The sequence below is a fragment of the Uloborus diversus genome, chromosome 4 (genome assembly GCF_026930045.1).
Source record: "Uloborus diversus isolate 005 chromosome 4, Udiv.v.3.1, whole genome shotgun sequence".
Classification (NCBI taxonomy): domain Eukaryota; kingdom Metazoa; phylum Arthropoda; class Arachnida; order Araneae; family Uloboridae; genus Uloborus; species Uloborus diversus.
The window spans coordinates 28008811-28152989 of record NC_072734.1 but is presented as its reverse complement, the minus strand read 5'-3'; the positions used below and the strand labels follow the sequence as shown (position 1 = coordinate 28152989).

The window sequence follows — 144179 nt, the reverse complement described above, 5'->3', positions numbered from 1 at the left end:
TTGATGTTTGCTTGTTTGTAGCGACAATATACGTGAAACCATGGCTTCAATGCATTTTGGAAGTCAAAGCACCTAACAAAGATTTCTGCTTTTTGATAAAGTGTACGAAAATGTGGACCCAATTATCTCAAAAGCTGCTCTACAAAAATTCATCCAGCTTTTATGGTATGGTCAATAATATTTCATTCCTTGATGTAAAAAAGACTGTCTCAATGCTTAAAGCAGTAAACGATGCAACTGAAAGAGCGGTAAAAATGATGCAGGACTTTCATGGTTTGCTAACAGCTGATGAGGAACAAAAACAATCTGTGTTACGTTGCGTTCAAGAGCAGCGGAAGCTCCATCCTGACTGCAAAAAGCAAACATTTAATTAAAAATATGTACAGTAATGTTTCTTGTAGTCTAATATTGTTGTAAATATCTGCTTTAAATAAATTGATGCCGCGTGTAGTAAGGAATTATACAGTTAGCAATCTTTCCACTGTGGTCACCGTACAGGATTTCAGGTCCAACTTTGACCTCAAGTCGGCACGGGTTCCCGTTATTTTATTGCAATGAAACTTTTTTCTCATGTTTCTGAGGTGAAATGGAAAAAATTTGGAGGGTATGCGTATTCGATTTCACAAATTTTTTTTTCGCCATTATATCTTGGGACACCCTAATATATATATATTATATATATATATATATATATATATATATTATATATATATATATATATATATATATATATTATATATATATATATATATATATATATTATATATATATATATATATATATTATATATATATATTATATTATATATATATATATTATATATATATATTATATTATATATATATATGTATAATCGCTTGGAATTTTTTCCTTTTCTTCTTTTTTTTTCTTTCTCTTCTCTCTTCTTTTTCTCTTTTTTTTTTTTGAGACTAACTTTTCGGGGGGGGGTTTTGTCCCCAAACCCCCCCCCCCCTTAGCTACGCCCCTGCACATATCTCTTCTGTTGTTGCATATGCAACAGTCCAGGGTTTGCTGAGGGTGTAAATTACTTAAATGAAATACTAGATAGAAAAAAAGGGCTGTTTTGATGGAAAAGGCGTGATTGCTATTTACCTTGCAGATTGCTCCCGATTTCGAGCCATATTTTCGTATAATTTCTACATTGTTTGCAATTTTTGGGAACATAACCGGTTTTGAGTCAAAGAAAACCTTAAAACTAATCCACAACTTAACTACATTCGCCAAGAATACAACGGAATACCCATTTAATTCAGCGTTCATATGTGGCAGTGAGGAGCAAAGGGATGTAAGTGGACAGCTTCAAGATTTGAGTAAAACGCATTTAAAGATAAAGCCCTAGGTATTAGCTTTCAGTCAAAAGCTTTTCTAAATCACGCTGTATAATAGTACCCAGCAAGTCTACTGCTTTTACATTTTCCCCAAGACATAGGTCACCTACGATTTGTATAAATTACAGTAGACCCTCGTTTTACGCGGTTTCGATTATACACGGTTCACGATTTGACACCTTTATTTTATTTTACGCGGATGAGTTTCGGTTTTACGCGGATGCGGCACACAAACAGATAAAAAATTTCCGCTCTTTCAAAATCCAAACTCTTAAAGATTGCAGATTACACGTAATAAACTGCATTTTGGCTTGCTAATAATCGAGCTTGGGTCACTGGAGACATTTTATGTGATTAGTTCCAGAACTCTTTCCAGAAGTAAAGTTATTAAACTGGCGCAGTTCAGAACTCACTGGAAGAAGAGCGTTTAGGAGTGACAAAAGAGGACAAAACCAACGAGGATACCGACATCGATGACACACAACCAAAAACGTTCACGTTGAAATTTTTGAGCCATTCCTAGACAATAGAAATGATCTTTCTGATTTATTAGTGAAGGAAGATTGTATCATGGAAATGACGCAAGTGATCATGGATGCGTAAATGCTCTGCAAAGAACTACAGAGAAAAATTCTTAATGGCTGCCAAAATACTATCATAGCCAGCTTATTTTTATAAACACAAAATTAATTTATGTTTTCTTTATAGGGTAACAACCCCAGTAATTGGCACTTTAAGAGCTTTTCCTTAAAAATACCTCTGTTTTCATTTCTTAAAAAAGAAATATTTACTTGTAAATATTTTTGTATCAAAAATGCACATCTGTGCCTCTATTCAGTTCACTAAAAGCAAAAATATTTGAATAGATATTTTAATAAAAATGTGTGTATAAAAGGTTACCAAAATCACCAGTAATTGGCACCTGATACCCCAGTGTATGACACCTTGTGATCCAGTGATTGGCACAGGTTAATAGAACTGGAAAATGACTTTATTTTTCACTTTTAGATTGCATAAAAATTTCATCATAAAAAGCACACATAATGTTAATTTCAAGAAGGTAATTTTGCATAAATTAATGTTAAATCACACATCTTGACGTTAAAAACGTATTTTAGAGAAGAAAAAATTTGTAATGTTACATGAAAAAAAATATCTAGATTATTGCTGTTTCATCAGTCGGCATGCAGTTTTGATTTTAAGAATTATAGCTGTTTTCACACGAAAAAGAATATTAAACTAATAGTTAAAAGGGACCACAAAAAATGGAACAGTTCTCTACAGTCGCAATATCCGACTGTGATGGACAAACATATTTGTTTTTGTTTTTTTTTTTTTTAAATTTAACAATAGATTCTGGAGAATTCAATTCAAATCGATAGTAGAACCCATATAATATTTTTGCTGCAAAAGTATCAGAAATCAAACTAGTGACACGTTGCACAACACATCATGGACTATAAGCCCATGTGTCAATTACTGGGGACTAGCGAAACTGAAGCACCACTAAATGGCATCCATTATTTCTTCAAAACCCCAAAAAGAGACAAAAATTTACTTCTATCCTCTCAAAGTAACATCTTTCAACTAAACAAAACTTTTGACAACAAAAATTTAAAATAAATTTTAAGTCAGATTTTAATCGATTTATGTGCATGCTTCCCTTAAAGCCAGAGAAGTTTTTGGAACAAAAATGGCCGATTCGACACAAGGCACAATTTTTTCTCTTTCCTATGCACTGCTACCATTTAGTAACATGAATTGCAGTTATAATCTTTAAAGTAAATGTACATTCTGTTGGTATATAGCCTTCTACTTTTAAAGGATTGGATACAAACCTAATTTTAGGACATTTTTGTTGGAAGTGCCAATCACTGGTAACCTGCCAATTACTGGAGGTGTTACCCTACATGTTGTGCATATGTATCGATATAAGCACACATTACTATTCATCACCAGAATGATTTTTTTTTTCTATCTATGGAACCTAACCTCTCTGTGAACACAATTATAAGGTCTCAATTTACGCGGTTTTGATTTACGCGGAATTTCAGTGGAACGTAACTGCCGCGTAAAACAAAGGTCTACTGTATCTCCAAATTTTTAATTTTGCTTTTACATCTCTTTGCTTCTCACTGCTTCATATGGGTTTTAAAATTACTTTTAAACTGTTATTATTTTATCATCTCCTCTCATGTTTGTAATATGTTTGTGTACGAGTATATTTCAGACACAGTAAGATCCTATAAAATTTGAAACGCTTTTACTATTTTAATGAATGTACGGGAAAATAACAAGAAATCCTGCAAGTTCTGATAGTCAGCTCCATTTTCCTGAAATTGCCAGTTTTTTGCAAAAATATTCACCTTTTGTGCACAAAGTGACATTGAATGATATGCCTGAATAAAGAAGAAAACAAGATTTTAAAAGTAATTCTCAAACATTGCTTAAGATAGCCTTAATTTAAATGGAGCATTTCTCGGCAGTTGAGGTGTTTAGAAAAATACATCCCCATTTCCTCATTACAGAGGCGAAAAAAGAAACGTTGTGTGCTATTTATTCTTACGATTATGAATGCCTTCCTGTAGGAATGTTATCAATCTTATACGATCCATCAAAATGTCACAAAACAAACACATTTTGCTTTAATTCTAATGCAGTAGTTATAATTTCATTGTGTTTGGACATTTCAAAAAGCGAGATTCTTCTTTTTTCACGTGGCTAGATGCACGTCTGAATACATTGTTGTATTCCTTGATATTGATATAAGATAAGGCAACAACCCCATTGAGGAAGTTCTCCCTATCCTACTCTAGGATTAGAATTTCATGCCGATTTCAGTTCCGTCGTGTCGTTGCACAAGAAACTGAATTACGCCATCGCATTAAATTCTGTCGTCATGGTACTCAGTGTACTAAAGCTGTTGATTTCCAAAGTAAATGTAAATACAGTGGAACCTCAATTTTACGTATTCCGCCGGACTAGTGATAAATGTCGCACCAAACGGGAAAACGTAAAATCGGGGGAGGGAAAATACTTGAAGCATTTCGTTTAAATTTGAAATCCCCCCCCCCTCAAAAAAAAAAAGAAATTTAGATGTACTTTCTTCGTTTATACAATTTCATTCATAGCACGTTTTGTATTAGGATTTTTTTTTTGAGCAATCACGATTGCTTATTGTTCTCACTTGACCGTCTTTGAGGTCCGGTTCCTTTTTCAGCTTGGACCAGGGGCCTCTGCAGCACCACCGCCTACCGTCCTCTGCAGACGCGGCTGCTCTGGTCCTGAGCACTGCCCGAAACCCGCTTCTCCTGGTCGGTGGCGTCCATGTCCTACACACACGCACGATCGCACACCCACAGACGCCTTCACACACACGCCTATGAGCGTACACACAGGTCTACACACACATAGCAAAACACACGTAACCGCCAAGGAGGAGGGGCAGGCTTGGGGGTACAGGAGCCGTTTCTAGAAACAATAACTCCAATGAGTAGGGTCCTGTCGCAACTCGTGATTGCGAAACACATAATATCAGGGCTGGCAAGTTTTTGCCGGGCGGTTAAAACCACTGGTAGAAACCGGTTGAAACCGGCATGGCAAAAACCACTTTCTACCACATTTTCGGCAGAAACTGGCAAAAACTCTCAAAATGACAAAAAAAAAAAAAAAAACTATTGACAGACAGTAGAAAATGCATGAAAAAAATAATTAATTATTAACCAAAGCACAGTTTAATTTACAATATTATCACAATTCAGAGTCAAATGTTACATTGTTTGGACCATGCAGTTGCAAATTGGGAATGAAGTTGGAAAAGGTGGTTCCAAAAATCTAAATAGTTTCCCAATTTAATGTGCACGAATGAGAAACTTTAGAATATTATTGCAACGGAAGAGCTAGCAGGCAATGCATCAAGGAACAAGCAATATTCATAAAACTTTCAAAATATATATTTTTTTAAACTGGTCCATCATGTAGTAACTAGGGCAGTGGTAAAAATTCGACTGGAAAAGTTTCGAGAATTGGGGCCAATTTGTTTTGTTGTTGCAAAGCTGTGATACTAGGTACAAAATCTAGATTAATATTGGGACGTAAAATTTGACTTTCTTCTTGAAGCACATAATAATTTCAATCACAAGTAACTAGATGAAGAATATTTGCGAGCAAATTACAAGCAGTAATGCCAGTTTAATTCTGTAGGTCACTCCTTTTTCCCCACCCACATGATTTTCGTCCTTTGTTAGATTAATCCAAATATCACGAGCATCAGCAATTGAAAAGTTCCCTTTCTGAACTAAATCAAAGGCACTAGCATAACATTTTATTTTTTACAATGATGAAATGAAGTTTAATTTTTTAGTTTAAACAAATATCATTTAGTGATTACTTTAGTTTTTTAAGACGATTTAAAGTTTTTGCCATTTTTTGCCGGTTTTAACCGGTTATAACCAATTTCTGCCACTGGCACGGCAAAAACTAGTTTCTGCCGGCAGAAAGCCAACCCTGCATAATATGAATTCAAAATTTCAGAATTCATTTTTTTTTTTGTAAATTTGCTTCCCGGTTTGCACAGACAAATAAAATTTGTTTTTAAGTTTTCATGTTTTGACAGTAAAAGCAAGAAGACGGAACAGAAAGAATGCCAGAACGGCTTCAAACAGCTAAAAAAACAAATTTATCTTGAAAATAAAGGCACAGAAAAAAAAGTTTATGTGAGTCCCTAGAGACATTCGATTTGATCTGTTTTAAGAAAAACGCATATTAAGCGGGCTTTCTGAAAAAGTGTGACATAAAATCCGGAATATTTTAACATTACTTGCATAGAGAAATTTTCACGTACTAACAGAAAATTACTTCGGAAGCGGGACAATGTTTGAAACAGAAAATGTAAAATCGGGTTCCACTACGTATTTTTAGTGATTCTATGCAAGGTCGCCCATATAGAGGGGAAGGGGGGGGGGCTCGAGCCCCCCCCCCCTTTAAAATTAGAACTTTCTTGCTTTTAGTACTTTTTTCTTTGCAAAAATATAAAAATATTTCTTTTCCAGCCATTAATGAATAAATAATTTAAAATGTCAAATTTTAATGACTCTAATCTGTCCTAAAATCTGCCTCCATGGGGAAAATATCTTGCTAAACCATGGTTAAAATTTCTGAGGCTCATCCCCCTTACATTTTTGCATATGGGCGCCCTTGATTCTATGTGCTCAACCCCTGTGTATTTGTATAATTCATTACATTACTTATTATCACCGTGTTAAGACTGTTCTTAGAAGCTTACTGCGTCTGTGATGTAATCTTGATTAGAAATAGAAAGCCCGAAAATTAACTGGTGGAAAATTTACTTGTTCAGCTACAAAATGTGGGATGAGCAGTCCATAGTCACCATGACCCAGAACTCTACTTTCTCCATGGTCACCATGAATCAGAACTCAACACTTTTCCAACACACAAGTTTATATAGATGGTACAAGATCTTAATACCTGTAAAATTTCTCTCGGCCCACATTTTAGTCCTGCGATTTTAAGATCTCTCCTTCATATTGAGAGATCTCCTTCTAACGGGAATCTCTATTCCGAAAATGTAATAAATGTCATCAAATCTGTTTATCTGCGCATGATTTCGTGCTAATCTTCCATCTGTCATTATGGACATGGCACCAACCGCATCCAACCCACTTTCTGTTTTGTCTGGAAATCATAAATTTTTTAAATTAACATTAGAAACAGGCTCGTTATCTAGGGAGGGGGCAAGGGGTCAGTTGCCCCCCTCTTGCTTTAGGAACTTTTTATTATTTACATGTAAGTGAACGTGCTTTTTGCTGTTTTTTCGTTTAATTTCCATGGAGTATAAATCTTTTTCCCGTTCCCTCTCCCGGAAAAATTCGAAATGACGGTCCTGATTAGAAACATTTTAGAAAGGTCTTGAGAATCATTTTCGCTTGCACATTTGTAGCGGTTCACTGCGATAAGTTCATTTACCTCGCAGATTTCCCCTTCCTAGCCTTGCTGAGCTAATATTCCTCAGGGCGAGAATCATAATTTTTCGGTTTTCCTTTGTTCCACCCTTGACCTACTCTAGCTGGTAGGTTTCTTTCTTATTATGGGTCAAACACTAGTTCCTTAGCGCGGCTCAGAGCGCGGCCTCACCCTTACTTTTTTCATACCCCACCTTTTTTTTCCCCTTCGAAAGCAGATGGCGCAGGGATGAATGGGACCTCCCCCCCCCCCCCCACCCTTATATCTGCTTTAATATCTTTATGGGCTTTTCTTTTTCTCAGCTTACGGGGGGGGGGGGGGGGGTTACTGGGATCTTTCTCACGCGACTTAGGTTTTTGTGCAGTTTTTTTCCGTAGTCGTCGGATATTGTGAATGGTTTTAATTTCTGGTTTGGAAATGGAACAAGATGAAAGGATTCTGGGGCGAAAGAAGGGTTACTGAAAACGTTTTCGCTCAGGTTTCTTTTTAAGAAAAAAAAAATCCAAGTAACTTGATTCAAGATCAGATATGGTAGGAGGAGGTTCGTCTTACAAAAACCTCAAATTTACGAACTAGGTTTGCTGGCTTTTTTAGCTCTTTGTTCTAATCTAATCATAAGTTTTTGATTAAAAAAAGACTTTTACTAATGTATCTAATAAATCTAGACGGTTGTGATGATTCAAAAAAAAAAAAAAAAAAAAGTTGCATTCTGTTTTAGAAGATCTTTCTGTTAAATTAAAGTAAGTGTTTTAAAAGTTTTCTTTTTAGTTATTGTAATTATGTGATGTGTTTTTTGCGAAAGATGGTGCCCCCTCTTTTTCCTCACTTGCATTCTCATTTTATACCTACACATTTTCTCCAGAAGTAATGATTGACGTCTGTGGGGAAGATTATTCTAGAAACTTAAAACAGAATTAAGAGAACTTTAACTTCGAAAAATATCTGGGGGTACACCCTAAAGGCCTTAGATCTTATTTTGTGGTCGAATTTTGCACTTATGATCTCCCTCCACGTTCTTGCCCCTCCAAAACCAAACTGGATCCACCGTTGCATATAATTCTGAATAAATGAATAAAATATGTGCTGATTAAAAATGTGCTGTTGTAGAAATTCTTTGCTCTTCCTGATGGAGGGTAAAACAAAATATCCAGAACACCTATACGGGTACCCCTCTTCCCCCCTCAAAATACCACAAAGCTCCCCCAAGAACGAGAGCCCTCCCATAAAAGAAAAAAATAACCTCAACCCCCCCCCCCCCCCAAATTCCAATACACCATCCTTAGTGGCACCCCTGTGTGAACAAGTTCAAGCTGAAAATTAGTATACAGATATCTCAAAAGAAAATATTCAACATTATGAAAATGAAATATAGATATAACAACGTTTAGCTGTACAAAATAGCAGGTTACTGCATACATGTGTTTCGGCGTTATAAGGAACACCTCTTGTCGGTTGTCTTTTCATCCATAAGCTCACTTCCCTAGCAATTGAAAAGACGTTCCTTGTAACGCCGAAACATGTGTATGTTAAATAATTTTGTGCAGTTAAATGTTGTTACATCTTATTGCACAAAGATATTCAATTCTTATTCAATATTCTTCTCCAATAAAGGTTTAATTGATTTATGTTTAGTGTTCTTTGTTAAAAAAGTAGTGTAAAGAGGTTTTGTGAAAAAAGGCTTAATTGTCCACAAATTCAAAAACAACTTTTAGTATCAACATAGCAAAGAATATAGCGCTTAACTGGCACGCATTAATTATTCGACATCAATATTTTCATATCCACTAAAAATTTGATCTGATTTCAGCAAAAATACTTCGCAATTTATTTCTAGGAAATAAATAACGAATTAAGCAACCAACATTTCAGAGAGAGAATCACGGTTTTATTCCCACATTCAACGTAACTTTAATTGGCTATATTCTAGGAATAAAATGGAATGAAATTATTGAGACTTGATTTTCTGAAATGGTTTTAGCTGCTTAATCGATTATTGGATTCTGAGTAAATTTGAAAACTTCAACGCAATTATAAACTTTGTCGAAGAAACTGATTGAATTCGTGAGGGAATTCTTATTTCAAACTATTTGCATTCACGATTTCGACCTTTATCATAATTGGTTTCTGTTTAGTCCAACCACGTCCAGGTACTTTCTCTCGTTCCTATTCTTTCCTTTTACAAAGACTGTCCTATTTTATTCTAAATAAAATGTTTAAATTCTGAGCATGTTTAAATGAGAGATTGTTTGTGTTAAGAATTTTCTGTTTATGTATATTTGAATGCTGACAATTTATGACCGCGCGCGAGAGAGAGATTGGACACATGAATGCTTGCTTTCATTTTTTGAAAGTTTTCAAGATAAGATGTCCCAAATTGATTTTCTTAATTTCGCTGTAAACATTTTTTTTTTTTTTCCTTTTTTCAAAATCAACAAGATAAAAATTTTGCTATTAAAACAAGGAAAATCCAATCTTTTCTGGTGACAACTACAGATGTTATTTTATTTTCAAAGATTCGTTTCTTATCGTCAAAAAGAAAATATATTCAGTTTCTAATTTTCGGGCATTGACTTTGAGTTTCGCGTGTATTTTTAAAACTTCTCTTTACAAACAACAATTATTTTTTCTATTTTCGGTTTTTGGAGTTGCGTTTTCAATTACTTAAATTTATTTTAATTTCCTTTTCATATAATGCATTATTTTCCATTATTCTCTACAAACGATTGAAAATTGATTTACTTTATTTGAATTGTTTGTTTTATTGAGTTATTTGTTTTGTTTACTATTGATTTTTGTTTTATTTGAGTTTTTCATCACGGGTTAAATATGTAGATGATCAGTCAATTTTGTAAAGAACTACTAAAATTTCGCTTTGGTCAGACACAAAATATTTATGATTTTTCTGATAAATGTTTTGACTGTGTTACATTTATTTTTATTACTATACATTTCTGCATTACATCGTTCTACGCTTTATTTTAAAGAAATTTTACTCACTTGTAAAAATGGTGTTGCCCATCATGTGCAAACTTCGGTTGCATGTCGAACTTAAATCTTTGTTAAAAATTCATGCAAATTAAAATATCCTAAAAAGTTTATGAATTTAAGAATAACTAGTGTTCGCCCAGTGGTCGAAATTCGACCATATTCATAAATAAACATTTGAGAAAACTTGTATGAATTTAACTATTTCCAACATTTTTACTTTTACTCTTACTCATGTTTACTGCCTATCGGGAAACGTACAATTTTTATATATACACACAATACCAAACAGTAATAATTTATTCCAATTTTACTTTTGTACTCAAAATAAATTAATGAAAGGGGATATTTCGGTAATGGGATCGTTTCTGAAATTTTAAAAGTATTTTTTTTTTTGGAAGAGCATGCTTAAAAACATGGCCATTTTTATAAATAATTCGGAAAAAAAAATTATATTTTTAGCAATTATTTTAATTGATGCGCAGATTGAAATTCATTTTTTACTCTTCTGCACATTGCATCAAAAGCGATGAAATACCATTCACTGATGCCATTAGCGCACATCGCAAATTATCATAACCTGGAAACGCGGTTGACAGCCTAGCGTAAACATTTAGCGCGCAATGGAGCAGCACGCCAAAGTACATCACTTGTAATGTCATAAAGACAGCGCCTTATTTCCAAAATCAGACTTTTAAAAAAATTAATAAAAAATAACTGTTGTGAAAATAAAAGTTTTTTCTGACTCCACGTTATTTTGTTTATTTTTTATTTATTTTTTGCTCATTCGATCAATGTTCAATCAATAGTGACTAAAATCAGTACTCTTGACTGAAGGAAACAACCTCATTGAGAAATTGGTGTGGTCGTCAAATTCTTGGCTTGAACAATTTTATTTTGGATACCATGTTGCTTTATGCTAACCCTATTCAAATAGACATTTCCCTACTCTTTGTTTACGTATGCAAAGAAAAACATTTTTCGCCCTGGCATTGAAAACAAAAAATTTGGCGTCAATGGATAAAAAACATCAATTATCCAATTTTCGATATCTTCCCGTATGAAATGAAGCATCAAAACTCAGTTTATACGTGTAAAACTTCTGTATGAACAATATTACTTATAAAACGTCTACTATTTTTAAGTTGCGTCTTCGTCATTAGAAACATAAATTTCCAAGTAACAAATGAACGAACTCTACTCGTGGCATGATTTGTTTATGGTTAAGGGCGGTGCATAACTGTTGTCACACTTTTCAACATTTTCGACACTATCCCCCCCCCCCTTTGTCACAAAGTTTCGCACTTCACCATACCCCATCCTCCCTTAGTCACATGTCAAGCTGTTTTTCACAACGTTCCAATTAAAAACAGGCTTGTTGTTACATTCTCCCCATTGTATGTTCTTGTCATTTCTTTCCTCTCTCTTGTCACAAACTGTTACTATTTCGTGAACCCCACCTTAAAGCGGGACATCATTCATGAACTGCCCCTATTTTGTGGTAACCGTAAGCAAATATATATTTCCCTACTCTTTGTTTACGTATGCAAAGAAAAAACATTTCTCGCGCTGCAGTTGGTGCCAAAACTTTGACGCTAATAAATGAAGAGCGTCTATTGTCCAATCATCGAAATTTTTCCGAAAGAAATGATACTGTAAAACTCAGATTATATGTAAAACTTCTGGATGAACAATATTTCATCTAAAAAGTTTAATATTATTGAGTAAGTTGCCTTGACCTCTGCCATTAGAAATATAAAATTTCAAACAGTAAAGTGAACGAATCCTACTTGCTGCATTAAAAATTGTCCATTCAAAAACATGGGACGTCGCAATAATAGTGCAATTTTATTTTAAAAAATCGTGTTTGTGATTTGTTTACGGTTTTGGGGGTAACTAACTAATGCACTTTTCAAAATTTTTGATATCTCTCCCCTTTGTCACAAAGTTTCACACTTCACCATACCCCCTCTTCCCATTACCACATGTCACATTGTTTTCATAAGCGTTCTTATCAAAAAAAAGGCTTGATGTCCGTCTTGTCACTTATTTCTTCCCCCTTGTCACGAACGGTTACATTTAAATAGGGCTCGACCGAAGGCATATTTTGGCCGATGGGCCGATGCCGATTGTTGGCCGATTGTTCAAAGATGGCCGATAACCGATGGCCGATTGTTTTCCTCCAAATGGCCGATTGCCGATGGCCGATGCCGTTGGCCGATGGCAAAAAGAAAAAAAAAATAATAATAACAGAAATAAATTGATAAAACTGTCAGGGATTTAAAGGATCATTGATTCATTTTTTCACTTTACTTCCTTTCAACAAATAAGGAATTGTAATCCCAAAAAAAAAGAAACATATTTCGACCTAAATTTCTATTTTACGATCACCCAATTTAAACTTCACAAGTATTTTCGACACATCTGTACATACCTATGATGACCGAAATATCCATTTTGAACGCCTCCTTAGTTAATTATCGCAAATTCTCTAGTGATGTCTTCATGCGCGTAAACTTGCGTCACTCAAAAACGTTATGAAATAGTAAGTTGAAAACTCATATGTATTTAATATGATCTAAAAGTTCGAGGACAAGTTGTATAAAACCTTACCCTGAATGGTTCACATTACCGAAGTACATCTATCTACAAAATAGTCACCTTGGACGACTATGCACTTCTGCCAACGTTTGTATATCTTTTAAAAGGATTCCTGGAAGACATCGCAACCTCCTGTAAGGCCTCTTGCGCTGCTGCTTTAACTTCGTCGTGAGGAAGAAGGCGACTTTCATATTGAGGATGCACAGTTAGATTGGTCAATACTCTGATATGACAAACAAATAACATAACGTTTCGTCGGACTTAGCTCCATGTTACTTTTACCTGTTCCCAGCAAAAAAACATTTGCATGGACGCCACTTTCTCCCATCAGGAGAAGGTAAAGCTGCATCACAGAAGGTAGCGAAAAATGGCTTCCATGAGTGTTTCCAAAAGTTATATGAACACTGGCAGAAGTACATAGTCCCTTCAAGGTGACCTTTTGAAGGTGGATGTGCTTCGGTAATGTGAACTATTTTGGGTAAGGTTTTATACAGCTTGCCCCCGAACTTTTGGATCGTACTACGTACAATCTGTATAGGGTGTAGTTATGCTTCTCCTTTTTTGACTGCTGTATGATGGAAGACAAAGAACAACAGCAAAAAAAAAAAAAAAAAAGGAAGAAAAACAAAGAGACTGTTTAATAACCAATTGATTTGTTTTTTTAAATTGAACATATAACTAAGCTTTCAGTAATATTGTAATAACGTAAGGATTTAGGTACGCTAAACATAGTTAAAAAACATTAAATAATGTTATTTAATCATTCAAAAAAAAAAAAAAAAAGAAGAAGAAAACTATGAAACCGTCAGCAAATTACGCAATTAAATTGGAAAGATTGCACGTAGATATTTTTTAGTCATCAAATTAAACAAAAAAGGTAACAGATAAATTACAATATTAAATCATAATAGGAATATTTTTATACTTATTTAACATTTATGAACAGAAAAGTTTGCATTTTTCAAAAAAGCTGTAACAGTGACATAAATTCTGCGGAAAAAAGAAATAGCCATGAAAAGAGCGAGGTTCTTAAAACGCAGCTACGATGAACAAATTCAATATTTACGCCAAGATAATAACTGAATATATATACTAATTGATCTGATGTTTGCACACGTAATATTGAACAATTTGAGTGTTTAATCTTTTATTAAGCACTACAAACAAGTTCAAATTAAAATTTTCAGTTTAACAATCATTTTTTGAAATTTAAAAAATTGCATAATAGAAAATCCTTGAAACTTTTCTATAACATATTATTAAAACTATGATGAAAACGAAAATAACTTATTCATTGATTTTATATAAATACATAAAAATAGTCACTTACAACAGAAAAAAAAATCGATCTCTATTAATGATGCAAAAAAGATGGCGCATTACGAATTATAGGTGAAACAAGTATAAGAAATACACAAAATGACATTTCTTGACCAAAATAAATAATCGCTAAACATTTAGGAAATGCTTGAAACGGAGAAGGTGGGTTGGGGGGGGGGGGGGGTCAACCTCTGATTTTGAAATAACTCACAACATTAAACTTCGGCCTCAGAACCGCTACCACCAACGCCTCGGAAGAGTTTCTGAATCTACTTCAGCATTTCCGAAGAAAAAATTCAAAAGTCCCTTTGATTTCCGAATTATGTCACCATTCAAAACGTCTTTAATCAATTTCTTACATTAATGCTCTAAATTCTTCCTAAACAATAGATAAAGCTTGAAAAAAAAAATCTCAAATTTTATAAATGGTGTTAGTTTTAAACAACCGAGAAGTACAACTACAGTTTAATTTCATAAACTGAGGGAGTGGGAGGAGGGGCACGCAAGTGTTCTCGGAAACACAAAAAATAGTCGTATAAAATAGAGTTCAAAATTAATCATAAACATTGAGCAGAAAACCCTTTTAAAACTTGCACCCGAGTTTGTTTTGACGTGCAGTGGCGGATTTAAAATATAGCAAATGTTGCAATTGCGCGAGAGGCCCCACAACCATAGGAAAACCGTAGGCAGAGCGGATTCAGGGAAGGGTCAAAGGGTCAGCTGACCCACCTGTGACAAGAATTTTATTATGATAATTTTTAAAGTTCAATTTTTTAGATTCGAAAAAATAGTTTCATGGAATCAATGTTGACCCTTTTTTTACTTGGTTCTGCAAGGTATTTCAGCGTATCAAAATTCAAAGGATTGACTGGGTTCGTTTACTGGGCTATTGCTATTTTGAGTTTTTTTGTTCATTTTCAAAATTTTGTGAATTTTCAAAAGTATAATCATATCTAATGAGCTTAACGTTTTTCATAGCACTCTTCATCTCAAACCATGCATAAGTGTGTGTGCGCGTGCTTTTCCCAACGTGACCAAGCTGTCTGCCTAAAGAGATGTAACTAACTTTTTATGAAAATTTGAAGGAATATGATCCATGGTGCAAGTTGTGCCATTGGAAGTTTGAGAAGGAGGGGGGATAGGAATTTGAAAGGGCTTTGTCTCATTTGGGGTGAGCGGTGCCTTGTAGCATGAAGGGTGCTCCATCACCGTTGGAGGGATGCGCACACCTGCTTAACTGTTACTTTTTTGTGATGGAGGTTTGTCCATTGAAACCCCCCCCCCCCCCCCCTCTTAACAAAAATTTCTGGATCCGCCCCTGACCGTAGGAGTTAGAAAAATGCTTATAATAAATGTTTTGCAACTTCTGTGATAGAGAAATAGTGCCCCAAAATGTATTTCGACTGGCCCCAGACTTGTAGCTCCGCCGAAGCGATACAGTAAATACTGCATTACTGTGATTCATATTAAAAATGCCGAAAAACTAAAAATTACCGTCGGTTCAACGGGAATTGAACAAAATGAAACAAAACCGGTTTCGCCATCTTATATTTGTTTCCATAGTCTTCAATTCGGCAATATATCACCAAATGATTGTCAGTCCGAGACGCTATATTAGTTTTTCATTGAAATAAGTAATTAATAGCCACAAAAAATGAGTAAATAGGCTTTTTAGAACACCCGATCGAAAGCGAAAAGGGAAGTGCACAGCTGGAATTTATGCACACCCCACGTGCGAAAATTTAACCTTCTACAGCTTACCGTTTTTCAATTATGACTTATAAGAGATACGTACATCCAGCCGCAAGAAACAACGCAATAATTAACTTGTTTGTTACCTGAATGCAGTATTAAAAACTCTTCCAGGGGTGATTAAAATAGAAATTCATACTGAAATTTAAGTAAACGATTTTATATGGAAACAATCACTCCCTTTACTTTGCATTAAAAAGTAAAACAACAAAGGTCTTTTTTCTTTCAAAAACATCGGCTAATTCCATCGGCTTTTCGATGTTTTTTAAGGCCGATGGGCCGATGTTTCCTGCAAGTTAGCATCGGCCGCCGATGCCGATGCCGATGGCTAAATTGTTGAACCATCGGCGCCGATGCATCGGCCAGGCCGATGCATCGGTCGAGTCCTACATTTAAATGAACCCAAAGAGGGACTTCGTTCGTACTCAGCTCCTTGCAAATAGACATTTCTGTACTCTTTTTTTTACGAAAGCAAAATAAATATATTTCTCGCCGTGGCATTGGTGCCAAAAATTTGACACCAACAGATAAAGTTCGCCAATTTCACAATTATGGAAGTCTTCCTGACTGAAACGATACCTCAAAACTCCTTTAATACGTAAAACTTCTGTACAAACAATATTCTTTGTAAAAGTAGGCATGACCGTTGCCGTTACAAATATAAAATTTTCAACAGTCAAATGCACGAATTCTACTCGCCGCAGCATATAATTGTCCATATGCAAAAGCACTGAAAGTCGTAATAATACGCCAATTTTATCAAAAAATTCACCTTGAGGTCGGTTGTAGTGATAGCAAATGCAAGTGTTAATGGGAGCTGTTTTTTTTTTTTTTTTTTTTTTTTTCAAAAGGTGATTTTATCAAAATTGAAAGTCCTCCCTCACTCCAGAAAATGATGTATTTAAATATTCGCAACTCCAATAAACTATAGGGGACGCTGCATTCACTATGTAATGACGGATGAAAAAGGTAAAACAAACAAATGCTGTAACTTATAACTTGCTTTAATGCTTAGTGAGTGGCAGTAATTTTTCATCGTGTTTGTGGGAAGTTTTCTTTTTTATTTTTCTGAAATTACATTACAACAGAAACTGTGTGAAGCCTGTACTTTATTACAAAGAAAACACGTGTAATGGAATGTTTTACCTTTTTCTTTAGCTTTTAGTTAATCACCGCAAGGTAGCGTATTCGAGCTCTGGAGTTGCGAATTAAAATTGCGAAAACATAATCAAAAATTAAAATATTTTAAATGCCCATAGTTACCCAAAAATCCTCAATAATAAAAACAAATGCAAGAATTTCATTTCTTTACGCTCAAGTGAGAAATTGCAACACCATAATATTATCCAGCAATTTCTTCACGCTATGTCACGAGAAAAATAAAATAAAAATGAATTTTCGCTATCTTAAATTGCTTCTAGCTCTTTTTCTAGTCACCGTAGCGGGTTTCTGTTTTTTAGCCGTAAAACGGGGGGGGGGGGGGGGGGGTAAACGTTTTTGGAAGTATTTTTCACGAGCTTTCCAACCATACCAAGCTCGAACACTAAAATGCATTTTGCGTGTAGAAAAAGCGGTTTAAAAAATTGATTAAAACGTAATGCTTTACGCTTCCAACCATGAATTTCAACAATGGAAAAGACATAAAATTAAAATTTTTGAGTTTCGCTAACTAAAAATCGCTTATAACTTTTTTTCTAGTGGATTTAGGTTATTGGACCTTGGGCGCCCTTACAATTTTTTCGTTAGGAGTGTTTCTTAAAGACCTTTCCAACCATATCAAATTCGAAAAAATTGGACCTTCCGTTCTCGTAGAAAGAGCCATTTGGGACAAAAATGCGTTTTTTTATTAATATCTCCGTTAATTAGCGTTTGATTTCAAAAAAATTTATTGATGACACTAAATCTCGACAATAGCTACCGAACAAAAAAAGAATGAAGGAAATCGATTCACAAACAGAGGAGAAATCGGTACCGAAAGAAAACGGCTTGCCTATTAATATATAAAGATTTTACTCAACAGACTGATACAATCGACATTAATAGTGTTGCTAAGGATTTTCCGTTGATGAAAAGTAGAAAATTAATAATATAGGTTAAGAAGAAAAAATATTTTTAAGTATAAATATATGTATCTATTAGGTAATTTATAATCATATTTTTGGTTCTTTTTCTTTCCAATAAAAGGTTTAAGAATTACTACCAGTACATACAGTTTTTGATCACATTTAAAATGTTTGATTTAAGGAAAATATTTCGCTCATAATGCAATAATTTAAAAAAATATTTCGATCAACAATATTTTCCGTTGACATAAGATTATATTAAAATGTAAAAAATGTTTTGAGTAATAAAATCCTGTTTTCTTTCTATAAAATACTATAAATGTCGTTTTTAGGGGGGGGGGGGCATTTAGTAGGAGAATGTCACAGGCGCACAGTGGGGCAAGTGTACGGAGAGCTTGGACATTTCAGTAAAACCAATTTCTACTTTAAAATATGATAATATTTTGTTATTTAAAATGTAAAGATAATCAAATACTAAGTCATTAGTGCAAAATTAAATATTTAATTAACATTTAAAAACAATTTTTAAAGAAATATGTAACAGTATTTTAGCCAATTTCCATTCCATCATCTTCAAGCAAATTCTTCACTTGTTGTGACATTTCGTGGTGCAAACTGCAAACCTTTGGACTCAAATTTGAGATAAGAGGATCAGAATTGATTAATAAATTATTAAAAACGTCTCTATTGTTATCTATTCTGGACGTTTTCCTTGAATGCAATTCCCTATACGATCGAAAATACTTATGGTTTGCCTCTTAATTTCGTCTTTGTCGTATTTGTAATCTCAGAACCAAGAGTGTCAATCCATTTTTCCAGAGCCAGGTCGTAATCGGTAAAAGGAATAGAATTTGTCTTTAAAAAAATAAAAAGGTCACGGTTGGTTTCGAAACTCATCTTTCACCAGCAAGTCTATGGGTCAAGCACCGATATCATTCAAGTTTGCTTACCAAAGTGAGCGTACACTAGAATTCGTATACACTAGAGTCATCGTTGAATTACATTGTTAAGTACAAAACTTTAGACTGCACAAAAAACGTATTTATAGATCTCCGAATAGCAATAATTGATAAGCGAAATCTTTAGAACATAAACAACAACTCTAACTAATGCCAAGACCTATTTAGAGAATATCATTAAATGAAGCATGAGCAGACGATAGATTAAAAATTAAAGTTAAATTCATTTTTTATCACAATGTTCTATTTTTTTCGTTTATGGCTGTTTAATAACAGACGATATTTTAAATTATTTTTTAATGACGTTTTACAACTTGGCATACACGAAAAGAAATCCGAAGCGTCACTGATTACTTTCGGATATTGGATAGCTTAACTCGGGGATTCTGACGATGATACTTCAGAATAAAAGATGAAATTTTTAGGCATGATAATTCCTTCAGAATTTATTTTGGATAAATCTGGTGAAGTATTAAATGGATATTTAAATTAAAAAGAATTGACCTTTGTTTGTTAGACAACTTGCTGGACTAAAATCAAAAGTAAATAACTTTTAATGCTCTAAAAAGTAAATAGCTTGCTGTAAGTTCTCCTAATATAGAATGTAATAGAAGAAATTAAATGTTTATTAAAGACAATCGTTTGCTTTTTGAAGAAAAACACTTTTCTTGATGTACATGTATAATATTTTAATCTTTTCAAAATATGCCTGCTCCTTGTTTTCATTTTTTACTCATTTTGTGATGTGTTTGTTATTGTGTACGTACAATTTATGAGAAATATTTTTGGGAGATTATTGTGTCTTTTTTGTCTGCTGTCACTTATAACTCAAAATAGTACCAATTTTTGTATTCCCCGAAATAAGCAAACGAAACCATGCTTCTTAGCATCTCATATGATTTTGTCCCACAGTCTACAAATGACACAATGAAACTGATTCCTCGAAGTATTTAATTGAAATAATTTGCAATAAAAAGTAAACAAACTGAAAACTGTAAACATGTTTACTTGACTAAAGTGAAAAAACCAACGTAAATAATACGTTTCGTGCAACGTTCATTTCGTATTCGTTTCGTCGTCCTCGTAGTAAAATACAGTGAAACCCCTCCTAACGGACACCCCTTTAATGCGGACACCCCTCTTATGCGGACAGTTTTTAATTCCCCGGCAGAGAGACATTAAACCTAATGTATAAGGAACCTCTCTCGTACGGACACCCTCAAATATGGACACGGACACCCTTTTCGAAGTCATTTACATTGATATATCCTTTTTTGCGGATAGTATTTAAAACTTGAGAATTAAATAGCTACTCCATTGAAAGGCTTCATTTAATGCAAAGTCGACCAGCTTATACGAAGATAAAAAAAATATTTCTTTGCAATTTTACTTTGCATCTACTGCGTAGCAAAAAATTTTCAGCTTGACACCGAAATGCATTTTTCATTCCAAAAAACATCATCAAATCGTCAAAAATAAAAGAAAAGAAAAGAGAAAATGATTATTCTGCAAGTTTCTGTCTGTATACCCCCACCCTCCCCCGTTGCCTTGTTCCTTTTCAGATGACTAACAAGCAGGCGTGTTGTGTCTAAGTGGAGCCGAGTTGACGCGCCATCTAACAAAAATATTTTATAGAGAGTAAAAGTAAAGCCAATGCAATATCATAAAGTAAACTTAAGGGTAAAAGCATTCAGTTGTTTCATCGTTCTCATTGAAATGGCTCTGAATACTCATCGTCAGCGTCGTACTCTTTCTCTTAAAGAAAAAATTGAAGTTATAGATTTCGCAGAAAAAAATAAAATTGGAATACGGAACATTGCTGAAAAGTTTGGTGTGGGACGCACACAAATTTGCTGTATATTAAAAGGAAAAGAGAAGTTTAAGAAAGAATGGTTCATAAATGGAAACCAAGAGAAGAAAAAAGATTTTCCTAAAAGTAATGCCCTTGCAGTGGATGAAATTGTGTTTAAATGGTTTGTGTCCGCAAGAAGCAAAAATATTCCGATTTCTGGCCCTATTTTACAAGAAAAGGCGAAAGAAGCAGCTACTGAAATGGGTATAGAAAATTTCAAAGCTTCCAATGGATGGTTAGATCGTTTTCGAACGAGACATGATATCGTTTTTAAAAAAATATGTGGTGAATCCATGGATGTGGATGCTGACGTTTGCGAGAAATGGTTTGAGAAAGTGCTTAGTTTGATTGAAAATTACGAGCCATGTGACATTTATAACATTGATGAGACCGGTTTGTTTTATAGAGCTCTGCCAGATAAAACCTTAACTTTACAGAAAGAAAACTGCTCTGGTGGCAAAATCTCCAAAGAACGCTTAACAGTTTTGTTGGGTGCCAGCATGGTTGGTACAAAATTAAAACCAGTTGTCATCGGAAAAGCAGCCAGACCTCGGTGTTTTAAAGGACTGGATATAAAAAAAATTACATGTAGACTGGTATTCAAATAGAAGAGCGTGGATGACAACCAGTGTCATATCTGATTGGCTTGTAACTTTTGATAAGAAGTTGGGGAGAGAAAAAAGGCATATTGTTATTTTTATGGACAACGCGCCCTCCCATCCCAAAGACTTTCACTTGAAAAATATAGAAATAGTCTTCTTGCCAGCAAACACAACATCGAAATGCCAACCTATGGATGCTGGGATAATTCAAGCATTTAAAATTCAATACAGACAACTAGTTATGAAGCATTTAATCAATAAAATGGAAGAAACTAAAACAAGTAGCGAATTGTCCAAAACAATTGATGTGTTAGATGCAATCAGCTGGGTTAAGCACGCATGGAAGGAAGTTAAAAAAGAAACAATAGTAAGTTGCTTTAATCGCGTTGGATTCAAAAAAGGATCTGCCACAGAGGAAATTGACAACGAAGTTGATTGTGACAATGATGGATCCGATTTGCAGTCGTTAATGCAACAAGCAGGGTTCACAAATGTGACCGCTGAAGACTATGCTCCCATCGACGACCAAGTTTTCACTGAAGAAAGCGAAACAGAAATTGCAAGCATAGTGCGCGAAATTAACGAAGATCATACAGTTGAGGATGACGATGAAGATGAACTGTCCGTAAAAGAAGACGTTAAAACAATTAAAAATGTTAACGAAGCTTTAAGCGTATTAGATGGACTCAGGGAATTTTCAATTAAACACAACGATCCTAAAGGACTAGACTTGGTACAAGAACTTAAAATACATTTCGAAAATGAAAGACTTTCATCGATCAAAACATATCAACAGACATCAATCGAACAATTTTTTAAAAGTACAAATTAGGTATGTAATTTTTATGCGAACCTGTTATTTAAATCTCTTTGAGTGTGCAAAACTGTAATATTTGAATTTAACCTGATAAAATAATTGTTTATTATGTATATGTTGGTAAAAACTAGTAAATTAAAAAAAATCTATGCATATGAAAGAGTAGAATTCACACATATTTCATTTAAGATTTCAAAAAAACATAAACAAATAACTAAAGTTAATTAAATTAAAAAAACCTCTGTAAAGCGGACACCCCTCTCTTACGGACAAAAAAGTTTGTCCCGTTAGTGTCCGTAATAGAGGGGTTTCACTGTATTTACTTATCTTTAATTTTCAATATCTTTTGAATAGGCAAGTTTAGGCAAAAACTAAAACCGGATTATGAAAGCTGAAACTCTCTACAATGCTTGGGATATAATAGTTTTGTTAGCGTTTGTTAGCGATTTTCGTAATTCAAAAATACATTTAAAATACTTTGAAAATTATCTCCAAAATTTTCGTATTTTCTAAGAAACGTTTTTGGGTATTTTTCTTATTTATTACGAGTGCATAAAGCCTAGCACATCACACTATTAAATTTGAACAGTTCTTAAACAAGTTATCTACTGTTTACTAAATTGTCTTCTAACGAAGTAGCTAGTTAATTCTTCGAATTCAAGGTATTATCTTCGGGTAATAATGTTAAAAACTAGTAAGATTAGTGGGAATATGTTCTTAGTTTATCAATACAACAGTAAAAATGCGAAACTAAATGGTTTAATTTTCCGCCCAATGTCCAAAATTAACATTAGGCTGCCCCACTGTGAGGCGCGGCAAATTTGGTGCCTGCCTCGGGTGACAGAAACCTACGCTACGCCGCTGGGTTGTTTCCTTCAGTCAAAAGTAGTACTTTTTCTCACTGTAATTGATAGAATAAGCAAAAAAAAAAAAAAAAAAAAAAAAAAAAACATGGACCCAGACAATACTTTCATTTTCTCAACAGTTATGTTTAGTTATTTTTTTAAAATGTTCGATTTTTGAAACAAGGCGTGGTCTTGATGACGTCACAAATGATGCACTTTGCCGCATCTTTCTACCGCGATTCCACGATATGATACTCAAGAAGCGAATTAAAATTGCGCTCTACGCTTGCTATCAATCATATCGAATATATATCGAATCGACCCATATTAAAATTCTTACGATCCGTTAACTAAAAAACGCTTAACTTTTTTTCTAGTGGATTTAGGTTATTGCACCCTGACAATTTCTTCATTAGGAGTATTTTTTAAAGACCTTTCCAACCATGTCAAATTCGAAAAAAAATGGACCATCCGTTAGCGTAGAAAGAGCCATTTAGGACGAAAATGCGTTTTTAATTAATATCTCCGTTAATTAGCGTTCGATTTCAAAAATTTTCATTGATGACACTAAAACTCGGCCATAGCTACTGAACAAAAAAAAAAAAAAAAAAAAGAAGGAAATTGGTTTACAAACAGAGGAGGAATCGGTACCGAAAGAAAACGACTTGCCTATTAATATATAAAGATAGGCATAATTTCTAACACGTTTACATAAGATAACTTTCCCATTCTTTTTTTTTTGGGTCACAGTTGTTTGCGATTTACAAAGTAAATACTCCCTTCGTCCGAAATTGGTCGCTACATTTAGGTCGAAAATATTGTCAAATTAACTGCAACAATTAAATATTTTTGTACTTAATTAGTTGTGCTGCTGAAGTCGGAAATTTTCTGAGGATGCATTGCACGAAGATTTAAAAAAAAAATTCTTGTTGGAAAAAATAGACAGAGACCTGATAACAGGGTGTCTCCTGCACTTATTGTATTTATTTATTTATTTCAAATGGATGTGATTTCACAATGAAACCTAATTTCACTTCTATTTCAGAATCCCTATCGAGAATATGGGCGAGAAGCGTGGAATGAGAGCTTTGGAACTGTGGTGTCGTCGTTGTCCACTAATGGATACAGAAACGTTCGAGTCAATGACATGTCAAGCTCCTGGAAAGACGGACTGGCTTTCTGTGCCATGATCCATCACTTCAGACCCGATCTTATGTGAGTTCTTTTATCATTCGATCTTTTTCTTTTCTTTTTTTTTTTTTTTTTTCATAATTGCAGAGCATACTTCGATGGGAAGGCAAACATCTAGTTTATAGGCAAAAGGGACAAAATAAATTGTATTGCAGGGATGCCAATTGGTCGAAATTCAAAGAAGAGACATTGAAATGTCTCATTGTTCATTTCATTGAAATGAACGACACATTCCCATCAAAAAAAAAAAAAAAAAAACCCGCCTCGCTATTGATCCCGTTTCTCTGCTAGAGTCATTCGCGTACAATCGTCTAAATTGCCCCGCTTGCCAATTTTCCACAAGAAAAGTGAACGGACAGTACAAATGAAACGTTCATAAAATTCTTCTTGAAAAAGGGGCAATATCTTTGCTGCACCTTCAAATATTCATTATACGTTCAAAAAACAGTTGAAATCAAGACGCCATAATAAATAGATAAACACCTTTGTGCAGAAAAGTAAAAGAAAATAAACAACGTTTTATCATACAAAATTAGCAGATTACTGCATAGCATACACGTTTATGGTGGTTTTCAAGGAGCCCCCTTTTTTAAAGCAAAATATTGCTTATTACCAAGCCCCAAGCTCACTATTTTTGCATTGAAAAAGAGGTTCCTTGAAACCCCCCGAAACACGTGTATGCAATAATCTGCTAATTAGTGCGATAAAACGTAGTTCAATTTTCTTTTACAAGCTGCCATAGTTAAATGCTCATTACTACGGCCCTGCAGTTTACTAACTTCTCAAAAACTGGTATAGGACTGATTTTGGTTTACTTTTGGACGCCAGCCATCCGTAGTATTGATATTGGTGCAATATTTTAGCGTTCGCACCGGCCAATAGTTCGTCAGTTTCTCAGCGTGCACACATGAGTATGTATATAGTCAAAAATAAAAGCATATATAGGACCCTGAATAATTCCAAATAAATCTGAACTTTCTTAGCAGGGACTGGGAGGGTTTTTGCGCAGTAAACTGTTGCACGGCAATACTATTTATGACATGATTTCCAGCTTTAAGATGCGGTGTAGCCTAGCCAGTTTAAATTAAACGTTAAAATTACTGTGATGTAGAAAAAAATCTACATTTTAAGCATACATGAAACATTCATGGTCATTTTTGGGAAGGAAAGACTTTTGAAAAGCTTGAGGACTTTGGTAGCATTGTCAATAGCGACTCCAATATGAAGCAAATAATGACAAAATGAAATATGAAACCCAAATTCGGTTGAATGTAGATTTTTACAGTTAAAACGTAGATGTTTCAACAATTTTACAAATTTTCTTTAGCCTTGGCAGATCAATAGTATAAATTTAAGTTGCGTTGTAGACAGGGTTGGTAAAAAAAAAAAAAAAAACGTTTTTTTTTTTCAAAAAAAAAAAAAAAAAAAAAAACCCAAAAAACCGGTTTTTTGGTTTTAAACCAGGTTTTTTTTTGTTTTAAACCGGGTTTTTTTTTTGGTTTAAATACTATTTGCGAGAAAAACAATTAGTTTTTGGAAGGTAATTAAGGTTCCATGTAATTAACAGTTATTCAATAGTCACATTATACCTAATTTCTTGATTAATTAAAGAGATAAGAACAAAATCTTGTAGCTAAATTAAATAATTAAAATAGCTTTCTGCGGGGAAATATTGATTGAAATGTTTGACTTGATTAACATATTAGTATGCATGTACATATAGACCCTTTATGATACGACAAGAAGTGGTTGTGATGCGGGTTAAGATAAAATATAATGAAGATTTAAGAAAAAAACTTTATAAAACCAACATAATATGATAATTATTGAATAAAGGTAAAAGTTATATTTTTAAGCATAATCTTTGCAAAAGAACAATTTTCATATTTTTTCTTTCTGATCTTACATAATGCTGATTTTTATACACACAATGTCGCAAATATTGAAGTAAAGCAAAATGTACAACAGTACATGATTGAACAGTCAAAAAATCGATTGCTGTTGTACTGACAAAGTTCTAAAAAAAAGTGCTGCTCTATATTCGACTCCGTTCTTATTTTGGAAAGACTTGGAAAAGATATCGACTATCGCTAAAACAAAGAACCAAATCAAAAATACAAAAATTGGTGTAACATGGCTTAAATTCAGCTTATTTACTGGCATACATGTTGCATCCAGCATTGAAGTTTAAAAAATATTAAATGCAAACTCTTTAGAACAAATAAATGTGTAGCAAATTCTATTTCAAGAAATTTTTTTGCCAAAAACGTTATATACGTGAAGTATAAACTTTTTTTTAAAATTTGATTCAAAAAATATTGTGTTCACCTGCAGAACAAATCTTAATTTTTAGGTGCAAACAATTAAGTTAGACTGTTAGTAAGTCAAAGTTAAAATTCCAGGAAAGTGCAAATAAATGGGCAAAAATGTCACACCCCTGCAACAAGAGTGAGCAATATTGTAGATTGCGTCTACAATAAACGATTCAATCCTTAGTAAATCTTAACTAATCATGCAAATTAAGCGTAATGATGGAAGTTGACTGAAATCTGCTTTATGGCACATATATGAAATAAAAAATATATTAATATTTTTTTTCAATTAAAGCTTGTAATACATTTTGAAGAAGCAACTTTGCAATTTTAGTATTTATCTCTGTAACTTAGCTAGGAACTTAGCATAAATGGAATTTTACATTTTTCAATATGTGTGGGGAAATCAATGTAAACCTGTAAAATGGATTTTTTTTTGGCTTTTTAAAAAAAAAACAAAACATTTTAAAAAAAAACCGCATGGTTTTTTTTAAAAGACCAATTGGTTTAAACCATGGTTTAAACCAAACAACCCTGGTTGTAGAATTGGAAAAAAAGTAAAGGGTACAAGTATTTTTTAAAATTATTTAATATATTTTAACATATAGAAACATTTTTTTACTGCTTAGCCTTTTAATTATTCTTATAATTACCATTATTTTTGCACATGTGTTGACTTTCTGTTCAAAACTAAATTCATTTTTCCTCCCTTTCAGAGATTTCGAATCTTTGTGCAAGGAAAATATGCTGTACAATAACGCTTTGGTAAAGTAAAATGAATCATTTCTTTCTACAGTGTTAACTACTATGTAGGCAAGGGATGGATAAATTTTTTAACTGGGTCTGCTGAAACTGTTCTTAGCTTAAAAACATAAGACAGTGCTGGGGCTATTTGCAAAATTATTATTTTTAGGGTTAAGTTTTAAAAACGCAATGTTTGGATGCATAGAAACGCCAGAGATGAAGCTAGGTGCTCAGTTTCGGAATATTTTTGAAATTGAATGCCTAAATATACATTGTTGGGCTATATTTGGCAATAGTAGGGAATGGAAGATAGTTCTCTCTCTCCCTGTAGTAAATTTTTGGAAATTGAGTGCTAAAAACGCCGTTTCAATCTATGTTTGGTGATATTACAGGAAGGGATGGAAGATTCAGGATTTACCCTCCTAAAAACACATTTTAAACCTGTCTTGGCAATGTTAGATAGTGGAGAAGAAGGAGCTTCCGTGCTGGAACTTATTTGAAATTGCTAAAATACCGTCATTTTCAGCTGTTTGGCGAAGTTGGGGGAGAAAGGTGGGTAAGGGGATTTTCCTTAGGAAAACGTCGAATAGATAAAAAAGGGGGTGGGGTCGGAGTCAGTTCACTCCGGAAATTTTTAGAAACGTAACCGTCTAAAACTTTAATTTTTGAGCTTCTTTCGTCTTGTCAACGGAATTATGACTCACTCAGATCCGCGTTTAAATTTGCCGCGAAGGGTAGGCTGGAGTTTTACGACACTAGAAAAAATATGTGTTTGACATCATATGAACCCCCCCCCCCCCTCCCCGGGTACACAGGTTGCCACTGGGGACTGGGCTTACTGCTGCCCCAGCCCCCAAATTGGTTCAATGGCATAGCCTGCGCCTTGACCCCCCCCCCCCCTCTTTGGGAAAACCCACCGGGTGAGCAGCGATGCTCATCCCTGCAAGGGTAGTGGCATGGCACTCAATTACACCCGAGCACCTCTCAGACACCAACCCCCAACCCCCCCCCCCCACTTCAAATAAAAAAACGCTCAAATTATCCCTCTTAAAATTTCGATGCCACAGTCTGCGCCATGATCCCTTCCCACCCTCCGTTCGCACCTCTGCTGAACGTGTTTATTTATTTTGTAATAAATAAGAGCAATTTAAAATATAATTTGAATTAAGTTCTATAGTTTTCGCAACTCATTCGGTAGTGGCGCCATCTCACGTCAGAACTATGTACTAAAAGAAGTTAATTTCTTTTTTTTTTTTTAAATTATTTAATTATTTTTTTTTTTATTTTTCTTTTTTATTTTATCTTTCGTGGAAGATGAAACAAAAACGAAACCCATGAAATTAACTTCATTTATTATTTTTAGGTAGACTGTTAGATTGTTGAACTTAACCCTTTGAAGGTGCGCCAGCTTTTTTGAACGTAACTAATAAAATGCATACAGTATAAAATTGCTGCACTGCATTGTTGTTTATGCTGCCTTGTGCGCTATATTGTTAACTTAATTTTTATATAGATTTCTGGAACTGTTGTTCTTGGCAATAAATCAAATGGACTCGTTTGTGAATTTCCAATTCTGACATATTTCTGTGTAGTATTTTGTTATTTTTAATGTATTTTCGCGGACTGAATCTACGAAATACGTTAAAATATTACTTTTAATGTATCTTTTATTCGTTTGATAAAACAAAAGTAAAAACCATATTTTGTGAAGAAAAAAAAGTGTGTACCCAACCCGAAAGTTTGTTACAACCCAAACTGGCATAGTATGAATTGAATACAAAGTGGCTAACACTGCTTAGAAATCCAACTACGCGTTTAACTCTCTGGATTGGTCTTTGAAAAGCTGTCCACCTTTTAAAGAATGTCCAACTTAGTTAAAAACTCAAATTCTGTTCATTTATTCTCTCTCCCCCCCCTCCCCCCCCCCCCCCCCCCAAGTTCTGAATTCGTTTTCGGTACGTACATACTACAATTCAAATTGTTCAGGATTTAAGTCATCAATTCTTGTAATTCTTCTTGTCATAGTTTTTTTTTTTTTTAAATTTTATCTAACATTTTTATTGAATTTGCAATAATTTGCATAGGTACCGCGCATTTATTATGTCATACTGCATAGCTTTATTTTCCCGCCCTGAAGGCTCCTGGATAACTCAGAAACATTTGTAAACAATATTCATAGCAAATTTTTGTCTAATAATGTTGTAATGATCAATGTAAACAGCTGACGCGAAGGTAAATATTTTCAAAATTCAATAATTTATAAATAGATACATCTGTCAAAAGCTTTTGTCAGATGTCTTTCTAAATCCAGGAGCTCTCATCATTTGCATTGAAAAAGGCGTTCCTTGCAACCGCAATACACTTGCCTGCAATTCTTTACAAATATGCACAATGTGCAAAATTCAACGTTCAGTTAACATCATATATATAATAGCCAATGTGGTCGTTTCCAAAATTTTAAAAGTATTTTTATCTTAAAGAGCATGCTTAAAAACAGGATCTGACCATTTTTTAAATAATTTATTTAAATTTAATATTTTTAAAAAATTACTCAAATCGTTGCGCTTTCATTGTTAACACTTCTGTCGTGTGACGACATCACAAATGATAAAATGCCATTTAATGTTGCCATTCAAAGAACAAAATATTTAATTCGCATCTTTACTCACGTGTATTGGCAACGATATGGTTGATAGCAAGCGTAGACGCAATTTTAATTCGCTGCTTGATTATCATAACGTGGAAACGTAGTAGAAAGATGCGCCAAATTGCATCATTTGTGACGTCATAAAGACCACGCCTTGTTTGAAAAATCGAACATTTAAAAAAATTAATTAAAAAAATCTGTTGGGAAAATGAAAGTATTTTCTGGGTCCATGTAATTTTTCTTGCTCATTCTATCCATTTCAATGACTAAAAGTAGTACTTTTGACTGAAGGAAACCACCACATTGAACTCGCGCCGTAGCATCATAATTTGACAATATTTTCTGGCAATGTTTGACATGCAGGGAAATGCTTTATTATGAGAAGGCTAAACTGGATCCGGTAACTTAACTGGGTAACACTGTCATTTTAGGAGAATAAATAAACGAAAAAGTGGTCAACAATTCACGCTATCTACTGGAGTTTCATTTTTAATCCACTGGAGAGCTAGGGTTGAAATTTCTATTGAAATATCACCAAACAGGCAATTGCTTCTTTCAAATATTGAAGCAATTTTCACCCGTCATACCTTGTCGGGCGATTTTCTAGTCTTTTAATAGTTATTTTTGTTATTTATTTAAAATTGTAACAATTTCAGAGAAAATTTATTTATTATTTATTTTTATACTTTTTACTCGCATCCAAAAGCGGTTGCCAACGGCTGCGTTAAATGATCACATCCAATTACGTGATTATGAAACTCGAACTCAATCTGTAAAAGTGGCTCGAATTTTAACCCGTCATTGCCTGTAAGTTAACAGTGCTTCTATTTTCCTCCTTTTCGCACGAAAGGGAAAGGAACGGTGTCGTCTTTGTCGGTAATTCGTGCTATTGTTGAATTTGAAGTTACGGTTTATCGATGAAGCCGAGCGATAAATGTAATCGGAGAACTGTTGTGTTGACTGAGCATCATTCAGAATTGCAAATGCTTCCTTATTCTCCGCTTTTAAAACTTCCGACCAGGTCAAGTACCTTTTGCTTGCGAACTACTTTGATTTGAAACTAAATGCTTCGTATGGATAAAAGAAGTACAAGAGATTTTTTTTTTTTTTAGTTTCATATTTACATCTTTCGTGTTCCTTCCTTTCTTCTTCTTCTTCTTTTTTTTTTTTTTTTTTTTTGTGTGTGTGTGTGTCTTTTAGCACCGATAGCTAATTAAATTCATATTTCAAGAAACGTGGATAGCTGAGTAAATATGACACACCTCAACATATTCACTTCAAAATTTCAACATTATCGACTGCCAACACTATCGAAACCATTGAGGTGGGGAGGGAGGCTACTTGTTCCACCACGAACTAAATAACTAAAGTAATTTGAAATTTTTCCAAAAACGAAAGAAAAACCAAAAGCAGTAGATTTTTTTGAAGATTCATCAAAATTAAGCTTTTAGTTTTTTTTTTTTTTTGCTTTTTTATAGCTTAGACGTAGTCATCTTCTTACATAATGTAAAATATGTTTACGAACTATTTCGATTAGAAATTAAATGTCTCGTATTCTTGAACCGGTAAAAATACGGCGGTTTTTTTTTTTTTTTTAATTTATTTTTTCGACAGGAGACATTTAAAAAAAAATTCTATTCGCAACTTTTTGGGTCTTTCATTACCAATTTCTGACAAACTGCAAACGTCAATAAACTAGGATTTCGTTATGAAAATGAAGCTCAAATGTGGCACATTTCAGAACTTGAAGAAACTGCAGTCTTTGGATGTCATCAGTAAGCTGTCGGTATATTGCATATTGTAATTATTGATTTAAATTGTACGTTTAATACCTTTTCTTGCTACAAAACTCACGCTAAGTTAGTTTATATAACTGGTGCGAAGTAGCATATTAAAGATATATGTAATCAATAGTTGCACCTCACTTTAAAGGTACACTGAGACCCATCATTCAGGGGGATCACCCGTTGCCCCCCGCACTTTTTTCATGGTCAAAGACCACATTAACGTTTTAAAGCTTTTAAGTTCAAGTCATTTCTAGGTATTTTTCATGAACCATAAAATCGCCACAGATATCTTAAAATTGCAATTTTAAGGCTTCAATTTCGAAAAATTCCCATGGAGAACTCCCGAATGCACTTTTTTCTTCCAATAACTTTAAAAGTTGGTCTAAATTTCTGTTATTAACTCTAATATAGGAATCTTTTCTAGGAAGGGAGGGAACCCACCTTTCCCTTACGTCAGTAAAGAAGATAGTGTATAACTGCGTTTTAAAAGTTCAATTTAAGAAAACAATCGGGGTAGTCTTCCGAATCTTCCTCTGAAGTCACAAAGGGAAATCTTAGATTGAGGTTTAAGGACTTCAACTGTTCAAAAAAACTATAGGGGAAAACTTCTGAAATCCCTTTCCTTCTTTTTAAGTCACCCAAAGATAGCCTGAAGTAAAGGAAAATATTGTAAAACAGTTTTTTTTTTTTAAAGACAACATTCCTTTGATCTAAGGATCTAAGGCAACAAGTTGCTAAATTAAATGCATTTGACAGAATAGTCTCAGTACGGACGCAAATTGAACACTGTCCTTGCTGGACTGTTGTTCTCTTCGCATAATTAGGTTTTCCAATTGCAGCCAAGCAGCACATACTTAGCCACTTAAACAATGGAATGATGATCTCGTTAAATTCCAAAATACTTCACAAAAATGCCGAAATGAGCATCTTTTATGCTTGTTTAATTCAAGTTGCTATTATGCTGAAGTAGATAAACTAGGATGTGGTATTTTGAAATGTGTTTTAACCTGCAGCGACTTTGTGGTACGATATTACATTTAAATCTTCCGTGTTATTCAATTTTAATTGGTTTCATTGTCCTCACTGAGAATTTAGAGCGATGGCATATTACCTTTATTTCAGTTAGGAATGTTATTTTCTTGTTAGAAACAACAATATAAATAATTTAAAACCTGACATTTCGGCATTCATCTTCAAGGTGTTGTTAATTTTAAAAAGTCACAGCAAATTACATTGCACTTAGGACACAAGTTAATTTCTTAGAACCATCCGACCTACATCTGTAATTTGGTGGCTAAAGCCCACTTTTGTGTGTGGAACCCGTTTCTTTGTCAAAAGTTTCGGTGAATTCGGATGGTATAATTCCCAACTCGTTTACTATTATGCCTGTTTTGCTGACGGGGAAGATGCCTCCTTTTGTAACTCCTTCGAGTCACTTGAGTTACTGGTCTTCGAATCTAGGCCACGGTAACCTGGCTGTGAACTTTTACCCTACTAATGTCATCAGCACTGGCAAATAAAGGGTTGTGACCATACGCCTGCAAAAAGAAAAGAAAGTTAAAAAACATACTGGCATATATATAACAACGTGAGAGTAAAAATGCATCTTTTTTTTTTCTGATACGAAAATTAATGAGGTTTCGTCGGGCGGTAGCTTTTGCATTTTTATTGCCTAATTTATTCACCGTTTCCTGCCCGGTCGCTCATTCAGCCATTACTGCTGCTTGAAAATGAAATCTTCCGGGTTAGAGGGCAAAGAGGTTGGCCATTAGCCCTTTCTGGAAGCGTAATAACTTTTCGGAACAAGTTTATTTCATGCTCGTTTTTGTGTGGAAAGAAGATGTGTTGTTTCGTAAGAGCAAGCCAAAATTAATTTTTCTTTACGTCTGATTCTCTTTTATTAAGAAACGCTTCATAAATAAAGGATGATGGCGGTTAGTGTAGAATAAAAGAAGATGCCGTGTTAATTGCGATGCTTTCTGTGTTCTGTTGTACTTCAAAGCAGGCCTGTCATTTGAAGGTTTTCCAGAGGATGCAAAGGCTACATGCTCAATGAATATCACATGCAGGAATGACCATCCCCCTTCAATAAAAGATGAAATTACTCTTTAAACGTCTCCACTAAAATTTTTAAGGCATTGTCAGCGCTATAACACTCTCCCCCCTCTAGTTGGGAACCACCCCTGCTGCAGGAAAAAACAAAAAACAACAGAAGTGCATAGTTATATTAGAAATTCAGAGGGGAAGGTTATTCACCTCCCCCCCCCCCCGATCCTTCAATGATGGGCCTGCTTCACATATTGATATGTTTCAAGTAAAGAAACCAGGTGTGCTCTCCACCAAAAGCAATAGCGCGCCCCTAAAATTTAACGAACTCCCGAATTTCCCATACCGCTCGAAAAAGGGAAAATGGACTGCGCCACGATCGCTGTACGCACCCCCGAAGAAACTCATATACAAAGATGTCAAGAACATAGTACTATGCATACATACATACAGGATACAGGGGCGCCTAAATGAGGTCACTTCGGGCGTCTAGGGAGGTCACTGCGGTCTCCCAAAAAATTTCCCTATTCGGCATTTTTTCTTTCTTTTTTTTTGGTGATTCGGCAAATTAGGAGACAATATTGCAACATTGAGATTATTTTTTTCAGCTTATTATTTTTTTAATGATACACGATATTCTTTCTTATTAGCTGTTATGTAGAATGTGTGATTTGTCTGCCTACTTTAATCATTCGGCAAATAAAGAATTGTCGCCCTCCCAAAAATTTTAGTTTGTGACTCCCCTGCAAATACATACACATACATGTGTGCAATCAACTGAAATAAAGTTTAAAGGAAAACGGTAGTTGGAAAAAAAAAAAGACGAGAGGAAAAGTGGGGGGGGGGGGGGAATTATAATAATGCAGTGCAATCTATTAAAATCATCAGCTCCAAAATTTGCAGTCACTGTCATTACTACTTCATTGACTTATCAATTCATTTTTTATTTTTATTTATTTATTTATTGCGATTAGAATGTGTAAAAGCAAGGCAAACTAATCAGAGCGTCAAATTGTGCCCAGATTATGTTTGTGTATGAAAGAGAAGTAGAAGTGGCTAATATAACTGAAAGAATAATAAGCAAGCAAGAGGTGAAAATAGTCTTTATATGACTTGAAACAAACAGGGTCAACGTTCAAAAGTTTGAAGAAAATTTCAGGAAAATGCGAAAAATATCTATTTGGGTGAATCACTTTATTCTTCCCTTTTTCTAGAGCACACTGGATTATAAATGTGCTAAAATGGTGTCAAAGTGATAGGTGAAAAAGTTTCTTTCATTCCCATAAATCTGATTGTGCGTGATTGATTCTGAAATTTCGTTGAGTTGGCGAAGTTTTGGGACTAGCTTAATATTAATACTACCGTATTTCACACTCTAGAAATCAATGTGATGTTTGGGCCCCACTTTCTTATTACGAGTTTATTTATAAGATACTGTTGGTGTAAAAAAAAAAGCTTGAGTAATTTTGCTTAAAAGCTTTATGCGGTAAGAATGTCAAACGATACCTTTTCCAAATATTTTACAAGTAAGACCGGGCAAGAACCAAAAAGAAGAAAAGTGGGCACATGCAGCCTGGGCGAGAATTGGTAACCACCGTAATCAAAAGGAAAACTAATTTCACACCATTAATAAAAAAAAAATTCGTTGTAATTCTTTCAAGCTTATCGTATAATGAAAATGTGTGTTGTATTATCTTTACTAATATTATAAAGAGAGAGGGCGGATTTTTGTGTGTTTATATGTTCGAAGTAATCTCCGGAACCCCTGCACCTATTTGAAAAATTCTTTCACTATATGAAAGTTGCTTTCTTACTGAGTAACATAGGCTATAGTTCGAAAAAATCCGATAAATAGTTCTTTTTTAAATTCCAATTTAGGCCCAAATTTCACGTAAATTGCCTATTATTGGCTATTAAAGGGGTGAAAAATTACTTGCACATACATTAATATTTTATATCGTTGAAAAGGGTAGAATTTTTCGCGTTCTAAGCAATTTGTTTCAATGCTCTAACTTCATTACGACGGGAGTAATTTGCGTTTTTAGCTCGAACTTTTTTAGGCTTAGCTGAAATTTCTGCAATACTTTCTTCATTAAATTTATCAATAAAAAGTGAAGGAATTGTCCCACAGTTTTCTTTTTGACACCGTTGGAAAATGCGACATTTTTTACTCCAGAAATATCTCGACCTATGGTCGAAAAAATAACCTTCTATCTCCAAAGGAAAAAAAGTTACAAGCCGTTAAAAATAAACTTCGGATAAATCTAATCTCCATTAAAATTGCTAATGTTTTGTTTTGCATTACCATGGTTACGTCTTTTAGTTTCGCTTCATTTTAATTTCATAAAGGTCACAAACTTGGCGCCACAGAATTATTAAGCAGTGGGGAAATGTTTTCGCCAATTCTGCACATTTTACGATCTACGTTATGATAATTCCCCTGGACAGTGTAGAAATTGTGGGAGGAGTTTGAAAACTAGGAGACTTAGCAATTTTCCCTATTATCGCCAAATTTGTGGACGCCAAAGACCAAGAACTAATGTATTTCGGCCATGGCCTTGCTGATAATGACAGAAGCAAACGATTATAGCCCATAATCGTCGATAGCGCCAAACCCCCAGTTATCGAAATATTTTCGAAATTACTAATGAAAAGAAACCAGTCCATCGAAAAAGCAGGAGGGGATGGAAGTTGTATTTGTACGCGCTTTTACATTCAATTGTAAAGAAGAACATTACTATGATTTAGCTTTCAAAACTTAATGATATCCAAATAAAATATCAATGTGAAAAGTAGCCAAGTTCGATAGAAATGAGGTTCTGGATAGACGGTGTCACCGACAAGATTCAGATCTCAACGGATAACAAGTTCCATAGCAGTTCCTCATGGAAATTGGATTGCCCCGTGTTCAATTCATTTTGAAAACTATTTTTTACTTTCTTTGATCCCGGATTTAAACTTAGCAAGTTACTGTATAATTGGAGTGGGCACATGTTTTGGAAATTGTTTTTTGACGACTAAAACTTGCCGCAATTGCAAACTTGCTCGCCGATTTTCAGCGTAAAGAAAGGAAATACACCACTCAGAGCATCCGAGGTTATCGGACCCACGTTTACCGGCATTGGAAGCGAAGTTTCTACCACAAAGCCACGAAGGCCCCCAACGCATACTGAATGAGACATAATGAGTGATATAGTTTACAAAATCATCCCAAAAAATTAATGGAAAAAAAATTCTTTCGAGAGAATTTTGACGGACAGGGGTAATCTTTATATCAGGATTTTTCTGAAAATTACTTTATAGACTATGTTTGGAGCTCAGACAAAATTATATGAGCACATTTTAACTAACGAAACAGGATCTTTCTTTTTATTTCGGAGTGGAAAGAGAAATTTACACTTGCTCTGAGTTTTTTTTTAATTTAGTTTTATAGCACGAGCAGAGCCGTGCGGGTACTCCTAGTTTTAATATAAATGTATTTATTGTATTTTGTGAATTAACATGCATTTAATTTTCTAGGCATTTCAAGTAGCTGAAGAGAGGTTGGGCATTCCCGCATTGCTGGATGCTGAAGACATGGTGAAATACGACGAACCCGACGCACTCAGCATTGCTACATACGTGTCCCAATTTTACCAATTTTTTGAAAATGGTGCTCCTCATAAGCGTAAGTAATTGTTTCATTCCTGTCTAAGTTTTTTTTTTTTTTTTTTTTTAAATTTTTATTGCGGCTAGTTTCTCCTCATCTCCCCCGACAAGAAAGTTTCAGTCTATCTAGTTAAAAAAAGAAAAGAAAAAAATTAGTTCTTTCTTTTCGTCTTTCATTGCACCAACTTTATTAAGGCATCAAAAAAAGCAAGTTGTTTGACAATTGTTTAAATCATTCCGAGCCCTAGAGCAATACGCAATTACACATACCGCCAGAATATTTGTTTATGTTTCTAAAAAATAAATCAATTGGTTAATCTTTACTAATAACAAAGCCGAAAGTATTATGTCTGGATCTATGTCTGTTAATACCGTTGGCCCGATTTTCATGAAATTTGTCACAAAATTAGTTTGTAGCATAGGGGTGAGCACCTCGAAGCGATTTTTCGAAAATTCGATTTTGTCACTTTTCTGTTCAAATTTTAAGCCCATACCGGGAGAATTACCATACCATGGACGAGTAAATTACCAGAACATGGACGAGAAAATTAACATAGCATATTGGCGAGAAATTCATAATCCATTATTTGTAAATATAAGGCCAAACAAATGACCTTTTAATTTTCTACCACAGACAAAATCGTGCAGTTACCGCTAGTTAATAATAAATGAAAATGTGTATTACAGGGTGGCGACAGAAACTGTGAAAAAAAGTTCCCTGACTTTTCCCTGATTTCCCTGACTAAGTTCACCAAATTTCCCTGATTTACGTTACCAATGATAATAGTTTCCTTGCTTTGCCCTACTTGAAAACCATTGCATATTGAATAAAATGCAGTGTTTAAAACGTTTTAAGCTGTTAATTAAAATATATCTTGAAAAGATGCTCCATTTTTTACTAAAAATAGTACATTAAATTATCTACAGGGAAATGTTATAGGAAATCTAAAACAATTATACTTTACTTTCAGTAACTAGTTAACATAAGAATTCTACAAAAACATTACAAGCACTCTTAAAGAAATATCTAATCATGATAAAACTAAAAAGTTTATACAGAAATAATTTTGAACAAAATTTTCAAGCGGTATAATTATTGCTGCAAGAATAATTAAAAAAAAAAAAAAAAACACACAAAGTAGTTCAATTTCAAATGATTTTCTTATTTGTTGGGATGGGGGGGGGGGGAATCTTAGATTACTTTTGTATCAAACATTGAAATGCAAAAAAAAAAAAAAAATCAATTAATTTCAAAATATATTTATATACACATAGATAACTTGGTTTTAAAATAAAAGAATTTTATAGTCTGAAAAAAAAAAAAAAAAAAACCTTCATATAATCTGAGGCAACAGCGAATAATACGATGGCAAAAACCTAAGTTGATTCTCATTCAACATTCAATTTTAGCAATTAAATTAAAAACGCGATGAAGTAATAATTTTTAAGCTTTTATCTGTATTGATTTAAAAAAAAAAAAAAAATCTTGAAATCGTGATTACAGTACGCTAATTATTTCAAGACAATGAGTAAAGGCAAGGGAGCTAAGGAATTAATGACGGCTTCCTCTTTGCCTGTAGGGTTGTTTATGTTACGTAGCATGGAACTCGTGAAAGGTAAATTCGAGCTACATAAAATAAACTCTACAGACACAGAAGCAATCATGGGAAGTTCATCCTATGTTTAATAAGTTAAGATTCAATACTTTGACGTTGAGAAAAAAAGATGCACAAATGTGCAGCAGTGTATAATCGCACCTCATTAATTTTACTTTTTTCTCAACAGATAATTGGCAGAAGACTCGTAGGAAATTAGGGTACTTAATTTTGCAAAGCAAAAAAAAAAATTTTTCTTCATTTAATCACTTTTCCCTGAATTTTTGTTATTTTTTTGAAATTCCCTGATAGTTCCCTGATTTTTCCCTGATTAATAAAGTTCCCTGACTTTTCCCTGATCTCCCTGATTTCCCTGATCTGTCGCCACCCTGTATTAGGAAAAAGTTGCGTTGCAGACGATGACAGCAGTATATTTAGTACCTAATATTGCGGAGAAACTGGGGTAAAATCGTCTATGTACAGAAACATTTGTGTCGTAACAGAAATGAATTTTACGTTGCTTGTTAAAATGAATTGAAAACCCAAATACAATGATTACAATGAAAAAAATAACAACAGAGAAGGAAAGTATAAGTGTTTTGATGATTGGCCTTTTTGTTTTTAATTCAAAATATTACATTATCTTTGCAAAGCTTGGAATACTATGATAGTTAAGTACTTGTATAGATTTCCGCTTTAAAAGATACTAAATATATCACTTATTTATTTATTTATTTATTTTTTGAGTCAATAAGTAGAGGAAAACTTACTCATTAGCTCAAAACACGCGCGATGCTTTTTTTTTTTAGTAACTCTTAAAACTTATTTTAGCCTTTTTGTTTCATAGGAGCTTTTTTATCCCTCGAGCCAAGACTTAATACGGGTTTCCTAAACTATTCATTGTTCATTCGGTGATTTCACTGACAGACGAAAAGCTTTTATCCACAACCACAACTACTAGACTAAATTCTAGGTGTCTGAAAACTAAATTTTAGTTACCTAATCGAAGTCGTAGTATTTAACCCATGAAATGATCACATGCATACATAATTAAGCTTAACACTTTTATTGCAATAAAATTATCATTTACTGCTTGCATGCATAGTCCTGCTTGAAACGTTTATTAGAATAAAATGATCATTTATTATTGCTTGCATACGTAGCTAAGCTCAAAACTTTTGCTGAAGTAAAAGGGTTATACCAATTACTTGCATACCTAACTAAGCTTAAAACTTTTATTGTCTAGAAGAAATTTATGAACCTTTAAACAACTTATGCAAATAAATCAACAGACCGATGTTTTATAAAGCAGTTAATTCCTGCCCTTATGCCAGTGCTTAGGCAAAACGTTGGTTTGCTCATTTATTGTTTCCATAATAGGTAAACATTTCAGTACATGAGTAAATGTTTTCTTTTTGTTTTGTTATGTAATTCATAAAATATTGTGTGTTCTAACCTCCAGTGGGAATTCCTGCTCCTAAACCTGTGACCAGTCACGTGTCCCCTTTGCCTTGCAGTCGAGCTCCCACGACAAGCATTCATACGGGACCTTTAAACAAAGTAAGTTTTCTTTACCCTTCAAGTTACTTACATTTTCTTATTTTTATTAGAAAACCTTTAAAGACACTCAGAGATCCAACACGTCTTCAAATGTAAACGATTTGCATGCATTCGCATTTGTTTTTCAAAAATATGTAATATTGTTGCATACACTGTTCGATATTTTAACGCGAAACCTTACTCGAATTTGCGCATGCGTCAGGTCTCTTCTGATTTTATCGAAACAGGTGTGATAGCAAGAAGGAAGTAACGAGCAAGTAAAAACTGAATGCATCGGAAAGTGCACTTCCTTAAACCATCACCCCTTTTTCAGTTGGAACCGTTCGCAGCTGCTAGTCGCGGAGTTCGAGAACAGACAGTACATAGTTAGACTTGAATCCTTCACTAAAATAAAATGATCATTTTTTAATCGGTTACGTAACAAATTTTCCGCCCCTAATGAGGGACAACCTCCCCCTCGTCACCCCAATAGGATTTTTTCTTATACAAAACTAGTTTTCGTCGGATCGGATCTTTCCCTTGCATAAATCCTCCCCCCCCCCCCTCCTCCAAGATTTTTGCCGGAAAATCCGTGAAGCAGACTGTTTGCCCCTATTAATAACGGTGACTAAATTTCTGGGGAATTTTGGAGAAGCTGAAAAAGGATTGAATTATAATTTGAGTCTTCAAATTGCTCTTTTTTCGTTGTGAGTAAATTGTATCGAATTTTTTCCCTTTATTTAACCGTTGTTGTTGAACATGCGTCACTTGACCTTAACACAACTTTTAATCTGGAGGTAGACCGTTTAACGCGGGGCATGGCAGCTAGTATACTTATTTTTTCAAAAAAAGTGCATGTGACAAGGGTTTTCTTGTCCCAGAAGCAATCCCGGGGGGGGGGGGGGGGGGGCGAATCTGAAGGGAGCCCAAGATTTTTAAAATGAGGAGTGAAATATATGTAGGGACGTTGGGGGACAAACAATATGGAGGTCATCGTATTATGGTCCCCATAAAAGTCATCTGTGACGAACCACAAAATTTCTGTGCACGACCATGTCTTGTTGCATGTCAAGGGCAAAGCAAGGGGCAGGCCCGTGATTTCTGAACTTTCCGGGGGGGGGGACGGCAAAGTGCATGAATCCAATGTATTTAATTGGGGGGAAAAGCATCAAAATACAAGCAAAGATGCATATGTTTTTAAAACCGGAAGGGGGTGGCAATAGACCCTCCCCCTGATTCCCCGAATGACGGACCTGGGAGGGTGTAAAAAGAACCGACTCTTTATGACAAAGGGCAGAAGGGGAGGAGGAGGATTTTTTGGAAAAAAGTGACATCATTTATGGACAGTCCCTTATTGCTTGAAAAAAAAAATGTTCCTTTATTGTCTGCATACAGTTAAGCTTCAAACTTTCACTACAATGAAAGGATCATTTACTGCTTACATTACGTAATAAAGCTTAAAAAGTTTACTGAATTTAAAAGATAATGTATTGCTTGCATGCATAGCTCAGGTTAAAACTTTTTGCTGAAAGCAGAAAACATAGCAAACAAAAATTTTTTTGAGCAATCACGATTGCTTATTGTTCTCACTTGACTGTTTTTTGATGGGCTGTCATTTTATTTTCCCACCGCCACCCTCCGCAGCATCACCGTCGACCGGCTCCTCACGATGCTGCTCCTATAGCGAAAACCGCCTCCAGGTTGCATCCATATGCTACACACACACGCATACATACACAACTACACACACACGTGCGCACACAAATACATACACCTACACACACAAACACATACACACAAACACATACATACAGACACCTACACATACCCACACACTCATCACACTCATGCCTACACACAACCACCCACACACTCATCATACTCATACCTGCACACAGATAAACACACATGCCTACACACACATACACATACCCCCCCTACACACATACCCCCCCCCACACACACACATAAACACACTTACCTACATACACACACTCGTGATTGCGAAAAACATAATTTGAATTCAAGAGGTCGAAATTCAAATTATTTATTTATTTTTTTTAATCAATATTAAGTTTAAAACTTGAACCGAGATGAAGTGATTGTTTTATCCACTTACTCATTCTTATAATCCGCGTGATTTTCTCCAATTTTAATTTCATTATTTTTCTTTTTCTCCTTTCAGCGCTAAACTTGTTTGTTGCACATCCACCAGTCTTCAAGAACATTGCTCATCATTTATGCTCTACGTGGTCATTTATAAAGTTACTCCCTTCTCTTCCTGTTTTCCGTTTTCATCAGTTCATATGTTTACGAAGAACTTTAATTTCGAACTATGTTTGACAAATGTGTGTGTAATATAAAATGTATTTTTATTACCTAAAGTGTATTTTCGTACGCTAATGCATAAAAGCGTTATTTTTGATTTTTGTTGTTTTGATGTTTTTTATTATTATTTTGTAGATGTTAGATGTGTAAAAAGTTTTAAGTTTATATGATTTTGTAGTTGCGCATGTAACAAATAAAATTGCCTCCAATCGTTTATTTTATCCACAAAAATAGGTTACAAAAGAAAATATTTCGAGTTTTAGATAGCTTTTCTTTTCACTTAAATTTTTAACCATTGTTTATTTTTCAATATAAATAAGCTCAGAAGATTAGTGAGTGAAATTAAATGCAATATTTTAAGTTGCTGATAAACTCATTGCTTGTTTAGTAAAATATTTAATTTGTGCACTTAAAGAATCCACGCATAAATTAAAGGTGGTTATTATTTTTTTTATTTATTATACATAACAAAATCTTTATAACGGTGTAAAAATGCATTTTTCTGATTTAATTTACATACAAAATGCTTAACACTATGCGCACTTATATTGTACATAATTTCCTATACTGAAGTGTTCCTTACATAAATGTGTTGACGTTTTGTAAGAATAAAATTTTGAAATTTTACTTCAGTTGTGTTTATTTAGTTTAGAAGTTGGTGATAAAAAAACATTTATATCATGCATTATCCAGCTATACTTAGATTTTCAAGTAAAAAATGGAGACAAATATCTTTAAAATGTCAAAAAATAATTATATCCTAAGTGGTATAGCGTTCATCGTTAAGAAAAAAAAAGTCCAGAACATCACAAATCTATTTACGAAATATACATACTAAAATCCTTCACCGGAAATTAAAACCTGTCTGTCACTTCATCTCCTCGAGAACGACTGGGAGTTGAAAGTTGAATGAGGTACCAAAACCTCGAAATTTTACAAGGAAATTTCATTTTGTCACATTTGTAAAACCGTAATTCATAGATACATTAATTAAAACTTCAATTAACATTCTGTTGATAACTTGCGCGTTTTGAGTTGTTGCGACATCCAGCAGATTGCAGCAACAGATTCTGAACTTAGACTTTGTAACACTGCCATCTTTCGAAATAATAACTTTAAACTTAGGGCTGGGCGATATCAGAATTTTAATACCGCGATATATCGCTCTCAAAATATCGATATTTTCCATATATTGATATATTTAGGTAGTTAAATTCAACATTTTATGGGGGGGGGGGACTGCAAAGCCTATTAGATAAGTATCTGCAACAGAGAAAAGTCAGAGGCCATATTGGTGAATAAATATTTTGGCAATTTATGTATAGTATTATAGTTTGGCAATTTATATATTATCTATATTATAATATAGCTATAGCAAGGATACTCATGTGTTTGTGTCGTGGGGGGGGGGGGATTACGAGGCAGATAATACCACAGAAACGTTTGGAGAAATTACTTTAAAAGAATTTGTCTTTTTATTAGTGGGTCGCAATTCTTGAGGAAAAAGGAGACTTGGTAAAATTGAGGGGTCCCATCGCAGTCGGGGGGAATGGACACCCCTAGTTACATCATCTGCGTATTAAGATATGCCACAGAGAAATGTCATTAGACATCTTGAAATGAAAATATTACATCGGTTCATTCGAATAATAATAGCTAAACATATCCTTTCTTGGAAAGAAATTAAAACCAGCTATAAATTTAAAAAAAAAATAGTAACACAATACAAAAGAAACATACATACACAAAAGGGTTTATCGAAAAATAACACGCAAGAGATCGAATTATTTAAAGATAAAGAACTTCTAGACAATTTAAAGAGGTGTACCGCGCATTGTTAACAGTACCATTGACCTGCGTGAATTCGGAAAGATTTTCCACTGCAGGAAAGTTGAGCACTAAAATGAGTATCAGGCTTAGAAACAATTCCATAGATGCATTATGTTTTTTTTTCCCTTTGACTTTTTATTATGACATTTGTTTCTTCACTTCATATTTGATCACAATACGTTTTCATAAATAATACAATTTTTGTACAAAATTATGAAATGTGGCTGTTTTCAAGCATTTTTTTTTTTTTTTTTTTGAGAAATCAAATACCGGTATTCCGGTATCACGTTTTAAAAATACCGAATACTGGTATTGAATTTTCGGTCCGGTTTTGCATTCCCTAGGAACAACGCAAACTATGCATTTGAACTTATCAACGTTCAGTGTACATAGTGTTAACACACGTTTTTGACGAAAAGATAGCAAAATTTTACTATGGCTTCAGATGCTAAATAACATTCAAAGAGTTAGCGTTATAATTTTTTAATAACTTTAAATGTTTATTACGTGTTGAAGAGTTGGATGATAAAAAAAGAAAAAGGAAAAAAAAGGACAAATAAAGTAGTAGCACCATTTAAACAAAGCAGCGAATATATTTTTTTCCATTAAAAAAAGATCTTTAACCGCTTTCAAAAAAAAAAGAAGAAAGAATGAAAAATAAGCTAATTTAAAATAAATTACATTATGTAAAAAAAAAAAATCGTCCAGCTTTTTCCAACAAATTTCAAGTAAATCGGCTTTTAAGTTCAGGCTCTATATTGACTTTTAGTTTCACCGTAGGTATTAATGTTAAGGGATTTGAACTGTTCAAAGTTGAACGGAAAATTGTTCAAATCAAAAACATATTTTCTATATATGTTCTTCTTCAAAAACTTTTTCCTGCTAAGTTGTTTGGAGTAAGTTCGCCTGTAAGAGCAGAATTTGTATTTGCCTTGATTTTTCCGTAGATGCTAATGTTAAGGTTATTTTTGAACGGTTCAAAACTGAAAGAAAAATTGGTCAAATCAAAAAATAAAATGTATGAATGAGGTGTACTCGCCGAGATATTTGAAAAAAAAATTGTTACATTCGGACTACTTACTTAAATGTTATTGGGGGGGGGGGGGGGGTGACAGACAAACATTTTCCCCCCACCTCATTCCCCTACTTTCAATTTTAAATTTTTTAATATTTATTTAATCATTTTATTTATTTTTGACTTTTTTTTTATTTTCGCGATATTTTAAAGACGCATTTCGCCTTCTTTCATGCTTTTTTCTTCTTTCTTTGATTTTTACAGGGAAAGTGGGCCAAAATTACGTTTGATTGAACATGTAGCATTACATATATTAATGCTTTTCAAAAATATACAAGTACACATAATTTAAAAATTACTTTCTATTTGCGATTAATTATATCTACAATAACCGGGTATAATTCATCAATTCGCAACTCTAACAAAGAGGGGGCACTGCAGCCATCCCCTAATGGCGGATGAAAAAGGTAAAACAAACGCATGCTATAGCGTATAAAATGCTAATAAGCCTAGTAATTTTTGTTTGAATGTATGTTTTTCTTGCTTTATTCTTTTAGAATTAATTTTTTAAGTCTTGCTGATATTCTAGTCCACGTAGAAAGAAATGAGAAGTCAAGAAGCATTACTAAACGTCAGAAATTAATGCAAATTACTTTGTTCGTAGTTCTTAGCAGCCATTTCCACGATGTTGAATTTGATATTTATCAATTCTTGATGGAATTACAATTTCATGTGGCTAAGACTGACAAGAATAAAATTTAATGTTAGATAACTTAATTCGCAACTCCAGCGCTCGAACACGCTACCTTGCGGTGATTTATAAAACTGACGGGAAAACTAAAACATTGCCACGTTGCGTTCCATGTATGTCTGCTGACGTAAACACAGGCAGTTTGTTCTGAGTATTTATTAACGCAATCGATGTGTCTTAGTTTGCTTTCAGCTACAGAAATTAATTCGTCTCTTAGTAGTATTCTCGAGCTTCTCAAAATAATGTTGGTTTTCATTATTTCCTTCTAAAATATGAGTTGATTGAGAAATGGTGAAAGCGAAAATTCTGGATTAACAAACTTGGATAACGTTATGCAAGGTAAAAAAATTTATTGTTTTGTATAAATTTGTAAGAATATGGGTTTTTTTTTAATCTTAAATTAAACTAACCATATTTTACAGCAGCATTTAGTTGGAATGGACAATATGCAAAATATTTTCTTGAATATATTATCGTAGAACAAAATGAAAAATGTTGAACCGAGAAAGAATTTACTTTATTCCTTTTATTCTCAGCTGAAAGGTTTCGCCAAATTTGTTTAGGGTTATATAGTTTTAGTATTGTGCGAGCAAAGTAGCCTTGGCGAGATTTCGCGTTTTTAGTTAAACCATTTTTAATTTTTATCATGAGTGGAATAAAATGGTAGTAAGATTACAGAATTCGATAAGTAAAAAGAAATAATGGTCAATCAACTGAAAAGAAAACTACCACCATATATCCGTGAGAATTTTGTTGATGATTTGCATAACATGACATAATTAAATCGTAACTCAGAAATTAGAAAAATCGAAACAGAAAAATTTTAAATTAACCGATTCGGGAATTCGAGAGAAATAACTCGGCTACAAATGCAAAACAGCAAACGCTAGCCAAGCAAGGCGAAAAAGTATCGTCTTCTTTCGATAATAATTTGTAATGTCATATTGAATTTTCTAGCATTAATTGTTATTCTTGTCAGGCCACAATTATTATTTAGTTTTATCAAGAATTGATAAATATCGAATTCAACATCGTGGAAATAGCTGCTTAGAGCTACGAACTACGTAGTTTGCATTAATCTTTGACGTTTAGTAATGCTTCTTGAATTCTCATTTCTTTTTACGTGGCCCAGAATATCCACAAGACTTTGAAAATTAATTTAAAAAGAATAAAGCGAAAAAATCACACATACGAACAAAAATCACAACACTTTTAGCATTTTCTTCGTTACCACGTGCGTTTGTTTTAGTTTTTTCGTCCGCCATTAGACAGTGACTGCAGTGCCCCCTATAGTTCGTTGGAGTTGCGAATTATATGACATTACGATTGATTATCAAAAGGGGAAGATGATTTGTCACGTTTGGCTAGCGATAATTATTTTACATTTGCAGTTGAGTTATTTCTCAAATTGCCGAATCGGTTAATTGTAATTTTTCCTTTTTCGTATGTTTCTAATTTCTGAATTATGATTTAATTCTGTCATTCTATGCAAATCATCAATAAAATTCTCACGGATAAATGGTGGTATTTCTCTTTTTAATTGATCTTCCATTGTTTTTTTAAAATTATCGAATTCTGTAATCTTTCAACCATTTTAATACACTCAGGATAAAAAAAAATTAAAATGATACAACTGACATGCGAAATCTCGCCAAGGGTTCTAAACAAATTTTTGGTGAAACTTTTCAGCTGATAATGTAAGCAATAAAGTAAAGTTGGCGCACTATTTTGGCGATGAAAATTCTCAGCTTTTGTTTTTGCAAATTCTAAACGTTCTTTCTCGGTTAAACATCTTTCATTTCGTTCTACAATGATATATTGAAGAAAATATTTTGCATACTGTCCATTCCAACCAAATGCTGCAGCAAAATAAGGTTAGTTAAATTAATTATTTTTAAACTAGGTGGAGATGAAAACTCTAATTCTTATGCTAATGTTATCAAATCCTTCTTTCGAGCTTAAGATGCATAAGAAAAAACTCCATATTCTTACAAATTCACATGAAACAATAAAAAATTTTACCTGGTATAACGTTATCCTCAAAAAAAAAAAAAAAGCTTCGAACAGACGAGCATATTCGTTGTGAATTTCTTGCAAATGCGAAGTTTGTCAATCCAGAGTTTTCTTATGTTTATGCTTTCGCCATTTACGACAATCAACTCAATTTTAGAGGGAAATAATGAAAACTAACATTATTTTAAGAAGTTTGAGAATACCATTAAGGGACGAAACAATTTCTGTTGCTGAAAGTAATTTAAGTAAGACACATCGAATGCGTTAATAAAAACTCATAACAAACTGCCTATGTTTACCAACAGACACACGTGGAACGCAATGTTTTACTTTTTTCTTTTATTTTATAAATCATCGCAAGGTAGTGTATTCGCAACTCTAATAAACTATAGGGGGTGCTGCAGCTACTGTCTAATGATGGATGAAAAAGGTAAAACAAACAAATGCCGTAATTTATAGCTTGCTTTGGACGCTTAGTGAATGACAGTAATTTTTCATCGTGTTTGTGGGAAGCTTTCTTTTCTATTCTTCTGAAATTACATTACACCATAAACTGTCTGAAGCCTGTAATTTACTCCGAAAAAAACACGTGAAATGGAATGTTTTACCTTTTTCTTTAGTATTGTTAATCACCGCAAGGTAGCGTATTCGAGCTCTGGAGTTGCGAATAAGAATAGGCATTTGTTTGTTTTACCTTTCTCATCCGCCATTATACATTGACTGCAGCGCCCCCTATAGTTTAGTGGAGTTGCGAATTGCACAACAAGTTTTCTGGGAATTTTAATGTTTGTGGTTTTTTTTAATTCGTCTGTCTTTTCGTGCATCTTTTTTAGTTTGAAAAGTTTTAACTTTTTTTTTGTCAAAAGGGAAAAAAAATGGTATTTTAGAATTATGATTATTTTTAATTCAAAACAATTCTACGCAAATTTAATTTGCTTAACTTTTCAACATAAATTTACTTTGTTTAAAAAAATGTATCGTCTGCTTCATTTATTATTTAAATTTTAATAGCGATATTTTGTTTCTATCCTGAAAAATTGAAAGAATCTGTTTTTCCTTCGACTGTGCAATAAAATTTGGATATTTCATTAAATAAATTGAATGCTAAAGTTGAAAATATGGAATGGATATCAGAAAATTTTGGCTTTGATGATTGTGAAGTTAACTATCAAAGAGTCTCTTTAAACCAATTATCGGCAGATCTATCACAAGTAATTATATTCGGAGTTGTTATAGCAAAACAAGATGCTCGTCGGATTACAAGCAAAAAACGTAAGACACAACTTTCTTCATTTTATAGATTAATTTTTTATTTATTTTCCGCCTTTGATTAAAAAGCATACATTTGTGTGAAGATTCAACCTTCAGAATAGAAAGTAAATCATTTTCTCAGTAAAAAAAATGCTTTAGCTTAAAAATTTAAAGGTTTTTAATCTTCAGAACTACAGAAGTTTTGTTCAGAAAGCTTTAAAATTTATTTCACTTGTTTATTATTATTTAAGGTCTTGTTTAGATTCTTAAAGGAATTAACTCCTGTGAAAAACATATACAAACGACCTTACATTGAAATTTAAAAGTAAAAGTTGCAGAAATTAGGGCGGTAACTTACTGAATAGAAATAGGTATTTCCCAACTTAGCATGCAGGGCTTAAATTATTTGCAGTAATTTTAATTAAAATATGTTACTATTTTATGATAATTCAACATAAATTATCTGCACTTCGATTGCAGAATAGATCGGAACTCCACCCCTCCCCCAAAGACCCCCTTCAGTTACGTCCTTGGCCTGTATGCAAGTAAAAACTTTTTTGTGAATTTTCTAACTCTGTACAAGGAATCAAACGAAATCCAGTATACGGATGGACCGTGAAAAAAACGGGTGTTGATTATTTTTTCAAATCAAACTATAGGGTGCAATGATTCAAAGGAAAAAGTATACAGGTGGACTTCAATGGCAGTAGTACCGATTGGCTTTTAGTGCAAATCGCTGAAATGGTAGGGCTGAAGGTGCGCATTCAATATTTTTCGCACAACGTGGGGTCGCTATATTTCAAGAAGTAATGATAGGATTTTTAAAAAATTGAAAAAACAGGGGAACATTCATGGAAACCAGCTCTCATAATTTTTGGCGCCAGTCGTAAATTTTGCAATTGATGGGTTTTCCCATTAAGCGTGACAGCTATATCTCAAGAAATAATGCACACTTAAAAGCGATTGGGGCCAAAAACTAATCACTTCCAGATCCTGTCAGTAATCATTTGGATACTAATTTTGCTGGAAAAATTAGCCTATGTGGCGAGGAGCAATCAAACGTGTTTTTCTCTAATCCTGACTGATGTATCAAAAAAAAAAAAAAAGAATTTTGACATTTTGAATTCAAATTATGTTTCTCGCAATCACGAGTGTGTATGTGGGCGAATGTGCTTGTTTATGTTTGCAGGCATGAGTGTGTGTGTGTGTATGTATGCGTGTGTGTTTGTGTCTGTGTGCAGGACTGAGTGTGTGTGTATGTGTGTAGGTGTGTGTATGTATGTATGCGTGTGTGTAAGATATGAACGGAACCTGGAGACTGGTTTCGCTAGAGGAGCAGCATAGAGAGGGGCCGGTCGACGGTGGTGCTGCAGAGGGAGGCGGGGAGAAAATAAAATCAAAGGACCTCAAAACAGTCAAATGAGGACAAGAAGCAATGTGATTGCTCAAAAAAAAAAGGATTAAAAAAAAAAAAGGCAAACAGATGAACTCAACTCCAGATAGTGAAGGAAGCTGTTCAGGTTTTGGCGGTAATCGCTCCAAGGAAAGGAAGGGGCGCCCTTTAATATTCTTAAAGGTAGAGGATTTAGTTTTTTAAATTTTTATCCCAAGTTATTCACTCTAGATGTTGTAATATACCATAGTGATATAACACGGTAACTAAGCTCTCGGACGCTGTGTTGAACATCTATGGCAGCGGTTCCTAACCTTTTCCGCCTTGCGAACTCTTTCCTAACTCCGAAAGAAGTTAAGAAGTTGGCGAACCCCTTGAGTACTAGGTAATAAGTAACAAGCAAAAAAAAAAAAAAAAACGCGCGCGCGCATATATACACACACACAAGTAGAAAAAAAAATTTTTTTTTTTGTTTTTTTTTTTTTCTAATTTGATCCATGACATCAGCGGTTCTTAATTTCTTTGATTAATGGAATCCTTTTTAATGCTCACTTTTTTCGTGGAACCCATGGTTTTTCGTCAATAGTTTACGGTGGCGTAGTCAGGATTCTGTTTAAGGAGGGACCGCTGAGAGACTATCACATTAACTATTCGTCATTAAATTACTAATTAGATAGAATTCATTATAGATGATCCTAATTATTAATAACTGTTAATAATTATTTGTTATTGTAAAATACCAATACACCCCTATTTGTGATTCTGAGTATTTTTAAAAGGAATAAAATAACCTCAGAATTTATGCATGAGTTATATGGTTAAATTATTTTTTTTAAGGAAAAGAATAACTAATGTGTTTTACCTACAACAGTGTCACATAAATTTACACAGAAAAAGTTTTTAATCTCTAAAAATTATAATGCCTCTTTATTATTCAACAATTGGTTAGTTATTTATAAATCAGAGACTTTGTTTTCAATGTGTGTTGACATCAGAATCACATAGAGCAAAAACATTTAGACGCTCTTGACTAGTACTTCCGTGCTACGCACAAAAGTCGTATCTGCAGCCGAGCTCAAAATAAAAAAACTGCTTTTCAACGTTTTACGTACATTTGATTCAAGTTCAATTTTTTTCAGGATTAAAAAAAAAATATTTCTTATCCACAAATAACCCCAAAGCATTCATTATATATAGGTAAAATAAGTTGAGAACCACCTCGCGACAATTACTCAATTTTGATAAAAAGTACATATATGACTTTTGTGCTTATCACGACAGAGTACTGCTTCTTAAACTGGTCCTCACTCGTTAAATATTGAAATTGTCCTTTCAACTGCTGCCATAGATACTGAGAGAGTGGCTATTATGAAGAGCTGAAAATTTGAAATTGTTGTAGAAATCGTAATTTTAGGCTTTATTTGGTAACGTTGTAGGAAAGGGAGTTGGGGATGTCTTCCCGAAACTTTTTCAACATTGAAGTCACTTATAAATTGTCTATGGTGATATTCGGGAGTCAATAGTTAATTTCGGAATTTTTTTTAAAATTAAAGTTTTAAAACGCAATTTTAGACTACTTTTGGAGCCATGAGGTGAGACGTGATAAGTAATAATTCTTAGATTAGTATACGAAAGTAAAAGAGAATTTATTTTGAAAATTGAAAAGGCATTATTTTTATCGGTTTTTTAATGTTACAAATTTGAAATGTGTGAAAAGATAACATTCAAGTTTCATGGAACCCCCGAGAGAGCTCCACAGAACCCCACGGTTCCGCGAAACACTATTTAAGAAACGCTGCACATTACATTATTGCTGAAAAACAAAAAAGACGGTCGAAACTTTGAATGCATAATAAAGATGTTTTCAGTAAAACGCTTGGTCTCTGGGAAGAGTGATTGCCTGCCCCCCCCCCCCCATCGCTCAAATGACGGGTCTGTCATCAGGATAATATCTGTTATTAAGAAAATATGAACATGATTTTGTTTGTTTGTTACTTTTAATGCACTATTTTTATTTAAGAATGTGGATCTGATCGTTATGTCTTGAATTTTACTCTTCGAGATTCTACCAGTGATACCATAAACGCTGTTTGTTGGGGTGAAGAAAGTGTCATTGGTCAACTAAGCTCTTCATTTACAATCGGTGACGTTGGTAAGATAAAATTTTAATAGTTTCAAAATTTTCAATCCAAAGCATATTTATACGATACATAATAATTAAGATGAAGCTGATTAGATTTATAACAGTTAGTAACATATAAGTTGATTAGACACTTATCTCTGAATTTCAGAAAGAAGTTAAAATGTACATAAAAATCAGGGAAAAACCATCTTATTCAAACAGTTAGGCATCTTCAGAAACAAATTCCGCCCTCCCCCTCCCCCAAGAATATAAATTAACGGTTTTGGATTGACCTGGCAATACTCCGGATGTGTAACTCACATCGAAAGTTTGAGGAGCATTGTAAAGAGCCGTGTGCGTAAAATGGACTGCAAAACAAATAAAACAATTTCGCAGTAAGTTACCACCTCTAAGCAAGGGCTAAGGCAGAACTACAGTAGACCCTTGTTTTACGAGGGGGTTACGTTCCACGGAAATGCCGCGTAAATCAAAACCGCGTAAATTGAGACCTAATAGTAGTGTTAAAATAGGGGTTTGGTTCCGAAGGTAATAAAATACCTCATTCTAGTGATGATTAATTGTATAATAAGTTTAATGCGTACTTATATCGACTTTTATGCACAACATGCATTTAAAAAAAAATAAAACAATAATAATAATAATTTCGTGTTTTGTTTTTAAAGAGGAGCTGGCTATGATAGTCTTTTGGCAGCCATTAAGAATTTTTATCTGTAATTCTTTGCAGAGCATTAACGCATCCATGATCACTTGCGTCATTTCCCCATGATACAATCTTCCTTCACTAACAAATCAGAAAGATCATTTATATTGTCTAGGAATGGTTCAAAATTTTCAATGTGAACATTTTTGGCTGTGCGTCACCGACGTCAGTATTCTCGTTGATTTTGTCCTCCTTTGTCACTCCTAAAAGCTCTTCTTCCAGTGAGTTCTGAACTGTGTGAGTTTAATAACTTTACTTCTGGAAAGAACTTTGGAACCGATCGCATAAAATGTCTCCAGTGGCCCAAGCTCGATTATGAACAAACCAAACTGCATTTTATTACGTGTAATCTGAAATCTTTAGAAGTTTGGATTTTGAAAGAGGGGAAATTTTTATTTGTTTGCTTTGCCGCATCCGCGTAAAACCGAAACTCATCCGCGTAAAATAAAATAAAGGCGTCAAATCCTAAACCACGTATAATCGAAACCGCGTAAAACGAGGGTCTACTGTACAATATACAAGATTTCAACGACATGACATCTGCCACAACCAGCTCGGTTATTCAATTATGGTTTCCAATAAAAACGAAACTGCTGTCTCTGGATGTGATGACAGGGGTTGTCTGGTGTATATTGCATAAATAAAACAATGATTAAGAATGTTATAAAACTTTGTTTCGGGGACGACGAGGTAATAATTTATGTTCTAATTTAATGAAACCAAAACCAAACCACAAACGGATTGTATGGATGAATTCGGCAATGTGAGGTAAAAAAATGAGTTCTAACGAGATTAACCTCCACCTACTCGCTGTGCCCCAGGTTCTAGTTATGGGTTAGGGCAGCGTTTCATAATTTTTTTCTTAAGTAGAATCCCGTTTAATGTCCACTTTTCTAGTGGAACCCCTGGTCGCGAAAAAAATACTGTAATGGCGTTTTAACATGCCTCTTTCGGATGAAGTCTCATTCTCCTATTTTATTTATTTGACTCTCACACATCCAATACTTTTATCATTAAAATATTTGCGTACTTCCTGACATATTTTACACTTAAATAATTGAGTCTGTCATCGCCCTGAAGCCATGCTGAAAAAGCTTTACTTATGAAGACAATGTCTTCAGATGAAATAATTGAACACGTCAGTTTCCTCAGAAGCTTTTGATCGGAAAGATTGATTAAACTTTATGAAAACATTACATAGGGCATATGCGAGCGCCCGAAAATATTTTGATGTTTACTTTCTTTACCATTAATTTGAGTTCAAGGAAGAGCTCGCTCTGCTCTTGTGTTGAATCAGTAAATGCGTATTTTGAGCATAGACGCTTCTGTATTTTTTCAATATGTGCATTTTACTCCGTTTTTATAGCATAGTTACAAGAAAATTCTTCCGCAAACAAACTATTAATGCACTTAATATATATTAATCAAATAGCTAGGCTCGTAGTCCTTATCAAGAAGATTTAAACCTTTCTCATTTTACTGTAAGAAAAAAGTTAACTTACTTACTTTGAGACGGTTCCCTGAAAGGTATTTAAAAGATCATTCTTTATTGAGAGATAAATGTACCCTTGTGTCAGAAAAATTTCAGCCATTTTTTTTTTTTTTTTTTTTGAAGTTGATTGAAGCTCAACGCAGAACAATCACTGAGTTTATTTTTTGGTGATTTTTTTTTGCATTCATTTTTTATTGATCGTTTTAGTTCGTAGCAATATTTGTAATTCCATATTTTGTAATTATATTTTTTGCACTTGTTATAAACTATGGAGCAGTATCAAACTTAAAAAAAAAAAAAAAAAAATCTCCCAAATTTTATTGTCTATGTGCGAGCGTCGTTTTTTTTTTTTTTTTTTCTTTTCTTTTCTTTTTGCTTGTTACTTATTTACGAGTACCCAAGGGGTTCGCCAACTTCTTTCAAAGTTTGGAAGGAGTCTGCATAGAGGAAAAGACTGGGAACTGCCTGGTATAGATAGATAGATATTGAGTGAACACACACAAAAAATGCTTTTTTCGAATTAATACTTTTTTTATTGAAATAAATTGTTAATTTCCATCAGAGGTAGATATGCATAGATCTACAGATAGATAAGTATAGAGGTCGTGTAGGTCGATAGAGAGGTCAGTCGTTTAAGGAGCTTCAACGGGGGGTCAATGCCCCCCCCCCCCCAACGATTTAAAAAAAAAATGCTTTTACATGAAAATAGAAATGCTTTTTGCTATTTTCCGACAAAATTTGCATTGAGAGTACAACTTTTGCCCCCTCCCCCTCCTCTAGGAAAATTCCAAACGATGGTACTGGAGATAGATATTGAAAATATTTTATTCAAATTAATACTGATATAGATAGATATAGATTGATTCATACCGTCGCCAATTTTTTTAAAACAGCCGCCGAAGTTGGCAATCTTGGCGTAAAATGGTGAATCACAAAAAAGCCAAACAGCCGCTGTAGGCAGCTGCTTGCATAGAAAGGCAAATAGCGCAAAAAGGTGAACCAGCTGGTCGGCACAGGCGGCTAGTTTTTTAATAAATTAAAAATATTACTGCAATTGTTTTCTTTTTTTTCTTTCATAAATTGTTAGAACACAATTTGGATGTATAATGGTGTCGATGGTTCAGGAGGGGGTTATGGGATGACCCCTCCAAACTATCACCCCATGGGATACCGGAGGATCGGATACAGGGGGAGAGTCACCCCCATGACCCTCCCCCTGTTCCACCCCTGGATGAATCAATTGTCTCATTTAAATTTTTATATTCTACAACTGAGAAGTTCAAAATTGTATATGGATATTGATGATACATGTGGTTTTTAATCCACAATTCATTTTCTCTGCTATTCATTAGAAAAAGACTGATTAAAAGTTTCGCTCAAATCTTATTTTTATCGATTGTTAAAAGGCACCAATTTAAACAACAAAGAATTCAGACAACTTTCGTGGAATCCCTAACTGATCTCCATATAACCCTCGAGTTTTACGGAACACAATTTGAGAAGCCCTGGGTTAGAGAGACTTCCTAAACAGGGAATATTTTAAAATAAGGGAATTCAGGGCATTCCCTTTAATTCAGAGATGCCTTTCCCATGACAAGGGCGCACCCCTCCTAAATATCACGGAGACCCCCCCCGAAAGCAATAGCTTCCCCCAAAAATGGGAAAAATACCTCTACCTCCCCCTAAAAATTTCATTGGCACAGTCTGCGCCCCCCCCCCCCCCCCAGGTGAGCATCCCTGTTTAATTAGACGAGTTTTTAGTCACTAATCACAAACCATTTCACAATAGTATATTTTCACAACTCTTCTTATAAATTTTGTTTCAGTAATAATTATTTACTTTCTTTTTGTAGTTATTAATGTTTTTTATCTCCTTCAGTGAGAATTAAAAATCCGCAGATCATGACGAAACAGCCAGGTGAAGCAGACGAAAAATTTAGACCATTAGTTACCAGGTATTTTATATTTATAAAGCAAAGTTACGAAAAAAAATTTTCAGTACTTTTAAATTGAAGTTTTTTGCTTTTTAAAAGCATTTGAATCAAATTTCAGTCTTTTGATAGTAGCAAACTTGTGATGAACGCAAGTGAATGATCATAATTTATCTCAATAGTTTTTAATAGAGGATTGATGAATCGAAAATCATTTAAAAAACACCTACATAAAAGTTGATGGGACAATTATTATTGGGAAATTTTCATATTTCATACCATTCTTAATTACTTTGCAGCCAAAACACATCTATTTATCATAAGATTCAGTGATCTCATGTTTAAGCGAGTACTAGAATTGAAATTAAAATGACAATTTCCGAGGTTGGAATAACTAAAGCCCTGTATGCTTATAGCATACTGTATGCACAGTACACAGGGGTTTAGGAAAACCGACGTTGCAGCCCATGCTTTGAATTGCCCATCGCATCAAGTCAATGCAAATGTAGCCTTCAGTTTTTCCCAAAAGGAAACTTTTATTAAACACACTAAGTACAACGACCATTTTTAATTAAGTGTTTTCGTTGTAATGTGGATGAAATTTTGCAAATTTGTGCTTTAGTATAACGTTAAGCAAACATGGACATTCTTTTTTGCTCACTGAAAGTACTTCAATTCAATTCATTCCCCCCCCCCCTTTAAGGAATTCTTCGATCATCTCCTAAAGGGTTTCAATACTATATGAGCTTGGATTTTGTTTTGTGGGAAACAATTATTATAACAGTAAAGTTGGACAAAAATTTTGGGCTTTTTTTTGGTCTTTAAAGCTGCAATGCAAAAATTGATGTTACTCAACAATTTAAAATGGATAAGATTGGAACAAAAGCAAGATTCAGATGTGCTGGGCAGCTACCATTTTAAGTTTTGACTGGTTCTCTTGAGATTTAAAAAAAAAAAAATACTGTCTAGACACTAGGCCTGACATTTCAAAAATTTCCAGGGAATGAGTGAGGGTGGGTGTCAAAGGGTATATATATATTTGATGCATTGAAATCGAAAAACAGCAAAAAACACTCCCACATGTATGGAAATACAGTGAAATCCGGTTACAACGAAGTTCAAAGGACCGGAAATTTCAGTAGTTGTAACGAGAATTTCATTGTAATGGAATTAAGCACTGAAACAAAAAATAATTGGGACCAAAAATTAATTTTGTTGTATTGGTATTCGTTGTAACAGGATTTTACTGTACATTTATTTCTTAAAGCCAGGGGAGCAAAAGGTCAATTGCTCTGTCCTGACTCCTTTAAATGATGGGCCTTCTAGATACCCCCCCCCCCCCAAAAAAAAGAACTTGTAAGCAAATAATCTTGAAATTGGAAGTCTACTTTTTAGCATAGTCCAACAATACCAGTTTCCCCTAGAAGTTCGTTGTTTTTTTTTAATACGGCTATCTGATAGGTATGTCAGTTTAAATAGCCGGCTGAATGCTCTAAATTTAGCATATTTACTGCCACATCAATGAATTATTATTATTATTTTTTTTTTGCATGAAACAATCTTTTAGTTATTTGTTTATTTAGTATTTAAATTATTGACTTTATTATTTTCATCTGAATTTAATTCTGTGCAACAATAACTGTCTTGAAACATGAAATTTTCCTTTATGAAGTCTTGTGCTTAGAAATTTTAAGCATAAGAATAAAAATCTTTTTGCAAAAAATTGCTTCAAAACGTTCTTTTCTCTAATAAGTAATTAAAATACAATGAGAGAAGAAAGAGAATCTTTAAACATTGATTGAAAATACTTAATTTCAAAACATTTATCTTAAAAATAATGAATTATCTTTTTTGCAGCCAATATCAACTTAATATAAGTCCTACATACAGCGAAATCATACTTTGTGAAGGAGAAGATCAAAAAGCTTATGAGAATTTTTTACATTGCGCAGTCCGTAATTCTTCAGACTTATTGAGTTTAGCGGATGTTGTATATAACAGCCAAAATGCTGATGGGTTATCAGTTAATTTGCTTGTAGCTATAAAAAATGTGAGTATAATGTTTCATAAAATTGTAAAAAGTGAACAAAAACAAAGAAAAGGAGCTTTTTTTTTTTTCTAATTCGTCTGAATTACAATACAACAGATGCTATGAAAATATGTTAAATACATATTCTTTACAGAATATGGAGTCTCATAAGAAGCCTCTTTCAAATAAAGTTAAAAAACAGCCTGCATTCAACCAGTATATTATAGTTCAACAAACATGATAAAAATAAACTTTAGATACTACTTTATATCATGCAGCTGTATTAATAACACTATTTACCAAAACTAAAAATTATACTAGTTGATTTTTTTTTTTTTTTTTTGAGCAATCACATGGCTTATTGTTCTCATTTGACTGTTCTTGACGTTACGCTGATTTTATTTTCAACCGCCTCCCTCTGCAGCACCACCGTCGACCGGCCCTCACGATGCTGCTCCTGTAGCCAAAACTGTCTCCAGGTTGTGTCCATATCCTACACACACAGGCATGCATACACAACACCTACATATACGCATACATACACACCTACACACATGCTCATGCCTGCACACATATAAACACACATACACACACGCTCATGCATGCATACAGACGCAACACACATGCTCATGCATGCATACAGACCCAAACACACATGCTCATGCATGCATACAGATGCAAACACACACACACACACATATCCACTTACTCATGCCTGCACACAGACAGCAACACACACGCATACATACACACCTACATACACACTCATCATGATTGCGAAAAACATAATTTGAATTCAAGATGTCAAAATTCAAATTAATTTTTTTGTAGTATTTTTAATTTTTATGTAATTTAACATACATGGGACAATCCAAGGAAAATGGTCGTTTTGTCCCACACGAATATTTCAATAAAAATAGTAATTTGAAAGGGTACTGAACACAAAATTTTGCTGCTTAAGAAATCACAGATGTGTATGTGATTTCTTAAGCAAAAAATGTGTTCATTACCTTTAAAAATTAGTACTGTTAAATGAAGTATACAAGCTGCCACATACAGGACAAATTAGGGACTTTTTCAATGAATGGTCCTATACTTATAGATTTTTTTTAACAATTAAAATGATTATTCCTCAACAAATGAGACATGTTACCTTTACGTGGAGTCTTAGTTTTCAAAACCTGCAATTTCTTTTGTCATTATCCTATTAATAGAACAAAAATATTAATTATATCATACAGAAAATTACAAGAGGTTGACATTAGATGCCCTGCATGAAATAACAAAACTGTTTAATAAAACTATAACTTTGTACAGTGTGTAAAGATTAAAAAATGTGTTTACATCTGTTTGATTATAATATTAAGATTTATAACATAATGTTGGTGAAATTATAGAGTCTCATTATTGGTGTTGGAGGAATGGCCCATTTATACATATTGTACAGCCTTGTACAGCCACATAAAATATTCAAGACGGCCCCAAGCTCCTTATCTCCTAACAGTGCACAAAAACCAAATAAGCTTAAGCTTAGTTTTGTTTGCAATGTTTAAATAATATCAAAGAAAGAGAAAAATATAAAAAATCCTATTTCTTTCTTGAAATTATAGTTGGACACTTGCACTTGAATGTCTTGTTTATGGAAATCTAATCTTAGCAAACTTTAGATTGTTGAATATCTCTTCCAGATAGGAAAATTGCAAACCATAAAAACAAAAGATGGACGAGAAGTAAAGAAGTTTTCTCTCTCTGTTTTTGATCAATCTCACTCTAATTTTCCAGTGCTTATGTAAGACTTTTTATGAAAATTATTTAACCCATACAGTTTGTTATTTATTTTATAAAAAGTGAAATACCTGTGTTTAGAAAAGGAAAACACATTTTTAAGTATAAAATCTGAAGCAGAAATTTCCTCTTCAAAGATTATACCATAATACATAAAGCAATTATATCAAAAAATATATTGCCTGATTAAAAATAGCAATAGCTAACTAAATTAACCATAGCAATTAGGCAAATATTGATTAACACCGTATACTCAACAATCAACTACGCATTTACATCAAAATACGCAAAAATACAGCACAAGGCTAAAACACACTTTCCAAACTAACTCATCCCGCCACTCGCCCTGGGCTGTGGCTATTTATAAATCCTAGAGAAGTTTCCACAAAATGCTTCTCCTTTTTTCTTTTTATTCCATTCACAAATGTTATCCGGGGACCATATACTTCAGTCGATGTTAGGGGGTTGTATGTACATTACAAGAAACTATTCACAGGTTGAGTTACTACAATAATTTTTAGATGAAGAATAATGGAATAAACACCAAATTTAGTCAGATTACAACAAATTAATCACAAAAATAATTACTTTTTACAGAATTTGTAACAGTATTAACTGGGAGTCTCACTTTGGGACACCCTCCCCCCCCCATTCCAGACAGAAAAACATTAATAAGGCTTTTTACTCATACTATTTTGAGATGGAATATTTTTATAACGTTACAAATACAGTAGATCCTCATTTTACGCGACTTTATTATACCCAGTTTCGATTTCACACGGTTTAAGATTTGACACCTTTATTTTATTTTATGTGGATGAGTCTTGAATTTACGCGGATGCAGCATTGAAATCAGACAAAATGTTCCCCACTTTCAAAACCAAACTCCTGAGATTGCAGATTACATGAAAAAAACTATTTTGGCTCTCTAATAATCGAGCTTGGGCCACTGGAGACATTTTGTGTGATTGGATTCCATCAGGGCTTTTTAATGAAATAAAGTTATTAAACTTACACAATTCAGAACTCACTCGAAGAGCTTTTAGGTGCGACAAAGGAGGACAAAACCAACCAGGATATCGACATCGATGATACACAACCAAAAAGGTTTACATATTTTGAGCCATTCCTTGACAATACCAAGTGAACTTTCTGATTTGTTAGTGAAAGAAGATCTTGCCATAAGAACATAAGAAGTGATCAGAGTGACCATGAGTGCATTAATGCTCTGCAAAGAACTACAGAGAAAAATTCTTAATGACTGCCAAAAGATTATCATAACCAGCTCCTTTTTGGAAACACTAAATTAATTTATGTGTTCTTTTTGCATGTGGTGCATATGTATCCTTATAAGTAGATATTAAACTTATTATATATATTTATCAATCACTACAATGAAGTTTTTTTTTTTTTCATTTATAGAACCTAACCCCTATTTTAACACTTCCATTAAGGCTTAATTTATGTAGTTTTGGTTTATGCGGCATTTCCTAGCAATGTAACCTCCAGGTAAAACGAGGGTCTACTGTAATTTGGGAAAAGTGTACTGTAGTTAAAATACAAAATATGATGTACTGAAATCATAGTAGCACTGGTTTTAGTTTAAAAAATTAACAGTTTTATTTTTCTTTAACTATGACAGTCAGAGTTAAAAGCGTTTACTGAAAATAAAAATCAAAAACGATAATGATTATTTAAAAAAAACCAAACAATCATGCATTGTAGCCAATATAAGCATTAAATTTTTTTAATAAGAACACAAGACATCTATATTTCACCTGATTTGCATATTTATTTATTTTAAAGATGGGATGAAGAGACAGCAAAGTTTATTTTAAAATATTGCAGCAAAAGAACTGGTAAGAAAATTTCAACAATACCTTTTTAACATATTTCTTTAATTTAAGAACTTATCCTATTCTAAATTTGTAAAACAAAAACTGGAATTTTTTTTTGAATCAAACATATATTGCCTCCATCAAACAATTCAGAGTGAACTATAGAGTGATTGAAATAAGTAGTCACTATACCTTTTTTTTGAAGCGCATATTTAATTTTAAAGCCAAGATCTCCAAACTCAGGTAAAGTTTGGCATCTAAAATTTTGTATCACATTGAACTTTTTCTTTCCTAATTCATTGCAATCTGAGATTGATGGAAAGGGATAGAAACAAAAGGTTCTTTAATTTTGATATCTTTAAATTCTTATTATCTTGTGAAATCCTGCCTGTTCATTATTTCTATTGAATGAATTTTTTCACAATCACATTTGTCTTGGGTATAATGAGTGGCATAAATCATCCTAAAATAGTTTCAAAAAATTGAAGGCTTTATAAAAAAAAAAATGTAGTAATCAGTTTCGGTTAGTGGACAAATTTTATGTGCTCTTAATATGTAATATATATAAGGGAGGGTGGGCCGCAATGAGACATTGTGTAAATGCAAAAATAAATACAATTCTGACAGCTACCACCAACATAACCAAAATGCTTCCCAGAATTCCTAGTTCTATGCTTTTGTTTTGTAGAAAAAAATTAGTTACTGTTTGGACACACTAAAAGTTATTTGGATAATTTCTTGCATATATCATGATCTTGAAAAACTTCAACAATTAAGCTAAGTGTTGTAGTTTATGTAATTGCTGACACTAATCTTCTATTATTCAGCTATATTATTTTTAACTAATGGTTTATTTTGATGATATGAAGCAAAAATCTTTATTTTGGTGTTTGGGCCACAACAAGACAAATTTTTTGGGCCACAATGAGATGTCTCATTGTGGCCCAAGCAGCAGTAAGCAAATGTAAAATACTTATCTACTTCTTGTTTTAGTTTACAAAAGATAAATTTAACAATAAAAAATAGGCTCAATTTAAAAATATTATGAATTATTATGTTACAAGCGAACTTTTTATTTTACTACGCAGTTTTGTACAAAACAAAACCAGAAACCCTTTAGGTGTTAATAATGTTGACAAACATGGTTCTTATTTCAAAGCACTTTATAATTATAATTAATATTTGTATAAAATAATTATATAAGTTTATTATCAAATAATATTTGGCATTTATTATAGTATTTTTTTTTTCCTGTTTTTTTAAATCCTAATGATTTTTTTTTTGCTTACTCTAATAAAAATTGTTTTGTATGTAAGAAAAAAAAACAGTTTTAAACATTTAATATATACTTTAAGCAATAATAATATGTTTCTTTGGAACCCTGGGCCTGAGTCAGAGGATAGGCTTTTATTACTCTGGTTCTAACTCAAAAATGTGTTATGGGAAAAGTACGAGAGATTTAAGAAAATTAGCATATGAGATGGCAATATTTTAGGTAAAAATTGATTATTCAGCTGTCCCATTATGGCCCTACTTAATGTCTCATGGTGGCCAATAACTGGGCCACAATGAGACACCTTTCTTCGAATTTATAAAGCCTCATAACTTTTTTTTTCCCTAGCATTAAATGGGCTAAATTTGGTGCAATATAGTATAATTTGATACCTCTAATATAATCAAATATGTTTCTGTGCTTTAGAACTCACAAATATAGGAAAAATGCAAAATATGTGTTTTCTGTCTCATTGAGGCCCACCCTCCCCTATATATATATATATATATATATATATATTCTGCATTCTTTTTATTTAATGAAGAATCTAAAGAACAACACACACACACAAATCCAGAACATGTCAGCAGGTTCAATATTAAGGTAACCAGTGATGCCCACCCCAAGAGCAATGGCGATTCTCCAATATCACAAAGACCCCCAAGAGCGAGAGCCCCCTCACAAAAAGAGAAAAATACCCCTACCACCCTCAAAAAATTTCAGAGTCTTTAAAAGTAACTAGTGAGAATAGGTAAATCTTACAGGTCATATAATCAGTGGCGGATACAAGGGGGGGTCATGACATTCCCCTCCCCCAAATCATGGGGAAATTTTTGAATGTTTGCTTGGAAAATATTTAAAAAATATCGAAACCATGAAAAAAAGTAAATATTTTTTTGCATTCAAAGAAGGAGGGGAAGAGTCACGGGAGTCGTGACTTCCCCCCCCCCCATCTGTAACAACACTTTTTAATATGTTGTAAGGGTCATTGCATTTGAGTAGTGAAAATATTTTGAAAGAGAAAGAAAAGAAAACCAGACCGAAACCACAAGAGAGAGTAAATAATTTTTAATTCCCTTTTTTTGGGGTATTACATGTCAGTTTTCTATTTATATCCCGTTAGTAAATTATCTTCACTTGAGACAGTCTCTTCTTTGTGGCAGCTGTCTTCAGGCACCAGTATAATGAACAGAATTGTCTGCCGCTGATAGTTATTGTAATGTGTCAATATTTTTAACATCTGTAGAGTTTCTGTAGAGTATTCTTTTCTGAAGTGATTTTTAGATAGTTTCATTTTTGTTTGAGTTGAGTTTGTTTTTAAATGAGCTGTAAATAGTTTGTTTAAATCAGTGTTTTCGACTTAGTGTCGGGCAAGAAATTTAAAATTATAGCATCATGTTTGCTCATAAGCTCGTTACATGGGCGTTTATTCCGCAATTAGCCCATCGCATTAGACGGAAACTGTGCTGAGAAAAGCCGCGTTTGTTATAAAAAGGACTACCTGTAACCAAAATAATGAAGTGTTCGGGTGATGAAACATTGTTGTCTTTTTTTGAAAAGTTAAAGAAAAATGATGAACCCAAAACCGATGGAAACATATCCACAGTTCTTGTATCAGACTCTGAGACTGTGACGTCTTCATTTGCCTCAGATTTTTCGACACTTGAAAAGCATCGGTAAATATTCATCAATGTCCGAATTATATTCATGAAATATTTAATTTTAAAAGAAATTTTCGCTGCATTTTTTACTATTATTTAGTGAAGTTTATTGTATTTTTCTGCATACAAGAAGGATGTCTGTCCTGTGTCGAGTATTATGCTAATGTTTAATCAATATTTAAATGTATGATGTTAATAAAACATTTAATTTTTATTAGATTTTCGAAGTATTTATTTATTTATTGTATTGTGTTGGCTGGTGTGAATACTGGGCCTTAACAGGTTATAAGACAATTTAACTAGGTCATTTTAATGTATTTTATTTTTAATTATTAAGTTTAGGTAATAATAATTTAAGTATTTAATTTAGAATAGTTAAAATTAAGTTTTCAACCAACTAATGGCCGATTTTGTGATTTTGTTGACACCTAAAGAAACCCAAGTTCAAGAAAATTGTCCTACGTAAGACTACATTCTTGAGCATGACCCCCCCCCCCTAAATTGAAATCCTGTATCTGCCCCTGAATATAATATGAAGGAAAAAAAAAGGCTAACATAAAAATATGAAATTCTTTAACTGTCTTAATTAACTTTTTTTGCAGTACTACTTATGTCTGATATCAGAGTGCAATACAACAAATTTATGAAAGAAATGGCAGCAACTGCAACAAGTACAACAATTTTTACTCCAGAACCAGGTAACTACTCAAAAATTATAAAAGATAATTCTTTGTAAAACAAAGCTTCAATTTTCTCATTGCTTTAAATTTGCTAAATAATAATAATAATAAAACTACAAACATAGCTTCATTTCTCCTAGCATGAGCATAGTTGATATGTTGATAAATAAAATAATAATGTAAAGTTAAAACATACACCCATCAACTACATTTATATTTTTACTTAGCTTGCAGATTTAATCAGTTAAACAGTTTAGCTGTGAATATACAATTTCATAGGAGAATGTGAGGCAATTTCTTTGAATTTCTATATTTGCACAATTTTTAATGCAACAAAGTTGATATGAAATTTAAACTTTTAATCTTTAAGATTTTAAATTTCATGCATAATCTAGTATGCTTCTGATTCATCACTTAAATTTAATATTATTTAATGCTATTACTAATGTATTTGTATAATTTCATCACTTGAACAGAAATAGCAGATGGACGAGTGCTATATCAATATGCGATGAACATATCAATGCCAAACGATGATGAAGATGAATCAGAGAAAATTTGTGGTAAGTCATAATATAAAAAGGCATGGTTTATACGTTGCCTGTAAATTCACCACTGGAATAGATGCTGTTCACTTAACACTATCTTTTCACTGATTTTTTTTTTTTTGCTAAATCATACATTAGTCCCCAAGATATTTACAATGTCAATTTTGTACAAGTGAACAATTTTGTACAATTTTTAATGTGAATTTGGGTTGAACAATACTTTTTTCCAGCAATTCCCTACTCTTCAGTATACAGCCTCCTTTGGATTACTATGTAGCACAGGAGTTGTGGTAGGTTCTTCCCAGAATTAGAAATAGGAATTTAAATCTAGGTGTCATAATGGCACCTTGCATAAGTTTCTAGGCATCAAAACAAATAACCCAAGACCCATATGTAGGGTCACCCATATGTATCATGCCCCATAAACAGGGGCAGATACAGAAATAATTATTGGAGGGCCCCGGGAAATTGAATATTACCCTCCCCCCTGTACAATGTTTCATAACAAAGTTTTCATGACTTTATTTTACAATGTTTTCTTTCCCCTTTAAAGGATCCCTTAAGGTTTCTCAAGTTTTTGAGCTTTTGCTGCAAAGTAGATGTCCTTATAACCAGGGGTGGATACAGACTACCATTTTGGGCTTCTCCTTACCAAGGAATCCACGGTTATGAGTGCAAAAAATTTCTTGGGTGTCAATAAAAGCACCAACTCAGCCAGGACTTAATAGGATACTTAATAGGGCAAAACGTTACTAATTCATTTCATAAGCAATGGAAAGAAGTAGTATTTCAAATGTTTACTTTAAAATGAGGGTCACGGGGGTCATGACCCACATGACACTGACCTAGCTATAACTACTAGAAATTATGCAAAATTAAAAACATATTATTTCCACACATTTTTCTACAGTATATTCCTCTGCTTTTCATAAACTACATTACATTTATGAATATGCATGATCTTTTGCAGTATGAATAACAAACTAAATGTTTTAAATTTCAGATGCAACAACAGTTTATACAGTGGAACAAATCATTCAGTTGATGAATAATACAGAACTGATGAATGATATTCAAGGATTCACTGTTGCCTTGATTTCAGAATTTGATGTTGATGGTACAACTAAACTTTCAAGTTTTAGATGGTATAAAACAATATTTATATCCAATTATAATTTATTTACACCTATTATATCTATTTATATTTATATCTCATATAAATCACATATAATCAGTTTCAAAAATATTTTGTTTTACATACATATACATTTTTATTTTGTCTTCATAACAAGCTGATGTGTGCATCACATGATTTATTTTTACACCAATTGAATGTTATTTCCCCATTATTGGAGATTTTAATGGACTCAATAATTAATTCTCAAAATATCCCCAACAGTGGCCAAATTGAAACCAGATTTAAAAAAAAAAAAATCGCCAAATTTGTCGCCAAGTTGGCGACAAAACGGCAATATATCGCCAAGTGTCCATAACACCACTTGAGCTTGAATTGAAATTAACAATGATTTCCCCCCAAAAAGGTGCAAAAGACTCCTTTAGAAACACCCCAATGCAACAAAAACGGAAGGTGCACAACAAGACCACACTAGGAGTATACCTACCAAATTTCAACTTTCTAGGACTTACCGTTTTTGAGTTATGCGACATACATATGCACATACGTACATATACACATACGTACATATGCACATACATACGTACATACAGACGTCAGGAGAAAACTTGTTGTAATTAACTCAGGAATCGTCAAAATGAATATTTCTGGCATCTATACATTCTTAGGTATGTATTCACGTGTGGTCCGATCGAAAAAAGAACTAAACATTCATTTGAAGGTGAGCAAAATGGAAATTAAGGTCGATTTTTGAGTGAAAATTTTTTCGCGAATACAATACTTCCTTTTTTGTAAAAGGAAGTAAAAAAGGAATCATATTGTTTAAGAATATACATTGAATAAGAGATTCAAAGATTTTTACAGCTCTGAATGAAATATTTGAACCGTTCAGTGGTTGGAAGTAGCGCGCTACAAGTAGTGACGCTACTGTAGTAGCTACATTTTCTAGTAGTCTATAGTGTAGCGCACTACTTTTCAAAAAAAGTAAAGTAGCGAGTAGTTCGATACAAAAAAAAGTAGTTTGTAGCGATTTCTGAAAACTACTTTTAAATAAAGTTCCAAAAAAAAAAACAGATTTTCAAGCGAATTTGACCGTGCAAGTCTCACGTGAGTAAAACTTGCATCAATCAGATTCGTAAGACACCTAATGCCATTAGTTTGTTTGGCATCAAAACTTTCACATTTCCCCAATATTTCTCTTGAATGGAGCATGGTTTAGAAAGAAAAGAATAAGCGATAACTGCTAATTTAGTACCGCTTTTGTGTTTTCTGGCAGCAGAAAATGTCCCGTGGATGAACATTTTAGATGTCAACGAGGATACACAATATGGAAGCTACTGTAAATGTTATGGAAGAGAATAGATATTGAACTGCCATCTCTTCTCTCTCTCTCTGGGTGGCAAACAATAAATATTACAGTAATACAGAAATCTATAATAAATAAAACAAAGAATATGTGTGTGTTGTATATATATATATATATATATATATATATATATATGTATATATATATATGTGTGTGTGTGTGTTTATATGTTCAATATACAAATCCACAGTTTTCGTCAAATCTGGACCAAATTTGGCAGGGAGCTACTTGGGCACCCGAGAAGGAACGTACGGGGGGGGGGGGGGGGGTTTGAACGCCAAAAAAGAACTGAACCGTTCGAATTTTAATTTTAAAGCCCGAAAATGCCATTAAATGGCTCTTTCTGCCTGAAATAATTATCTGATCAGTTTAATTTTGGCGCCGTTCGAAAGCGCGCGAAAAACACCCATCGAGTTCATTCGTTTCCTTCGAATTAAAAAAAAAAAGGCTGTAAAATCACCGGGGAAAAATTAAAAAGCACTGCTTTTGAATTAAATATTCACTGTCAGGAAAGGATTAAAAATTTGAAGGTTGAATTCTTTCAACTTTTATATCCTTTCTTGCAGCGAATATTTGTAAAAAAATGTTTGGACTGGTAAATTGGTTCAGTAAAGAAAAGAAAGAATAAATAATTCTTAGTAATATGCCATATTCAAATGACCGAATTTATTAATTTAAGAATTGGGTTCAGTAAAGGAAAGAAATAATAAATAATTCTTAGTAATATGTCATGTTCAAAAATGACCCAATTTATCAATTTAAACCATTTTTTGAATTTTTTCATTCAATTCTCAAACGTTGTGTATGTGTATGCTTATTATTATTTTTATTTTTTTTAAAGTAGCGAAGTAGCTACTACATTTCTAAAGCAGTTTGTAGTTGCTACATTTTGAAAAAAGTAGTTGTAGTTGTAGTTAACTACATTTGGAATAAAGTAGTTGTAGTTGTAGTTCGCTACAAATAAAATGTAGTTTTTCCAACCACTGGAACCGTCCATAGCTATTATCTTAAAAGAATCTAGCAAACTAAACTGAGCATAGGCAGAGACATTTTAAATGCACCAAAAAGTGTATTTCATGCATTTTAAATTGGAAATACATCTCAAAAATTTGATGAAAAAATATTTGCAAGCATTGTATTTAAAGAAAACTTTAACTTCATGGAAATTGTGGGGGGGGGGGGTAGATATTACAATTGGGTGTTTTATTTTTTTAAATGAAAAATATCAAACACTCTTACTCTTGGTGTTACAGTTCAAAATAGAACAAATCTCTTCTTTCCCTAACAGTCATCCATTTTATACTTTGGAAGTTAGTTTTCATGGTACATTACTTTGCCTTTCTTGCACACTTTACTCTTACAAAATGAATTTTGCAACTCTAAATAATATCAAGGAGAATTTTCATGTCTTGAAAGAAAACTCGATAATATCTTTGAGTATAGGATTATTAAACATTTTGATATTTTATCAATACATATATAGTAAAACTTAGCAGTAAGAATATCGATGCAATGATATTTTGCAGCCCCAATAAATTTGCAAACGTTTAAACATAAATAACCTTCAATTAAGCAATATTCTGTATATTGCTTAATTGACAGGTTGTTGGAAATAAGGTAACATTCCTCTTCATGTGCCTCCTGTCCTCCATGTAAATATTTTCTAAAAATTAAGTTTGGTTTGGTTCCTACGTTAATATGCTAAAACTTTATTTCACTTCTAAATCGAAGAAGAAAGACATTTCAATTTGCATGCAACTGAGCAATCGCATCAGCGATTTAAGTTATAAAACTTCAATGAAGTGACTGTTCCTGCCTTCGATTTTTTTTGGTACTACTCGCGAGTAGGTAGACATAAGTGCATTTTGTAAAGAAATGCCTGGATGACATGTCTTAACGTTTCTTTGAATTGAAATAGTATTTTATCATTTTAGTTTAAATAAAGTTTTATCTATGCTATATTGACAAGTTTTTGCGATTACTCAAGTAAGAGAGTTCAGTTCATATTTCACACATGTCTGCTGACTCCGCCATGATATTTTCCAGTAGTTTTCAATCTCAGTAAAACAATGCTTCTCTCAAGAAGGAGAGTTGTCCTATCCTTCTGCAACAAAAACTCTCTTTGAAATATTGATGGAGAGAGGGGGGGGGGAGCAAATGCCTTGGTTTTAATATTATTGCCATTCCTAATATCGTAGTTTATACACAAAACTTTTTATCAACCCTGTCTCCATAATGTAATTCTGGCTTTGCTAGTGGTGGACATATGTTGTAAAGATCACAAAATTTGTTGTCTCAAATTTTTATATTTTTCAAATTTTTTTTAGAAGACAGCCATTATAAATCAGGGGCTTCTCCAGAAATTTTTGTAATGTTTCATTTCGCAAGTTTCAATGACCCCAAGGGTGACGGCGCACCCTCTCATACGCTTAGGAGTACATCCCTCCCCGAAATGAGACCAAAACTTTTCAAATTATCGCCCCTATATTTTTCAAAGAACATTTATTTAGGTATACAAGCTGGTCACATTACCTTAAGCTTTGAATACACTCGAACCTTGATATCTTGAACCTCCTTATCTCGAAACCCTTGATGTCTCAAAAAAACATTTTCCTCCTGCATTTTCTATAAAACCCCCTATGTATTTTTCATAGTTATCTCGAAATTTATTTTTCGAAACCCTGATATGTCGAAATTTTTGCACAGAAGCAAATTTCAGTTGTCCTTTTTCTTTGGCAATTTTTGTAGTAAAACCAGTTCCAGGGACCAGTTTTCATCTCTCTTCTTGGAAACTTTGTGATTAGGGGATTGAAGCAAGATGGGAAGTGTTGGTATGAAAGGGGTGCTGTGTTTTCCCCAGAGTTTAGAATCTTTGTGCATGTTTCTTGAACATGCTGTCCACTTTGAGGAAAGGGGGTTGATTTTTCGCCAGTCAGTTTTCAAGTGAAAACAGAAAATGCGTTCCTCATTTTCATCATTCTGCTTTTTTAACTCCTACAAAAAGGCTGATGAAAACTTTTTGAAACCGGGGAGCAACTAGTTGAAGATAAGAATTTTTAAATTTTTAGGTGAAAAACCAAGTTGAAATTGTTGTTCATTTCAAAATCTCTTCCTGTGCAGTTTCGACATTATGAAATTTCAAATCTAATAAAATATTGAAGACTACTTTATTGATCGTAATTCAAAGTGGTCTCATAGTACATATATAAATGCATGTAGCGTACGTTCGTGTAGTTGTGAGAGTTTCTAGTGTAATTTTTTTTTAAACCTTAATAACTAAAAAACTCAATATTTGGAATTTTTTTCCCTGTCTTGAGAGATTTGAGGTATCGAGGTTGTACTGTATATGAGATTACAGCTATAAAATAACTGGAAAAAGCAGACACAACATACACACACATATGATTTAAGGTGGAAGAGTGCTCCGAAAAAAGATTAAGCTCATTAGAGATGATTGTTCTTTTGAAAATCAACAAAAAACTCAAAATATCAATAGCCCACTCAACGAATCCAGTCAATCCTTTGAATTATGACACTCTGAGAAGAAATACCTTACAGAACCAAGCAAAAAAAAAAGGTTATTTCCTGTACTATTTTTTTGGAAATAAAAAATTAAATTTTAATAATAATCATAATAAAATTCTTGTCACAGAGGGGTCAGCTGACCCTTTGACTCTGCCCTGAATCCGCCCTTGGTATAAATGGAGTGGCTCATGATAATTTTCAACAGCAATCTTATCATGAATGAATGCATGCCTCGGAGTTTAACCACAAAGAATCAGGAAGAAAAAAATTAATAATAGCTTTATTCTATTGGCTTACTGAGGGCTCAAACACTTTTGGGAGCTTTCAGCCCATCTTTTGCTGTGAGTAGAATCAAATAAAACAGATTTCTAAATCCATTTTGAGCTGAAGCTGCACAAAAACACTTTTGTCAGCAAGATTGCCATTTTCAGACTTATTTTTGAGGCATAGATACATTTTTGCTTCCTTTTACAAAAAAGGAAGTATTGTATTCACAAAAATAATTTCAATCAAAATTCGGCCTTAATTTCTATTTTGCTCGCCCCCGAATGAATATTGAGTTTTTTTTTCCAACCCGACCAGACGTGGACAAATGCCTAAGAATGTATAGACACCCAAAGTATCCATTTTTACGATTCCCGAGTTAATTACAATAAGTTCTATCGTGACGTCCATATGTACGTGTGTATGTACCGTATGTATCTCACATAACTCAAAAACGGTATTTCCTAGGAAGTTAAAATTTGTTACGCAGACTCCCAGTAGTGGGGTCCAGTTGTGCACCTCCTCTTTTGGTTGCATTCGGATATTCCAAAGGGTGTCTTTTACACCTTTTTGGGGTAAAATCATTGTTAATTTCAATGCAAACTCAAGTGCTGTCATAATTTGGCAAACACTTGGCAATACATCGCCAAGCTCTTGGTCGCTAAGTTTTGCTGCCAACTTGGCGACAAATTTAGCACTTTTTTTTTCAAATCTGGGTTCAATTTAGCCATATTTAGAGAGTTAACCATTGAATCACATTAAAACTGCCAATTTTGGGAAAAATTATATGCATAAATTTTTTTTTTTGTATCGGTTTGCAACAAACTTGGGGTGAAAATATTTGAAGTGTTTTTTTGCGTTCTCCGAGGCACTATTATCATTAAATTGGACTAAAAGGAAGTCATGTGATGCATGCATCAGCTCGTTTATAACATTAGCACACTATTTGGTAAAGAATTAATTAAAAAAAGAATCTTGCCTTTATAACAGATGTAGAAAGATATTTTAATGTTTATTTATTTATTTTTAAAAAAATCTATGTAAATAAAATGGAGAATATATATGCATGTATGTTTCCTATATCAATCCCAGTTTCCGTCGGATCTCGACCAAATTTGGCAGGGAGGTACTTGGGCACACGAAAAGGAAAGTAAGGGGGGGGGGGGGGGTTGAATGCCAAAAAATTATTGCACCATTCAGATTTTGATTTTTGGACCCAAAAAATGGCATTAAATGGCACTTTCTACCCAAAATAGTTATCTGATTGTCTTAATTTCAGCCTCGTTCAAAAACCCGCAAAAAATACCTCTGAAGTACATTTACTTCCTTTGAATTTCAAAACTACCAAGGCTGGAAAACCACCAGGCATGGGTGCAAGTTTGGTGATGTGTTCAAGACGGAAAATATTTTCAGCTCCCCCCCCCCCCCGCCCGCATGCGGGCTTAAGGAAAATTTTGTATGTATAAATGTTGCAGATTTTAACAATGCCAGTTTTGGAATCTGTTTGATTTAAATTTTAAGCCTTAAAATTGTAATATTTAAGTGTTTTGACATCATAATTCCAAAAAATCTAAAATCTGGCAATAAGGGGGGGGGGGGGTCTGTGGGCTCTCCCCCAGAAATTTTTTCAAATTGAAGTCCAAAAACGCTGTGGTAGGCCATTTTGGTAAAGTTCAGGGAAAGGAGGGGTTCAGGGACTCTTACATCAATTATTTCAAACTGATAGTCCCAAAATCACAATATTGGGCAACCTTCAAAAAATATTAAAGAAAGAGGGGGGAGGAGACGCTATGGGCTTTTCCGAAATCGAAGATTTAAAAACGAAATTGTAATTTAAATTTCATAACGTTTATACGCTTTTTGAATGCACTATTGAAGGGATGGATTTCAGGAACCCTTCTTCGGCAATATTTCGAAATTGAAGTTTCAAAAACGCAATTTTAGACGATGTTGGATAATGTAAGGGGTAAAAGCGTTTGCAGCACCCCACCATTAGTTTTTTGCCGATCCTAAACATTTTTGTTGTAGCAATAAAATCGCTTAGGACATAAGATTTTCACTTTTGCAACATAAATCAGTTCTGATTCGAAAGTCTACCCAAGGTAGCGCCAACAAACTAGAAAAGAAGGAAAGGTGGGGGAAGGGTAAGGCCGACTAATGATAATGAACTGTCACCATTCCCCCACAGTCTTCATTTGAAAAAGAATTCTTTTATAAGATAGCAGGTGGTGAAATTAGTAATAAAAAATCGCTTCAGTGAAGTAGATATATTTTTTAAATAAGGTACCCTTTCCAACATTCATTAATTAAAAAAAGAAATAGGGGAACTGAATCCTAACTCCAGGCAGGGTTCCCGAATCGCATCCCTCTTAAGGCACTCAAATATAGCCTAAAGTGGCGCTTTAAATATTTCAGCAATCAAAGAATTTTCGGAAGAGAACTCCCGAATCCCTTCCTCTGAGTTCACCACAAATGTCCTAAATTTCAATTTTTAAGGCTTCACTTTCTAAATTGTTTTGTAGGAATAGCACCCCTCTTACCTATAAACATAACTTATGACCGCCTAAAAATTTTAATACTTTAATTTTGGAAACTTTTTGAAAAAATCTTCCTACACCCTTCCCCCTTAAGTCATCCAAAGATAGCCCAAAACAAAGCTCTTAAAATTTCAGAAACTAAAATGTTTCGGGCTGGGGGGTGCGGAATACCCCCCCCCCCCCTCTCATTGTGTTTACTAAACGCAGTGTAAGTTTTTGTTTAAGATTTATTTTTCTATTGAGAGAGCAACTCCCTTCCAAACATCGCCAAAGACAACCCAAAGTTTTAAGACTTCAATTTCGAAAATGTTTCGAGAAAGACCCCTGAATTCCCTAACTCTTAACTCACTCAAAAATAGCCAAAATAGCATTTCAATACTTCCAGGGAGAGAGACCCCCCCCCCCCCCCCCGAACTCTTTCCTCTAAGTTCATTAAATTTTACTAAAATTTGCGGTTTCCCCTATTCATTACCGAAGATTTAAGAATTTAAATTTTGAAACGTATTGAGAGAAATCCTTCAAATTCCCTCTTCTTAAGTCTTCCAAAGATTACCTAAAGCTGAGTTCTGAATACTTCAGCTTTGAATATTTTTTGGGAAAGGAGAACCCCGAACCCAAGACGGTTCAAAGTTGCGCTTTTAAGACTCCAGTTTCGGAATTTCGCCTAAAGAGAGCCCCCTTCCTCCCTCTTGACATTGCCAAAGACAGCCTAAAAGATTTAAGACTTCAATTACAAACAGTTTTCGGGAGAGGATCGCAAATGCCCTTTAACTTAAGTTATTTAAGTATAGCCTCAAATAGTTTTTAATACATCAGCTACAAATCATTTTCATGTTAGAACACCAAAACCATCTCTCATAAATTCACCAAAGATTGCCTAAATTAGTGTTTTTAAGACTCCAGTCTTCGATTCTTTTTTAAAACCCACTTTTATATCATTAGAGACAGCCTAAAACTTTTTGACTTTTAAATTTTTAAGAGTTTGCACTGGAGAAATATCGAACCACTCCTAGCTTCAAAAATATTTTCAATTCAGTTTTTTGATATTTTTTACTGTAACCCGTGAGTAACCCCACACCCCCTAGATTGTCCAAGATATCAACGCTTTAAGACCTTAGTATCGTGGGTTAATTTGCGGACAGATTACCCTCTTTGCAGGAGCAGCAATTTTTCGCAAACACGTGCTGCCATTTTTTTTCTCCCTTTCCTTTCTCTCCCTCCCCCCACCCATATTTCCATTCTAGCGAGTGTTCGAATCGATGACATTAGAATTTAATGATTCCTCAAGTCATTGTCAAAAATGCAGGAACGGTTTTCCCATCGGTGTTTCCAACCAGCTAGAAATCCCCCCCCCCTCGATTATTTCCAAAATTCCTATTTTCATTAAAATCTTCAAAATCTTGATAAGTTTCTGTTTTACATGGTATGTGGACGCCCTTTACTGTGGCGAAAATATTTCATCTTGTCAGCAATCACTCTCAATCAGTGATGCAGATTCAACTCTTAAGACATTTTAAGAGCGTACATAATTTTCATTTATGCGTGTCAAGTTTGCAAAAAAAAAAAAAAAAACACAAATGAAAAAACAAAAGGATGATTGAAAATAGCATGAGAAAAGGCTAAATTTTCAATTAGAGCCGATTGCTTCGAAAAATTAGGGAGAATAGCGAGCAACTCCTCGGTCTGCAATGCAGCGAGTTGGAAATAAAGCTATACCTAAAAAAAGTCAAACGGCGCGAGCCGAAAAGTCACTCCTCCAAAAGCACGTTGCAAACAAAACAAGCACATGGCGGAAAACCGCGAGAATGTCGATGTAAATTCGTGGTTATGGAACGGTCCAGTAATATTAAAGCATATTTTTCAAACACTCAATTTTTCTTTTTTCATTCAAAATTAAAAGAAAGTCATTGAATTTCTTTCCGTCCCGACCTCCGTCTCGGAAATTTTGTCAAGACGGAAATCCCTCCTGAGACGGAAGGTCTTGCACCCATGCCACCAGGAGAAAAGTTATAAGCATTTTTAAGTAATGGAACATCAATATTAAATCAGAAATTTATCGTCTGTCCCGAGTTCTGTTTTAATTAGTGTGAATAAAATCATTGAGAAGAAAGATCTGTTGCCATTTTTTGCTTGACTGTGAACAAATAAATTTCTTGCTTTTGTTTTGAGGCTTTTCCTGCAATCGAGAGATTAAAATTTTTTCCTCTTTGGTTGTTTTTCAACAATCTGTTTTGAAATTTTACAGATTTTTTTTTTTTTTTTTGTTCAAACTTGATTGTTGAATATTTGACATAACTCCTATTTTCGAGGCAGACCGTGCAAAGCCCGACAATGCAGCTCATTGGTAAATAAAATAAGAAGATGCATCTTTGTTCTAACAAACAAATGGAACATTTTCTTTCAATACTATGCTCATTAAGTAAATTTTGCACTTTATGAAATGCAAACGTTTTGTTCAGCTAGATATTTAATCCAAAATGTTCATACAATAAAACGGGTGGGGGGGGGGGATACTCCCAATCAGTTTTGGAAATACCCACATAAAACCTTTGGTCAGGGCCTGAAATCTCACCTTACTTTTCGCCCTAGTGTGAGCGCTATTTGTGTATTCATTTTGATCATAGTTTTACACAAAGAACTCTTCATGGCACATAAGTCATAGCTACAATATTCTACGTGCTTTAAGCACATAGAAATAATTCTTGATCTTTCTGTTTAAAAAATATTTTAGCCCCGGGTGCTTACAGTTGCTTCAGAAGCCAGAAGACAGATGTGTGAATGGAGGATGTGACGTTGGAAGTGGAATGAAAAATGTGTTACCTGAACAAATGTATGATTTACAGATTTCACTTGCAGATTCCACTGGTAGCATCTCTAGATGTTTGCTTTCCGGACAAGTAGCTCAAAATCTTTTGGGTGCTACAGTAAGCCTGTTTTTATATATGAAAATATTAGATTACGATGTAAAACATTTTAATACATTTTTCAAATTATAAATGGAGTATAAATTTTCATAAAAAGAACAATCAGATAGCAATGAATGTATCAATATTACCACTTAAACCTCCTAGCTCAAAGAGAAAATTTTTACTAAGATATCTTTTTTTGGTACAATAACATGAAAATAAAGTTTTAAGTTCAAAATACAGGAAACAAATTTAAATCCTTTTTTGAGCAATCACGATTGCTTATTGTTCTCTTTTGACAGTCCTTGACGTTGTGGTTCCTTTTTTAGCTTGGACTAGCAGCACCACCGCCCACCGGCGCGGCGGCGGCACGGCTGCTCTGGTCCTGAGCACTGTCGTCCAGAATCCACTTCTGCTGGGTGGTGGCATCCATATCCTACACACGCATGCTCATACACCCTCGCCTACACGCGCGCGCCTTTACACACATACACAGGCCTACGTGCACACACTTAAGCCTGCACACACACAACTGTACACACATAACCACCCAGGAGGAGGGACATGCTTGGGGGGGGAGCCATTTCTAGAAACAATAACTCTAATTAGGGTTTTGTCGCAACTCGTGATTGCGAAAAACATAATTTGAATTCAAAGTTTCAGAATTCAAATTAGAGTTGATTGGAGGAAGAGGGTCACAGGTTTTTTTTTTTTTTTTTTTTGTATTTTTTTTAAAAATTTTCATTGTTTATACAAACATTACTGATAATGTTTCATGTTAAATTAAATTCCTTTTGTTAGTTACATCTTTTCACCATTTAACTGGTTTTCATTAAAGTGCTTAGAGATCAGAGTGAGGGGAAATGCTGACCAATTAAAAAGGAAATTTCTAAACCACTAAACCAAGTAAAATGATAAAAATAAATAATGCAATTGTTGTAAACAATATTATCAAAATATTACTGAGATTTATGAGCTTTAAAGTATAAAATTTTTACAATCAACATTTTATTTTTTTACAATGAACGTTTTACAAAAATTTTACAATAAACTTATGTAATTTTTTTTACGATAAACTTAAAATATAAATGTTTATTTTAGGTTGCAGAGTTTTTATCAAAATCTGATGATGAGAAGACATGCCTGAAATGGAAATATTTATTTGAATGGTTTAAAGTACAATTCAAAGTTTGTACATATAAATAAGTATATATAATCAAAAATCAGTTTTTCATTTGTTTATTTGTTTGTTATATTTTTGGAAGGTTCTTGGGCTAGGTTACAAGATTTGGCGCCTTCCACTTGCAAAGTAAGAAGAGCACAGTTTGATTCCCCTGAGGGTCACAGACATTCATTCTTCATTTTATGTTCTTTTATCGTAATTTATCATATTACTTCATTTTATCAATGTTTGTCAGTATATTGCCTGTTGTTCTATCAAGGTTCACCGATATATATCAGAGGATATATATATCATGATACATATCCGATATTTACTTTGAAAATATCATGATATTTTAATATTTTCGATATTTAACTTTATCAACTATGGTATTTTCAATATAAAAAGCATATTAATCATAGTAATTTTGTTCATTTATTATTAAAAATAACCAAAAAAGTTATGTACGAGTCATTCCATGTCAAGTGACCTAGGGGTCCCTACTCGACCATCTCCGATTTGGATGAAATTTTATAGAGGCTTAGAGATGCCTTTGAAACTAATCTATGCAAATTTTCAACCTCCTAGATCCAAATCCTGAGGATCTAGGATCTCCGATCCGAGAGTGGGGACGATTTGAAAAATTAAGTCAGTTGACGTGGAATGACTCGTGCTGTATTTTTATGACGTGAAAGACATCATTAATATAACAAAGTAATATAATATTCCTTTTTTACTTGTATTTTATTTTCATAAAATTATTAGTAATGTAGCAATTTTAATTCTTATTAAAAATGCCTAATTAAATATTAAACATTGTTCAGGAAAAAAGGAAATGTGTTATGACTGTGCACCAACTAATGCATATTATTTATTTCTGAATCATATAGCTATAAAAGTAGCTGACAGAAGAAAAATGTGTAAAACAGCTAATGCTAAATTAACTCCATCAAAATTGGTAGAAATATAAAATAAAATATTAGATATAAATGATGAAAGAAACACTAATTTTAAGTGTACATATTGTAATTATAATGTAAGAAAATAAAGAGTGATTTGAGGATGCATTTACAGGGCTCCCAACACATTTTAGCTTCAGAAAAGGGTAAAAGAGGACCATTTTCAATCAAAAAGGGGCCTAAAGAGGACCATAATCAATACTTTTAAAACATCGTTAATAACAGTTGAAGATCGGTTAAGAACAAGGACATATATATATGGAGTCCAGGGGCCCCGGGATTCTCTTAAAATTAGAAAAAATTATAGGTAATAAGTAATTATTAAAGGGGATTTTCGAAACAAGGTGCACCAAGCACTGTTAACCCCTGCTAATTCCATTACCCGAGCAATGCCGGGTACGGGAATGCTAGTTAACTATAATAATGATACAATTCCTTTATCACCTGTGAAACTGATCTTTTTATCCATTGAATAATATTACTTACACAAATATTTGGATGAGGGGGTGGGGGTGGGGGGGGGGGTCACTTAGTTCAGCAATTAAGGCAGCCTCTTTAGAACTAAATAGGCATGATACATTTTGACTTGAAACATGGATGCTGGTAGTCTCACTGAAGAATAGATGAAGCTGCACTTCATCTTTATTTAGTTTAAAATTATTTTTCTGTCATGTAATGCTTCTTAATAGCGTTATCATACACCAAACAAAAAAATGTTATTCTCTTGTTGTTTCCCCCAGTCTCTAATTTTGTTCCCATTTTCATCAGTTTCATCTAACTATTTGCTGAGAAATTTGCACTTCCCCATGACTCACACTGAAACCTAAAAAATATTGTTTTAACTTTCAACAAAGCTACAACTGAGTTTATAATAAAATTACTTTATATTTGAATTTTAAATTTAATCTCTTATCACAGGGTTTATACCCTTTAGGGAGAAAAAAATTTAAGCGCTTTTCAAGAGTAAAAAAATGTTTTTCAAGGTACTACCCTAAATTTGCACTATAAATATTGTATGCAGATTTCATTTAATGCTAACATATAAATAACAGGAAGTAATATAAAAAGTAGAGGAAAACAAACTGCTTTTTCTACAAGAAACACTTTCATAAAAGATCTGTTGTTATTGAAAGTTTTCCTAACAATGGCTGAAATACTTAATGACAAAGAGAAGCAGATCACATGAGGCTTTAGTTTTGCAACTTTCATATACAAAGTATATTTTCAAGAATCATAAAGCTTAGATTTAAAAAAAAAATTCCATGATTGCAAGGCCATGAGTGCTTTGAACTTTTATGGAGGGGGGACTAATTCTCCTCTTTAGCAGGCATCATGACAATGAAATGATGTACATAAATTCAACTTTATAAAATTTTACAAAGTTTAATTAATTTTTTGTAATTCAAATTTGTTTCAAATATTATGCACTCAATTGTTTACATTTAATATTCCCTCCCCCCTATAAAAAAAACAGTAATAACAAAAAATAAGCTAATAGTAATTAAAATTAAGTTTGCAAAACTAGAAATTTGAATTAAAAACAAAAAATTATTAATTTTTTAGTTATTTAAATAAAAATTAAAACAAGTTAATCTAATGTAGCATGTCAAAACAACTTCAAATTACCAAAAATATAAAAATATTTATTAGATGCAAAACGATTGAAAGCTCAGATAAACAAATTTTCACAAACCAAATTCAAATTTTAGCATATTTCCCATAAAATAAATTTATTTATTTTCTACTAAATTAAACATAAAACATGCTAATCTAAGATAGCATTTGGGAAAATAACATTCGATACAGTAAATAATTTTAATATTTTCATGATGCAAAAAGATTGAAATTTCAAACGCTAAAACTCATTTTCCGCGAAGTCCGAGTAAGTTCAATGTTGCCATTGTTTCCAAAATAAGTACTTTGTTAATTACTGAAATTAAACGAAAAATAAGCTAATCTAAAGTAGTATATGTCAAAATAACTTCCTACTGTCATAAGCATCAAAATATTTACAAGATGCAAAAGGATTGAAATTTCAAACGTGAGAAGCAGTTTTCCGCGAAGTCCAAGTAAGATCAATGTTGTCATGGTTTTCACACTAATTCCTTTGTTAATTACTGAAATTAAACGAAAATTAAGCTAATCTAAAGTTGTATATTTTAAAATAACTTCCTACTGTCAAAAAACATCAAATTATTTACAAGATGCAAAAGGATTGAAATTTCAAACGCGAGAAGCAGTTTTCCGTGAAGTCCGAGTAAGTTCAATGTTGTCATGGTTTTTAAACTAATTCCTTCGTTAATTATTGAAATCAAACGAAAAATAAGCTAATCTACGGTAGCACATGTCAAAATAACTTCCGATTGTAAAAAACGTCAAAATATTTACAAGATGCAAAAGGATTGAAACCTCTAACTCGAAAGCAATTTTTCGCGATACTGCATATTGAACATATGTTCAGAAAATTGCACTGATGAAATAGTTTTAAAAGAATTACAAGCAATCTAAAGTATGCTTTAGATTTCTTGTAATGATTTTTGAAAGAATTCAAGAATAAAGAAACTATTCATACTTTTTCAAGGCTTTCAAGCACATGGAAAATGAACTCTTTTTTTTCAGGAACTTTTCAAGGTTTTTCAAAGGCGAAAAATTTACGAACATATGCGCCGGTAAAAAAAATGGCACATGCGCCACGAGATTACTTCCGATTTCATTTGCAAAAGGATTACAGTCAACGCGCAACCCAAGGGACCGGCTAAAACGTTCCGAGTTATGGGAAGTTTCCACACACAACAGTCTCAAGAGCTTTGGGATCCAATGAAAACTTTGAGATAAAGGAATATTCGAGTTATTGAGATCCGAGATCGGAAAGTTTATTCGTTATTGTAAACGTGAGAATGAAATTCCGAGAAATATCGGTAGCACCCTGCTCTGCGATTCGACGTCATAACTCCTCCCCCAAACCTTTTTTTAATTGATTTTCATGCTGCAGCGGTTGAAGGAGGAGTAATGACGTCAATCTGAAGTGAAATAATACGGGAAAGTCAGGTTAAGGCGCCGCGGGCGCGTGTTTGGGTGTACAGTATCTTTTAACGTAATGGAAAACTTTTAAAATCTGATTTTTGACAGTAGACCCTTGTTTTACGCAGGTTTATTTTACGCGGTATAAGATTTGACACCTTTATTTTATTTTACGCAGATGAGTTTCGGTTTTATGCGGATGCGGCATTGCAAACAGGTAACATTTTCCTCTCTTTCAAAATCCAAACTGCTAAAGATTGCAGATTACAAGTAATAAACTGCATTTTACAGTGCTAATAACCAAACTTGGGCGCCTGGTGGAGACATTTTAAGCGATTGGTCCCAGAGCTCTTTCCAGAAGTAAAGTTATTAAACTCATACAGTTCAGAACTCACTGGAAGAAAAGCTTTTAGGAGTGACAAAGGAGGCTAAAACCAACGAGGATACTGACTTTGGTGACACACAGCCGAAAACGTTTACATTGAAAATTTTGAGTCATTCCTAGACAATAGAAATGATTTTTCTGATTTGTTAGTGAAGGAAGATTCTATCATGGAAATGACACTAGTGATTATGGATGCATTTATGCTCTGCAAAGAATTAAAGAGAAAAATTCTTAATGACTGCCAAAAGACTATCATAGACAACTCTTCTTTATAAACAGAACACAAAATTAGTTTATGTTTTCTTTATGCATGTTGTGCATAAAAATCGATATAAGTACACATTAAACTTATTATACAATTAGTTATCACTAGAAAGAAGTATTTTGTTACCTACGGAACCTAACCCCTATTTTAGCACTACTATTAGGTCTCAATTTAGGTGGTTTCGATTTATGCGGCATTTCTGTGGAACATAACCCCAGCGTAAAAAGAGGGTCTACTGAATAAAATGCAAAAATTTGTACTTATATTTTAAAGACGCAGCATACACTCCTACACTTGTTTGGCAGGGTTTATTTTTATTAACAGGCTCTTTAACAATTTTATGACACAATCTTAAAGTTTATATTTTCTGTGCATTTTTTGTAAATTTCTTTTTGCCAAATCAAAGCTTGCTTCACTGAATTTGTTTTTATCGCAATTGGTGTTGTGGCGAGTAGTTAACGAATGCTGCTAACATTTGATAATTGAAATAAACCAAAAGTCACACTTCCTTAAATTAACATTCAGTAGTGTCTTTAATTCATTGTCTTATAATCAACGTAATGAATCATAATGGTAAGGTTCAAAACAAAATAAAGAAATAATTAAATAAATAAAAGCACTTTTCTTAGGAATAACGTGTTTAGTGTGCAAGTGTCCAAAATGTCCCTTTACTGTTAATTGCATGAAAAATTTACATTACATAAAATATGCGAGTACAAAATGATGCACAAAAATAAACATAATTTTTGTGCTTTGAAAGTCACAGGGAAGGAAAAGGAAATATTAGTAAATGTTTAGTCAATAAAGCAAAACAAAGTTGTCAAATCCAAATGAAAAAAAACCTTCTAAATACTTTTTCAGATACCAGAATAATATTATTAAAATACACTAAAATGTTGTGTAACAAAATGAAATGACTGCACTTAGTACTATTGTCAGCAAAAACATAACAACAATATTTCCTTTTTAAAGTTTTATTAAATTAAAATTAATTAGCACATCTTCAAAATTAATTTGAGGTCGTTCATTGTTGCGTAATAAGAACATTGCTGTTGGATTAGATTCATTTTTCTTACCAAGGCATTTCCTCATAAATATCCAATGATAGGTTGAGGCTCAAAAAAATCTTGAACCTCAAATGCTTGAAGAAATTCAAACAGCACCTTGGAATCTGCTATAGGTTGTGATATTTTCTTGCTCAGGAAAATTGACCTGTAGGAACAGAGAGAAAAAAATCAGGAAAGTTGTGGTGATTTTAACTTTTACTTTTAAGATTGGAAAGTACTCACTTCAATTTTCCTTTCAACACGCATTATGCTGTTTTTATTAAAATCCCGGGGTTTTCAGGCAAGTCTACTTTGCTGCATTGGTAATACAATCTGGATTCCAAGGAGCTGGAAGACAGTTTTGAGCAATTAGAAGTAGAGACGTACCGAGTACTCGGTAACTACTCGGTACTCGGCCAATATGCCGAGTACTCGGTACTCGGCCAAATTTTGATCAGATACTCGGCCAATACCGAGTAGTTGCAAAAAATTGAATATATTAAAATTTACAAAAAAGCTCAAGCATATATAATTTTTTGCAACCATTTACAATTCAAATTTAAATTTTGAGAATAATGAAGTTTGAAATACTTCAATGGAATAAATCTTGGTTCGAATGTCTCGAAAGTTAATAAAACTTTTTTGTTAAAAATTGTGCAAATATGGAATTTTTGCTACAAACTAAAATTAGTTATATGATATATAAAAATACCTTAGCTTTAAAAATAAAAGGAAATAAAACAACATTAGAAGCATAGTGCAGGATCATTGCAGACATGTGTTTTGGCGTTACGAGGAATTTCTTTTTCATTGCACAAAATGTGACCTTGTTGATTTAAAGGCATCCGGCAAAAGTCGAATTTTTTGTCGTATGCCTTTACATTCTTTAGTTCACATGTTATGCACTGAAAAGACGATCCTTGTAACACAGAAAAACGTGTCTGCAGTGTTCCTGCACATTTGTTTTTTTGCTTTTAAAAATTATTAATGTTTAGCGAACTAGACCTATAATAAGATAAATAAATACCTTTGTGCTGAATAGTAAAGTCAGAAATTTGTGCTTCTACTTACGTTGTTTGTTCTGACTTTACTAGACCTATAATGAATAAATTTGTATAATTTGTTTTAATTCCAACTTGATAAGTCATACCTTTTATTTATTCATTTTTAATTTAAAAAATATTATTTTTGCAAAATTTTGTAGTTAAATTTCAGCAGGAATTTAGTTTAAAAACTATTATATGGACAAGGAGGTCTATACTACTATTTTAATAAGTTCAAAATTCATCGGTGTGTGTCGGTGGTCCTTCTTTCAACATAATTGGTACTGGGAAACTCGGCCGAGTAGTGAAAGGCCGAGTTACTCGGTAACTCGGTACTCGGCCGAGTAGTAAAAAGCCGAGTACTCGGTACTCGGCCAAAGTGCTACTCGGTACGTCTCTAATTAGAAGCAATAGTGGAATCTTGTGCAAGAGAAGTTTGTGGGGCTCTTTATTGCAAATGTGATTTCCCATCTAGAAGCTTTTACACACTAGCAGACAAGGGAGAGAAGGTTTCAGTCAGATTCGTGAAAGAGCTGTATATTTTTGCTTACAATGCATATGTGAATATATTTTAGTGTAATTTCATAACAGTTAATTGGAAATAAAAATGGGCTTGGAAAAATAATTAGCATTATCGAAACACCATTGTATACAGTATCGCCGATAGCCATCCAGTTTCAGAATGTTCTGCGAGGTCTCTAGAGAAAAGGTTGGGGTCAAGTTGCACATGCTTGCTGCTATTGAAATGTTTGATTTTGTGTGAGTCGTGATAAAAATAAGTATCTACAAGCACACAATTTAAAACTATGAGCAGGTAAGAAAAATAATATACAGCGAGTAGATAAAATTTTGAAAAAGATAATGCCTTTTGCTTTCAATCATGTATTCATGACAGCAAAATAGCCAAAACGTATCCATTTAGTTATGGTGTGAGTGTACTTAAATTTTACATTGATTAGCCAGCAGCATGTGGTCCAAGAGGCCAGCCTATCACCAAGATGATTTGACAAGTATTTAGCACTTTTCCTGTGCCATGACTCATGAAAATTCCAAGATTTCAGGCCAAAAGATGGGGGATCGAGAAGAAAAGTAGCATAAATAACAAAATAAACCTGCACACAATAGGTAGAGAAAAGAGTACTCAACAAATTTAATCACTGAAAATATAAATCTATAGACCATTTATATTATAAAATTTCAGTCACTTGTATGTTTCAAATTGTTGTTAGAATCTATTTGGTGATAAATTGGATTTCTTAGCAAATTTAACACTTAACAGTAATTTTCTGTCTATTGAATTTTACTTTAAGTTGTTCGAGAAATTCTCGACAAGAATTAGCAGTGAATAATTAGTTTCTTTGTTTGTTAAAGTGAATAAATAAGTTATGTGCAGGAAGTAATTGGTTTGTAAGAATACTGAAAATATTTATAATTTATTAAATGCAATTTTGAGTGTTTTATTTCAAACTTTTAAGAGAAATGATTCATATAAAGACTAGAAAAACATCCAATTCTAATAGGAAATTTTTTTAGAAAAGTGTTTGCCGATGAAAATTAAATAATTTTATGAGCAATGAAAATTACATTTGCTACAATGTATGGGCAGTTTTTTTTTTTTTTTTGCCATTATAATAAGACTTTTGTATACCCCATTGATCAGTTTTGCTTAACTTCAATGGTACATTAACACAAACTGATAGTTATTTAATAACATCTATAACTTTTAAAATCAAACCAAATTATTAAAACAAAGTGTGGTTATTATAAAGTTTTTATTTCAATAAATGACTGTGCAGTAATAACATCACAAATTTGTCAAAACAACTGCAAAATGAAATATTCTTTTTTTTTTAGATTTCTTCAGCATTAAATTGGAATGGAAAAGCAATTTTAAGAATATGTCAAATTGAAAAAACTGAAGCCTAAATTGTAAAGCTTGATTCCTCAAAAATACCATTAAAAATGTAACTGAAGATATAAGTCACAGCAAAATAAAACTTTCAAAATATATTAAAAGAAATGTTTTATTATTTCTTTTCCAACATATCATAAACAATGATCTACCAAAATTTCTTAAGAAAAAATTAAAAGCGTTTTCTTTTCAAGATTTCGGGCTTCCAATTGATTGGATGTGTTTCTTCTGATGCGTTTTCATCTTCTTTAAAAATTTTAACAGTCTTATCTGCTTCGGCCGACAATAAACGACTACCACTCTGATCAAAAGTGCAAGCAAATATACCAGCTTCACTGTCAATAGAGCCAGGCTGCACAGGAGCTTGCAGTCTCTGAAAATTGTAACCAGTTTTCCAATCCCAAAAATACAAAGTACCGTTATCTCCTCCAGAAACTAACACATTATCAGCATTCATGCCGAGGCAGTTAACAATGGCACTATGTCCAGGCAAATTTTGAATGAAATTTCCATCGGGGCATTTCCACTGCTTGATATTATCAGGTGCACCAGATGCAAACATGTGTAACTTTGGATGAATCAATAAGGCTCGAATACTCTTCTTGTGGTGAGTCAGAGTGACACGGGTTTTACCTGCCACCAAATCCCACAATCTGATTGTGCAGTCATGACTACCTGTCATAACTTGAGGTTCAATAGCTTGACACTGGACACTTGCAACAGTGTTTGTATGTCCGGCAAGTGAATGAATATTTGCTTTAGTTCTCATATCCCACACTCTGGCGCAAGAATCACGGCCACCCGTCACAAGAATATCTATGGTTGGATGAAGGGCAATGGCATACACACCACTCAAATGGCCGTGATATTGTCGAATCACTTTATTATATTCCAAATCCCAACATTTCACTTGTTTATCTTCTCCGCAGGAAAACAAATACGGCTGCCTCGAGCTGATAGCGAGTCCTCTGACGGCACTTATATGTCCGGTTAGTGAAAGCTTCAACTTGCCACTAGCTAAATCCCATATTTTTATAATACGATCGTTTGATCCCGTAGCAAACCATTCATTACCGGGTTCGACAGCAACGCATCTCACCCAACCTAAATGTCCGCTGACAACTCGGTATAATTTCCAGGGTGGATGCCATTGGGGCTTTGGAATTGATGGCGTTCTTCTGGCGGTCAAAGCTTGTTGCTGAGTTCCAGCAAGAACCACAGCTTGAGAGGGTGCAGCAGGTGCAGGAATATTATAGATATCTTCCGTCCCCGGTGGGGGTGCATCAGTTTCATATAGTTCTCTTCCTTCGAATTCGCTGAGGGCAGATCTGTGCTCAAATCTATCACCTGCGCTTTCGTCAGTCTTGGAATCACTGAAATGAGATCCGTTGTGATCATCATGGTCTTGTTTATTTTTAACAAGATGCATCACCGGTCCGTATTCGTCTCTCGCTTTCATCATCATTTTAATCTTGTCACTGTCTTCATTCGGTGGAGGTAGGTTCGCTTGATCAACTAGAAACATATCATGCGTCCTTTTCAAAGAACGAAACACAAGAGTGTGCACGGAATGCTTTTGTACTTCCATTATTAATTGTAACAAAATAACAAAATTTTCGCTTTTCAATAAACAACAGAAACACAATTTTCTAAAGTTGCCAATCGCGTAGGGAAAAATCACTATTTTTCTAAATAATATGAAGATATCAACGTATACGAGTCTATTTGTTTACTAAAATGATCGAGATATTTTTTATATTCATTAAAAAGAGTTTTCCATCCCTAAGAACGTGAAACTATTGATTTAAATTCGGTGAAAAAGAAAGTATATATCTTCATTAGTTCGGAATGGCAACAAAACTTTGAAATCAACAAAATAAGGACACAAGCAATGTCTGTATGCGTGTAGCGTATGGTTTTTGTGCAGTAAAGTCATATGCAATAAGTCTTGTTATTTTTACGTTTTTTCGGTATTAAAGGCAGTTAAATACTTGAATTTTTAAGGACTTTGTTATTTAAAAAAAGGAATATCGAACTTTCGTCAATGTATTACGTGACAGTTTGATAGGCTTAAAGAGTTTAAATTACACTTTAAATCTTGATTGTTATCTTTATTTCTTTTCACTGTTTAAAAAGGTTTTGACAGAAAAGTAAGTTTTTTCGTGCACATTTTATGAATATTTTCAGTTTTTGACTGAAAACATTTAGCGTTTTGCATATGTGTGTACATATTTATCTTTATAAAAGTTGCTTGTAATCGTTTAAATTGACATGATACTAATGCGGAGCTCTCATTCAATTCATATGCAATAAGTTACTGGTAGAAAATAAAAACTTTTCCGTTTCATTTTATTTTGGATTGTGAATTATTCCAATCAATTGTCTTAGTCATTAATTTCCTTGTCATTGAGTTCATTAATAATTAGGTAATGGCGTAAGGTACTACGTTTTGCTGACGATTGAAGTTGAAATGTATTTTTGACATTTTAATGCCCTATATTGTCACAGAACTCCACTTCTGTCTTGATTTTTAACTTTTTGCCACTAAAACTAAAAAATATTTTATAAAGTAACCCTACACAGCTTTGTGTTTATACTCTTCCTAAATTTACGTCCGAATACCTTCACCAAAGAGCAGAATTATGTTCATGTTCTGCAAAAAACCTTATGAAAGTTCCGAATATTCTGTAGGCATTTTTCTGAAGAGCTTGAGCGTAGCATAATTTTTAATGCTGTGACAACTCACCTATCTGGCATTCAGGAAATAAGAAAGCTCAACTAACTAGATTTGAAAAAAAAAAAAAAAAAAAAAATCGTTTCTAATCCCTCAAAAGAAATTAAAAGCCAAAATTTCCAGCCATTAAAATGTTTCCGGAAATCTTCAAAATTTAAACTCATTATGGAGTAGATATCGTGTTCTTCATAAAGTTCATGCAGTATAACAAATATAACATATTTAAAGTGTTTGCAGGGTATTTTGTGCAGCAAATGAACATTTACTAAAAGGGAACTGCCCAGAGCTGCTTTTGGTGCTGGATATTTGATTTTTCTGAGCTTTATTTGACCGCCCTTATCCATCTTCTTTCAAGATTTTTTGTTGAGTTTCAAGGGTTAAAAAAAAAGAGGAATGGGTAAATTTAGGCCCCAGAAGCTGCTAACTGGGGCACCTGGCCTCACCTTCTACTGAGAAGTTGTTAAATATTTTGCATTTATTATATTACATGTTTAATGAAAGATAATTTCTCCTGATGCTTCCTCTGTATTTGAAATTAAAGACATAAATAATACATTAATCAAAAACAAACACTTTAATCACATTAGTTTTTTAAAGCATAGCATTGCAGTTAGAGATGCCCGAATATTCTGTTGGTGTTTTTAGCAGTTGTTTTAGAAGTGTACCACTTCTGACTTAGCTCAGGACCCTGTCCAAGAGAAAATTTTCACAGGTTAAACCACTCCCATGGGGGCAAAAAAAAAACACCAAATGAAAAAATGTATAATTGATTTTATTAATTTTAATGTAAAAGTTTTTGTGCAGCACTTCTTTAAAAAAACAAAAGATAACTTTTTCTCTTAAGTTTTTTTGCATTTTATGCCTGTTGGAGCTTAACTAACTGGAATAATATTTTGGAAAAACTGGTTTAAAAATAGCTCAATGTTTTGTCATTACAAAGCCTTAATTGGGTTAATATTGCTTTCGGAGGTTATGATGGATTTGGCATATGTTGCAGCTACAAAGATGCATAATTTGCATCTGCACTTTCTTGTTTAGTTTCAGTTGTGGCGCTAGGAAATGCCCGACGGGGGGACAAGCTTGCCCGACAGAGTGGCATAGATATATTTTTAAAATTTACAACTTCCCCCTCCCCCTATCTTTCAGTTTTATGATACATTTAAAATAATTCTTATCTCTAACAAAACAAATAAAGAGTTAGAAATTGTAGCCTTTATTCCTATAAAAGTAAAAATATTTATTAAAACTAGATCAAAAGATAAAAATGCGCCTACTTAAGTTTTAAACAATGGTAGAGAGATACAAAATGAAAATATGAAATTATAAATGAAATTAAAAATGTGAAAATGGGCTTTTGCACATAGGCGGATTTAGGACTGAATTCCTGGGGGGGGGGGGGGGGGGGGGGGCAGGATTTTTTTTTTAGCAACATTTTTAATTGCCCCCCCCCCCCTCCTATGTTTTTGTCTGTTTTCTGTGATGCGTAAGGCCATTCTTTACTTCTTTATGTGTCATTTTCATTACTGTGTGTAATCATGCTGTCCTTTTTAAATTGACCTTAAAAGAGAGGGAACTGGTATTAAGAGAGTAACACAGTGCTCCCTTTTAAGTGGGATATAGAATATCTCCAGTTTTAGGGGGCCCGGGGGTTACTCCCCCGGAGGGAATTATCTAAAATGGATATAAAATTCTGCATTTTGAAGTCTTATAAGGGTTAATTGGAAATAATAGGCAAATTTTTTTTTTAAGTTTTACGCTTTAAAAGTGCTTTGTGATGCAAGTTAATACTTTAAAAGAAATGGTGCTCAGATTTAGAGAATAGGTATCAAGAGAGTACATACTACAAATTTGAACAATTCTTAATTTATACACTTGATAAAGAATTAAAATTGAAGCACACTTTGCTTAGGAGTTTCAAAGACTTGTCTAATTATTTTCAAGGTTTGGTTGGTTAGATTGGTTTTTTGGTTCAAGAGCCCTTGTAGGTTATACTACGCCAATTCTTTTCTGGGATTTTAGAACCTATCAATAATTTGCACTTGAGTAGTAGATTATGCACTTGTACAGTATTGTTCAAACTTTGTAAGAAACAGCTGTTTTAAGTTTAAAAGAAAAAATAAACTTTAATTTCCTATTCAAAAAAGAAAAAGTCATGATTTTTTTTTTTTTGTTATTAAGATTTTGGAAGATAAGTTGTTACTTTATAAACTCCTCCCAAAACTGGGGGCATTGTCCCCTCCCCCCCCCTATAAATCCACCCATTCTCTTCTGAACTATTCAAAAACAAAAAAATAATGATTTTTTTTAAAAAATTTTTTGGAAGATGTGTTGTTACTATATAAAGTCCTTCCAAAACTGGGGGGGGGCATTGCCCCCCTCTGACCCCCTATAAATCCGCCCTTGCTTTTGCAATAAATGCAGGGACTTTCTGAGGTCATGAAACTGAAGAGGACTGTGGGTGGAGGTGGGTATGAAATTGATAACCGCTCTTTTTTTTTCCAAATGCATGCATTAGACAAATCCAGCTTCTGGTTAAGAAGACGTACTGCTTTTCAAACCTAGTAGAAGGATCGGATGGGGGCTTTACCTTTAAATTTTTCGAAATTGTTGTTGTTGTGGTGGTGTTAGGGTTAGGGGGGCAACATTCAAGGGCACTTCTCTGGAAATTTTTCAAAGTTGAAGTCCTAAATATTTGACTGTTGGTCATCTTCTTTAACCTTATTAAGAATAGGGAAGGGTTTCAGGGACACCTAATTCGAGTAATTTTTCGAAATTGAAGTTCCAAGAACGTAATTTTACTCAATTTTCAATGGTGTAAGTGGGTTTGGAGAGTCTCTCCCGGATTTTTTTTCAAAATTTAGGACCTAAACCTAGAGTTTAGATAATCTTAAATGATATTTAAGGGAAGGATGCTCTTGGAAGTACTTTGAAATTTAAGTATAAACGAGCTGATGTGTGCATGCATCACATGATTTTCTTTTACACCAATTTAATGTTATTTCCCCATTATTGGCAATTTTAATGTGATTCAATAGTTAACTCTCTAAATATACACCAACAGTGGCCAAATTGAAACCAGATTTAAAAGAAAAAAAAATCGCAAAATTTTTCGCCAAGTTGGCAACTAAAAAAAGACTGCCGATATATCGCCAAGTGTCCGCCAAATTATAACACCACTTGAGTTTGCATCAAAATTAACAATGATTTCCCCCAAAAAAGGTGCAAAAGATCCCTTTAGAAACACCCAAATGCAACCAAAAGGGGAGGTGCACAACTAGATCCCACTAGGAATCTAGGTACCAAATTTCAGCTTTCTAGGACATACTGTTCTTGAGTTATGCGACATACATACTTCACGAGAAAACTCATTGTAATTAACTCGAGGGATTGTCAAAATGGATATTTTGGAGGTCCATACGTTCTTAGCACTTATCCATGTGTGGTCAGGTTGGAAAAAAAACTCAACATTCATTCTGGGGTGAGCAAAATGGAAATTCAGGCCGATTTTTGGGTGAAAATTTTTTTGCGAATACAATACCTCCTTTTTTGTAAAAGAAAGTAAAAAGGCGACAGTGATTGAAAACGTTTTGGAAGTCAAGTCCAAGAAACTGAATTTTAGACGGTCTCGGGTAACGCTCAGAAGTGTTGAAGCTGAATTCTCATAACTCCCCTGGCAATTTTTTGAAAGTTCCAAAAATGCAATTTTAAACGATCATTGATGTTGTTAGAGAGGAGAATAGGGAGTTGTCCAATTCATGTGGGGGGGGGGGGGGTCAAGCCCCCTCCCTTAGAAATGAAAACTTCTTTGCTTTTAGTACTTTTTCTTTGCAAAAATGTAAAAACATTTATTTTCCAGCCCTTAATGAATAAGTTATTAAAAATGTCAAATCATAACATCTCTGATCTGTAATGAAATCTGTTTCCATTGGGAAAATATCCTGCAAAGCCATGGGGAAAATATCTGAGCCCCCCCCTGAAATTTTGCATATGGGTGCCCATGACATCATTGTAAAGTATTTTTGGCCTTCCCCCTATGATTATTTATTATATAATTTAACAATGTAACACAACTGCCTTTTCCTTTTAAAATATCATTCATTTATTTCAGCTTTTAGTTAGAAGAAGCAAGGACGATGTGGCATAAAGTTGTGCAGTATAAAACATAAATTAGCCCCGGTCTCATTTTGGTAGAACTCATGAGCAGAACAGCCTCTGTAAATAGGAATCATCCTAAGTCATACGACTACCTTCTAAAGTTTTTGCTTGTTGGAGATAGTGATGTGGGAAAGCAAGAGATACTTAGTGGACTTGAAGATGGCTCTCAGGAGTCGCCATTTTGTGGCTCTTCTGGTTAGTGCCTTTCTGAAATAGATTTTTTTTTAAATTATTTATTTAAGCTATGTATGACAATTTGTATGAATTTGTGTAACCACCTTTTTTCTTTTCAATGTTTCTGTAATATGTATCAATATGATCTTGAAATTCTTTCTTTGTATGCACTTTTCAAAAAAGGAATAGAAAATTATGTTGTAGATAATTTACATGCTAACTGACTCACTTAAAAACTATTTCACAATGATGATTTCAGACTTAGGAGACTTTAAAATGTAAAATGTCTATGTCCCTTTTCACTAAGGTTTAAAAAAAAAAAAAAGTTTATCTGTAATTATTTGAAGATTGATAAATCTTATAATAATAACAGTAGAAGACCATTATAACACCGAACTATATAACGCAATTCTCTATAAACAGCACAACTTTTCAGAAGTAAACAGTAGGTTTTGAAGCTTAAATAAACACACCAAATGGTTTTTAAACATTAGGTTTAGCATTACTTTTGTCAAGTCCTAGTTCTTTTAATACTCTCTGTAAATATATCACCAAATTTTTTCAGTTCTACAGCAATGCACAAGGAAATCGTCTTCATGATTTGAGTTGGGAAAGAAATTTAATCTATTTATGAAGAAACTCTGACTTAACATTTTTATAAAAACTTCTAAAAAAGGATCAAACACTGATTGAGTTACACTCCTGACATCACCAACAACGAAACTTGCACCATAGCATGATAATTTGATAATATTTGACATGCAGAGAAATGCTTTATTTTGACCATTCTGAACTGGATACGGTAACTTAACTGTTTTACTGGTGAGAGTTATTTTAGGAAAATGAAAAAACCAAAAAGTGGTCAATAATGAACGCTATCTACTGGAGTTCAGGATTAATCCATTGAAGTTAGGGTTAAATTTCAACTATCAATATATCACCGAACAGGCAATTTCTTCGTTCAACTGTAGAAGCAATTTTCATCAGTCATACTTTGACGGGCGATTTTCAAGTACAATCAAACCTTGATATCTCGAAACCCTTGATGTCTCAAAAAAAAATAATTCCCAAGCATTAAAACCCCTACGTATTTCCTATAGTTATCTCGAAATTTATTTTTTTAAACCCTTGATATGTCGAAATTTTTGCACAGAAGCAAGTTTTAATTTTCGTAATGCTTTGGCAATTTTTGTAGTAAAACCAGTTCCAGGGACAATTGCTTAACGTTTTTCATCCCTTTTTTAGGAAATTTTGTGAATAGGGGATCAGGGCAAGATAATAGGGGAGTGTTGGTATGAGGTGGATGTGCTGTGTTTTTCCCAGAGTTTAAAATCTTTGTTCATTTTTCTCGAACATGCTGTCCACTTTGAGGAAAGGGGGTTGATTTTTCGTCTGTCAGTTTTCAAGCTAAAACGGAAAATGAGTTCCTCATTTTCATCATTCTGCTTTTTTAACTCCTGCAAAATGGCTGCTGAGAACTTTTTGAATGTGAGGTTACTGGTTGAAGATAAAATTAGAATTTTTAAATTTTTAGGTGAAAAAAACCAAGTTGAAATTGTTGTTCATTTCAAAATCTCATCCTGTGCACTTTCAACCATTATAAAATTTCAAATCTAGTAAAATATTGCAGACTACTTTATTAATTGTAATTCAAAGTGGCCCCATAGTACATATATAAATGCATATAGCATACGTGTGTGTAATTGTGAGTTACTAGTGTAATTCTTTTAAAACCTTGATAACTTGAAAACTCGAATTTTTTTCGCGTCCCGAGAGATTTGATATATCGAGGTTGTACTGTACTGATATAATTCCTTAACAGTGCAATAATTTTCCTATGTCCTAAGAATATACTAAGACTTAAGAGAGGGGTTCTACTAATGGGTCGCGACCTCAAATGGAGTTGTGAAGCATTTTCTATGATTTATATTCACAACAAATGTAAGATAAATTGGAAAATCAGTTGAATGCAAGAACTTTGAATATTTTTGAAATAAATGTTAATAATCATAGGGAGCTATTTTTATTTTAAAAATTTTTTACAATAATTGTGTGACACTCATTTTTTATGCATAAATAAAACGCCCTAAGCACCTATAGTTATCATGTAAAATATGCACAATATATGTATTGTACATACGTATGGGGGGGAGATAAATTTACGGGGAAGAAGGTTGTTTAATTGGTCAAAAAGGGGTTGTGATAAGCAAAAGGTTGGGAACCACTAACATAAGAGAATAAAATTCTTATTAAAACGCTGCATTAAATTCAACTAATAGAAGACCGTTATAACGCACACCTTGGGACCACAGCTTTTGCGTTATACAAGATTTTGCATTATATAGATCATTTCACAAATTTTGGAACTAACATTCAAAATATGTCTAAATATTAGCACTTCAGAATGAGTTTTATCTGCAATGAATATTGAAGCACCAATACTACAATTAGTTATTCCCAAATAAATATATTTCACAATCAAAAGAAAGTGCATTGTCCTGCACTTCTTCTAGCTTCATGGTTTGCATAACAGCTGCATTTTCAAGAGCCATCTGGTATTTTCTATTTATTATGATTACTAATTCTAAATTTAAAAGATTTGAATTAAGATGGAAAGATGAAAAACTTTCAAAATTTAATTTGCCTAACAATTTTTATTTTTTCAAAGCAAAACAGAGGGATTTTTTAACCACAATATTTGTTGGCATTTTTAAATCTACAGTTAATTTTAAAATACTCAACAATGCAGTATTCGTTATTTCATTTTGCTTTTAAGTAGTCAAGAAAGTATTTATCAAATTGAACTAAAACATTAAAAAAATTTAAGAGGGGCACTCTTGCTCTTAGTGGGAAGGGGGCATCCATGACTAAAGGAATCAATTTGATGACTCCTGAAACATAATATTAAGCTTTTGCAAAACTCTGGGAATTTTATTTGCATATGAGTAGCATTCTTGCTATCCAAAGTGCATGCCCAAATTGTATCATTTGTAAAAGACGGTCTAAAAAGCCCTAAATTGTAGTATTTAAAAAAGATCCACTTTTGAAAGAAGACTAATTTAATTAAGTAATAGATTGATATAATTCAGTCTTTTTTTCACTAATTCATATTATACTCCCGTAATAAAAAAGATGATAATTTTTTCAGGTGTTGCTTATAAAACAACCACAATTCTCCTGGATGGAAAACGTATAAAGCTTCAGTTATGGTAAGACTTTTTGCATCTCTTTCAAGTCTATTACATTTAAAACACATCTTTAATACTTTTAAGTTTTTGAAATAGCAAAAAAAAATATATATATATATATTTGACAAATACAAAAAAGAAAAAATGCAAAGCAAAAACACATAGAGTAGACATCAAAAGAAACCCTGCTTGTACAAACAGTAAAAGCAACCTAAGGTGTTACAGAGAGGGTCACGCTGTGGCGGTGAAATTACACCAAGACCATAGCAATTCTCTCGCTGCCTATCTCATAAAAGGAAACATTATTGCCTTGTTGCTAAACACGCTACTCAAAAGCGCAATCTCTTACCCTGAAAACACATCATGCTAATTAATGCATACATTAGTACACAACAACGATGAGTATATGAGGCGCAAGAAGTTTTCTATTCCCCATTTTGATACTTAAGGTGAATATGTTGTATTATAATTTGTGCAATATGTCTCTTTGAAAGTTCTCCCAGTATTAATTAAATAATTAATTTATTTTTTGAACTGATGAAGTCCCAAGAACTCAATCTTGAATTTCCTTTGGATACTTCAGAAAAAATCTCCGGATTTTTTTTCTTCTAAATTGGAGTTTTAAAAACACAGTTTTACACTATCTAGGGGAATTCTCTTCCTGAATTTTTTCCCTCAAACTGAAGTTTTTATAATGCAAATTTAGGTCATCTTTGAATTTAAAAGAAGGAGGGAGGCGCTCGGGGATTTTCTCCCGGAAAATTTTCAAAAATGAAGTTTTAAAGCTGAAATTTTTAGCAATATTTGGTGACGCCTATGTTTTGGTAATTTAACCTAGAATGTTTTGAAATTGAAATTTTAATGTTGAGGCAATCTTTGATGATGAAAAAAGTGCGGGGCCGTCGCATCCCCCCGCCCCCTTTAATTGCCGCCACTGCTTTTAAGTAATGTTTGTATATTGCAGACAACTATTTTGGTTAACTTTTTAGTTCCAAAAAGTAACAGTTTGACCATAATTACTTGATTCTCTCCCCCTCCCCCTCTTTTTCCTTTAACCATTGGTGTATTAAAAAAAAAATGGAGAATGTATTTGTTTCCGATATCATATTCAATGCTTTTTTAAGGATTCCATATTTTAGAATTACTGGTTTTACTATTACTTAAATTTGTAAAACTAAGAATCATTTGTTAGGACAATTTTATTGTTAATGTAATTTTTAGTCAGGTTTTGGACAAAAATTTTGATTTTTGACAATAATTTCAAAAAGGGGGTTTTGGTAAAAAATGCAGCTAAAACTGGATAATACTACCACCTGTCAAACTTGCCCATTACTTCTACAATTGCGTTAAAGCCACCAATGCGTAAAATCCCTTTTGTTATACCACGGATGCAATGGTATTTTAATATTTGTTAAAATGTCCAAACTGAATTTTTCTTTCCAATATAACATCCAAAATTAAGTTTGAACTTACTTGTAATTCTTTCGACCATCTATTTGAAGAAAATGTATATTAATTTTATGTTTCCAAGAGTAAAATATTTCCATTGAAAGGTGTTCTTTGATGATGAAAGGGTCAAAAACAAGTTGGAAACTATATACTACGCACAAATAATAGACATAGTGATTTTTTTTTAGAAACAGTCAAAACCAAAAGCTTCTAGATTATCTAAGTAAGAAGAAAAGCAAAACTAAACATGATCTCTAAATTTAAAATAACGGATTATTGTCATAATTTTCCCTCTGTTTTGTTGTGAAATATATTATTTTTAAGCAATATTTAATTTATGTGTAGCATTTATTATTTTGTATCTGCATATTTTTTTTATATTATATTAGTTTCTTAATTCTCTTTTAAATTGATGCACAACTTGTAAAAATTATTCAAGTGTTATAACTATGATTAAAAAAAATGCAATATCTTGAACATTTGCATTATAACGTGCAATTTTGTTTGAATGACTAGTCATTTTAACCAACACATACTGTCTTTAGTAGTTCAACCTATAATTTCTCCGCATGATCCTATTTTTTAATTAATTTTTACTATTTATAATTCAATAAAAAGATAGTTATTGTTTTATCTGCAAATATTTTTCTAGTAGTTGGACAGGGGCGCAACCAGAAAATATTTTTAAGGGGGGGGGGGGCACAATTTTTTTCCACAACACTCTATCGGCGTTCTCTCTCTCTCTTTACATCAATATATATTTATTATTATTATTTACATTATTTAGTAAAATTCCTTAAAATTGTATAAGTTTTGCAATTTATTCAAAAACTGTTGCAAAAACATTAATTGTCCTTATGCCAGAATTGAAATTATGTTAAGAATACATATTATGTTAAGAATACATACTGCCATACTGTTGTTTCAAGTACAATAAAGTACTTGAAACAACAGTATGGCAGTAAGATGTTCAAATTAATAAATGGAAATCAATACTTGTTATTACTTCGTTTACTATATTAATGAAATAAATCAAAATGCACATGAATTGTTATCGCCAAAAGCTCTAAACTATCCATATTTTTAAGATCATTCAAGGAAAGAAAAAAAAATTAACATGTTAAAATGGCATGAAATCACTTAAAAATACAACAAAATAATCAATAAAATCACTTACACTTGATGAGTCTTAATATCCACATTGCATATGTAAAGTTATAAAATTGTCTTATTGTCTACAATACAAAGTTTAACCGTTGTTGTTTCTCAGTTCTTCAATAACTTCATCTGGTTGTACAACTATATCTTTGTTGATACAAAGCTGTGCTAATCCATTTAAGCGTTCTTGCATCATTGTGCTTCTTAAATAGGACTTGAGACGGCGCAATGTTTAAATCGATCGCTCCGAAGAAAGGCAGTGTTATGAACGATGAGTTCCTATCTACAGAAAAAATAAATGCCAAAAAGGAGAGAGGGGGAAGTTTTAAATGACCTCTCGTCGTCCCTGCTTGCTTTGGAACAACTTTGTTTTCTCAAAGCGCGTTCATCTTCGTTCGAATAGGAAAAAAAAAAAAGAGTATCTATGAAAATTGTTCAAATTAGCATTCTGGGGGGAGGGGCACGGGCCCTGTGGACCCCCCTCTGGTTGCGCCCCTGTAGTTGGACACAAAAATAACTGCTTTCTAACATTTTTTTTCTTTTTTTGGCAAAAGTATTTCCTCATCTTTATTATCTCAGTTTTTCATCTTAATTCTTTTCATAGGGAATCATCTGGTCAAGGTAGATTCTCCACAATTATTAGATCATATTCCAGGGGAGCACAGGTAGGCTTTTTTTTTCCTGTGCTTATTTAATATATTCTGATGAACATATTTTTTATGCTTATGTTATGTGTTTTAACTCGATTAAAAATTTTTAGGGTATAATTCTTGTGTATGATATTACAAACAAGTGGTCATTTGATGGCATTGATAGATGGTTACAAGAAGTTGAAGAGGTAATAGCATAATGTCTTATATTTTTGTAATCAAAACGCTTTTATTTCGGAAATTATTTGAGATTATGTTTAATTGATAGTTTCAGGCATATTAGGTTTCAGTTGAATGTAATTTTTCTACTAATTGAATATTAATTTTCAATTTGAAAATGTTTGATCCATCGTTGCTTTGTATCAAGTTTCCAAGGTATTCGAACGTTGGAAGTCGTCATTCTTTACGACTTTTCAATAAGTAGAAGTAGAACCTTGATTAACTATAGCCATTGGGACCAAAACTCCTTTGGTAAATGGAAAATTCCAGATTAAAAGTTCTGTAAACTGGGAGTTTGGAGGATTGTGGATTTCTGCAAATTAAAAATAAATTTGTTCAGTAAATGTCACACAAGTTAGAAAATGCAGTGTAAATTTAATAAAATTTTCTGTAGTCAAGTTCAATTTTATTGTTTTGTTAACAATAGCCAACTGTATGTTTTGTTCTTTAACTTTTAAAACAGTTTTTAGTAAAAAATAAGTACTTACCAAAACAATAGTTTGCTTTCACACTAGATCGTTTCAAATTTAATTTCAAAAAAAAAAAAAAATGAACGATCTCAAAGTTTACTGGTGGGTTTGAGAAAAAAGAAAATAGAAATGCATATATAATTTTTTTCTGCTGCAGAAATGGTCTCCTCTGCGGACTTGAAGATGTTGTTTACTTAGAAGAAAAAATGAATGAAAACTCAGTATACCGACTTTGGTTAAAGGAGGTTTTGATTAAAAAAGTTTCAGATAATTAAGGCTCCACTGTATTTAATGCATCATTGCGTGATATTAGGTTTCCTAGGCATTGAAATATGGAATTTTCTACATTACTCAAGAGTAAAAGTTTTTTATCTTCTTAAATCTCACACAGCAAATCATGTTTTTATTTACAAAAGAAAAACCCTCATAAATCTAAAAGCTGACTTTTTTTAATTTTTATGTGTACAACCATTCACCCTTTGTTAAAAAATAAATTTTTTTTATTTTTTGTTTTCAGCATGCTCCAGGTATTCCAAAGATTTTAATTGGCAATAGGTTACACTTAGCATTCAAAAGACAAGTCAGTGAAGGTACTGCTGAATCTTATGCAAGAAAAAATAGTATGGTCTTCTTTGAAGTCAGTCCCCTTTGCAACTATAACATTACGGAATCATTCGTTGAACTCTCACGGATGGCACTGTTAAGGAATGGCATGGAAAGACTATGGAGGAGCAACAGAGGTAAAACTTTTCGTTATTGATATAATGTTGATGGGTAGAGATGAGGCTACAGTAATGCCTCGTTATATCGCGCTTGTCTATGTGCAATAGTTCATTTTCATATTAGGATGATTTTCTTAATGAGAAAAAAAAAATAGCTTACAAATTGTTAAAAAATTTTCAAATATTTGATATTTTATTGTTGGATATGAATCAAAAGTTTCAGCTTAAATTGCAACAAATTATGTTAGTTTCAATGCAAACTGAAGTAACGCTGTCAATTCGTGATCACTTTGAAATGTATTCACTAATTTTTTGTTGCCCAGTTAGTACATGGTTACATGCACCCATTTCTTTTTGTTATTAAAATAAAGATTATTTTATAGGTGTAAAAGGAATTTATGTGACAAACTGATCAGATATTTAAATGGATAACTTTGAGTAGTTTAGCATAAGTTGCAATGATTGTAACTTTAATTAATGCAAAAACAGGGTTCCCATGGTCTTTGAATTTTGATTTTTTTAACTAGGGGCCCTGGAAAAGTTCTTGATTTTCTGAGTCCTTGAAAAATCTCAAAATAACTTGATTTTTCTGATAGGTCCTTAAAAATATGTAAAAAACTAATCCTTTTCCACACTTGTCAACTTCTATGTTTAATGCACAAAATGTTAGCAGTTTTTTGCTTGTTAGTTCCCCCTCCCCCCTTTTTTTTAAATTTCGAGATCTGATTGCATCTGCCTCTGAAAAACTGACCCAATTTTCGTTTCTATGTGATTCTACTTATTGGACATCATTATTTTTGTGTTTACTATCATTTAAACATCTTTTTATGAGCCACATTCTGCAGTAGAGGACTTGCACTTATCATTTTACCACACCACAAGAAAATTTCATGTGTTTAACCTAAAATTAGTGATTATAGAAAGAAAAATTAGTCAAAAAAAAGTTTAAGATGACTACAAACGAGAGAGAATATAGACATACAAATGCCTTGATAGCAAAATTATGCAAAAGCCATTAAATGTTGAGAGTTATATATATATTTTTTATGTCTTTCTTAAAAATTTTACAATTCATCAGTTAATAATACAATAAATACATATTTTACCCCAACCAACTTCTACACTCGTACTTAGACATCATTCTCTTTTTTGTAGAATCTTAATTTAAGCTAACTTTTAATCCTATGAAATCGTTGTGTTCTTGTAAAGTTATTGACGGCCATTTCCAAAAGTTGGCAAGTCTCTTTACTCCACTTTTACAAAATAGTGATAAAATTAGGAACTCTTAGTTTCCAATTGCAGGCAAAAACAAGCAATAAGGTAGCTAAAAATATCATGTTTCGAAATATGAAAACTAAATGTAGATGATTTCAAGCATATTAATCGAAAAATATAAATGTTTGACAATGAAGAATTACAGGAAATTTTTGTAAAAAAAACACCATTTACCTATTTCCCTATTTCTAAAGTAAGAACAATTATATTTTAAAAACTGTTCACTAATAACGATACCATAAAGATTTATTTTGAATGTTCCAAATTATTTTGATCTTGTTCGCATTAAGAATGTCGATTAATTCCCCCTTAGTGCTATCTCTCCAAGAGCTTTGTTGCCGTGCCATTGTGGCCAGGACGACAGTCTACAGTATTGAGCAGCTTCCTCTCCCCCACTCTCTCAAGTCTTGCCTGAAATCATACTCAATGACGACATACAAATCGCGCCCTCATATTCCGGCCACAAGGGACAAGTCATTAAAGAAAACAAAGCAGCTTCATCATCCTTGTGACTCATTAACATCACAGTGCAGGAAAAGTTGCTCCATATCCTAGCCAAGTATCAAATTGCTCATTTTAAAATGTGTAACCATTTTGCCAACTTTTTTCTAGACTGTTTATCGAAGCATATCTCCTTTCCAACAAATTGAATAACATGTGATTTGTAATTTAGTCGGCAGTTCTGCAACTTTTTTATATCTGCAGTCGAAACTATCAATGTTTGTATTATAAGGAAGTAGGATATTGCCATGATGTCTGTGTGTGATCAAATTGTATAAATGCTACCATGTATGTTGTAAAATTTGTGATGTCAAATTGTATAGTAAGGATATTTTAAATTAAAATATATAAAGTGTTTCTTTTATTGTTATTCTTGTTCATTTTCTTTGCTGTCATAAAGAAAATATGTAACTTGAGAATTCTTCAATTGAAAATATTTTCAGTTTCTTACTGTCTCAAAGTTGATTTTAAGTCTTTTTGTTTTATCCGGGCAGATTGCAAATAGAATGACAATGCTTAGAAATCTACCCATTCATTGATTTGGAAATATTTTGAGAATAGGTACTTAGGTTTTAAATGTGCTACCTTTTTAGAAATATTTTTGATAATTGATAAATTAGGTAAGAGCTCAAACCAACAAGACTTAAGAATGACGTCAGCAATTATCTTATATGAATCATTATCTAATATCTATCTCTAATATTGTGCTATAATATTTCATAGACTGTTTCACTGCTGAGATATTTGTAATGTTTCTTGTGCTTAGCTTTCGCTCTTCCAGAATAGTCGTAGCAAGTGATGCATTGTAACCACTGTTTGTTGCCTATAATTGCCACAGCAGAGGAAAAGTTAAGCGCTAAACAGCCGAGCACTTGTTCCACAAGTGTGGCATGTTGTAAAAAAAAAACATATATATACTAGGGCTGGGCGATATACCATAATATATCGATATATATTTATTACCGCGGTAAAGTTATTCAGATTTCAATCTGTCTGACATATCCTAGGACCGGACTTACCTAACTAGTTGAAATAATGACTTAAAAATACATATTTATTCATAATTCTTTGTGCTTAATGAGTGGATTATACCTGCCAACTCTTTCAGATTTCTCAGAAGTTTTACGGATTTTCATGTCTTTTTCCGTTGTTCTGATTACGAGCAACATTTTTGAGTATCTCCATGCTTTACAGAACAAAAAAAAAAATGTATCTTGCCAGTTTTGGCGCTGTAAGCAATTTCTAGAATGCTGCACCGCGCCTAGTTAAAACCTTGAAATCAGGGTTTTGATAAGAGAATTCACTTGTTGCATTCAGAAATTCAGATAGAATCCAAGAGAAGAGACGGAATTCGTTCGATTGATTGAATAACTCTATACATCTGAGAAGAGTTCGAGAAGTAAAGCCGTTTGCATGTCTTTCAATTTCAACGATTGCGAGTTTCTTTTAAGGAAATACTGATTGCTTTTTCTTTCGAAATGGTATTGGAACTAGCGGAGTAATATCTTTTTTGTTCAAGATTCGATAGTTTATTTTATATGACTTACTAAACATAGGTTGGGGAATTAGGGTAGCATATATTGGGATTTCCGTTTTTTTTTTTTTTTTTTTTTGAGAAACAGATTTTCCTAGAAAACCGAAAATGAACTTTTCTTAACTTGTATGGTTTTTGCAAGTAATGAAAAGGAAAAAAAAATTAATGTGCAGATGATTTAAATATGGGTGTTACCCAGTGGCGTAGCTACACTTTCTGCACTCGGGGCAGTTCCTCAATTTGCCGCCCTTTTTGATGGGAAATAGTTGACCCATTAAATAGTCAAAATTATTTTAGTAAGATTTTTATAAACAAGAAAAGAAACTTTTTTTTCCTTCTTATTTTTCTTGCAGAAGGAAAAAAAAAAGTAATTCAGAGCCCACCAAAACATTCCAAAAGTTAAGTAAAAATTCGGAATTTTAAGCATTTTTTTCAAATTGCTCATAGAAAAGATGCCTTTCATTCCCCCCCCCCCCAAATTAAACTTAGTTTTATGCATTCTTTGGTGACGTAATAGGGTCGGGACTTCCCAAGGAAGTTTTCAGAAACTGAAGTGTTAAAAAGGTAATTTTAGGCTATCTTTGGATACGTGAAGATATTGGGGAAGGTTCGGGGGCGCTGTCCGGAAAGCTTATCAACAAAATTGAAGAACACGTAAATGTAGGCTGTATCTTGTGGTGTAAGGGTCTCCCCTAACTCCAACAAAGTCTGAATTTTCCTCTGAAATATTTTCAAACTTGAAATCAATTTCAGTCTCTATTTGAAGACGTTAAAGAGAATAGGGAACGTTCAGGAACTCTCTGGAAATTTTTCGATGCCGAAGTTTTAAAAACGCAATATCGAAAACACATTTGTTTCTAAGTGTTTCCAAAAATGTTGAAAGTCTGATGGTTTTTACGTCTCTCCTTGAAACCTTTTGAAAATTACGTCTTAAAAACAAGGTTTGAGCCGTTATTTGATGGACAAAGTTATAAGAGAGTTCGGAGGTTCTTTTCCCACTTTTTTAAACTGTTGCTCATTTTAAGCTCTTCACCACTGAGAAAAAAAATTTTGTGGTCTTCCCTCAGAAATTTCTAAAAACGAAATTCGGAGCCAACCCTCATGACTATGTGATTTCGTGCACATCTGGGTTCCCTACCTTAGAATTTTTCTGAAGTTTAAGTTTCAAATACCCAACTTTAAGTTATTTTTGGAGACATTGGATGAGATGGGGATTTTAAAGTTTGAAGTTGATGTCCTACATATACACTTTAGACTTTCTTTAATCATTATACAGAAAGGATCAGGGATTGACCACCCACAGGAATTTGTTGGTATTGAAATTATAAAAACTCAATAATCAGGATTAGGTTAAAAGATGAGATGTGAAGGGTTGGGGTGGGCGTTATCCCTTGGTAAGGGCGGATACAAGGGAGGGGCGATGGGGGCGATCGCCCCCTCCTTGAGCGGAGAAACTAGTACTTTCTTCAAGTATATTTTCAATATTAAAGTTCCAAAAACGCAATTTTACATAATCTTTGATGGTGATAGAAGAAAGGGAGCTATTCTTTGGAATTTTTCTGGAATCGAAGTTTTGAAAACGCAATCGTAGCCCATCTCTTATTACTTTGGGGATAGGGACTTGAACTTTCAATAGGATTTTTTTTGAAATTGAAGTTTTAAAATCTCATTTTTAGACGATCTTAGATGATAACTAGGTATAGGTTCAAAGGCTCACCCTGAATAAGTTTTAAAAGAAACACAACTATAGGACACCTTTTTTTACATAAGGGTAAGCGATGGGGTTCAGTACACTCCTTTGAAAGTTTTAAGAGATTGAAGTTCCAAAGAGTGAACAGTAAAAAACAATCGCCCCCTCCTTGAACATTTTCTGGATCCGCCCTTGTCCCTTGGAAATGTTTTGAGACCAAATTTGAATGATTCTCTTTTTCACTAATAGAGGTCGAAATGTGAAAGACTTTTCCCAGAAATCAATTTACTAATTAAAAACCTTTCCATAAAATGAATGACTAAATGTGGAACTCATTGTATAAAGGAATTAGTTGATATAATGCAGTAGTACAAGCAATTATTATTCGAGTTGTGAATCTTTTTTTATAAAATGAACATAAAATTCATTCTGTCTTAGTGAAAATTTTGTAGTCAATAACAAGGAAGAAAAAAAAACAAACAATAATGCTGAGATGTCCACAAGAAAAACACATGTTTTGTATTAGAGTAATTGTATTTACTTAGTCGTACTCAAACTTTACAATTCGAAGGCTTTTTTTTTTTTCTTTTTTGCTTCCAGTAATAGATCAAAAGCATGATTTCCTTAATGGGAAAACGCGTTGAATTTTTTCGCATTAAAGGTGTGAAGTTGCCGCCCTGTGTGGACCGCCCCTCCCTAGCTACACCACTGGTGTTACCCCCCCCCCCTGAAAATGCGATTCACCAATCTGCTTTATAAAGACTTGAAATTTTTCAAGCGCCATTTGTAAAAATTTCAACAATTTCGTCTGTGCTGTAAACCTCCTCGCCACATGAGGGAGGGGAGGATCGCTGTAGCGAATATTATTAGAAATAATTACTGGAATATTACTTATCAAGATGTCGGAGGGCTTTTATCAATTGCAGATCTTTATACACATAGATATAAGTCCAATTCCGCCTCCCAAAAAAGATGACTCCACAATCCCCCCCCCCCCCTGAAAATAAACATGACCTCTCATAAAAGATTAAAATCCGTTTGAAATAACTTCATCAAAAATTTCAGTGGTAAAGTCTGTTTCATGATCCCCCCCCCCCACACACACACATGGGCACCCCTAATTTAGCTATTATGATGAGAATAAATTACTGAAATATTTACTGATCAAGATTTCCGATGACTTTTATAGCTAGGGGTGCTGATTCTCCTCTAGTGCTTTGTCAATTTTACCAAGCCCCTCCCCCCAAAAAAACAATCCTCTGTAAAAGACAATAAAATATCTTTAGAATAACATCTGATCTCAGTTATATAGTCTGCCTCATCTCTCCCCCCCCCCTCCCCATGGGCCCTGCTTTAGCAATTATTATTGGGATATACTACTTTAATATTTACCCTTTCAAAATGTCCTATGGCTTTTTCTTTATTGCAGAACTCAATATACAAATGATATGGTAAGGGAAGTCCATACTCCCAAGTGCAACGGCACCCCTCAATTTTACCGAGTCTCCCCCCCCCCCCACCCTTCAAAAAAACTGGCTTCCCTATTGAAGAGTCTAAAATCCTTAAAAAAAACTTCTCTGATAATTTCAGCAGTATAGTCAGTCTCATGCCCCCCCCCCCTCTTCAAATGAGCACCATAGCTTTAACTATTGTTAGAATAAATTGTTGGAATATTTATTTTTCAAGATTTCCGTACGCTTTTCTCTATTGCAGATCTTAATGTATAGATAATAATGCTAGAGCTGACAATCCTCAATAAGTACGATGGCCCCCCTCATTTTTAATTTTACCCCCCCCCCCCAAAAAAAAAAAGCAAGACTCCCTACTTAAGAAACTAAAACCCTTTTTAAAAAAGTTCCTTAATAATTTCAATGGTATAATCAACTTTAACCTTGAACTTACACTGCTCAAGCTATTATTTATTATTCAACTAAATTGCTGGAATATTTGCTTATCAAGATGTTCGATGACATTTCTGTAATTCAGATCTTATGTGTATGATGTAGCTAGGGGTGCCCCTCTTCCTCCCCAAGTGCAGTGGCTCCCCTCAATTTTATACCCCCCCCCCCTAAAAGAAAAACGCCACAAACTATTATAGAGATTAAACTCCTTATAAAAAAAACTTCTCAAAAATTTCAATGGAATTGTCTGCTTCATGGCCCCTTACCCTCCCCTATAAGGGGCCCCCTGCTTTTGCTATTATTAATCGCATAAATTGCTGAAATATTTACCTTCCAAGAAGTTCGATGGCTTTTCTCTATTGTAGATGTTCATAAACAGATGATATAGCTAGAATTGCCCCCCCCCCTCCCCACGTAAGATAGCACCCTCAAATTTATCGTGCTTTACCCAAAACGCAACCTTCTATTGAAGAGACTGAACACCTTTTGAAATAACTTCTCTGATAATTTCAATGGTATACTCAGCATCATGACCCCCCCCCCCCCCCCAAATGCACACGCCTCTTTTAGCTATTATCATTCGAATAAATTGATGGAATATTTACTTATCAAGATGCCCGATGGCATTTCTCTGTTGCAGACCTTAATTGCTCCAAAAGTTTCTGCGGTATAATCTGCCTCATGACCGCCTCTCCCGCAGACACATATGAGCATCCGTGCTGCCACTATTATTAGTAGAATAAATTGCTGAAATATATACTCACCAAGAGGGCCGATTGCTTTTTCTGTTGCAGATACTTATGTAATAGGTATTACATTCATATGCCTTGCCCCCCCCCCCCCCATAAAATGTTGAATTTATCGACTTAAACATATCAAAAATATCGATATTTGGAGAGCGATATATCGCGGTATTAAAATTCTGACATCGCCAGCCCTAATATATACACTGGTGGACAATTGCTAAGGACAGATGGCAATAGCAGCATTAGCAACCACAAAATGAAAGGCAAGGAAATATGGAAATAAGCATAAGTTCGGGACACAGTAAGAGGTGTTGTGAGTATGCAAATTTTAGACTCACTACGTTGCTAGTGACTTGATAACGCTGATAAGTGATATATAGGATTGGGCGACTTGTTCCATTGTTGTTTCAAAGTTTGACTGGAAAGAATTTATTGACGAACTAGCATTTTTTTATATGTTTTCCCGACATCCCTTATAGTACAGTAAAAATAGGGGTTGGACCCAAACATCCGGAAAAAAAAAGTTTAAACCAGTTGCAAATTGTTTATTACCCTCCAAATAAGAACGGGTAAAAGGCCCACCCCATTGTAAGTCAGGTTTCGGAATGGGGGAAGGGGGCATCTAAAAATTGCTATTTGGGGAATTTTTTCGGAATTTTTAAAGTGCATATCAAGTGGAAATATTATGTCATACCAGGGTTCAAAACTATTATGATATTTTCAAAAATATCGAAAATATCCGATATTTTGATATATATCTGATATTTTCAATCAACACAAACTAAAGTCTTCAAAATAGTAAATGCATTCTCAAATCACTCTATTTTCTTATATTATTATTACAATATGTAGACTTAAAGTTAAGGTTTCTTTCATTATTTACCATCTAATATTTCATTTAACATTTTAATCAATTTTAATGGAGTTAATTTAGCATTAGCTGTTTTACTCATTTTTCTTCTGTTAACTACTTTTGCAGTTTTATTACACTGAAATAAAAAATATGCATTAGTTGGTGCACAGTCATAAGACATTTTCTTTTTTTCCAACCAACATTTAATAGTTAACTACGCACTTTTAATATGAATTAAAATTGTTACATTACTAATATTTTTATGAATATAAAATAAAAAGGAATATTGGATTAATTTTCTATATTAATGATGTATTAATACATCATAAAAATAAAGTATATATTTTTGATTATTTTTAATAATAAATAAACAGTATTACCATGATTAATAATTTTTTTACTGAAAATACCGTGGTTGAAAAAATAAATATAGAAAATATCAAATATGATATTTTTAAAATAAATATCGGATATATATGATGATATATATCGGCGAACCCTGTGTCATACTAAATTTAAAAGCATTAAATTAAAGGTGTTTACCTCCTAAGAGGGGTGACACAACCAACCAATGCTACAGAGCCCTCCTCTCCCCGTAAAATGAGGCAGTATCCCCGAACCCCCTCCATATATGTCAAGTGGAAATATTATTTAATGCAAAGTTAAAGTTAGTGTTTCCATCCTCCAAGAGCAAAGGCGCACTTCCTCCCAAAGCCACAGTGACAGTACCCGTCACCCCCAAATAAAATAATACCCCAATCCCCCCCCCCCCCTTCTTTCCATTTCAAGTAGAAGTATTATTTCATGAACATTGAAAATGCATTAAATCAGGATTGTCCACACCCACAAGAACAGGATAGCTTACCTCTCGAAACGAAATAATATACTACTTAAAGATACCCTCTCCCCTTCTGGTGGCACATTTGATTCAATGGTCAAAAAAAAAAAAAAAAAAAAAAATGTGCTGAACTGTTTTTCCCCTTATACTACATTGCTTTTTTGCAGTATTTAAAATCAAAATTTTTAGTTTACGTTATTTTTGCATGAATGCCTCAAATACGTTCTTAGATTGAGATTAACTTTCGGTCGGAACTGTAGTTTTCATATTATTTCTCCTAAGTTTGTAACAAAAAGTCTTCATTATCAAGATCTTTTTTGGTATCTAGATCCTTTGCAAAATCGTTATTGTTGCAGCTATTAACACAGTTTGTACATATAGTTGAGCACTTCAGTCCACTTTCACTTTTTAAACATTCACTATATTCAATGATACCACCAGAGCAAGCACAAGATATGAGGCACAGACAGTCTTCTAGAGCAGAAGGCTTGGCTGTTGTAATAGGACGCAGATGATATTTCTGTGGTGTTTTCTCCTTATTTGTTTGTACCCAACAAAAATGACACTAGCTTTCCCATATTTACATGTGCATTGCTGGCATATTTCCTTGAATCTTGCAGATCATTAATAAAAAAAAACATGATGGAGAAGGTATCTTCCAGCTATAACATATATGACACCAGCTGTTTGTTTTGTGAAGGTGGATGGATCTTTTGCTTCAAGTAATAACGTTTTAACCATACAAGATTTCTTTTCTTATAAAACCAGATTCATCGAATACTGATGGAGGATCAGCGCATAACTTGTACTGGAAGTTTTTAGCAATTTGTTATTCCATCCTTACTGTATATACCATTTGTTGTATAAGATAGTTTGAGTTGACACATCTTTACAGATAGTAACTACTCTCGTAATAGAAGCTAGAGACTTAACTGCATACTCCCTTTACAAAGAAATGCCATTAAATGTTTTTCCTTCAATATCCATTTATATTACTACCTCAACGTTAAAGGCCTCATCACAACTCACCTAATTATCAGCGATCGACCAGTATCAGAGAGCAATACCACTCACTATCAATGGGTCAATCCATACAGGTTCGACAAATGGGTGCGCTCGACCATTTTTAATTTTTTTAAAACTCATATCCCTAAGAGCTGCACATGAAAGATGTTTAAAAACACTTATATTTTTTTCTCTAAACTGGACCTTTGAATTTTTAGAGGTCATCAAAAGTGATTTTCGTAGTCAAAAATGGGACTTTTAGACCTTTGCATTGTGGCCAAAATCAATTTGAATTTCATTTATGGCAGTTAATTTTACGCTTTGATGCTCAAGTGCATAAGATGATAGTCTTACATGCTGAGTTACGTGGCTGTAACTTAATAATTAAAATAATGGCAACAGGTTAAAGTTCAAGGTCAAATGTAAAAATTTTACTCATTTCAAAGGGAGATAATTCGCCAAGGGCACAGAAACACAAAATGAAATATAGTAAAAACTAATCACTGGAACCATGCTAATAAGAATATGTAACTGTTGCTGTGTGTTTTTTTACCCTTTATAGATTACAGCTCCTCAAAAATCGGAAAAATGACATTTTTAGACCCCTGTAAACCAAAAGGGGATGGAGTTAAAAATAAAATTTCTTGTCTAATTGAATATTCCATTCAAAGACTATGCATGATATCTATATTGTTTTGTGTATTTGGTTTGGAAAAAAGATACAAGTCTTTGAAATTGAGCAATTTTGCTATTAATTCACACACTAAAACAAATAAAAAATGCGAAAATTTCATGGCAACTTGTGCTCTACATAATATATTATACTGAAAAAAACGTATTGTAAGTATAAAAATAATTATTTTAATTTGATAACTTAGAAATATTTGGAAATGAACGAGTAGTTCATACTTGATTGACAGCTTTAGTTCATTTATAGACTATACTGATAATCTACAGACACGAATTTTCAATACATACAAACATACTCTCTGTACATTAACTTACATAACTTGCCTAAACGCATGTAAAAACATTCTCTACATAATTGAAACGGGGGAAAAAAATGCGTTTTTCATTTCTTGCTTCAGTGTAGTTTTAAGAAAATAACTCACGCAGTAGTACTATAGTTCTGGTGGTGACACAGTATGTGGTGTACTGAAATATTTTACTGAAATACACAATAAAAATAGAAAGAACTTAGAAAGAAAATAGTAATCACGAAACGGATGTCAACTTCAGAGCTGAATGGCATTTCTATGTACTATCCCATGGTAATTGACAATGTAATGGAATCAGAGGAACCGTAAAAAGAATTGATGCTACTAAGACTAGCTGGCAAAGAGAACTACTGAAAGGCACGTTTTAATTCCTACAGAAATGTATACCTTCTGCATTTTTGCTACTAAACGTTGCATGTATCCTTGTGAGCACTCAGTATATTAAACTAGCCAAAAAAAAAAAAAAAAAAAAATGCTGCAAGAAAGGTTTGACTCAGCAAATAAAATACCCAATACAGCATCTTATCACTGCTTTATACCACCCTACTCAAATATTATCACAGTAAAAATATTGTCCCCAAACAATAGGTATGAAGAACAGTGTGTTACTAGAAAGACTATCAAAAGAGAATGCCCATTATTGTGAAAAAGGTTATTACATAGCCTGCGTGTTGATCATTAAATTTAGAACCCCTGTCACTGTCTTGGTCCTGGTACAGTTCCAAAGTATCAAATTATGAATGGGCCTTGTAGGCTGTGGGACAAAGGCATAAAAGATGCTTAAAAACATTGTTTCGCTTGCCAACTTCGGGGACTAAAAAAAGTGATATTTTTCTGAATCCTTAGTGTCTACAGATGAAAAAAAACTAGTGTTCACAAAAAAATAGTGTCTCATAATTTTTTTACAGGTCATTAGAGATACATGAAAAGGAGTGAAACTGACAAGCAAAGGGCAGACAAATTCTAAACACATAAAAAATATTATACATGTACATTTAAAATATTATGCATGTACATTAAAAATATTATGCATGTACATCAAAAAATAGTTTTTTTCAAGAAGCAAACTCTTCATTCTGAAGTATCATCGTCAGAATCACTGAATTCATCTATCCTGTTTTTGCGTACAGAGCTATTTTCCTCCTGAGAGTTCATACAGCCACAGTCAGTAGAGGAAAATTATGTGCATGAACAATTTTACGTCTTGCGTGAACTACATTTCTTCGGAGAACACCAAGCTTTCGGGCATGCACAGGAGACTAGTTTTCGAACATTATCTGATGCAATGGGAATAGTGCTCCCTTGCGGTCAGTACTGCCCACATTTATAGTTCACGCAATGTTCTGACGAACTGAGTGCATTGATTATTTAAGTGGTGCTCAACCTACAGCCCGCGGATCAAATCTGGCCCTTGAAGCTGACCCATGTGCCCCGTCGTTGTATTCAGTGTTAAAAAACGAAAAATATATTCTAAAACCTTCCAAAACTGCTAATCATCTTCTTTCGGTGTTATGAATTTTGAAGTCAAGTAGTCATAAATTGATTTCTGAAATACAGATACAATAAAATAAGCATGTAGTAATAATGACAGCAATTTTGGTTTGTAATTGTCTTTCGTTTCCCTTGTTTTCCCATGCTATCTAGAAAAATTTAAATCATGTAAATAAATTTGATATTTTTCCGGTTTCACGAGATTCTTATTAATGTGAGTTCTGGCCCGCAGGTAAAAAAAGGTTATTCACCCCATTAAATTATTCAAGCATCAGATATGAATATTTGCTTGATAGTTAGTGCACAAACGAGGGGATAGGGTAGGAGTCAGGGTCAGGAATTGATTCTTTTTCCCCCCAGCTTCGCAGCCCTGGTAAAATATTTGCGCTTTAAATTCATTTCATTTTGATTCAGTCATATTTATCTCTGACTTTCTTCAATGATAAGTCTACGATACATGGTATTTCTACATTTATTAATAACTTTCTTTTCTATTTCTTCTCACCAAAAACTGAGAATATATTCAGAATCTACTCCATTTTTTCAATTTTTGGTAATATAAAATAATTTTTCGCGTTGTCGTTAATGTTAAAAAAAAATTTAACTGTCAAAAAAAAAAATGCCCTTAAAATGGCTAATTTAAAAAAAAATCTTCTGTAAAAATGTTCTTCATCAAGAACTTTTTCCAACAAAGTTTTTCTTAAACAAATCCGCCTTTAAATTCACATTTTATATTTGCCTTAAATTTTCTCCGCAAGTGCTAATATAAAGTGTTTTGAACTGTTCAAAGTTGAGTGAAAAATTATTCAAATCAAAAAATGAAATACCGGAATGAGGTGTCTTCGGGGAGATCTTTCAAAAAAAAAAAAAAAAAAAAAAAGTTAGTTTGAATCGAACGATTTGTTCAAAAGTTTCTTTTTTGGGGGGATGTCGCACATAGGTCGACCGACAAACGTGCATTTTCCCCATCTCAAACCCCTACTATCGAATTTGATATTTATTTAATTATTTTATCTATTTTTTTTTTTACTTTTTTTTTGTACTAAGCAATATTTGTACGATACATTAACCTTAGCCCACTAAACCACTTTTTTTATGTTCTTATTTATTTTATTTTACTTTGACGAGAAAGTAGGTTAAAAATGAACTCAAAATATCGTCTGTAATCAAAAAACAATATTATTAAAAAAGGAAAGGATGAAACATCGTGATATGGGTAGTGAAATATACTTTTTAATTTTTCGTCTGCTAATGTTCAATTTTATAATATTTTTTAAACATGTATTGGCATCTGTTAGAGTTGTTTATGTTTTAAGATTTTGTAGGTCAATTATTGCGATTCGGTGATTCATTAATATCTTTTTTGTGAAGTAAAGTGCCTTCTAATTTTTTGTACTTAACAATGTCTATGTGCGCTGGCTCTAGTGTAATAAACAAAATCTTGAGATTAAGATCATTCAGAGCTGCGGATTGATACAATTTTTGGTCTCCTTTTAGTTACAAAATTACTAAACAAAAGTAAGTAATTTAAAACGTATTAATATATTTTGCAACGAAAAATGGAGTAAAACAGTAAAATTTCGGTTGAAAAACTGTTTATTAAATTTTTAGATTATAAATATTGTGTTTAATAGCGCCATCTAGAGACAAATTTTTTTTTGTAAGTGCTAACAGTCCACGGAACATAGTTCCTATTTTAATTGCTAATTAAAACTTGATGAGACAGTTCCAGCGTGGGAACATTGTATTTTTCTATTGAGTTCATCATTTATAATAGATTTTAAGAAAGTTCACGTAGTCCCTAAGATTGGTAAACGAACTTGAACGATATTTGCGCTCGGCCCATAGACTATTGGTAAAGCATTCTAAAACACCATATACTTGAGTCACCTTTACAACTATAGGACTACTAGATGAGTTATTTTTTTTCAAAACTACACTCAAGCAAGAAAATAAAAAACTCGCTTTTTAAAAATGAAATTTTGAGTACATAATGTTTTTGACTATGTTTAAGGCAATTCAGGTATGTTAATGTACTGTGAGTATGTTTGTATGCATTGAAAATTTGTGTGTGTAGATTATCAGTATAGTCTATAAATGAACTACTTAAGCTGTCAATCAAGTATGAACTACTCATTCATGTCCAAATATTTCTAAGTTGTCAAATTAAAATAATTATTTTTATACTTGCAATATGTTTTTTCAGTATAATATATTATGTAGAGCACAATGTACATAATTTAAAAGAAGGTGCAAATAGTTTTCACACTTTTTATTTCTGTTTTAGTGTGTGAATTAACTAGCAAAATTGCTCAATTTCAAAGACCTGTATCTTTTTTACAAACCAAATACACAAAACAATATAGATAATATTCATAGTACTTGAATGGAATATTCAATTGGCCAAGAAATTTTATTTTTAATTTCATCCCCTTTTGGTTTACAGGGGTCTAAAAATTTCATTTTTCCAATTTTTGAGGAGCTGTAATCTATAAAGGGTAAAAAAACACACAGCAACAGTTACATATTCTTATTAGCATGGTTCCAGTGATTAGTTTTTACTATGTTTCATTTTGTGTTTCCGTCCCCTACTAGAGTTATCCCCCTTTGAAATGAGTAAAATTTTTACTTTGACCTTGAACTTTAACCTGTTGCCATTATTTTAATTATTAAGTTACAGCCACGTAACTCAGCATGTAAGACTATCATCTTATGCACTTGAACATCAAAGCGTAAAATTAACTGCCATAAATGAAATTCAAATAGATTTTGGCCAAAATGCAAAGGTCTAAAAGTCCTATTTTTGACTACAAAAATCACTTTTGATGACCTCTAAAAAATCAAAGGCCCAGTTTAGAGAAAAAATAAAAGTGGTTTTAAACATCTTTCATGTGCAGCTTTTAGAGATATGAGTTTCAAAAAAAATAAAAATGGTCGAGCGCGCACCCATCCATCGAACCTGTATGGATTGATCCCAACTTGAGCCCAATAGCCGTACAGAGGGAAGAAACTTCTGATGGCTTTCAAAACGGATTGTGATTGCCAAACTGAGACACAAAAAGGTATAAATAGTTAGCATTCTACTGTTGTATTGCTCTCATTAAGATTTGTTCTATCGTTGAATCACTACAGGTTCTGGACCATCAAATTTGTCACTGCGTTAGATCGTTGCGCTGCCTGTTGTAATGCCTTTATCAATTTTTTTTCGTCGCATAATGTACTCAAAAGTTTCAGACAGTGTTGCAAGCATATTTAGCATAATTCACATAACCGGCTGCGTAAAAGGGAGGCAGTTTGGTGTTTGCAGACAAGAACCCCCACCAAACTAGAGGGTGCAGAATTGCAGCATTGCCCGTCTCACTATTGGCGATTTCGGTTTATCCCCCCTTATGGTGATGGCAAAAGAGTGTGAAAAGTTGAAATAAATTAGTTAAGAAGGAGGGAAACTTCAGGTCAATTTGGAATTTTTTTTTGGGCTGCACAGGGATTTAGTTTAAGAAATCAGTCCAACTTTCTACACAGTTAAATAACTCCAGTCACAACTAAATTGGTTACTGAGTTCGCTTAGGTCATTTTAGATGAGCCTCCTGACATTACTATATCAGTATGTGGTATTTTGTACTTTGGGAAAGTTTAAAATCAGTGAAATTTTTTCATGAGCTTCACTGCAATCGTTGATTTTTGAATGCAAATTACAGGTTCCCCCCCCCCCCCTTCCCCATACTATGGCGCACCCCTCAAGTGTTACGGTGCACCCATCCAGAATAAAAGCCCTCAAAAAAGAAATACCCATTGAAAAAATTGCCTTAAAAATTCTAATGATGCAATCTGCGCCTTGGGCCATAGATACCCCCTCTCCCCCCACGCCTGTGCACCCTGATTGATTAGAATTTTTGTCTATTAGAGTTTATTATTTTACTATTATAGAGTGTTGTTTCTTTGAGTATTAGAAATTATCATTATTTTTTTTAAAGAGAATTTGTTTCGCCCCTCCTTTCCCCCAAACCCGACGTGCAAACTGCTGGGACTTTTTACCCCTTCTTGCTGGTAGGGTAAGAAGTAATTTGCAACAGGTTTAAACTTCTGGTCATTTTTTTGGCCTAATTTTACTGTATCATTCGATGATTTTAAGGGTGGCCGTGTGGTTGGCAACATAGAAAAAGAGCAGAAAAATTTAGATGTTGCCAGGGAGTTCGACGTCAGCCAGAGCTGTTTCGAGTTTGGAAATCATTTCAAACAAATAGAATGTGTAGCAAATGTCATGAGGGTGGTCGTGTACGCAATAAGACGTCAGCAGAAGATTGGTACTAGCAAGGAAAAGGAACCAGCGGAATACAACTACTGAGGTAGCAAAGCAGTTTCTTGCTGTTACTATGTCAAGGAAGTTGAAGATGACTAGAGGCACTCGGGCACCACCCCGTATCCTCAGGCGAGTTGTCATTGGATAGTTCCCCTGAAGGAGAACGTGGTTGACATTGGACGCTGGGATGGTAGCGTAGATGCTCGAGGGGTGTCCGAAAAACTGTAGCCTGACGTTTGATGACAGCATATTCAGTCTGTCGTATAATTGTGGACGACAACTAACCTGGCAAGAGAGTGGTACAGCATACAAGCCGGGTAACATAAAAGAAAAGGACTAGTATCCTACAAGTTGTGTCATAGTATGGGTAGGATTATGATCGATGGCCGAACGTCTCTTGTGTGCTTCCAAACAAGACTAGAGATACATTAATGTTGTTTTACTGCCTCATGTTCATGTGTTCTGTGGACGATAAATTTGTTTTCATGTAACAAATTTATCGTCCATAACATGTCATTAACAATCGCCGTCCAAGGGTGTCTAGCTCACACAAAATATTCAACCCATCAGATGAGACAGCACATTCTACAGATCTGAATCATATTGAAAATGTTTGGGATGCTTTGGGGAGCAGTCTTGCTGGTTGACAACGCCCTCCAATAAGCAAGGACATCCTTATCCGTAACTGACAGAAGAATGAGATAAAATACCCGCACAGCTGCTGATAATGTTGTGTAAAGCATCACATGACGTATGGAAGCTTTCATCGCTCTCCATCTCCCATATTGACATCTTACGCCGTAACGCCTGGGGGCGGTAATTACATTTATTCACTTTTACGTATTCAGCCCAAAATAACCGTATCGTCCTTTGAACACTTTTCAATGCCTTCTGGATTTCAAAGCACAATAAATTATCATCATTGCAATGTTCTAGAGCTATGGCATTAGTTTATAACCCGTCCTTAGCAATTGTCTCCCAGTGTATATCCATACTAAATCTACCAGTTTTTTGAAATATGTTAGTTTATTAACTGTAAAATATGTTACTCATAAATCTGGTCTTAGTTTGCTAAAACGAGATTTGACTGTATAAAGTACATTTCAGCAAAATTTTTGTTTTAGTGAACAAAGTCTTTGGTTATTATGACCCAAATTAAATTACGCAGAAACAAAATTTTGTAACAGCGAGCTGATTTTGCTGGTCCCCTGGACTTGGTTAAAACGGGATTTGACGGTATATTCTTGAGAAGAGAATCTTAAAACAATCAGTTACAAAGCAAGAATTAATTGTAAAATCAAATTTCATTGAAAGCTCTAACAAAGAAGTTTGATTCGCAAAAAAAAAAAAAAAAAAAAAAAAAAAAAAAAAGATATAAAAAACAACCAATGGATACATTCAAGACAATGCAATTTATTAAGCCAATATAAACACAAATGTTGTACAATGCTGATGTTATTTTTTAAAAAGTGCATTGACATAATTATTTACAATTTCATTTTTGAATTGTTATTACCTGAAATCAAACTCTGCAAGAGGAACATACAAGCACTGCTCAAAAAAAACCTCCACAGTTGAAACAAAAAACTTACTATTTTCAGCAAATTTTTTCAGAGGAAGTCTACCTAGGAATATATCTTTCAGCTCAAACTTTCAAAGGTTAAGAAAATGTTCTCAATCACAAAAAAGCAAATTATGTACAAAAGGTATGAATATCTTCTATGACTATTATTCTACACACTAAAACTTTTGCAAAATCTCTGTCCAGATTCTACTGCAAAAAAAAAAAAAAACATTTCCCTTTATTTATTCCACAGGCATCATCCTTCAGCACAATATCAAATTTTATGGATTATGATTTTCACTAATTAAGTGTTTACACTGTGCAGTTAATGATGCAGCCATCAGCAATGAATGATTAATTTATGCTTGCAAATAATATTAATACATGAACAACGAATTAATAAAAGTTTGCAAATAAAAAAAACTAATAGTATAAACATTACATAATTAACAGAATGTTAAGTAACATAAAAAAATTAATAAAACCAACTTTTGAGGATTAAAAAAAAAAAAATCTGAAATTAATTTTAAAATTAACATAAAATTATGGTTAAGTTATTTCTTTCACATTATATCTTAATTGATCAAATTAATAAAATTTACATGAGTTAATTTTAAAAGAAGCTAAAACTTAACACACGTTTACTCACAAACATCATTGCACGAAATCAATTTTAAAAACAAGTTCTATAATAGAAATGTAATGCCTTAAAAATATAGCATGCATGATTGGGGGAGGGGAAAAGTGATAGAAATAGTAAAAGGTGACATTGAATAAATTGATGTTTATTTTTTTTTTTAAACTGCACAAAAAGGAAAAAACTCTACTTTTGCATCAAGTAGTGTTTTCTTTTTTTTTTTACAATATAAACTCCAACAGAAAACAACCAATTTAAAGTAAATTTTTCAATACATGAGGAACAAATAATATGCATTTTTTTTAAAAGATTCTAATTTCACCTAAACACAAAATGTGCTTAAAAATATTAAAAAATAAAGGAAAAAAAAATCCATATCACAGTTTTCTTTCCATTAAAAGAAGTCATTATTTCATCTTTCAACATCAAATCATATTTACAACACTTTACAAAGACTGTTTCTACATAAAAATTATTTTGAAGCTGAAACAGATCTTAGACAATAGATTCAAATATGCCACTTTCTAAATAGAACAATTTGGTTAACCCAAAGAAACTTACGATTTCCTTTTCTTTTTCAAACTTAACAAAAAAAAAAAAAAGTAAGAAACAAAGAATATTATACACATGGCAAGAATGTAATTAAATTAAAAGAAAATATAAATATATACTGAAATTTCTGCTGATTTAATTCACCTTCATAAAACTTAAAAAATTTACTCTGCTAGCGTACAAAGAACAAAAAAAAGAAAGAATACACCAAATTTTGATTTTACTCAAATATCAAATAGATATATATTATTTCAGATACATATATTAATTGTGGAAGCATAGGGACACTTAGGTATAATTTATTTGGTTGACTACCAAAGCTGCTATGGCCATCAGTCAAAAATCACACACAACCAAATAAATAAGATAGTTTAATACCAGTAAAAAGAATTAAATGAAATTACAATAATTGCAATTTTTAACACAGATAACTTAAAACAAAAACATTCTTGATCAAAACAGTAAAACTGTACATAAATATATAAAGGCTGCCAAATAAGATTTAAATACAACATTTTGCAATCAAACAATAATGGCAGCAGTGATGATTTTGATGTTTAAACCACAAGTAGCTTTTGTTGTTTCTTTTAATAGTACACAGAAGCTACTCACATAATTATGGTAAAGAAACATAATACATAATAATTTAGCTATCAGTGAATTAATTTCAGTTGTGGACAGCTATCGCTGCTTAGAAGTATGACTTATTTGGCTATTCAAAAAGTACCAACACGTACGTACACAGAAGCGTTTAGCGACACTCCCACACCTTGACAGTCTGATCGACACTTCCCGTGATAACGAAAGGAGCACTATGGTGGAAATCTGGAAATAAAAAATCTGAAATTAGCTATTTCAGTTTAAATCTAAAGGCGTACATTATTCCAAACACTTAAAAATAGGTTGCGATAAATAGAGGTGTAATCTTTACAGAGAGGTACATGGCATCTACATAAATGAAAATAGAATGAATAGACAATAACCAGAAATCAAAATAGGTTATACAGTTATAAATGCACTAGAGCAGGGGTTCCCAAACTCTTTTGATTTGTGGTACCCTTTGAAGAATTAGAATTTTCTCTCAACACTCTAGTATAAATATATCATACAGGGAAATCCTGTTACAACAAAGACTGATACAACAGATACAACAAAATATCCGTTACAACAAACAAAACGTTCGGTACTGTTTTAAAACACATTAAGATAATGTATAAAAAAAACCTCGTTTTGACAAAACGTTCTCAACTTCAACTAGAATATTTCTTCTTAATGCTGTTTTCGCAAACAAAAAAAATGATTTTCACAAATCATAACGTGAAAACTCTGCTTGTACTTTCGAAACAGAGTCATTCAAGCTGGAAATCCGTTCATGCTGAAACGCAAGTTGATGTGTGTTAAAAAAGCCAGTGCTGTCTAGCCAAGCCCAGTCTATTTCTGCACACTAAACCTAAGGCACCTTGCAAATTCAAAAGGGCGTCAGCAAGTTTTCAATTTTTCTTGTGGTGTACGTGCCGTTCATAAATTAATGTCCTCTGGGACATAGTCTCTCATTCAAAATAACACTTTTTGTAAAGATGACGAATGAATAAAAGTTCAGTCCTCAATATTTTTTTTTCAGAATAAATAATGTGTTTACTTATATTTTAGATTGTTAGAAACGGTAAATGTTGCAGATTTAATTATATTAAGAGTGCAGATTTGCAAAATTAACAATTTTATGAAAATAAAGAAAGTTTTCAGATAATTCCGTGACAACAAATTTTTTTTTCGGTCCCTTGGAATTCGTTGTAACGGGATTTTGCTGCATGTGAATTGGATTGAAAAAATTGACACTTCGCGGCACTCTTTGTCTCTCCCTGTGGCACCCACTTTGGGAAACCTTGCACTTCAAGAAAAATAATTGATTTTCATCACATCTATTGAGCCCCTATACATTTTGCAAACAATACTAAATAAAATAATCATTAACAAAACAAGAAAAGGGCAGAGAATCAACATATTTTTGGTTTCAATATACTAATAAATACGAAAAAATACAGAACATAATGGATTTTAGACTGACATTGATCAACATAACTTGATTTATGTTTTCAATTCTTGAAATCCAAAGAGCTTTATTTTTTATGTGAAAGTGAATCAGTGTATCACAGGGAATTTTTGTTTTGTTAACATTAAAAATAAAAGAAAATTCTTACATAGGGGAGACCGGGGCAAGATGACGAATGCCTTATTTTTTCCGTTTTAAACTAGGTAACTACATCAACTGGCTCTCATATCCGCTGTTCGTTCAGCAATAGTATAGAGACGCTGAAATCGCCATATTTGTGTTAGTTTGGAAGCTCTGATTGTTTACCGTTGCCACGATATAACTTTTATACATGTGTAAAGAGGCTCTGCAGGATATACATATAGGATATATCGTGTCTCTTGAGTATTTATGAGTAACTTAGTTTATATACTACCTATTACCATGGATAAATGTCAATTAATCGCGTTTTGTTAGGGCAATGGAGAAGAATCCGTAACGATCAAATTTTCCGATGAAAATTTGTCGAGCTGCATTTCATCGGAAAAAGAGATCGTAACGATCAAATTTTCCGATGAAAATTTTCCGAGCGAAATTTCATCGAAAAACAAAATCGTAACGATCAAGTTTTCCGATGAAAATTTGCTAAGCTACATTTCATCGGAAAAAGAGATCTTAACGATCAAATTTTCCGATGAAAATTTGCCGAGCTACATTTCATCGGAAAAAGAGCTCGTAACGATCAAATTTTGAGATGAAAATTTGCCGAGTTACATTTCATCTTAAAAAAAGTAGGTCGTTTAAATTTTCCGATAAAAATTTTCCCAATCTAAATTTTTTGGAAATCTCCCAACTGTTAAAATAGGATAAATTTTATTATTTGAATATCCGACTATTGATCATACGTAAGGCTATACGAATCAACATTCAAGTTTGAGAATCGGAGGAAAAATGACTGAGACTTTGACTCCGAATCCGACTCCTGGATTTTGGAAGGGTTTACTTCAATTTGCTGCAAAATCAATTCAACTTTAACTCCACGATTCCAACGCCGATTACCTCACTGGAATTGCGAACAAAATGAGACTCCGACTCTTGAATGATTTCTCTCTATCTCCAAAACAATTTCACTCCTGACTCCCAAAATTACCGACTCTGACTCTTCACTAGCTGGCGCCATAAGTATATTCACTAAATAAAATTCTCACTTTCCGTTCAGAAATCTGTCATGGCCTTGCCACCCGATAGATGGCGCCACAAATGATTTTCCATTTAATACATTATTTTCCGCCATGGAGCGAGCATAACTTGTCTAGTGGTTAGCATATGAATCTCGTAGTCCAGAGGACTAGGGTTCGAGTCCCGGCTAGAGCGATTAAGATTGAACTCATGAATCACGCTCATCAAAAGTTGTTAAATTAGAAATTAATTAAACAAGTTATTAAAAAAATAATATATATTAAGTAATTCCCAAATGACATCATCCGAAAATACCCGTTCAAACATGCAGTCTGGGGCAAGAAGACGGACAGCAACGCGGGGCAAGATGACGAGCTTGCCTATTGCCCGTGTTTCAGAATTTATTAAACTATGTTTTCCACTTTATTAAATTCCTTTAAACGCTGTCTGTTTGTCCACGCGACCTTGCGCTTCTCCTCTGGGGCTAAAGGACGCATTGAATCAAGGTAGGTATCGTTTGAAAGCGGGTGACCAGGGGCTATTTATAAACTAGTTGATCAAATGACTAGTTGAATGAATTAAACCAAGCAAAGAATATCCTGCTATGCTGATTATTGACAATCATAAATCTCACATAGCTTTGCAGGCTATCTTATATCGCAGTGAAAAAACATTATCATGTTTGGGTTGCCATTTCACACACGCATCATCTCTAGCTCCTGATGCGTCATTTTTCTGCCCATCAAAAACCTACTATAGCCAAGCATGTGACAACTTTATGGTCATCATCAAGGACAAACTATCACAGAAAAAAAATATTGGTGAGCTTTTGAGCACCACTAACTTTAAAGCATCTACAGTTGGAAATGCCGATAAAGGGTTTAAAGAATGAGGTATCGAATAATTCTCTTGTTTTTTAGCGAACTATGACATTGTTGACTCAGAAACTGAGAATAATAGTGCTAATCCTCAGACCTTGGGAGTAGAAAACCAACATATAAACCCTCCAGACGAAGCAAAAGTTATGGCAAATGCTGATTTCGATACACCAAAGAAGCATGTTAGTGTTTTTGATTTCAATGCATTGCCTAAAGCTTGCAATGCGAGAAAACAAAAACTAAAGCTCAAACACTCTTACAAGCACATCCATCAAAGAAATGTCAGAACAAGGAGCAAAGCGGAAGAGAAAAAAAGAATTATTTAAAAAACAGGGAAAATAAGTTCGTGAAGTTAAAAAGGGAGTAAAAAAAACTCAGACCAAGTTTCTGTAGGCCCAAGTCTACTACTGTGGGCCCGTATTCATGCCAAGCAATGCAGCTGCATGAAATTCAAAGAATGGTGTTCTAAGATGCTTTGCTTGGAAAGTGGAATTTTGAGACCCTCCAACAGAAGAATGGATCCAGAGCTGTAAAAGCGAAGAGTGGTGGCATGAGGAATGTTCCAATCATGAAAATGGTATTTTTATTTATGTCTATTGTTAGCTGCACAACTTAACACTTGAACATTATACGCTACAAGACATTACGCTTAATTTGATACTTAGTGAGATGTAAAAACACAGTAATCATTTGTAAACTACGTAACATATTCAAAATATAAAATATGTTCAACCTTTTTCAACATTGTCATCTTGCCCCTTGCCCCAGTACTGGGGCAAGATGACGATTTGTTAAGGTTATGAAAAAAAAAATATCCTTCGTTATTTTTATTTGAAAAATTAAATGGCAATATATTTAATACTACATAGGACTACTCTAACAGTTCATGTAAAATTAATTTTACTATCCTTAAAAATAAATTAATAAACCACGAAAATTGTTAGCATTCGGAACTCCAGCGCTCGAATACGCTACCTTGCGGTGATTTACAAAACTGCCGATGGAACTAAAACATTGCCACGTTTTAGTTCCATGTGTGTCTGTTGACGTAAACACAGGCAGTTTGTTCTGAGTATTTATTAACGCAATCGATGTGTATTAGTTTGCTTTCAGCTACAGAAATTAATTCGTCCCCTAAGAGTATTCTCGAGCTTCTCAAAATAATGTTAGTTTTCCTTATTTCTTTCAAAAAAGTATTAAATGGTGGACGCGTAAACAAGAAAACTCTGGATTAACAAAATTGGATAACGTTATACCAGGTAAAATTTTTTATTGTATGAATTTGTAAGAATATGAGTTTTTTTTTAATCTTAAATTAATTTAACTAATCATATTTTACAGCAGCATTTAGTTGGAATGGACAGTATGCAAAATATTTTCTTGAATATATTATCCTAGAACAAAATGAAAAATGTTGAACCGAGAAAGAATTTACTTTATTCCTTTTATTCTCAGCTGAAAGGTTTCGCCAAATTTGTTTAGGGTTATATAGTTTTAGTATTGTGCGAGCAAAGTAGCCTTGGCGAGATTTCGCGTTTTTAGTTAAACCATTTTTAATTTTTATCATGAGTGGAATAAAATGGTAGTAAGATTACAGAATTCGATAAGTAAAAAGAAATAATGGTTAATCAACTGAAAAGAAAACTACCACCATATATCCGTGAGAATTTTGTTGATGATTTGCATAACATGACATAATTAAATCGTAACTCAGAAATTAGAAAAATCGAAACAGAAAAATTTTAAATTAACCGATTCGGGAATTCGAGAGAAATAACTCGGCTACAAATGCAAAACAGCAAGCGCTAGACAAGCAAGGCAAAAAAGTATCGTCTTCTTTCGATAATAATTTGTAATGTCATATTGAATTTTCTAGCATTAATTGTTATTCTTGTCAGGCCACAATTATTATTTAGTTTTATCAAGAATTGATAAATATCGAATTCAACATCGTGGAAATAGCTGCTTAGAGCTACGAACTACGTAGTTTGCATTAATCTTTGACGTTTAGTAATGCTTCTTGAATTCTCATTTCTTTTTACGTGGGCCAGAATATCCACAAGACTTTGAAAATTAATTTAAAAAGAATAAAGCGAAAAAATCATACGTACGAACAAAAACCACAACACTTTTAGCATTTTCTTCGGTACCATGTGCGTTTGTTTTAGTTTTCAATTCCGCCATTAGACAGTGACTTCAGTGCCCCCTACAGTTCGTTGGAGTTGCGAATAGTCAACTTGCCCCGGTCTCCCCTACACAAATTCTGATATTTTAAACTAATTGTATGTTCTTTTTATTTTGCAAAAATCTAGTTACACATTTTGTTTTTACAAATTTGTAAATTTACCAACTAAAACTAGTTTTTTAATTGACTGTTGTTAATGTAAGTGACTTTTGAAAACAAAACAGATACCCAAACATCATTAATTTTCACATCTTTTTGTTACTATTTGACTGGGGCTGGCATTCACTTCACATTTGCTGGTTTTAGAGCACTTGCTATTGACATTGGTTTTGATCATACTGAACCAATGCCATCTACTAAATAGAAACAGTTGTAGAGCTTCTCTTTTATCAAAAAAAGACCATTTCACTAACTTGCATCAAGGTTGCTAATAAAGAATTTGAAAGTTTTAGTTTTCCAAAAACAAGTCAGTTTTACAGGGATGAAAACAGCCTGAAGTCAAAAAAGAGGAAAAATTGCAAGACTTAAAATTTGAATATATATATATATATATATATATATATATATTTACATTACAAAATTATATTGATACTATACTGTCTTTTAAATATTAATAGATAGGTTTTTTTTAAATACTAGTAGAAATGCTAACAAATGAATAAATAAAATAAGCTTGCATTTATTTCAGATTTTAACAGATATATCAATTCCATTTACCACTTTCAATTTCCCATAGCCCACAAATCAGGTGAAATTAAAACTTTATAATGTGACATCTAATGCTATAAAACTTCCATATAATTAAACACTTAATACAAGCTGAATCATTGGACACTATAATTACAAAATGACATTATCAGTGTGGCTAACCTAGGAGAAACAATTTGAGGAGCATTTTGAAATTTTTTAGAGCAGCTGGGTATATTCTATAAAAATCATTAAAAAACTAAACCCAATCTAAAACTTTTTCAGGGTGGCGACAAGAACTGTGAAAAAAAGTTCCCTGATTTTTCCCTGATTTCCCTGATTAAGTTCACCAAATTTCCCTGATTTACGTTACCAATGATAATGGTTTTCTTTCTTTGCTCTACTTAAAATCCATTGTATGTTTGTATAAAATGCAGTATTTTAAACGTTTTAAGTTGTGTAAAGTTGTTGAAATAAAGATATATTTAAAAAAGATGCTACTTTTTAAATAAAATGGTTAAAAAAAACATATCAAGTCAATTTGGGGGGGGGGGGGACCTACAAAACAGTATATTAATTTTTTCTACAATGGAAAGATTATAGAAAATTTCAAAAAAAAAAAAAAAAAAAAAACATTACGTCCAGAAACCACTTAGATTAAGAATTTTAAGAAACTATTAAAATTACTCTTAAAAACATATGTGTATTTATGTTAGAAAAAGTAATTGAAATTATTTTGAATTAAGTTTTCAAACAGTGTAATAATTGTTGCAACAATAACAAGTAATAGTGAAAGAATAGAAGTAATGTAGTTATTCTTATATAACTAATTGACATATTTATGCAAAACAGATGAAACCATTTGACATTCATAGGGAGCTTTTCTCTGATCAAGAACATAGGTTATAATGAATGAATACAGCATTTTAACAATGAAAAAATAAAGATATTTACTTAAGTATACAAGTTAACTCTATTTGAAATGCTTTCAGTATGTAACGAAAAAAAATCTTAGATTGCTTTTGTAACGAACAACTTTGAAATGCAAGAAAAAAAAAAGCAATTAGTTAATTTTAAAATATATGAAAGAACTACTTGGTTATAAAATTAAAGAATCACTTAAGTCTGAAGAAAAGAAATCCTTTATAATCTGCGGCGACAACAAATAGTATAACGGCAAAAAAACAAAGTTTTTTTTAATTGAAAGTTCAATTTTAGCAATTAAATTAAAAACGCGAAGAAGTAATAACTTTTAAGCTTTTATAGTATTAATTCAAAAACCAAAGATTTTTTCTTGGAATCGTGATTACAGTACGCTAATTACTTCGAGACAATGGAATAAAGGCAAAGGAGCTAAGGCATTAATGAAGGCTTCCTCTTTGCCTGTATGGTTGTTTATTTTACGTAGCATTGAAAGCGTAAAAGGAAATTTCAAGCTAGGTAAAATAAATAACCTAACAGACACAAAAGCAATCTTAGGAAGCTCATCCTTTGGTTAATAAGTAAGATTCAATACTTAGACGATGAGGAAAAAAGATGCATAAATATGCGGCAGTGTATAATCGCACCTCAATAATTTTACATTTTTTTTTTGAACAGATAATTGACGGAAAATGCGTAGGGAATTAGAGTACTTAATTTTGTAAAGCAAAAAAAAATTTTTTTTTCTTATAAAATCAATTTTTCCTGATTTTTTGTTATTTTTTTCAAAATTCCCTGATATTTCCCTGACTTTTCCCTGATTAATAAAGTTCCCTGACTTTTCCCTGATCTCCCTGATTTCCCTGATCTGTCGCCACCCTGTTTTTGAGCTTTGATGGTCATTTTAAGCACCAGCATAAAAATGATTATTTTGAAATTGATAAAAAACGTTTTAAACACTATGTCAAGATTTGAGACGATAAGCATCTTTAATTTCTTATATTTAAATGTCTATTGTAATAAAATAGCACAGTATAATTAAAATAAATTTGAATTTATTAAGATCTCCAAGAGCTATATCTTTGGTGAGCCTGATGAGTATTAAAACTAGATTTGAATAATGATGTTGGCTAAAATTAACTCCGATGGAATAGGATAAATATTTTTGAATGGGCGTGGCAGTCTTCATAAAAAATCAATAATTAAAGTATAAGGAGGGTTGAATATATTAGTCTACAAACAGGTATTAATGTCTAAGCAGTAGAATGGCATAGCAGATAAAAATGAGAGAGTGTTACAGAAGCAGATGCAATCAGATTTCAAAAGCTACACATCTCTAACAATTGAATCCATCTTCACTCTCCAGCATTTCCCCCTCCACTCCTATTTCACCTTCTTCACCAACAGCAAAAAGTTCCTTACTTCTTTCTACTAAAGAAAGAACGTGTGCCTCAGTAAGAATCCTGATGGGAAGGTTTGGGCAGAAGGGAGGTGAGGTGGTATTTGACCGAGATCGCTAGAAAGTGGCTGTGAAATGGGCGTGGCAAAACAATGAGCGTACAAGTCTTTAGCAAAAAATAAATACATACAAGAAGGGTTGAAAATAATAGTCTATAAAAAATTATAAAGGTTTAAGTGATAGGATGGCATAGTAGACAAATATGATCGAGTGCTATGGAAGCGGATGCAATCGGATTTTGAAATGCATAAATACTGACGCTTTCTATGTCATTCGATTTTACGTTCAAAGAAGACTAACTATATGTTTTCTATAATCAATCCTTGATTAAAAAACATTTCATCTAAATAAGAACAATAAGTTAAAAAAAAAAAACAAAGTTATGTAAAACATACAGTGCTCAAAGCATATAAATAGTTAACACTGAAATAATTTAACTTAAATCTGTTTTTACATTTAACATAGAGAAAGGCGGAAGCACCAAAAGTAAAGACAAATATCACTAACCCACAGAAGTGCAGAAATGGGCATGTGCTTCTATAGTTTTGCTGCAGCGCTTATTTTTCACATCCCAAACACGTAGCGTTTTGTCATCAGATGCGCTTACTATATATTTGCCACCAGGATGAAATTTCACTCCTCTGACCCAATTATCATGTCCAATCTAAAATAAATATATGGCAAATCATGAAACATTTAAGCTTTTTTTTCCAATATAATTAGAATATCTCTTACATGAATTACAATTTGCTTAAAAATGTATTACAGTATTATTTACAAGCTTAAACTGATACACATTAATATTTTTACAGCTGTCATTTTCAAGGGCAAAAAGCAATGTTGCACAGATAAAAAGGGAAAAATAAATAAATAAAACAGAATAAACTGCCCCTAAGTTTGGATTTTCAAATTAAGGTACCTGTAATTTTTGTAATAAAAGAATAATTAAAATTTAACATCAATGCATACTCTCTTCAAAGTAAAGTAAGTTAATACAGTAAAAAGTAAAAGAAATACCTTACATTGTTTTTGGCTTTGTATATTTTAGTATATTGCTTAATCATGGATACATTCTGAACTTTTTCCATCCAGTACAAATTTAAAAAAAACAAAAACAAAAAACAAATAAAAGATGTCATAAGATTAATATTGAAGACACATTCTATCGAACAATTAATATTGAACATACTTTGATCTTTAACAGTTTGCAATAATATACAAGATCACTAAATGACAATCATATATGTTTCATTCTTTCAACATGTTTGCTGTCACTAAGTAATAATATATATGTCAAGTAATTTGGCATTTTTCCAAAATACTAAATTGGTTTTAGCTAGTACTATTTGATGGTGCTTAAAACTCATAAAAAAGAGGGGAGACAAATGAGGAATTCATATTCTTTAGAGCCCTCGAATGTCTTCCTTGATTTTAAGTTTGAATTTGGAAAATTTGACTCCTATATAGCAACTATTTTAACACTTAATTGAAGTTCTATTCAATGACCACATCCAATTTTGAAATTTTTTCTACGGACAAGAATTTGAGAAAGAACAGGAGGGCCAAAATAAGACCTCACAGAATTTTAGCAAGCAGGCAGGTGGGATAATGTGGATAATGATGAACATCACTGGTTGCTACATATTGTTCCTTTGCTCAGTGCTAAAATTAACATCCCGTCTTGTTTGAACCTCTCTATACACATAGACAAAGATTGTTAAAAAAGCAGACAACTGAGAGCTTTTGTTAACTTCAGCTAGATCTTTTAGCTCCAGTAAATAACTTACCAGGGTAAATAAACTTAAACCAGTACTGATGTCCCATAGCTTGATTGTTTTATCACGAGATCCAGAAATTAAAAATGGTCCTGTTCGAGCGCCATGTTTATTCTAAAAATATAGCAAAACATAAGGAAATAATGAATTGATTCTAAACAAATACATAATTTCATCATTCATGAGAAGAAACAGATCGAAATTCTTAAAATCATAAAAATTGTAAAGAAAACAGTAGACATTTCTGGGATGATCTAGAACATTTAAAAAGTGTGAGATAATGCTGCTAAAATAAATCAGTTTCAGTATAAACATGTGCCATACAGTGTTAGGGTGTTGAGAACAAGGGCGCCCCATATAGGGAGCAAGGGGGGGGGCGCAAGCCCCCCTTAGAAATTAGAACTTCCCTGCTTTAAGTACATCTTTCTTTGCAAAAATGTAAAAACATTTCTTCTCCAGCCATTAATGAATAATTTATTAAAAATGTCAAACTTTAATAACTCTAATCTGTACTGAAACCGGTTTCTATGGGGAAAATATCCTGCTAAACCACGGGGAAAATATCTGAGCCCCCCCCCCCCTTAAAATTTTGCATATGGGTGCCCTTGGTTGAGGAAGATTCTCTTTCTGATTTGCCAGTGGTTATCTATGTATTTAAGTTTACAGAGTTTTTCAATCAATATCTATAGTTTTTCAATAAAATATTGATTGAAACTACTCTATATCAGCTCCAAAGTTTATTAAATAAGGTTGCAGCAGAAGTCACATTTCCTCTTAGAAATTAAAAAATTTTTCAACACAAACAGTTTTCATATTTCATTAGTCTATTCTTGATATACACTTATATCGCACCCAATGAAGAAAACAATTCAAATCAGTGGTGCACATACGAGGAAGGTCCCGGAGGTTTGGACCCCTCCCATCGCCCCTCAGTTTTTTTGATTGACTACAATCCTATGCATGTAGTAAGCAAAATAATTCCAAGTAAAGCGAACAATAATTTCAGATTTAATAAATGGAAAAACAAAATTTATTTTCTCTCTTGCTTCCCAGGGTTGGCCGGATTGGACCCAATTGGGCTGGACCCAATGGTTTTTTTTTTGAAAAAACCCATTTAAAAAAACCCATTATTTAGCCCACTTTTGGGTTTTTTTAAATTTTTTGAGAAGTTTTTAAAAAAGTAATTAATTTAAATACTTTTACAATTTAAACTTCTATTTTGTTTGTTGTTCACCACAGATAATGGACATAAAAAATGAATTTTGAACTTTAATAGTATTTCTTAACTCTTAACAACATTAAAAATACTTCAAAGATTTAAAAAATATATATTTAACTTTTATCTTTAACTGGTCAATAAATAACTCAAATTATCTTGACTAAGTTCTGTCACGTCTGGTTTTCTCAATATTTGTAGATTGTACAGAGGGAACTACTCTAGCTAAAAGGCTTTCATGTGAATTATTTTCTGCAACCCGACACGTCACAAATTTCGAATTAACAAGTTATATTTTTTTTAGAAATTAACAGGTTTTACAAATGGTCGGACAGAAAACAGAATAGGATGAACAGTATTTTCATTATCTTACAAAAAAGTTTAATATTTCTTAAATATGTACACAGAAATAGAAAAACAGGCAACATAAAATTCAAAGAAATGTCTTGATTAAGCTGGAATTCAGTAAATAGGGATTTAAACTACTTGAGGTTCTACAGTAGTTTTGCATAAAAAAATGAAATACAATAAAGTAAAATGCAAAAAAAAAGTAGTAATTAAAAACGAACAATAGATTTTATCACTCAAGAAGTAATTTTGCCTTAACTGTTGGTAATCATGGAAACTAAAAAATCTGAAACTTCACCATTCTTGGGTTTCGTCGTCTTTCATACTCTTCTTCAGAAAATGCTGAATTTTAACTAGTTTTCCAGCTTTTTTTTACCCCAAGACAATTCTTGTGCTTTGTTCATATACTTCGCTACAATATGCTACAAGTACCCTACATTTTCCCTAAAAAAAGACAAAAAAAACCCACATTTCTTTTAAAAAACCCAGCTTTAGTTGGGTTTTTTGGGTTTTATTTAAAAAAACCTAAAAAACCCTGGGTCCATGGGCTTTTTTAAAAAAACCCGGGTTTTTGCCAACCCTGTTGCTTCCCCTACAAAATTGAACTGTATGTGAACATTAACTGTTCTATAATGATGATTTTGCTTCACTGGTTTTATTTTAATTTTGAGAAAAGTAAATACTGGTGCTTTCTGGTGTTTTAATTTGGTATTTGTTGTTAATAAATTTAACTAATGCTAAGTAATTATTCAAAAGAAAAAAAATGCTCTTTGTTCCCGACAATCGATAAAAATCAAAAGAATATGTTTGGATGCATGTCGGAGTATGATATGAGAATGGTGGACCTTTGATCCTGGATCCATCCTCCCCCCCCCCCCAGAACAATTCCTGTGTGTGCCACTGCTTCAATTCATGTAATATTTAGACAAAATTAACATTTATGTAAGATAAATATATTACATCAACACCAGCAGCTTCATTGATGGCAGCTGTAGCAGATTCTGGAGCCCAGGCTATGCATTCTACAACATGGTCATGCTCTCGAAGTTCGAGTTTGCATTCTTTAGTTCCTATCACCCATACTCGTACTGTCTGCAAAAACACAAAAACACTTCAATGAAAAGTATGCTCCAATCTGATAAAATTTTTTCACTTTGAAATGTCTTCATCATGTAAAAAATCTCACATATTTCATTTAACACATGTTTACAAGAATGATTAATATACCAAGAAATAGATTACTTCACTCTTTTCTCTTTTCCCTTAAAAAAAAATATCAAGAACTAAGAGATTTTCCATATTTTCTTTAAACTTTGAACCAATTTTCAAATTCTCAGTATCTTTGTCGTTACACAACAGGGGTGATTAACCATGAACACAAGACTCATTTCTAAGATAACTATACAACAGGTAAGTAACCACATATGACTGCTCAGTCCTAGGGCTGCTTCAACAAAATTGAATAATCCATGATCTACCGTATTTTTAATGCTAACTAAAACAGTGAAAAAAGATTTTCAAACGAATTTTTTAATGAAAAAAATTTACGGGAACGCTTCAATCACAAAACATAACATTTTAGGTTTTTGAATTTATTTGCAAAAAAAGTACTTAAATTCAAAAAATCTGCTTTTCCAAAATCTTATTTGCAAAAAAAAAAAAAAAAGTACTCAGATTCTGGAAAGCAGATTTTGGAAGCTCAAAAAAGATCAATTTATTAGAGATGAAGTTTACACATTGATGTCTGAAAAGTACTATAATTGTTCATGACTTAGTAACATATGCATTTTTTTTACATTTTTTATAACTACAGTGAAACCTGTGTAAGTTGACCACTTGCGGTGCACTACTTTAGTGGTGAACTTAAACAGGGTGGTCACAACTTATAAAGGTTGAATTATATGATAAGATCTAATTCTGTGCCTGAAAATAGCGGTCAACTTAGACAGGTGATCAACTTACAAGGGTGGTCAACTTTACAGGTTTTACTGTATTACTTCCACAGTATCCATTTACTACAAGCAAAAACTTCTGCCTGTAACAGCTTGGATTTTCCAGTCATGAACACATATGAGGCAGTGAGAAGCAAAGGGATGTAAGAGGACATTTTAAAAGTTTTGAATAAAATGCATTTGAAGGTCAGATCCTAGGTAGACTTTCATTGAATTTTTTTTTTTTTTTTCTAAATCACACTGTAGAGCAGCACCTTACCAGGGCTACTAGTACTATTTCTTGCATCAAAGCAAAGGAGAGGTTCTCCTATCGTTTGTGCTGGTTATCTGCAGATTTTTAATCTTGTCACTTACATTCCTTCGCTCCACAAAGCCTCATATATTCTAACAGCTAAAAATAGCAATTCTAACAAAATTTAAAAAATTGTTTTAAACATTTGTAAAATAGTCTCTAAAAAAAATAAAACATATTAATTATTAAAATTACAAAAAAAAAAACATAGTTTCGGAAGACATCATTCGACGCACTATTCCACAAAAAGGAAGAAGTTAATTGGCCAATGCAGTATTTTTGAAAAACAAAGTAAGGTTTCATTAGTGGATCTTTCTGTGATTCACTACATCACACAAACAGGCTCTCACTCCCGCCATGAAGTCATTATTTCAGAACAAAAATGAATGGCTTTGATGCCGCTGGATTTATGTAATACATCTGTTCCAAAGTAAGTAAAGTACGAAAGACTTTTATCTTGCTTGCACAAGGGTAAAAATGCTGATAGGTAAAAATGCTGAAGGGAGGGAGATTAAAAAAAAATCTTACTTGATCATTTGAACAGCTAGCTAAAAGTGAACCATCTTGATTTACTCGTACCATCCTAACCCATTCACGATGACCAGAAAATGTTTTTACACAATAACTGGAAAAAAAAAAGATGATATTAAAACTAAATACAAGATTTGTTGTCCAATTTTTGGAAACAAAAATGTTGATATCCAGAAAACATACTATTTATGTATGGATTGTAAATGTAGCCTATTTTGAAGAATACCACAAAAGCGGAGGCCCAGAAAATATGATTAGCATGGTCATAAATAACAAAAAGTATAGAAGTTGTTTACACTGACTTTCAAAAAGATTTCAATAAGGTAGTGCATGCCTAAACAAAAAGGGTTGTGTTGGAAAAGAATGGAACACTTTAATTTGGGTTAGAAATTGGTTGTTTAGTAAAGATTTGTTATTCTAGTAGCCTGATTTTTAAGTGCTGTTCCATAAAATTCTGATTGTAGACCAGTTTTCCACTTAAGTAACTTTTTAGGGAATGGTAAACTGGGAATGGTAAACTCTCTCCTTGCCTTACCAATTACATTAGAATTTAATGTATATAAAATATAAAAAGCTAAGGGGGTGTAAAAATTATTTAATGCAAGAGGTTTTTTTGGAAGAAATGTTTAAAGTTTTTTTTTCACTTTTTTGGAATGTTAGATACACTGGTGTAAGAAATTAAGAGAATTTTCAGATATGGTTAATTATCTCCAGAACTACTGGGCAGATTTTAATGAAATTTAGTATGTACATACATTGAAACAATGCAAAACAAATAACTGTCCAAGATTTAAAACACACATGCATGATCATAAATATCACTCGTTAGAGTTAGATGGTATGAAACAGTGGTTGCAAAATTGAACAACAAAATGGGTTAATGGGGGTATGGTCCCCTCTAACAAACCTATAGACCTTGCAGTGTGACTCCATACTTGAAACGAAGTAGTTTATGGGATCCTGGAGTAATTGTTTCCACTCGTTCAACAATGCTGTTCTCAGACTATGGATGGTCCTCGGAGAGGTGTTGCGAGTTGCTATTGCTCTCCCGAGAACGTCTCAGACATGCTCTACAGGATTGGAGTCTAGAGATCTGTTTGGCTAAACCCTCCAGTAACTATCCTCCCCTTCCAGAAATTCGTCGACCAGAAGAGCTCTATGTGGTGTTGCGTTAACATCCATTAAAATTACCCCAGGACTAACAGCACTTCTCAAGAGGTGAGCATAGGGCTCCAAGACCACATCTCTATTCCTCGCAACTGTCAAAGAGCCTCTCTCAAAGACATGGAGGGGTGTATGGCCACCCAACATGATGCCCGTTCAGACCGCCAAACCACCACCGTCATAATGGTCAATTTTGCGCATATTGGAGGGCAGGTAGTGAGTTCCTGCTTCTATCTAATGAACGTAGGACAATAATAGTCTGTTAAGCTGAACCGGGAGCCACCACTAGCTACCCTCAATAACCGCGAAATCAACCATTATGGACTAGGAGGTTTGACAGTCTGGGCAGGCATCATGTTGGATGGCTGCACGCCCCTGCATGTCTTAGAATCCATTTTGACGATCCCCAAGTTAATTACAATGAGTTTTCCCATGACGTCCGTATGTGTATATGTATCTCGAATAGCTCAAGAATGGTATGTCCTAGAAAGTTGTTGAAAATTGGTACATAGACTCCAAGTGGGGTCTAGTTGTGCACCTTCTATTTTGGTTGCATTTGGATGTTCCAAAGGGGCTCTTTTACACCTTTTCAGGGTAAAATCATTGTTAATTTCAATGTAAACTCAAGCGGTGCTATAATTTGGCAAACACTTTGCAATATATCGCCAAGCTTTTGGTCAGCAAGTTTTGTTGCCAACTTGGCAATGAATTTGGCGTTTTTTTTTTTTTTTTTTTTTAAATATGGTTTTAATTTGGCCATATTTAGAGTTAACTATTGAATCACATTAAAACTGCCAATATTGGGAAAATTTAGCTGTATAAAACTTTTTCTTTGCTTCAGTCCACAACAAACTTGGATGAAAATTTTTAAAGTGTTTCTTTGCTCATTCCGAGACACTATTATCTTTAAATTGGAGTAAAAGGAAGTCATGCAATGCACACATCAGCTCGTTTTTGCTGATTTTTCAGGTTTCCCTGTGGCCTGGCAACGCTGTATGAGCACTTAACGTGACTGTGGAGATTCAAAAACATTCACAGAATTTTTTTTCAAAAGCGTTTTTCTCTAAAAAACTTTTTTTCAACAAGAGTTATTGACCAACCGTTCTGAAAATTTGTGTGAATGTTCTTTATTCAATTACACTCTATATGTACCTAACTCTTTGATAATATTATTAATAAAAGTTTTTTTTTTAATGCAAGAAATGTGAAAATAATGGTAGAAAAACATAACTTGGCAATCAAATTCCTCTAAAACATGCAATATTCAATTTTTTTGATCACAAATAGGTTTATATTCTTAGGAAATATGTTGTTTACAAGAGAGAAAAATAGTAATGATTACAGACAAAAATTGTGGCTTTAATAATGCCCCCCAGTAACAAGGTCTAATGGTGACGGCCCATGGATAGCAGCTTCTATCTCCGTTAATTACGGTGCATACGACTTCAAAAAATTACAAAATTCACAAAAACACTAAAATTTTGGCCTCCTAAACTGGTTTCCCCCTTAAAGTGAATTTTTGTCCAGACAAAATTATACTTTCAAAAATTGGACAGATTTAAGTGTTGAATATTTTACAAATTGTGTACAAAAACATTTCTTTCTAAAACGAGTATCAAAGTACCTTTTCAGCAAAAAAATCCTTTCCGTGTCTTATCCCCAAATTTTTCAGACCACAACATGTTCTACATTTTTTTAGGTATTCTAACGGAAGTAAGTATAATATCCTGGTAGGAACTTTGAGCATAACATATGGAAAAAAGGAGATAGTGAAATGTATCATGCTTACCCTGTAGATACTTCCCACATTTTAATAGTTTTATCCCTGGAAGACGATACTATGTGATCACCACTAGGTACAAATGTCACTGATGATACATTATGATCATGTCCTGGAAAAATAAGAAGAAATAAAGACTACTAACTCCCAATTTAAAAATACTTTTAAACACAACTTCCAAAACACACTACCCCACAACAAATCTTATGAATGAACGTGTCACTATAAATAAAATTTAGGACAATAATTAAATTATAAATTTTATGAGATTCTTCCTATCAGCAGTCAAATCATGATCTTTTCCTGAGGTCCTAATACAAATATCTACAATCAACCATAATCTAACAATTCTAACACGCGTACACTACAATGGGAAAGTAAAGAGAAGTACAAGAAATACACCGCCAGCTCAGTCATTTCCAGCCGAGGACTGCAGTTTCGTGCTAATTAGCACTCATCCGCCCGGCATAGGAAAGTGACTGAGCTGGAGATGGAAAACCTCATAAGGAAGCCAAGAGTGCGAAACAAACTGGTAGCTAATTTAGAATTAGCAGACCAGACGAGTGACCGAAGCAGTGGTTCGGTTCAACTCGAAGATTGAACACGAGGCAAGGTATATTCAGTAAATTACCGCCCATTAGCCAGGGCTAAAGCAGAAATACAAGAAATACACCGCCAGCTCAGTCATTTCCAGCCGAGGACTGCAATTTCGTGCTAATTAGCACTCATCAGCCCGGCATAGGAAAGTGACTGAGCTGGAGATGGAAAACCTCATTAGGAAGCCAAGAGTGCGAAACAAACTGGTAGCTAATTTAGAATTGAGCTGGCGGTGTATTTCTTGTATTTTGCTTTAGCCCTGGCTAATGGGCGGTAATTTACTGAACATATAAAGAGAAGTATTTGCAAATTTTTTCAGTTTTCATATTTTTGCATTTTTGTCATCTGTTGTACTTTATTGTTATCATAGCGCTTGCTTATTTTGTTTCTGCTAAAAATAAAGCACGGGAAAAAAATCCAACATTTTCCTATTGTTCGTATAGAAACAGAGCCTTGTTTTCGAAGGTCCCCTCGACCACACAATCTCATGGAAAAAGGTTGGAGCACCACCTATGATTTTTTAACATTACGGAAAAATTCCGAACAATATTTATTTAGGCATCAGCTTTTAAGGTATTAAAGTTCTTACTATAAAAATTAAGAACATAATAGTAGTGCAAGTTTAAAAAAAAATTAATCTCCTTTTTTGATATTTCTAGTAGTGTAAGTTAAAAAAAAAAATTAATCTCCTTTTTTGATATTTCTAGTAGTGTAAGTTAAAAAAAAAATTAATCTCCTTTTTTGATATTTCTAGAAATAGCTTCGTGTAGAATTTGAGGTATTTAGATACTTATAGAAAAAATTAAATTTAAGGACATGTTTTTCAAACTTTGCTGCAATTTTATAACAAAATAAAAAAACAAAACAAATTACTACCTCTCATGGTTCTCACACATTCAAATAAAATGAAGTCCCATAGTTTTACTGTCATATCAGCAGAACAGGAAACTAAAACATAAAAATTTTACACAGTTAATGTTCATATATTCCAAATTCATGTGTATCTTTAAGGGTAATTGTAATGTCTAGCTTACCTAACCACTTTCCAGTTTGATCAAAGGCAATATCTTGCACTGAATCAGTATGCCCTTTTAAAGTTTTTTCGTATTCACCAGTTTCATAGTCCCAAACCTAAAAATAAATGGAACAAAAATAAAATATAGCACTTCTTCAAAGCTACAAAATTACATTCTGCTTTATTACCAACTAGTGGTACCCGTACGGCTTTGCCCATAATAGAAAATTAAAAGGTCTTTTGGTTCGCCTGTATATTTACAAATAATGTATGGTGAATTTTCTCGCCAATTGGCTTGTACCCATGTTACGGTTCCACGTTATGATAATTTTGTAATTTACTCGTTCATCCTTATGATATTTTTGTTCTTAAAATTGGATTAGAAAAAGAACCACATCGAATTTTCGAAAAATCGCTTCGAGGTGCACACCCCCATGGTACAAACTAACTTTGTGCCAAATTTCATGAAAATCGGCCGAATGGTCTAGGCGTTATGCGCGTCACAGAGATCCTGACAGACAGAGATCCGGACAGAGGGACATAC

General features: G+C 33.2%; 5 protein-coding genes across 6 annotated transcripts in view; 3 read left to right on the top strand and 2 right to left on the bottom strand.

Moving 5' to 3' along the window:
• Positions 1–24188: 24188 nt before the first annotated feature.
• Positions 24189–43571, top strand: LOC129221102 (MICAL-like protein 1). Its single transcript, XM_054855549.1, is given in 6 exon segments — positions 24189–24239; positions 24242–24342; positions 27347–27395; positions 37374–37521; positions 40560–40657; positions 42822–43571. Coding segments are annotated over 6 exon segments (453 nt in total). The 3' UTR covers positions 42828–43571.
• A 6120-nt stretch (positions 43572–49691) lies between these two features.
• LOC129221309 (meiosis-specific with OB domain-containing protein-like) lies at positions 49692–88892 on the top strand. The gene is made up of 12 exons (XM_054855770.1): positions 49692–49845; positions 53238–53369; positions 57432–57507; positions 59341–59533; positions 61201–61301; positions 63104–63156; positions 66672–66767; positions 67226–67309; positions 68301–68442; positions 78856–79048; positions 80132–80218; positions 88766–88892. The coding sequence occupies exons 1-12, from the start codon at positions 49692–49694 to the stop codon at positions 88835–88837; spliced, it is 1383 nt and encodes a 460-aa protein (XP_054711745.1). The 3' UTR covers positions 88838–88892.
• Positions 88708–90600, bottom strand: LOC129221307 (pleiotropic regulator 1-like). The gene has a single exon (XM_054855767.1). It carries the CDS (start codon positions 90409–90411, stop codon positions 88996–88998), a length of 1416 nt encoding a protein of 471 aa, XP_054711742.1. The 5' UTR covers positions 90412–90600; the 3' UTR covers positions 88708–88995.
• Positions 90601–90702: 102 nt separating this feature from the next.
• LOC129221310 (ras-related protein Rab-40C-like) lies at positions 90703–105866 on the top strand. The gene is made up of 7 exons (XM_054855771.1): positions 90703–90973; positions 95666–95907; positions 99035–99095; positions 102286–102346; positions 102442–102519; positions 103538–103760; positions 105331–105866. The coding sequence occupies exons 2-7, from the start codon at positions 95754–95756 to the stop codon at positions 105570–105572; spliced, it is 819 nt and encodes a 272-aa protein (XP_054711746.1). The 5' UTR covers positions 90703–90973; positions 95666–95753; the 3' UTR covers positions 105573–105866.
• Positions 105867–122267: 16401 nt separating this feature from the next.
• The window catches only part of LOC129221308 (lissencephaly-1 homolog), an 84827-nt gene continuing 62915 nt past the window's right edge, over positions 122268–144179 (bottom strand). For both annotated transcript variants that reach the window (XM_054855769.1, XM_054855768.1), the window contains exons 6-13: positions 143655–143751; positions 143497–143568; positions 142033–142135; positions 139077–139173; positions 137265–137396; positions 134753–134854; positions 133473–133629; positions 122268–124452 (exon numbers count right to left, since the gene is read on the bottom strand). In XM_054855769.1, coding sequence (XP_054711744.1) covers positions 124379–124452; positions 133473–133629; positions 134753–134854; positions 137265–137396; positions 139077–139173; positions 142033–142135; positions 143497–143568; positions 143655–143751 — 834 coding nt within the window. In that variant the 3' untranslated portion in view covers positions 122268–124378. The remainder of the gene's footprint in view (positions 124453–133472; positions 133630–134752; positions 134855–137264; positions 137397–139076; positions 139174–142032; positions 142136–143496; positions 143569–143654; positions 143752–144179) is intronic.

Excerpts from the sequence above, each read along its gene's own strand:
- LOC129221310 (XM_054855771.1), top strand. The coding sequence starts at position 95,754 with ATGAGCAGAACAGCCTCTGTAAATAGGAATCATCCTAAGTCATACGAC. Across the intron at positions 99,096-102,285 it reads CGTATAAAGCTTCAGTTATG|GGAATCATCTGGTCAAGGTA; the intron begins GTAAGACTTTTT and ends TTCTTTTCATAG. Across the intron at positions 102,520-103,537 it reads GGTTACAAGAAGTTGAAGAG|CATGCTCCAGGTATTCCAAA; the intron begins GTAATAGCATAA and ends TTTTGTTTTCAG.
- LOC129221307 (XM_054855767.1), bottom strand. The coding sequence starts at position 90,411 with ATGGAAGTACAAAAGCATTCCGTGCACACTCTTGTGTTTCGTTCTTTG.
- LOC129221309 (XM_054855770.1), top strand. The coding sequence starts at position 49,692 with ATGGAATGGATATCAGAAAATTTTGGCTTTGATGATTGTGAAGTTAAC. Across the intron at positions 61,302-63,103 it reads TCTAATTTTCCAGTGCTTAT|ATGGGATGAAGAGACAGCAA; the intron begins GTAAGACTTTTT and ends TTTATTTTAAAG. Across the intron at positions 80,219-88,765 it reads GGTTTAAAGTACAATTCAAA|ATTTCTTCAGCATTAAATTG; the intron begins GTTTGTACATAT and ends TTTTTTTTTTAG.